Source organism: Populus trichocarpa, chromosome 9 (assembly GCF_000002775.5).
Source record: "Populus trichocarpa isolate Nisqually-1 chromosome 9, P.trichocarpa_v4.1, whole genome shotgun sequence".
Lineage (NCBI taxonomy): Eukaryota > Viridiplantae > Streptophyta > Magnoliopsida > Malpighiales > Salicaceae > Populus > Populus trichocarpa.
This window is the reverse complement of record NC_037293.2, coordinates 11368778-11506514: the sequence shown is the minus strand read 5'-3', so window position 1 is coordinate 11506514 and position 137737 is coordinate 11368778. Positions and strand designations below refer to the sequence as shown.

The following is a 137737-nucleotide window of genomic DNA, read 5'->3' as shown; positions in this document are numbered from 1 at the left end:
GATTGAAAGCAATAAAGGAGTTTGGTTGGTAAGAAACTTGAATGCAAAAAATAAAAGAAAACTATTATCTTTGTAGTCTTTTTTTTAATTAAATTTTCGACTATTACCAAAAAAATAAAATTGAATGCAGTTTTTTTTTTCTCCCTAAAACTTCGGTTCATAGTCACAATCATAAAATTGAAAGTCCCATTAGCCCTTCATTTGCATTTATTATTTGCTATGTAAGTGCATGTATCGACGGACCGGCAGCAGGGTCTCCTTCCTTCGGGGTCCCATGAAGACTTTAAGTACTATGTATATTTGTTGGAGCTTATTTAAAAAAAAAAGAATATCATAATAGCAAAAATAAAAATTTCTTTTGACAAAATATCACAGTTAAAAAAATTATTTGTAAAAATAGTACCCTTAAAATTGAACACACATGTATATCTTAACAAAATATATTATTTTTACAAATAAATTTCTAGCCGTGCTCTTATAGTAAAACAATTTTGCTACTGTAAAAATTATTTATATGCGCCAGGTGGTGCGAGGGTAAACCCGAGCGCTGCAGCGTCAGGTGCCCACTTTTCATAACCTGCAACTCTATCAAAACTTGTGCTTATCATTTTCTCCCCAACTATCTTTTCAGTGTTAAATGCACTCCAGTAAAAAGACAACCTCACTCCTTCCCCGTTGTCCTTACAATTCTTTGTATCAAGAGCTGGGCTGTTATTATACTGCTTTAATTTACAATGTTTTGTGTCTATGTAGCAAAATTTTTTTGCTAGTGTGCTAATTTCAAAACAAATTATATTTGTTGGGTGCATGAATATTATTTATATTCTAAATTAATTATTTCTACGCTGGAGACTAAAAATCACACAGGAATGTTATATTGTTTTATTAGTTTTTAATTATCTAGGTTATTTTTGAAAAAATCATTAGATACTTCTATTATGATACTCATTCGCTCGCATAAAAATAGACTCAACTTTATACAAGTAAGAAAATATTATATCAAGAATACCTAATAATTTCTTAATTTTTTTCATCCTCATGGTATATATCACTGTTAATTGACATGCCAGAGATCAAAATGCTACGAGTTCAAACGTAATGCTAGAGTGATTAATTAAGAATAATAAAAATATTCGAGCATTATATATTAGATATTATGACTAACCTTTCCATGCCCATGTCTTTCATGGCATCCTTAATTGCTTCAGCTGTGGCACCTTCAGCTTGAAGTTCATTTAGTTTTTGATCAACCAGTTTCTTCTCTTCATCGATGTCTAATCCACAGACACCATTAAGGGTGTCGCCTACGCCATATGGAGTCTCTAGAATCAGCCCGGCTCTCTCCCCCGAAACAAAAGCTGAAAAGGTACCAAATCCCTTGAGATTTTGGAAAATATATCTACCAGCAGCATAAAAAATATTAGCGTATCTTATAATGTGGGCAAATTATTAGAGGTGGTGGGAACGGATATTGAAGTGAACAATTATCACCACTGACCAGTGGATACATGGACAAGAACCTTTAGTCTGACACATTTCTTGGCAAAACATAAGACATGCTTCGCTCCCATTGTGTTGATGCCAAGTGCAACATCATACCTACATTAAATTTTGCAAAAAACAGAAAACCAATTGCTTCGTTTTTCAGTTCTTGTTGTTGAAATGGACAGAAGAAGAAGGGGAAAAAAAGGTAGTCGATGATTCCTGCCTACCCTTCATCAAAGTTGGTTGTTGCAGCTAAGTTAACTACAACATCTAATTGACTCCACATCTCTTCCCTCAGATTTGAGTCTTTCACTCCCAAGTCGTCTTCGTAAGAGATGTCGCCAGGGACCAGTACTATCTTTTTGGTGACGATTGAATTTAGATTTTCACCCCATTTTTCCTTTAGGATTCTAAACAAGTCCTTCCCTATAACCTACAAAATAGAACAAGTTACAAACAATTCATAACAACATAGACAAAAATAGCTATCAAACAAATCATCTACGTACGTGGTTCCAAGGTTTTTTTTGTTCTTTTTTTTTTTGTTTATGAACGAATGACGAGATATTTTTATTAAGATGGTCATCTAGTGGATAGAAAACCATCAAAAATAAGTGAAAAAATCTATCAGTAAAGGAACTAAAAGTAAAATAAGAGTTAATGACATCTATTAATTACTTCAAGTTGTAATACACTCCTTACTCTTTAATATATTCATACCAGTGTAGCTGAACCTAACATTAAAGGAACGGATCCGAGCAGTTGATTTGTGAAAGAATAGACATAGAACATTATCCCAATTCAGACTGATTCGTGAAAGAAGAGTTGTATGTATTTCCAAGGCTCTTAATCAATGAACGACATCAAATGTCTACCTCATAATATTTTTCCCACTTTTAGTAACAGAAGTACTTTCAAGAATATGCATCCCCAATATATCTATATATGGTGTTGGCCTATCTAAACGATGATTCCATAATTTGTAAGATAAAGACCATGCAGCACTTTTATTCCCTCAAGTTTTATTATATTGTGTACCTCATTTTGTAAGCGTTGTGAAGCAGACTTGGCATCAGCAGCTCTTAAAAGAAGGTAAATCTTCTTCACTTTTGGCTGGACTCTCAAGATCTTCTCCAAAAGAACTGCAGTTATTGTAAGAAAAGTTATAGCCATTCATGATGCCTTACTCAAAAAAAAGAGGAAAAAACACAAATAAGAGGAAGATATCTACTCTTTGCTAGAAACCCAGTTGCCCCCGTGATCAAAATGGTCTTGTCCTCGAGAAACTGAACAACACTTCCAAACTCCATTGCAAGAGAGGGATAGGGATGAAAGTTTGTGTTTAATTTGGGAGTTTTTGTATGTTGAAATGAATCGAAACACAAATTATTTTGCCAAAATCTAGCACCAATATTTCATGTTGATATAGCAAGGTGGCGGGGGGGGGGGGGGGGGGGGGGGTGGTGCAGGACATTTATGAGGGAGGGCACGCATCCATTCAACGATCCACTTTTACCTTCTGTACATTTGTTTTTTTATTAATTTAGATGTTCAGGCTAATTTATATATATTAAATCTAAGAATGTAAAGCAATTTTTTTTTTTACATCTTGGTTTATTGGGTGAGTGATGTTCACTTGCAAAAACCTTCCATAAATTATTAGGTATGAAAAAAACAATAGTAGACAAATCTGTCACAGTAATCTCTGTACGAGCCATTAAATTGGAAACATGTGCTAGTCTTCTTTGTAGGGCGCGTGATAACTATACTTCAGCATTGGTAGTTGGTACTGGCTTCCGTTCCGTTCCCGTCATTTATTTCAGTGTCGGAATATTTGTTTTTTTTAAAAGGTTTAAGTATTAAAAATAAGTAAAAACATATTCCTCATAAACTGAAAATATTAATTAGAGTTAAGTGAATACATGATATTTTATCAAATCCACAGTTAAATTATATGACTGAAATAATCTAATTAAAAATAAAAAAATAAAGTTTTTTTTAAAAAATATATTAACTTTTTTGAACTTGTGACCCCAATTATTAAACTTGAAGCACTCAATTTAAAAAATTATGAAGTTTAATTTTTATAAAATTAATATTAAATGATAAAATTAAAAAAAATTACAATCATACAAAAGAATTTTAAAAAATAGCAATTCAAAAAATTAATTATTATCATTATTATTACCACCAAGATTATTGTTAACATCATCGTTATTAGTAATACTATCAGTATTTTTTTTGTAATTATTTTAACAATCATTACCACAATCATCAATATTATTATTAAAATTTGTTGTTATTATATTGTTGTCATCACTATTATCACACACAACTATTACTAATATTTTTATTATCGTCATTGTTCTTCTTCTTATTCTTCTCTCCTATATTATTACTATTATTATTATTATTATGTGTAATAATAGTAGCAGTAGCATTGTTACCACCATGATCACTACACCAATTACTACTATTATTATCACTATTAATTTTATTGTTATTGTTGTTGGTGTTGTCGTTGTTGTTGTCATCAATATTATTATATCATCAATCAAAACTAAAAGGTCTAAAGTTGAAAAAAAAAAATGAGGATCATGGTGTATTTACTGAGGTAAGAGAGAGAAATGAAGGAAGAAAAAAAAAAGAAATGGTCACCAGCGATACATCAGCCACATTTGAAATACACGCGCTACCTAAAACGGAAGAGATTTTTTTACTAACAGAAATTGCGACACGCGCCGTGCAAAGTATGCAGCGGTTCCAACGCACTGACGCTTGCTTTGCCTGTGCTAGCAGTTTTTCAATTGAAAAATCATTATTTAAAAGGAGAATTACATTACCACCCTCAACCAAACTTACAATTAACAACAAAACCTAGGCCAAAAGACTGAAATACCCTTGACTATAATAAACTAAATATCTTGTATCCAAGAGTATATGTGTAATTTTATTGTGTATAAAAAATAAAAATATCTAAATACCCTACATGAAACCACTAATTTTTTTATTTTTGGTATTTTGGTTATTTTACTGTTCACGTAACCTTGAATGGATACAAATACCCCCAAAATAAATAAGTAATGACCAATGCACCTTGTAAAAATACTAAAACAACGATGCTTCGAAGACATGCAATTTTTCATGAGAATGATAAAATAGTCATTATACTGCAGTGATGAACAATAAAATATAAGAAGAGCAAGAATGAATCCTCATTCTATTTTAATTGTTTTTCAATAAAAAATAATGCCCTGTCAATATAATTAAGATTATGTTTGATTTTGTTGTCCTAATTATATTTGCTATTTTATTAAATTATGTTGATTTTAATTATCATCTGCATTATTGCACTAATTATGCTTAAAAGTATAGACATCCTAGAACTCCCTTCTTACTTGATGTTGGGTAGGTCCAAGTAACCTACTTTTGAGGCGAGCAGAAAATTGATAAGAAGTGTCTCATCACAGGTGTAACTAGAATAATAAATTGTAAATAGCTAGAACAATGACATTTAAATATTTTATTGATTTCTGAAAAATAACAGTATTTAATCAAATCAGAGTTTCCTTCTTGCATGTTCTTAATTTCTTCTGTACACAAATATGCTTGGCAGGTTATGAGAAGACAAAATCATGAGAAATCCAATCCAATATTACAGTTCAGGGGAGAAAGATCAAGCAAATAAACCCAAAGGGACAATGATATATAATTTAACAAAGGGTAGAAGGCATTTTGATCCGAGCTATGTTTTTTTCATGGTGGATCTGAGATTGTTTGCACAAATTGTGTGCATCAATAAATTATCCTGTCTAATTCAGAGTAATTTAATGTCCCTATAGTTTTTTTTTTTTTTTTACCTTTTTAAGGCTGTAATGTGCTTTTGGAAAGTTCACTTTTGACAGAGATTTTATAAACAATTGTTCTGAAATGAATGTGAAACATGTTTCAAAATTATTCCTTTGCGAACAGGATGGACAAAAATATGGCTGTTAAATAAACTTTAAGTCTGATTGTAGTTTTTTTTTTCAAATGTATTTTATTTAAAAATATATTAAAAAAATATTTTTTTAGTTTTTAAAAATTATTTTTGATATCAGTGCATCGAAAATGATTTGAAAACACAAAACATATTAATTTAAAGCAAAGAAAAAAATAAAAAAATTTCAAATCTTTTTAATTTTTTAGTTTTAAATTAATTTTTATGTGTTTTTTTATTATATTGATATGTTAATATTAAAAATAATTTTTAAAAAATAAAAAATATTATTTTAATATATTTATAAAAAAAATACCCTACACATAAACAAAAAGTTCATGTCGCAATTCATCAATTCTCTTGTTTGGAATACTTGCTGATGCTAGTCTTGGTTCATCATGAAGGTATTGTTTCATTATATATATCCGAAGACTCACTAATTAATTCAATAACATAGATATTTTTTTCATGTAAATCCTTCTCCTGATATGATAACTATGATTTTAATCTTTGTTTTTTTTTAAAAAAAAAAAAGAAAAAGAAAAAAGAAAACAAAATTGTTTCATATACAAATCACATTCATGATATATATACTACAAGAAAACTATAGATTTGTACTTTTCAGACCAGTGCTAGGGACCATTATAGCTGGTCCTATTCATGTAGGAGTACTGGTAAAATTAAGTTAGCTGTTTACCTACCTTCATTAATGTGAGGAGTACTATATTTTCTAATCTTAACTCTTTAATATATTTAATATTTTTATGAAAATTTAATATTTTTTATTGTTTAAAATTATTTTTAATATTTTTTTATTATACTAATGTAAAACATAAAAAAATTATTATTTTAATTTATTTTTAAAAAATAATTGTTACCACACTTTTAAGCATTACCTTAACTTAAAAAAAAACTATAAACATTAAAAAATACAGTCACTTGCAAGTCTACCAAGATCTTAGATGCATGAGAGAGGTTGGTTCACCGGTTATGTTATTTTAATCAGAAGTTTCTGATAAAAAATAGGTTTGAAAATTTCAATTTGAATGTTTGATTAAAAGGTTTATCCACTTTTGTCTATGATTTTAAGCTGTTGACATGAAATGAGAAAGAAAAAAAAAATGACCACACGGTCTTTTTTCTTTGGACATGCATGGATGAGAAAATCATAGTTTTTTTATTTTTTTTTATTTTTTTTAATCATTGGGAAAGAACTTTTCTTTGCGATTTTGTTGACGAATAGAAGAATGAGAATTTTTTGTTTTTACGTTTTAAATATATTTTTTTAAAAAATTAAATTAAATTTTATTTTTTGTTTTAAATTAATATATTTTGATGTTTTTAAATCATTTTGATGTGTTAATATCAAAAATACTTTTTAAAACATAAAAAAAATATTATTTTAATATATTTTTAAATGTAAAACACTTTAAAAAATAATCACAACCATACTCTCAAATAAGTTTAAGATTATGTGATTTTTTTAATCATTACATGACTTTATTAAATAAACTCTTGTCATTAATGCACCGTTGGGTTGCTGTGTCTAATTTATGTTCTCCATCTACGAGTAGTTAGCAAGTTCATAGGTCCGAAAATAAATAATTTCCATGCTTTCTATACATGCCTCTACAACCCTTAGATGTAATTATTTTGAATTTTACTAGAGATCACGTCAAGAATGATTTCGAAGATATATCACGCTAATTGTGTGATGAACAAAAATAATATCGATAGTTTTTTTAAAGTATTTTTTATTTAAAAATTTATATATGTTTTTTATTTTTTATATTAATACAATGTATTTTTAAAAAGTATCTAGAAAATAAAAATTATAACAATACCAAATAAAAAGTTAAATAAATATGATTTATTTTAACTTAATTTTAAAGATATTTAATTTTGTCTACTTGTTCTGAAATTAAAAGTAAAATTAGATGTTGTCGGGTGGATACTTTCAGCGTGTTTGGAAGTATGGTTGTAATTGTTTTTTAAAATCATTTTCACTAATAAATATATCAAAATAATATTTTTTTTATTTTTTTAAAATTATTTTTGACATCAACACATCAAAATAATCTAAAATCATTAACAAAATATTAATTTAAAATATAAAAATTTTAAATTTTTTAAACATATTTTTAAAACAAAAATACCTTCATGTCTAATTCTAAGATTTGAGTGGAAGTGGGTAATTGGCATCTGTACAAACGTCTTTACAAGATTTTGACTTTGAAAGATATCATCAAAACCCAATTGCTTACAAGTACACGATAATTTTACCCTCGGATTGTTTTACATTCTTCAAAGGGCCGCCGAAAGAGAACGAATTTAATACTCGGCAACCCCTCATACAATGTGTTTGTATTTGAGGTGGAGGTTGAATGTGGGATCCATTAAAAAAACCAAAAAAACAAGAAAAATTAGCTTTTATGATTGAGTTTTGTACATAAATAAGTTGTACCCTATAACAATCTCAACCACAAAAGCTAAACCAAACACACCAGCAGCTAAAACAGCGGCCGAGGTCATAAATGCTAACGCCATGTCATGTTCGAACACGGTATTGACGTCATAGATCTCTCCAAGCAAATTAAAAGTGAAAGAAAAAAACGTAAGAAAGAAGGGAAGGACATGAACTACCTGCGTGATCCAGGACCAGCTACAGCCAAATAAGCAGAAGTGAACTGAAAATGCATCACAAGAACAAGAGAAGAAAGCAAGTACAAAAGCTGAAAACAGGAGGGCCCATCCTTTCAATCTTAGAGATGGGAGTTTCTAAATGAAGATCTAATTAATTAACATTATGCTTAAACTTGTACAAGGAATAAGAAAATTGGTTACAGAAAGCTATAAGTGGCCAAAATAAATAAATAAAAGTTAGCTAACTGAATATGAGATTTTTTTGGTTACATACCCAGGTGCAGCATCAAAGAAGAGTTAAAAGAGATGCACCAGTCAATTCACTACAATGAGTGTTTTTTTTTCTCTCCAATACCATGGACCTTTTATCTTCCTTTGACCAGGAAAATGTGGATGACAAGATGAATCATGAGCCATATATGCACCCATATCCACTTCTGCAACGCCATGTGTCAGTCTGCTAATATCTTTAACATTAATCCTATTGGTTAGAAGCAGAACTCAAGAACCAGCTTCTCTGTCAAGTGAATCCTGAATAACTTGATCTGTTACCATCGGGCACAAATCCACTTCATCAATAGCCAGTGGAATATGGTCTGCTTCATCAGTTATAATGGGGGTTGGGTCCTCATGATCTTTCGCTGGTTGGGCAGCGTTTGTATGATCTATTGCTTGTGGGGCAGTGTCCATTTGCTCTGTTACTGGTGGATCACAATTCTTTTGACTGGTTGCTTGTTGAGATGTAGTAGGTAGCACGGGGGTTTTTTGGTTAGTTTCTACACTTCCATATTCAGACAAGAGATCCATGAACTCATTTAGTAAACGTTGGACTTTTCTGTTTGATGCCATTGCAGGAAGAATATCTTCTCTTAAGAGTTTGTGCTTTCTCATTCCCTGCAGAGTTATAAAAATCAATAGAGAATGGCAAGAAAAACAAAATAAGAAATAAAAGGGAGTAAACCAAGGGAAAATGCCCCCAAAGAGTTTTTGCCATGCCGACTTTTAGGGGGGGGGGGGGAGTTAAAATTGGATTGAAGCATAAAGTTTCTATACACAAGCAGAAGAGAACAACTGAATGTACAATGCTCAACATGTAATCATATTTGAAGTATGCAAGTAAGAGAGATACTGTAGAGTAACCATCACAAAATCCAATATGCTTAGAAAAGTATGGGATTGGGTACTAAAAATGGTATACTTAAAGCCTTACAAGCACACAAGGATCCCAAGACACCATTTTTGTATCTGAAGATGTAGATTCAGCCATCCCAGTAGGAGGTCCAAGAAAGCTCTCGCATACTTCTCGTAAACGAGACTCATCTGCTTCTCTGCAACCAAAGTCACACTTATGTGAATTGAATAGATAGAAACAACCACGAAGGCCCCATATGTACCGACTGTCATTCATAAACACGAGGGGAAAATAAGAAGAGTCTAAAACAAAAGAAACACCTTGCAAGGAAGCGTATGTAAGATAGAAGGCACTGGCGATATTCATTAGGGGACTTTAAAGCTAAGGAGGATTCCAACTGAGCCTCCAAATGAGCTCGTGTCTGCACCCCATCATCTGTCACTCTGAAAACAGAACCACCACGTGTCAAACAACAGAAGCTAGATGCATGGATCATAAAATATGAACTCCAGAAGTAACATAAGAAAACCAGAAATATTGCGCAATGATTAACTGGGAAATTTGGTAACTAATCAAGGAAATTAAATTCAGTCATCAGAATTTCAAGGGAGCCAGATTAGTTTCCATTCATTTTTCTCTTCTTCTTTTTTCGAAATAAATAAATTCAGCAGCCAGTAGCAATCCAGAAGAATGTTACAGAGGCTTTTGTGCACTATTTCTAGTCAGCGTTTTTTATATTGTGAAATCTAAGATTCAATTAAAAATTCAAAGAACAAAGGCAAATCATTGCAATGAATGAATACCTGCTCCAACTTGGTTTTCTGGCCAAATATTTCCTCACATCCACCTGCAATGCAGCTAGCTCACCACTCTGAATCGAACTCAAATTCCAAGAGCTAGCAAAATTCGATGCAGGGAAGCAGTCATCTGCCACTCTCAGCCAACACATAAGACTCATGTCAAAGAGGAAGGCATGACGTGTGGCCAGGACAACAAGAGGAGAACCGGATTTTGATAACTTCACAGATATAACTTTGATTGTACCTGAAAGAGAGAAAAATACCATAAAGCATCCAATCTAGAAGCACATGCCTTAAGAAACATACACAAAACTGACACCCCGCATAAAAGGATTTTATGAGCTGTGTGTGTTCCACATATGACTTAAAAAGCTGCTCTGAAATGGGCTCAAACATTATATTATAAGATACCTAACCTTTTGCAGAGTTTGGGTCTGAGGTAATTAGAGATGCCAAAGAATCCTGAAGGAGACAATTCCGACTAAACAGATCCCATACATACAAGGAGCCCTTCCTTGTGACCAGCAACAACTTCCAGCACTCATCACAATCAACAAAAGTTGCTGCAGATCCCATCATCATAGTGGGCATGGCACGTCTCCCGCACTTCGTGTAAACCTTCTCAAACATCAGCAGAACATTTATTATTATAAAAAAGTTTTAATCAACTTAAAGAAACCTAATACAAAGATATTAGAAGAAGTTTTAATCAACTTAAAGAAACCTAATACAATATGAACTATAACTGCCAAAAAAGGAACTGTATCTACAACAAACAAGGACATCAAGAATCCACCACATTCCTTGTGATCTTGATGAAATATGAGTTGAAGCATGAATATCTAGTCTTTTGTTACAGATGTATTTTCATGAAAAGAATGTACAAGAGATTGGATTACCAGTCCACCCTCAGTTTTAAGGGCAAACAAAAATTAAGAAAAATAAAATTAAGGTATTTTGATGTCCACTAGAAGGGACATATTCAAACCTTCCATCTTCTTTGGTAAATTGGCAGAACCATTCTAATCAATTAGAAATCTAAAACCATGGAGAATACCCAAGACCATGATGTATTGCATCAAAACAGTGAGTTTAAATTCAGGCCCCCCAAATCCAAATTCACAAGGGCACAAGTCCAATTCCCTCAATGTGGCCAATATCCCCACGTGTGGTTACAGAGGTTCCCCTATTGAGAAGAGTATGTTTAAGAGCTGAATTCTTTAATTGTAGCCGCATTGCCTTCACAATGGACTTCTTAATGTTATAATCAATTAATTAAAAAAAATATATTAAAAAATCAGCAGTTCCTTCTTAGTTATTTTGAAAAATCCATATACGTGTGGATTGTTAAGCAAACGGACTAGCTTAACAGTTGATTAGGAATATTCCTAACACATACCCGAGTCGATAAAAAAAATCAATAAGTTGCTTTAAGGCAACTGGTGACTTTAAAACACTCCAGTGATCAGCAGAAAACTACAGAATCATTCTTTTTACTATAAAAAATTATACTATATCCTTTTCATTCTCTGGAAAAGAGAACAAGTTTGTAATTTAATGCCAAGTTGAGAACAGTTCAAAACTTAAAACAGTTGAAGAAAAACAGTTTTGGGTCATTTAGATATGGAGGTTCAGTTACCTGTAGGCATCCATCTTCACACCCAACTGCCCAGAAGTTTGTATTTCCAGCTAAAACAGTAACTTTTCCTGAGATCCTATCAGACCAAAGAGTTTCAGCTCCTCTTGTGCAAACAATTTCTGTTTCTTTCATCATACTTGTACTCCCCACCCCAACAACATCATTCACTGCATGTTCTCTAGAACGAGCTTCCAAGCAAATTGGTGTGGCATCTTCCCCTAATTTCTTATCAAATACCCTAATTGAGAGAGGGGTGCTACAAGAACCAGAGGAACTAGATGCCTTTATCCCAGACTGTTGCACATTAATGCTTCCATCTCCTCCTGCAGATCCTGGAACCTTCTCAATGACCAGGCTCTCAGTAACAGTAGCCCTTGCATTGACACCAGAGCGCTCTTTTATATCAGAGTTTCTGCCAAGTGTTCCCCTGATAGAACTCTCTCGCAAGCCACCATCAACAGGAACTATTCCATTTTCAACCTTTCTGTGATCAGATGCCGCAAGAGGGAAATCAAGAGCTTGAGACTGAGCCCCGCCGGTCATTGTTTCCGGTTGATTGGGCACTCCTAAAGCTTCTGGAATGATTCTCTTTCTACCATCAGCGCGTCTGTATTCTCTTTGTTTTACTGGACTAGAAATCCGAGCAGAAGCAGGCAATTTATTTAATCCATCACCAGCAGCTCCCACACTCTTCTTGCCATCATCAACTTGTGCCTCAGAAGTCTTTGCAGTGACCCCCAAGTCAACAGAAGATTTTACAGGTATTTGACTTTGCTGAATATCCAATGCCGCTTTTTTATTTGTTGTTTCTTTGGTTGATGCTTCAAGCAATAACTGTGCAGCACTCTCAGCTAGGTTTGCCTGTCTACCTCTGACATCACCATAACGACTTCTTTTTAACTCATCAAGTTCAGTATCACTTAGCCTGTGTCCAAGTTCTTTAGCATCAAAATGGAAAGTAGCCACAGTACCATCCAAGGAACATGCAAAAAGAGAATACCCATCAGGACTCCTGTTAGAAAAGAAAAGAAAAAATTGATTAGATAAAGAATCACAAAGGGGAATGGAAGAGCTAGAATCGCTAGAATAGAGAAAACAGATCCATAAAAATATGGTGGTATCTTTTCTGGAAATATCAAGTTTACCAGGATAAATCTACAACACTTTGAGTAAAGAAGTGCTTGGCCACAAAAAGAGGACGAGGACTTGCAGTCGTCCATACAGTTATAGTGCGATCTTGACTCCCAATTGCAATAACATTGTATGGCTGTGATTCTTTCCCTCCAATCTTTGAGGCCCCATTAGTCCACCCAACTTGTGCAGCTTTCAATTCCTGAGCATTGGTAAAATTTCTTCTAAACATTGAATGGTTAAACTTCACCACAATAATGGGGGCATTGTGTCCTAAGAAATCAAATGTGGCAGCCCATTCCCCTCTCTCGAGAACAGGTGCAGAATGCCTTGGCTTCTGAAAACCATGAGTTGTAGTTATAAAATGACCACAGGGGGACCATCCTAAGCGCCTGAAAAATGTAGATCCAAGCTAAAAATAGCACACTAAGGTTAGTGAATAGAAAAGATGGAATAAAAGAAAATCCACCACTAAGAAAAATACATACTGATTTAGCCCAGTGGCCATCTGTTCTGTGAGCCAGACTCCAGTCACTTGTTCGCCATATAATAACTGTCTTATCATCAGATTGACTTGCTATGAAAGAGCCAATTGGATCCCAAGTAACTCCTTTAACCAGGCTCGAGTGACCTCTAAGAACAGCAGTGCAAATGCCATTGCTCATATTCCAGATATGGATAGTGTTGTCCAAACTCCCGCTAGCCAATATGGAGTCATCTGGAGACCAATTAAGATCCACCTACTTTAGGCATGGAAAACAACTTCCCGATTAGATGACACTCAGAGGGGCAATGAGAAATTACTCTCACATATTAAGAGGGACATTTAAATCACATAAAACTGAATATCTCATCATTATTTATTTTTTCATTTGTTTATCCCTGGCATGTGAATGCAAACCAATGCTTTAAGGAGGAGCCATCCAAACCAGTAAAATATAATATATCTATATAATTATGCATAAGCAAGTGCACACCCATATGTATATGTGTTTTCAGAAGCCAATATTTATTAAGGAAAATGGCACAGTTTTTTAGGGGGAAAAAGAAGCAAGAAACTCGGTTCAAAACAAATGTGTGTGAATGATTTCAATTTGTGTGGTTCTGTGTATAGTGTTCAGAAGCCAGTGTCTATCAAGGAAAATGACAGTTATCCCCCAAAAAAAGGCAGCAAGAAACTTGATTAGAAAACAATTTGAGAGGATGATGAAAACTTTCATAGTGTGTGGGCGTGTGTGCACATGATCAGGAGCCAATATTTATTAAGGAACGTGACAGCTTATTTTTTTGTAAAATGAGGCAGCAAGAAACTAGAATCAGAAACATTATGAGAGAATGATTTCACTTTCATGTATTGTCCAAGCTTTCCAGTAATAAAAGCGATTCCATTACCACATCTGCAGTGTGCCCTCTCAATGTCATTGCAACTTTCCAATTTTCAACATCAGGAGGCTCTCCGCTGCCAAACTCTGTAGTTCCTGAACCAGGCTTCCTTTCATGCACTAAAATTACTTGATCATCAGACCCAGATGCAACATACCGACCATGCTTAGCCCATCTAACACAATTGACTGACCCGAAGTGGTCGCGGAGAGTTGCAAGAAGCCTTTGTGTTGGTTCGTTAATTTCCAAGTTCCTGCTAACAGAGTTCATGTTCCATATCCGAACCTGCATGCGATTAGTGAAAAAAGGCAGATGTCATAATTAAGTACTTGTAGAAATTACTGAAAATTTGATGAGTAATAAAGACAAAAGGAACAAACTCACAAGATCACATTAGATAGGAACCTTTGGTCATAATCATATGTGTACCAACATTCATGCACATTGAAGAAGGTGAAGCAATGTTGAGCGGGATTTTAAACTAAAAAATGCCTCCTCAATAATGCATTCAGGTTGGAAACCAATTAGTTGCATTACAATTTACCAAAATCCATGAAGGGAACTGTGAAATCAAGAACATGGAAGTCCATGAAAAGAAGATGCACAGAATATCAGACTGCTACTACCAACCCTCTTTCATCATTATAAAGTTTACATATTACTGTGAAGGCATATGTGTTGTACTACATAACAGCTATTCAATGAACTTGCGTTTATAGCTCTAGAATTACCAGAATCCAAAAGAATAATGACATGTTATCTTGGAAGTTAGACGACTCAAAAACAATAGATATTTAGTTACCATTGCTTTTGGTGGTTGAAGCCTTAAAAGTTAATCCAAAATAACACAAATTCATTCTAAGTAATTTGATTTTTCACACTGCTACTAGTAAGACAGGTTAAACTTCATTTAGCAAAGACACAAATATAAATTCCTAAAATTAAAACGCTATAGGAAAAAGGAAGCAAGAACGCGCATTCAGCCAAATTAAACCTAGAAAGTACAAAATTTATGACAATTTGAAAAACAAAGGTACGTTACACTCTATAGCAAACTCTAATAATGGCATTACCTTAAACTGCATGAACAAATCATTACGAGTTCATGTTAAGTTAATTTCTGTAATTGTGCACAACTAACCAGGGATTTCTCTGCTAAGAAACCCTAAATAATGACGAATCAGAAGAATTTAGTTTTCTATTATTTACTCTTGGAAACCAAACAGAGTATTAAAGATGAGAAAGAACATACCTTGTGATCACCTCCGCCGGTAGCAAACCTGTGGCCACCAGGTTGAATATCAATGGAGAAAATTTGCATTCCCTCATGCCTGACCCAACTGGGTTTCTCCGCAATCATCTTATTTTAGTGTCTATCTAACCCAAGAAGCAATCTTTTCAATCTGTTTCTTCAAAACCCACCAAAAGGGTATCAAAAGTTCATAACTTTTTTCAACACTAAAACATTCAATTACACTAAAGAACCAAAACCCAGTTCACAATTGAACTCCCACTTCACTATAAACCAACAAACAAAAGGGTATCTTTAAAAAAAAACCTAATGAGTCTTTATTAAGCTAATTGTGGTTGTTTCATCAAGAAATGACCTATACAGACAAAAAAAAATATCAAGAAGAGATCTTTTCTTCTCTGGCAACGGTCAAAATCTAAGAGCACAAAAGATTGCGTGAGTGTGTGTGTGTGTGTGTGAGACACGAAGATAGAGAGAGAGAGAGAGAGAGAGAGAGAGAGAGGATGTGTCTTTTCTTGTGAGAGAGAGAGGAGGAGAGAGACGACTGTTGAGGCCTTGAGGAGTACAAAATTGAAAGAAAAGCTGAAAAGATTTCAAAGTAGAGAAAAGAAAAAAATAGGGTTTAGATTCGAAAAGGACAGGATGAAAGAATGGAGCTTTGTCTTATAAACGGCAAGTTGGGTTCAGCGTGATTCCTTTTTTCAGGCAGTGGCAGGAGTTCAAACTGTTGCAAAGCTTTTTCTTGTTGTACCATGATAAAGTCCTAATTTTTAACTCCCGGACAAAAACTAATATATTTTAGCCTCTATATATTTACAATTATTTCAATTTGATTCTTGTATTTGAATTTTTTTTCAACCCATTTGTTAAATACATATTCCTATGTTATTTGTATCTTAATTCCCATGAAAGCTATAGGTTTCTCAAGCTATATTTTAACTCCAACTAGAATCTAAAACTTCGACATTACCCTGTAAATTTTATTTATCAAAAAAATAATTTTTAGATTTTCCAAAATCTTCAAATAAAATGTTGTTTTATTGAATTTACTCAAATTGCAAGCCTAATTACAAAAGTTTTCAAAAAGACATGAATATTACAGTATTTTCCTTCTAAAAGAATCTTCTCCTGAAAATTTATTTATATCTTATAGTTTTTATGCTTTGTAATCTTTCTTTTTATTTGGTTGTGACAAATAAACTTATTTGAAGTTTTAGTAGCAAGGCAATTATATATTAACCAATGTTATTATATTCAATTTGTTTAGCGGTTCAATTTGGTGGTCCGTTAACCCGATTCCTTGCTCAAATTAGGTTTTAAATTAAATTTGGTAGGTAATTGAACCGGTAAACATGGTCAAAATTCAATTTGCTTTTTATATATATATAAATAAAATCATATTATTTTAATTTTTTTTCTTTAGAAAATATTAAAACCACATCGTTTTAAATTGACTCGAGTTAACCTGTTAAACTCTTGATTAAAACCTTAAACCAAGCTGAGTTCAAGATTTTGATATTAAGTGGGTGTTTGAAAGTGTTATAACGATTATTTTTCAAAGTTTTTTTTTACTCAGAAATGTATCCAAAAAAAATTAAAAATTTATTTTTATATTAGCGTATCAAAATAATTCAAAAACATAAAAAAAAATTTTAAAAAAAAAATTTCAAATTTTGCCTAATCTTCATTTAAAATACAATATCAAACAAGGTTTAAGAGTATGCGTGTTGTCAAAATTTCTATTTGAGTACCTATATCTTTAAAATCGATCAGTTAGTAGAGTAGGAACCTAATTGAATACTACTTAACAGGTAGAGGGTGCATTTGTAGTTTGCAAAATTAAACTTGGCAGAATATGCTCGAAATTATTTTTGAAGCTCTAAACTAGATATGTTACAGATTTCAAAGACAGGAAGACATGAATTTCAAAACCCTTACAAAACATCAGACAAAGGAGACTTTAAATTCTCAAAGCCAACTCCCATCTACAACTCCACAATCATCAACCTCTCTTACAACCCGACAATGTCGACTTGAAACACCAATTAGGCTCAAAAGTAGCACACCACGTGTTCGGTAAAGATCCGCAACAAGGCCTTGTGTACTACAATCACTTGCTTTTTGAATGCTCTCGGGAGAACAGAAACAAAGAGGTCGTCAATCTCTTTTTGATAATTCATCGTTCGGGTTTTTTCATTGATGGGTCAACTGTTTCTTGTGTTTTAAAAGCTTGTTCTTTATTGTTTGTTCGAAACTTTGGTGTTCGAGTGCATAATTATAGTTTAAAGTCTGGTTTTTTCGGAGAATGTTTGCGTTGGCACTGCACTTTTAGATATGTATTTGAAGAATGAGAGTGTTGAAGAAGGGAGGAGAGCTTTTGATGAAATGAGGGAGAGGAATGTAGTTTCGTGGACCTCACTGCTCACAGGATATGCGCAAAATGGATTGAATGTGGAGACGATGGAATTGTTTCTTAGAATGTAAGTGGAGGGGATTAAGCCAAATCCTTTTACATTTTCTGCTGTTATTGGAGCTTTGACAGATGAAGGAATGGTTGAGAAGGGAATTCAAGTTCGTAAAATGGTGATAAAAAATGGATTCGGGGCAGCTACGTTTGCTTGCAATTCTTTGATTAATATGTACTTCAAGTCAGGGAAGATTAGAGATGGTAGAGGTGTTTTTGATGGTTTGAATGATAGGAATGCTGTTAGTTGGAACAGTATGGTTGCTGGTATGGTAACAAATGGGCTTTATTTAGAAACTTTGGATTTGTTTTATGATATGCGACTTGCTGGTGAAAGCTCACCAAGATGGTTTTTGCCCCGGTTATCTAGTTGTGTTGTACAATTAAGGAATTAAGCTTTTCCAGGCAGCTTCATTGTCAGGTTTTAAAGAGTGGGTTTGAATATGATAAGAATACTAGGACAACACTGATGCTAGCATATAGTAAGTGTGGGGAAATGGATAATGTTTCCAAGATACTCGCTCTGATGGATGATGAAGTTCGAAATGTGGTGTCATGGTCAGCCATGATTAGTGGGTACTTGCAGAATGGTATGGCAGAACAAGCCCGTAATCTGTTTTGCCAAGTGAGTAGGGTAGGTGTTAGACCAAATGATTTTACCTATTCTACTATGCTTAAGTCTCAACCTGGAGTTTCTCCTTTTGAGATACACGCACAAGCCATCAAAAGCAATTATGCTAAGTCACCATCTGTTGGGAATGCACTCTTAAATGCTTATGTCAAACAAGGGAATGTTGATGAAGCTTCAAAGGTTTTTCAAAGCATAGACGAGAAGGATGTGGCATGGTCGGCATTGATTTCTGGATATGCTCAAATAGGAGACACTGACGGTGCCATTAGGATATTTGTACAAATGGAAAAGGAGGGGAATTAAACCGAATGAGTATACCTTCTCTGTTATCATTAATGCACGTGCAGCTCCTGCAGGGGGAGAACAAGGGAAACAGCTTCATGCCTGGTCAATTAAATCAAGATTCAATAATGCTCTGTTTGTTAGTAGTGTTCTTCTTACCATGCATTCAAAGAGAGGGGACATTAAAAGTGCATATAAAGTTTTCAAGAGGCAAAGGGAGAGATTTAGTGTCATGGAATTCCACTATCTCTGGATATGCACAGCATGGCTACGGGAGGAAAGCTCTTGAAATATTTGAGGAGATGCAGAAGCATAACTTGAAGATTGATGGTGTAACATTCATCGGCGTCATTTCTGCCAGCACGCATACTGGACTAGTGGATGAAGGTCAAAGATATTTAAATATAATGGTGAAAGATCACCATATTGAGCCTAGAATGGAGCATTATTCTTGCATGGTTGATCTACATCGCCGGGCTGGAATGCTTGGGAAAGCCATGGAAAATCATAAATGGGATGCCATTTCCAGCAAATGCAAACGTGTGGCAACTCTCTTGGCTGCTTCCCGTGTTCACCGTAATCTAGAGCTGGGGAAACTTGCAGCAGACAAGCTCATTTCTCTCCAGCCACAAAATCCAGCTTCATATGTCTTGCCATCTTATATGTGTGCTCTTCGGTTAGGAACTGGCAAGAAAGAGCTTAAGTAATTAAGGAAATTGATGGGGCAGAAGAAAGTGAAGAAAGTAGCAGGTTACAGCTGAATTGAGGTGAAGAAATGGACTTCCCTTGTAAAATGTGCTAAGCGTTTTGCTTGCTAGTTCCAACAATACATAATATTTATTTAAAAAAAAAAAAGTTTTGTATTTTTTTAAATTAATATCCCTTATATTTTTATTTTATTATAGAATTTCTTTTAAATAACAATTATATTTTTTAGTTATAGGTTTTAAATTTGAAGAGTTTTTCTTATTTATCTATAATTTTTTTTATCTTTTGTATGGATGAATTTTTTTTAAAATAAAAAAATTTTATTTTCATATAATATTTCTAATATGTGCAGCTTTGCATAATTTTTTTTTCTTTTATTTTATTTGATGAATTTAATTTGTTTCTATTTCTATTATCATTTGCTTAAATAAAAAAAATTATTTTAATACACAAATTTAACAAACATAATCAGGTGAATGCCTCATCTTTCGAGATTAAATATCTTGATCTATATTTATTTTTTGATTTTTCAAGTTTTATTTTTAGATATAGTTAATAACTTTTATATATATATAGTTTTCAATTTATTTAATTATATGTATACATAAAAAAATTTACTTGAGCTTAGATTTTTAAATTATATAAATTTTACTTATTTATTTATTTATATATATAGTTTTTTATTTATTTGATTATATGTATACATAACAAATTTTACTTGAGCTTAGATTTTTAAATTATATCAATGCATTGAAGAACTTGTATATATAATTTTCTTATAAAAAATAAAAATACATGATCAAACAGTTAAAATAATAGAGTTAAAGAACAACAAATAATTGCACATGACCCTTCATATTCAAAGAGCCCATTTGTTGTGAAGATTTTTATTTATTTAAAATTAATTTTTTAAATATTTTTAAATTATTTTGATATATCATATTAAAAATAATTTTTTTAAAATAAAAAATATATTATTTTAATATATTTTTAAATAAAAAACACTTAAAAAAAACAATTATTATCTCAGTAATAAACATCCCACTTGCTGATTCTCTGCCTCAAGCTCTTATCAATCTTGTCTCCTTAAACTTGTAGTCATCACGTTAAGAAAACCTTATCCAAACACGTACTCTCTTTTTTCACTTCTGTCTGTTCCCCTCCTTAATCAATCAACTTTCCCTACCAACACGCCACCTGTACAATCCTATCAATAGCCACTAAGCTGTCGTCACCGTCATGACTCACATCACATCACTCTGCCACGTCATCGTCATTCATACTTTATCAAGATATAGCTAGCACACCGTTTGATATTGTGACCCTCGTGATATTCCAACGGCCAAGATTATTCTATTTCAAGCTCTCAAGTTACCAGATAAACGTCCTTGTTTGCACGTGATAAGGAGGAAAAAAAAAAGCGCCGTTGAAAGAGCGTTCATTTGCCGCGTTACACAATTCCCAGTCACCTATTTTAAATTTTTATCCTTTGCACAAAAATAAATTAAAAGATTAATTATTATTAACCATTATTCTCTTTCTAGAAATCTTCTGCAGCCATGATCATCTCGTACGAACAAACAAACGGCCGTTAACGGCGTCGTCGAAACCTACACATCTACATTTCACAACGTCGACCGATGGCGGTGTCGCCGGTGAGGGATTGACAGTCCGGCGGTACGGACCGAACCATTTGTTTTGCATGTAACGGTTTTTTCTCCAAGGAGGTAGAGAGAGCTCTCTACTCTTCAACGATCTCTTAGATGCGTCACTGATGCTCTTCACGATCGTCTTCAAATCCTCACTTCTGCCTACAAAAACACGAGGAAGAGAGTGTAGAAGCTTCAAGAACTGACTCGTAGGTCTCGCAATCTCAAATTGAGAAGCGAAATCGAGATCCACCACGTAACGGTTTTGCAATGTGGAGGATTTTGATTGCACCACGTCGATGAACTCGTATCCACCGGCGGTTAAACCCCCGCCACCAGAAGATTCCCATTTAGTCTTACAGATCGCTGCATTGTGTCCTAACTCTCTCAAGGACGACATCACTTTGCGCCTCAAAACCGGTCTTTGATTAATCAAGCAAGAAAAAGCTTCCATCGCTTTCGAAACATGAGCGGATAATAAATTCCTGTATGAATCCCTACTACCTGATCTCAGGATACCTTCCACGAAATCCTTACAATCGGCGACTGAGTCAACTCGATCTGAATCCGACTCGTAACCATTAACTGAGTCGTCAGTTAAATCTGAGTCGTCATTCTCAAGAAAGCCGTGAACGAGCTCGGACAAACAAGGTAAGTCGTCGTCGTCGTCTGCTGAGTGTTCGCTACCGCTGCTGACATAACTGAGTTGCCTACCGACGAGTCGAGCCTTAGCTTTATCGTCAAGAGGATCGGTAACTCGCTTAGATCTCACAAAACCTGACATATTCTTTTTTCCAGTTTTATCCTTTTGTTTTCAAAGTTTTGTTTTTAGTTTTTTGAAAGCAGTTGATGTAGTTGTGTATAAGGAGAAGAATTGAGGGTTTGAGTGGCTAAGCATAAATTAAAGCTTACAAGACAGGGAACATGGAGAACAAGAAACATGTGATGTGAGAAGCTTTATAAAGAGAAAAGGGTAAAGAAAACTTAATGATTTTTTTAAGAAGATAAGATAAATTAATTTTGGGAAAGGAATTTGGCTGGGAATATTCGGTGGAAGTGTAATTAATTCATTGGGATTCGTTACTTTTTTTAATATTTGGAAAATGGGATGAATTACTCGAAGAAAAAGAGTTAGCTGTTAAGAGGAAAAGAGAGGATATACGGGGTGGTATCCGATTAGGGAGGAGTGTGTGGCAAGCATATCCAACGGCACCTAGGGTTTATTCCAGTTGCACTACTAGGTTACATGGAGGGATAAGATTTTGCAGTGATTGGTGGGGCCATGATTTGAAACGTGGATTTAATGGAGACGCATCAGTAGATATGGTGGGGTATAAGATTAGTCTGCCTCTTCAGGGCAGGAAGGGTGAGGGCTGGGGAGCCTGGTTGTGAAGTTTGCTGTCTTGATTTGAGAAATTTGAGATTTAATTCCATTCGTGTTTTTTATTAACTTGAATAAAATATTGATATGTTGATAATGGTCTGTAAATTAACTGTTACCGAGGTCTTTTCCCAGGTCATTTCTTAAATTGAATCTAACAACCATGGAGGCCACTAACTAACCTGTGGGATTTCCGTGAGATTTCACTTGAAAGTGGATTGTAATTAACCATGTGATCATAATCATTGCAGGATTAGCCAAAAATTACTTGGGATTTAAGAAAGAACTGTTTGAGCTGTGACTTTCGTTGAAACAACTGTCTTACTGCCATTGATTATTGCAGAGTTTATTGCCGCTGGACTCCGAGATGGCCTGTAAGATTTCAAGATTGCTGAAACATGTGGGCAAGACATATTATGCTGTAATTCACACATCGCCTGGAAAACGATGCCGCCAAAATATTCAGACCAGGTGCTGTAATACCGATCTTCATATCATAAATTATTAGAGAATAATATATTAAGATAGTTTTTTGATATGATATCAGAATCTTAATGATTAAACGATCACGAGTTCGAATCTTATCATCCTTGTTTATTTGATAAAAATTAAATACAAAGTGATATGGATCTGTACAAGTTTCAAACCCAAAAAAGTTTTCACTTATAAAAGTGTGTTAAAGAATAATATAGATCATATTTTGAGATCTTATCTAAAAACTTAAACTATTTGGTTGAGACAGTTCTTTAATATAGATTCGAGTAGTTATACTTAAAACATTTTAATTATCTCCTTTTTAGTCTACCTCATTTTGTCATAAACTTTAAAAATTACACGGAATGTTTAGATTTCCTTGATAATATCCGGAGTAATCACATCTTATCGCGTGTGGTGCAGGTTAATTCTATGTTCAAAACAATAGCTGTTGGAGCAATTCTTGCAATTGGGTACGTATAGTAAGAGAAGTATGTTCAGTTCTATTAGATTGATTAAACAGTAAAATTCATTTCAACAATGACTTCTAGGCAACAAATTAATTATATAGGCCACTGTTGTTTTCTTTATACTCCAACGATTGTTGTGCCTTGAAAGCCAACATCTTTGACAGATGGATCAATCAAATACCATGCCGACAACTCCATCTAGCTGTACTGATATGGCCTTTCGTCTTTGAAAATCAGCTTGAGCGGCCTCTCAGTTGTGTGCACACCACAACCTTGCCTTTAATCTTTGCACGGTCTAGAGTATTATCGATGCAAAAGCTGTGTGTGGGGGGGGGGTGGTCGTCTTACTCTATACACTAACCTTGGAAGGGAGAGTCTTGCCCTGAGACATCTTCTCTCCAGCTATTATGGAATTCGTTTGCGTAGGTGTTAGTGCAACATTAACGCTGTCGGATAATATATAATTGCAGATTAACTGCTGGCCTTGCCAGCTGCTATATGGTAACTGACTCTTCAATGAACGAGACTATAATATAGTTGAATGATTGCACAGTTGTTGCTTTAGTTGCTACATATTCTTGCAATCCAGCTCCAGTAACATCTAGCCATGATTGGAATTTAATCATCGACTGTGTATTGGGAACTCGTCAGGTCTTGAGTTATCCAGCAAGAATTATAGGAGTGAATTTTTCTCGATCAATTTCACTGCAAGTAGACTGTAGACCAGTACCTTTGTGCACTCTAGTTGAAATACTAGCATTAGCATAGCACATCTGAGCCAGGTTTATAAAATCTGTTTAATATTTTAATTAATGTAAAAAATTTTCAGTTAATGAAATTATAATAAATCAACATTGATTGTGGCAATTTTTTAATTTAATATATATTTTTTAATATTTAATATCATGAAGATGTTTGATTTTGATAAATGAATAAAGCAAACATACAATCAATTAACTATATAAACTAAAAATCTAATTAAGAGAATCAATAATTGATAAAAAAAAAAAAACAAGAATCAACGACGAAATGGTGCTCGAGCAATTTATGTTGAAAGGGCGGTTAATTTTAATCAATGAATCCATAATTATTGATTGAAAAAACCTATTGTTCTCAACTTGATTGATTTTACTACTCCACATCAACGTGATTTTTGAATATCAAATTCTTTTACACATACCGAAGAATCATGATCAATTTTAAAATGAGTTATTTTAAGCCATATAAATTAGTATAAACTAAAATATAATGAATTATTAACTATCAAATCCTTGTTATTTAATTAAAAAAAAGAAAAGGAATTATTCACTTTTTTTTATTAAAAAAATGGTGTTTTTTTCGTGATATTAAATATCATAAAAGTATGCATCTTAGATTGATCAATAATCAATTATCAAACCTCAATTATTATAAAACGAATTTGGCAAGTTATCATTATTTTCTTATGAGGTTGCATGAAGAATCATTATTTTTACAACAACAATTATTTTGTATATTAATTTTGAAAAAATAATTAAAAATCCAAAGTCATGAAAAATCAGTATTAGTTTTTGTGAGGTTGTAAAAATAACCGTTAATTATTTGGAGAAAATTTATATTGAGAAAATGATAAAATAGTAGATAATAAAAAAAAAATTAAAGAAGCAAAGAAGACTGAGCCAGGCCTTCTCGCGTGGGCATGGTGGCCACAACTAGTTGTTTGACAAAAATGGGATGTAGTCTGAAGTGTGTAAAAAAATTAATGCAAAGGGGAGAATTGCATGATCCTTAGCATATGAATTTTCTTAAACTGATATGAACTTTGAATGCATCATATCTTCTGTGATAGGATATTGCAAGATAAAGGCATACACCTTAGTGAACTCAAAATTAGCTACGAAAGCTATCAGCAGTAGAGGGCTTGTTTCTACAACGAAAGCACATTCAGAGCAATAGGACTCCTGACCTTGTGAATACCACTACTCCATGTCAGAGCTCCAAACACAAAATTCCCATCACTAGTCTTCAGAGGTTTAAAATCTATCTTGAAAGACAGTTTTTCGCCTGTCTTTGTGAACTTGAGAGTAGCAGGTGTCACTGTAACTTGAACACCAGGTGGATAATCAACCTTCGCAACATAAACAGTTTGTCCTGTACCATAATAAGTAACTGTTCTGTACACTGATATGCTTCCATTCATGTTAGACACGCCAATCGAGGGGTAGTTGAAATCGTATGATGGTTTAGTTTGCTTTGGGCAATAAGTTGGCTGTCCTGTGAGATTTTTCAATTGTGCAGGCCTTGCACCAGTGCTGCAGAGAAAATTAATAACGTCATTGGAATCAAAGTCATAAACTAGTCCTGGATTCAATGCTGCTAGTGGATTTATGTGTCCGGATCCATAGTCAAAAGGTGTGGCCTGGGTGTCATCTGGATCTCTCCCAATAAGTTTTCGAGTGTTATCCATGACTATAGCTGTGAAAATGAATTCAAGTGATAGATGTCAGATATGGAGAAAGATGTCCAAAAAACTTGTTAGTGAATTGAAATTTTTCTGATAATTTTTCACCGCTGCAACATCTAACCTGTTGTCATTATTGCTGACTTTATCGCTGCTGGACTCCAAGAAGGTCTGTAAGATTTCAAGATTGCTGCAACTGCTGAAACATGTGGGCAAGACATGGAGGTTCCAGAGATTATGTTGTAGTTCACGGATCGCCCAGCTGCGTCATCAGTTGACACTGGAGACCATGCTGCCAAAATATTCAGACCAGGAGCTGTAATATCTGGCTGCAATTGGAATTCACATAGTCAAGCCAAATTGTGCTTCAAACATTTCAATTCCTTCTTGTCTACCTCGTGTAGTCATCAACTTTAAAAGGTACACATGATTGAATCGATATATTTAAAGGTTGGATAGGGTTTACCTTGATGATATCCGGGGTTATAATATTTGGTCCTTGTGAAGAAAACACTGTCACTTCGGGTGCAGGTTTTGTGTTCAAAACAGTAACTGTTGGCGCAATTCTTGCAGTTGGATTCCTATTGAAAGAGAAGTGCGTTTAGTTCTGTTAGATAAGTATTAAATTTCAATTCTATAATGCCATTTTGAGGCTTTATTTTCTCTTTTTTATGTTTCTCTCTTATGAATTCTTTAGGCATCAAGATAGAGAACTCACTTTTGTGCTTGCATATAAGCCTGAAGTTGTTGTGCTTCTTCTTGACCGATTAATGTGCTTGGTATTACAGACTGAAAGCCAATTTCTTTGACAATTGGATCAATCAATATAATTCCTACACCTCCACCTAGTTGTACAGCTACAGCCTTTTTTCTTGGATCATCAATAAGAACCTCAGTTATGCACACCACAATCTTCCCTTTAGTCTTTGCAGGGTCTAGAGTATTGTCCTTGCAAAAGCTGGGAGACAAAGAATAGATTAGAAACCACTGCTTTAAGAACAAGAACAACTCACTGGTTTTGCTCCTCAATGGTCACGAGTTCGGGTTCTCTCAGGGCCACTGATGGCTTATATGGTCGTTAACTTCAGGGTCCGTGGGATTAGTCGAAATACGCGCAAGCTGACCCGGACACCCACGTTAATCCAAAAAAAAAAAAAAAAACAACTCACTGGTCTTGGATCTAGGGAATCTGGTGAAACTTTATTTTATTTTCACTACCAAGTCAGAAGGTATTGATTGATTTTGAAAATGATGGTGAAAAATCTAGGATTCTTTGAATTTTTGTTTCCAAGAATTAAAATTCTTCATAGGAACTTGGTTGATTTGAAGAACTTGTTTCAGAATTAGATAAAGGACTTGGAGATTAACTCCTGAGGTAATCGATTAATGAAGGCTTTGTGAGTTGCAACAGAAAGAGTCACTGCCAGATTATTTTTTCTCTCAAGTAAGCTAACTGAAGAATAAACATATGATATGGAACATATATAGGAGTTAGATAATGTCTCCAGGAATATTGAAGTTGGACTCTTCATGAAGCTTTGCAGCTCTATCATATATATTTAATCAAATAAAGAAGATACCTCGCATTCTTTGCTGTAACACCTGGTACAGCTGCATCACTTCCAGCTATCAAACCGTATGAGGTTTCCATTTTCAGAGGATTTAGTGAAAAACCCTGAGAACACAGCAATGTTTTCATGTGAAGAAAGTTCTTACTAAATACAGTAGCTATCTTGGCCCCAATCTTTTGTTTTTACGCACAAAGAAATGAAAAGGAAAAAAGTATGATAACGTTTGCAAAAATCACCTTCAAAATTTGTGAATTTCCAAGATAAATGTTTGAGTCAAATTCCCTGTCCAAAGAGCTAGCAGCAACAGTGAGGATCCAAGGAGCAACATTGGCTGCAGTCTTTGGGGAAAATGAGTTCCCTGCTGAAGAAGACACAACTATTCCTTTCCTGAATGCATGGAAAGCTCCAACAGAAGTTGCACTCTCAAAGTAAATAGGCTCAGGAGGGTTAGCACCAAAGGAAAGAGAAAGGATATCAACTCCATCATTGATTGCATCGTCCATGGCAGAAAGAATATCAGCATCATTGCACAGGTTAAACCAGCAAGCCTTGTAGATGGCAAGTCTGGCATATGGTGCACCACCTCTTGCAGTACCTCTGGCCATCCCAAATAAGCTAACATTAGACACCACAGCTCCAGCTATAGTTGAGGCAGTGTGGGATCCATGGCCATCACTGTCTCGTGCTGATCGGAAGAAAGTGCCACCGAAATCTTCTAAGGGCCCATTTTCTGCTTCAAATCCTTTGAAGTAGAACCGTGCTCCTACAACTTTTCTGCAATTTCCAATCCAATACATATTGTTGCAACTCATGATTATATTTCGTTGAAATTCCGGTATTAATCACGAAACTAAAAATCAAAGTCCTTTTTCTTTTTTTATCAAAATAGTCCTTTAAATCAACTTTTGTGCCTCATGATTGGCCATGATTTAAAATTGATAACCATTCAGAGAAAGAATGCTGGTACATTGGAGCGAAGGAAATGCTAGATACCTGTTGCAGTTAGCTGATGTAAAATTTTCACCAGCAACACATTCTCCCTTGAATTTCACAGGCACAGTGCCTAAGCCTGTATCGCTGAAGCTCTCAGACTCGGGCCAAAATCCTGCAGTAATGAATTAATGATGAAAAATGATTTACTGTAATTGTGCTGAAAATGGAGCAAGAGAGAGTCCATTAAGAGCTGGATATAATTGGCAACAAAAAAGAGCTGAATGTAAAGAATTACCTGTATCAATGACACCAACAATAACATCAGACACTGACGAAGTCACTGGCCTTTGGTTATTCGCATAGGGAGAGTTTACGCCTAAAAAATCCCATGAATGCGTTGTGTGGAGCTGATTCGTTCGGCTCTCGAACACAGAAACAACCGAATCACTTTCTGCAGCAAGAGTGAATGTGATAAATCAGTATAGCTATATCTACTAGTAAATTATCCGTGTAGTTCAAAACAAATCTGTATGTGCAATGTTAGATGACATGCTTCGGTTTGTCTTTTTCCTTCTGTATCTCTCCAAAACTTTTTCTTAGCAAAACTGTTATCGGGTTGACAAAAACATAAGAAAATTCTTGAGAACACAGTACCTGCAAGCTGCTGAGCTTGCTCTTGTGTTAGAATGGCTGAAAAACCTCTAAAGCTTTTCGTATAATGGTGAAGAGCTACTTCCTTCGCTTCATCGAAACTGAAAATTGGACAGATTCTTCAGCAATGTCAATATTAAACTAAAAATCTTAGTGCATTAAAACAGAGTAATTAGGTCCTTGCCTTCCAGTAACTGAAGCAAGTATCTCATGGTTATCATTGATCACGGATTCTTCATTAGGGTGTGAATGCTCTCCCATGTAAACTATATAATGCTGCATGTTGACAGAAAGCAAAAGAAACAAGAAAGCTCATTAAGTCACCATTTTAACATACTTGTTTCATCATTGCGTAAGCAAGACACTCATAATGCAATTTGTTGAGTACTTGAGGCAATGAAATGCCATCAGATTATCCCATGAATATTACCAATATTCACAGGCAAACATGCTTTTCATAACTTTACTATCTCATAGTCTCACAGGCTTACCTTTGTCTTCTCAGTGGCTGTGGCTCCATGAACTTGTGCAACTGTGATGAATAAGAGAAAAGCAAGAAAATTGTCAACTCTCATGACTGTTAAGCAAGCAGAGGTGATAGAAAGAAAAACTATTAAGTGGCTAAAAGTAATGGACTCAGATAACTGAATACATCATACATGCCTTTTTATAGCCCAAATCCAAATTCCAAAGAAGAAAGATTATGTATTATATTAACATTCCAAAGCCGGCTACAGAAAAATAATGGGGGGGGGGGGGGGGGTGCTATTGCATATATGAAAGGTAATATACTCCAAGTTAATAATGCATTCAAAATACATGTTGCTGTGTATAATTGGTTTCTAGTTGAAGTCTTGAAGCCGGCTGCAGTTTGCCCAAATATTTCCTTAGCCGGATAACCTTTACGACACTAACAAAGAATATTTGTGTCTATGCGAGGACCATTTCTACTTGGCAGAGGTGTGAACTTGAAAAGGTATTTTAAGCACATAAGAATATGCTGACATATTGGAGTTTTGAGCATGTTTCTATACAATGTATGCTTTAAAATATAGTACATATGGAGTATGGACTGGTATGATAAGCAACTCAAGGGTATGGCATCTCTCTATCATATAGTATTATTTAGCTGTCCGGTGATGTTTGAAGTTCGAACTTGGTGAAACATGCACATCACAGTTGTGTTTTTACTTCTTCCCATTCTTGATAGATGCCAAATTTTGGATGGTTTAAATTAATGTCAACTCTCAACGTTCGAAGACCCAAATGGAAGGCAAATTACTTCAGGTTTTTATCACTACCTCGCCGAAGAATAAACTGTGGTGCCCATGTGAACAACGAAAATCGATCACATATTTGTGTCTGATCTCTTTGCATTACCCAAATGGAAGTGTTTCCGAGTTGAGACCTGGTCCAGCTTCCAAGGAATGACTTGGATGATATTTCTAATGTGCTGTGACTTAATTGCTTGAACCTGGCCAGAGATGCATTTTATGCGAGGAAAATAAAAAAGAAGGATCAGGACCTCCTGCTTGATTCCTTTTTTGCATGATCTCGCTCCTTATCACGGCAAGCTCTGAAAAGAAGCAGCAATAAAAGGGCCCACAGGCTTCCTAGTTTCGCTGCTGTTGTTCCCAAAATGAGGGGGTAAAAGACTTTGCTGTTGAGATGATTAACACTTTGACTCATTAACTGCACAAAATCCAGTGTTCGGCTCTTATGACTTCCATTCATTAGCTGACAAAGGACAGAAAAGTGTGTCCAGAACTCAACTACATCCACATGACTGCTGCATCCATTGAACAGCAGCTGTGCATCTCTGGAACACAGCAACCACAGGCATAAATTTTGCGTTTATTGATTTACTTGTGTTCGTACACTTTTTCCTTATCTGCAAAGTGAAACCGCAGGTACTAACCAAGATCCATGTTGGCCAAAGATTCATACCAAGACAAAGCATTGAGGGAGTTTCCTGGTAACTAATCCGAATACCAAATCAATTGAAACTTGAGCATATGTAATGATATGTTAACAAAAGAAAATAACTCAAATAAACAAGCTGCTGCCTGTCCTAAACGGCTGCAAAGGGATGGACTCCATATTAAAAAATCCAAACTGCAACTTTTCCTCAGAACCCTTTGAGACAATAAGAGAATAATAAATCACTATACAGAACCATTTTTTGTTGGTGCTCGTTTGACCGATTCTAGGCAATGGTATGCATTTACCCTGGCTGGTATTCACCTCATCCAGGCATCAAGGTCAAAAACATAAGAGAATAGCAAATGTATTCATAAATACACTTGCTAAGAACTAAAGCCCCCCCAGCTCGTATAAACAAAAAAATTGACACCCAATACCCTATGGCTCCAAGATATCCCTGAAACTCGACCAACTGGCAAAAAAACATAGTTAGTAAGCAATATTACACCGCAAACATAAGTTGGCAAGAAGCATAATATTGGACATGATGCACTTGCTAAGAACTAAAGCCCCCCAACTCGTATAAACAAAAAAATTGACACGCAATACCCTATGGCTCCAAGATATCCCTGAAACTCGACCAACTGGCAAAAAAACACAGTTAGTAAGCAATATTACACCACAAACATAAGTTGGCAAGAAGCATAATATATGCATCATGTCCACGATCCTGGGACAATATTTCTGAAACTCTTCTTTTCACACAATTTCAAACAAGCGTTTTCAGTCATTCCATCCCAATACAAAGGGAAGGTCAAGTCACCTTCCCCAAAGTTAAATATTTCGGTGGATCCAGCAGCAATAACTAATCACATAGGTTGCACTCACAGGCATTGGCCAGTGTGTCTCTGTCATCATCTTCATTAACCTTCCTCCCCAAACTCCTTTGTGAATCTCTCATGGACATCTAGATCAGCTTTGCTCACTGTTGGCTTTTGTCTTGCTAGGACCTTGTCAAAATCTGTTTTCATGATAGGGGGTGGAAGGATCTGCAGATGTGGTTATCAGCATTCAACATAATTTAGTTACTATAACAATAAACAAAGCATCAAAATGAAAACACCCCACTTGTTATCTCTCAAGGTCTACATATGTTTCCCCACAAATAAATATCCTTTTTATACATGTTTAGAGAGAGAGAAAACAAAATCTTTGATTTTAACTAGCAAATCAGATCCAAAGCATGCCCAGAGCCATTGCTCTGTGCAGTGGTAAAGACATGGTATTCCAAACATAACACTGCAAGTTCAAGTGTTATGAGCAGCCAAATCATCAAAAAAGCTGAAGGCAAGCCTAATCCTATATTCTCCCTGTCAAACCCAAAAAAAAAGAGGCAATAACAGGTTTTATTTTAAAGCATCAGCTAATACCTTTTCTGCAAGCCCTTGTGCTGCAAGGTCCTGCATGGAAATTTGGACAGCACCAGGTTGCTTCGGTCCACAAGGCACCCACATATCATCAGAAGTATGTATGAAAAACATAGCATCTTGGGTTTTACGAACTGGTTCAAAGAGGACATCTTTGACCTGAGGGGAGCAAAAATAGGCACAAAGCATGGTGTTAGCCACTCAACCATTACAACCAAGAAAAAAAGAAATTTTGAAATGAAAGACTGAAGTGGCACTGTGCTTACACAAACAGAAATATCTGAACCTGAAAAGCCCTCTGTCCTTCGTGCCAAGCTTTCAAAATCACTTTCAGTCAAGTTGTGAGGAGTATCTCCTAGATGCACCTGGGCAAATAATTTAAGCAACATCAAAATCCATAAAATATGTAGCTCAATAAAAATGATCTAATATCAAAATATGTCTCATAATAGAATACTATTTTACAAAATCAACGACAAAGTCCTAATACCTTGAACATATGTTGACGAGCCTTCAAATCAGGCAGCGGGATATATATGCGCTTGTCAAAACGTCGTCGGATGGCCTGTATTCACACTGATTAGAAATAGTGCCAAATAGTCCACATGATTCAAAATTAAATACCAGAAATAATCTCAGAAACCCCCTTACCTGATCTAGAGCATATGGAGTATTTGTTGCTGCAAGAACAAGAACCTTCTGGTCAGTGGTTCCTACCCCCTATATATCAGAAAAATAAGGTCAGACTTCTTCACAATAAAATTGAAATTGTGGGGAATGTTCACCTATATGTTAGTTGGATTTTACATAACCATCCCGAATTCCAGGATACAATAAATTACTAGAAATAAGGAATTTATAATCCATGGTGTCAAGTTTATGTTAATAACTTAAAAATGACATAACTAAAAACCACATTCACTTAATCTTCTTACTTCTAAGGCCAAGAACTTCTCTCAACCAGAATCTTTGGCAATTGTGTTTAACAATTCTCTCAGACATAGTCAAATCAAATTTTATGTCATAAAATGAAAAGCATTGACAATTGCAACCAAAATAAGCTACAATGAGCTAGAGGGCAAGATACAAGCCTTATAATAGCATAGAAAAACATAATGGTAATGTCCTTCATCAACTTCCAACACATGAAAACAGATACCTGCATCTGCACGAGAAGTTCAGTCTTGATACGTCTCGAAGCTTCACTCTCATTGCCCTCTCCACGTTGACCACACAAGGAATCTATTTCATCAACGAAAATGATTGAAGGAGCACTTTCACGGGCCATTTGGAAAAGGTTTGAAACAAGCTTTTCACTCTCACCCATCCACTTTGAAACCAGATCTGATGAAGAAACACTGGGGGGGGGGGGGGGTTCAAAACCAGCAAGTTACGGTCTAATCACAAACATAATCAACAACAGAACAGGTGAGATGTTTACAGAAAGGCAAGAAACATGACAGCAGCAGCAAAGAATATTGCTCCCTTTAGAAGGGGGAAAGGAGAAAAGCATGCATGAGACTAAGACGGAAATTAAACATCAAACTGACAGATGTTTATCTTAAGGCATACATAGAAAGGTTTATTTTGTAATTAAGAAAATATATACCTGAAAAAAGTGGACTCTGCTTCAGTTGCAACAGCCTTGGCCAAGTATGACTTTCCAGTTCCAGGTGGCCCATACAAAAGAAAAGCCCTCCAAGGTCGTCTCTTACCTAAAGAGAGCAAATGGAGGATGCATCAGTTTAACAAAACAAAATAAGTCAAATTTGTGAATCAAAATGTTTACAAATTAAATAGAACAAAGGAAGGAATAGCTGCAAATGTGACCGAGTTCCTTCTCAGTAATCAGCAGTAGTGTAAAAGAAGCATAAAGGCAATAACCATTTCTATGCCCTCATTTTAACTGCTCTTTCAAAATGAAGAACGTCAGCTATTCAAAGCCTTTGCTACATGTAAAGTCATTACCAAGTACACGGGTGAATTGATGAGCCACAAGATAAAATGACGATGCCAATAAGATGGCCCAACATTATGTGGTGATAAAGCACATGGCTCAGTTAATTTCCTTTGAGGCAGAATAAGCAGCTCATGGAAGCCAGATGAATAGCACCTCCATAGGCAATTGTCAATCATTTATCAGAGGTCTCTCATGTCTACCACATTCACAAATATGGGTTCTTATATGCATGCAGTGGACGCATGTATTCCAGTATCCACATTCAAAGAAGAGTGCATGGGTGGGCAGGTTGGTGTGCTTGCTTGCAGAGGTGGGTGAGAGTCACAAGAATGCATGTGTGACTCTGTGTGTCTGTGAATGGTGCCACTAGATTCTTAAAAGGATTTGTTAAATTTGTTCATATGATGGAGCCAAAAATTCAAAACGGTGACACCAGCAAACATGGAACTTTCTCATTGATGATATATCAAAGATAATATGAATACAAATTAACAGGTTGTCATACAAATACAGATGGCCAATATTTGCAATCTAAAGATCAAATGAAAAGCAGCATGGATTTCACTGATGGAAGGTTGTCCTAACAGAGTAGGGTGATATATTTGACAGCAATAATATGCAAATTATAAATTCCAAAATTATATGGTAATTGAGGGATACAGGACTTGAAAAGAAAATGATGAAACTACCTCTGAAAAAAAAAGATCAAAATCCCTCTAAAAATCTAAATCTCTTTCCCTCTCATTGATATGAAGTTCATATAATAGTACACTATTGTGAAAGCAATCATAAACCGCACTGAAAGAAAAATCGAAATACAACCAAGTGAATAGTGAGAATTTCTAAGATCCAGAAAGGCATTTCCTAGCATGGTGTTCCTCTTCATGATGTTATGATGGTATAAATTCACAACAGGTTGGTATACTCAAGAGTTGGACATCATTGGGACACCAGTAATGGTTTTAGAAGAGAAAAGGAAAATGAAAAGGGCATCAATGGTGTGTAAGAAGTTGATTAACCATGCATACCTTGCCATTTATGTGGCTGGCGAGAGGTTTCAATTCTGGGGCAATAACTGGTTATCATGGGAGTTTTGGCCATGATGATAGTAGTTCAGCAGAGAAGCAAATTTTCTCTTTTCAGTTTAGAAACAGAACAAAAGTTAGATTTATTCACTTAATTTAATTCCAGAAGCAAAATATGCATCTCTCAGAGGGTGACCAGACAGTGCTTCCATTAGCAGTGGTAGAGGATTTTCCAGGTGAGAAACAGGTGCTAGATATTTATAATTTTCATTCAAATTTTGAATTTATCATTCATCGTTTATCTTCTAAAAGGAATTCATCAATTCAGTGTAATGAACATGGAACAAGAAAATACAAAGCAATGCTACCAAAAACATGAAAATGAATTACCCTCCCACTCTATCTAAATCATAACAAAGGACAAATGACATTCATATTAACTACATTCTGGGCAAAATAAAAACACTAGACTCAGCAAAGCAGCTACGTGGAGAAAACAAATTAGCAAAATACCCAACATAATAACAGATTATAAACATAGAAATCACGTTCCATTCAGCACAATACAATACGGAGTCAATTAGCCGATTAATAACCACACCAACGCAACTCTCACGTAGCACAGAATGAACCCAGTCTTTAATCCCCATTTATCAGAAAAATCACAAACTGATTTCTAATTAATCAATCATAGCAATCCAAACCAATTCACAAAACAACTAGCATAATATAAATGTTTCCTCCTAAAACACCACACAAATACAAGTTCCCATTTTCAAGCACAACTCGCCAAACCCAAGAAAACCCAAATCAGCAAAAACGCAAAATACCGACCTGTAAAAAACTGAGGGAACTTCACAGGCAAAATAACAGCTTCTTGCAAAGCCTGTTTAGCACTCTCAAGCCCAGCCACATCATTCCACTTCACATTAGGCTTTTCCCTCACAATCGCCGAATTCAATCCAGCTCTCAACTTATCTTTCTCCGGATCATCCCCATCCTCGCCATCTTTAGGCTTAGTCTTTGCCCTCGTCGCAACAGCAGCATCCCCATTAGAATTAGGGCCAGGACCTCCTTCATCAAGAACAGTCCTGATCTCCTCCGCCCGACGAAGATACTCGGTGAATTTTTGAGTAATCGCTTCACGAATTTTAGGGTTCTTCTCGTATTTCAAGTGGGTCTTGAAGTATTCAAGTGCGTTCATGTATAAAGGAAACGCCTTCGAGTAATTCCCTGCATTGTCTTCTTGTACCGCTTGTTTCACGTACTCTATTGCTTGTTCTTTGAAATTGCTGTACATAGCTAGGGTTTGATTTTGATTCGATTTATGAGAGGATTGATGATGGCGATTGCATGAGAGATTCCAATTTTGGAGAAAAAGTTTTAACCCTGGAAATTAGGGATTTTGTTGATAGGAGAGACCGGGGATGGGATATTTGCGAGGAGGGAGGGGAAGGGAAGGAAGGAGGGGAGGATTAAGGAAAGTGGGTTATGATCTAAATCTTAGGTTTGCTAAGTTCACCGATGACTAGTTTGCGAGTCAATGATGGCCGTGGTGAATTTAAAAAATAAATAAATAAATAAATAAAATCTATTTAGCATTGAAAATTTGAATTTGTTGCCCCTTTCAAAATTTGAAGAGGTAATTTCATGTAAGCCCTCGATTTATATAAAAAACCTCAATTGGATTTAAAGGCATATAAGTCTAATTGTGTGTTTATTTTTGTTGTTTGATCTGTTTTTTATATTTTTTATTTTAAAAATACTAAATTAATGTTTTTTATATTTTTTTAATATGCAAATGCTAAAAATTTAAAAAAAATATAACAATTTATTTTAATATATTTTTAATTGAAAAGCATTTTTATACACTTCATTACTAAATATATTCAATTATCAACTATTTCGTACCCGACCAATTTCAAATTAATCATTGATATACATGAAAAAATTAAAATTTTATATCCAAAAAGAATTTTTTATAACAAGGTGATTTGATTCGCACTTCATTTATAATCTTATTATAACCAGAATCAAAATTTTTCTCTTTTCAGTTTAGAAACAGAAAAAAAAGTTAGATTTATTCACTTAATTTAATTCGGGAAGCAAAATATGCATCTATCATAAGGTGGCCAAACAGTGCTTTCATCAGCAGTGGTAGATATTTATAATTCCCGTTCAAGTTTTGGATTTATCTTCCATCGTTTATCTTCTAAAATGAATTCAGCAATTCAGTGTAATGAACATGGGATAAAAAAATACAAAGCAATGCTACCAAAAACATGAAAATGAATTACCCTTACACTGTATTTAAATTTAATATTTTTAAAAAATACTTTTAAAACATAAAAATATAATAAAATAACAGTTTCTTGCAAAGCCCATTTAGCACTCTCAAGCCCAGCCACGTCACTCCACTTCACATCAGGCTTTTCCCTCACAATCGCCGAATTCAATCCAGCTCTCAACTTATCTTCCCCGGATCATCCCCATCCTCGCCATCTTCAGGCTTAGTCCTCGGCCTCCTCGCAACAGCAGCATCCCCATTAGAATTAGGGCCAGGACCTCCTTCATCAAGGACAGTCCCGATCTCCTCCGCCCGGCGAAGATACTCGGTGAATTTTTTAGTGATAGCTTCACGAATTTTAGGGTTCTTCTCTAACCGGTTGATTTGATTTGCAGGGAAACAAGATTCTGCTAAGAATACAAAAACATGAATGTGCCTTCAATAATCTCATGGATAACACGGTACTGCTGCGGACATAAACACTCTTCTGTGGAATGAATGATTTGTACAGGTATTTGATTTTATTTGTGTTTTGATTAGATGGTGGAAGTGAATTGAATTTATAAAATAATAAATAAATACGGACAGCTTGCTGACGTATTACTCTTTAAAATTTTAATTATGTTGAATAAATCAAATTCAATGGAGGTTAATTTTAATTTTAATTATGTTAAATAAATATGGATGAAAATATTGTTACTATGATCATTAACCATTAAAAAGAACTAAAGTGAGATGGTATTTTATTATGGCTGGTACAAAAATGCACCATTTATAAAATCTGTTGTATATTGTTCATCAATGCTCTCCATGATATTGTTCTGATAAAAAAAAATTAAAATATTCTTTACTTTTGCATTAACCAAATTCAAAAGTTTTTTCAACAAATTTGGAGCAGCTCTTCAATACTGATGCCCAGGTTTTTGGATTTCTCTTACCTTTACATTTGAACAGGAAGATTGAAGGATGTCATCGGTAAGATCGTGGGTGGCTTTGTTTCTGATGCCCTGGTTTTTCCATTGTCTCTGTTTCTATCAAAGCATCAAGGAGTTGTTCACTGATAGAGACCCACCCATGTTGTCACCGACGAAGAGATTCCTGATCGATTCAATTCAATTCAAGTGGACATGAATTTTGGATCCAAATAGGTTACATGTCTAGATCCCTTTATAGGAATGACAGTGACTGTCCAAATACGGTCCTTAAATCACTGCTGATGGCTAATGATTATTGTTTATATTTTGAAAGTTTTTTAAAAAAATTAAAATTTTTTATTTTTTTACTTTAAATTAATAATTTTTTAATATTATCATATCATTTTAATGTGATAATTTTAAAAATAATTTTAAAAAAATAAAACAAAAACTATTTCAACATTTTCAAATAAAAATTAAAAAATACTATCCTTGCTGCAATTCCTCTTATCATTTAGACAAAAGAAAAACATGAGTTTGTCTACGCGGGGGCTCTTCTCAAGAAAACATAAAAATAAGTGGGGCAAGGTGTGAGTATAGGTTCGGATCCGGAGTAGTTAAAAAATCAAATTAAATTTAAATTAATTTTTTTAAAAACAAAATAATTGAATTTAACTGGATTAAAAAAAAACTGATCAATTTGATTTAATTTATAATAATTTTTTTAAAAAAAGCTAACCGAATCATTTTAAAAAATAACCAGAATTATTCAAGAAATTTTACTATGTTAATAAAATAACTAGTGGTATTCTATTAGTTACTTCTAGAATCTATTTAAAATAAATAAATATAGTTAAAAGAGAGAAATACTAGGTGTCGATATTCTTATTATTTTTTGTGGATTATGATTTTTATCTTTTTTTTTTATTGGTTTTTTTAAATGAGTTAAAAAAAATAACTAATAAAATATCACTAATCACTATCTCAACACTACAATTTTTTTTTAATTATCCATCAATTTTTTTAAAAAGAACATTTAATTTCATTAATTTCATCCTCCATGAGACAACTTGCAAAACAAAGACAACAAACTCTAATTGGTTTTGTCCTTTCAATCTTAACATTGCAAACACATGAAAAAATCTAAATCTAAACCTTTAATTTGTACACATTCAATGTTTCTAGCAGCAGCATCTTTATCCAACGCGTAAATAGAAATGGTCCAAGTTCAACAACTCATCCTTAAAAAAAAAAAAAAAAAAACATAATTCCTAACAATAACCTTAATTAATTCACCCCTGAATATACGTGACTTAAACGGCTTCTCCAACATCTTGACGGCTACAATTTTCTTCTTAAATCTTAATTATCACGATATAAAGAGAATCAACATTTCTCTAACCTTAAAGAAAACCGAAGGAGACAGAGAGAGGAAAAAAAGAAGAAGGTGTGTGGGAATCCTCTCTGGAACAGGATTCCTTTTCCCTTTCCACACCAGAAGTTCTTCCCTTCTCTTCATATATAATTTTCAACCCTCTCTCTTTCTCGTTGCCTTTTGCTCTTCCCTCGAATTCAAAACAGGTAATATGTTTGATTTCTTGTAGCCGAGCGCAGCTAGCGGCGTTGTTGTTGTTGACTGTTTCTAAATCTTGGTTTTTTTTCTTTTTTCTTTTTGTGTGTTAGATTAAAACAAGGAAATCAAGAAATCTTGAAAGACAATGGCAGAAGAACAACACCGATGCCAAGAACCACGTCTCTGCGTAAACAACTGCGGTTTTTTTGGAAGCCCAGCAACTCAAAATCTGTGTTCTAAATGTTATGGTGATCTTCGTCAATCACAGCCCCTGAATCAGCTCCTAGCCCCATCATCATCTGCTTCTGTTTCTTCCTTTTCATCCCCAACCGTCGATGTTATAAAGAACCAGATAGCTCCCGTGTTGGTGGTGGAAGGTGATGAAAAAGGGGAGTTTAAGGCTGAACCTACGGTTGTGGTTCCACAGCAGAAGCCAAATAGGTGCTTGACGTGTAGGAGGCGCGTAGGGTTGACGGGATTTAATTGCAGGTGTGGTATGGTGTTTTGTGGAACGCATAGGTACCCAGAACAACATGATTGTGAGTTTGATTTTAAGAGCTTAGGTAAAGAACAGATCGCTAAGGCTAATCCTGTTGTTAAGGGTGAGAAGCTTCAAAGGATTTAATGGAGGTCTGCTAATTCTGCAATTTACGAATTCCATCGTGATGTCGGCCGGTGGCGGTGTTAAGAGGAAGTGGTGGTCGTGGGGTTGGTGGCTGTTGGGGGTATTGTTGTAGTTATGTGTAGTTATGTGGTTTGTGTAAATTTCAAATATTTAATGATAAGATTTTAGTATTTTCCTTTTTAGAAAAAAAAATCACTTGGGCTGTTCATTTTTATTGAATAATTTGGGGTGTTGATTGAAATGAGAATATTATATCGTTTTTTTTTTTTTTTTGTTTGAACTTGGAATAGTGTATTGGTTTAATTTAATATGGTTGGCTAGAGGATGATGATTTTATTTAATGGGTATAGTATAGGAAAGATGTTAAATTGGTCCACCGCCTGCCTTGATTTTTTCTTCTTCTTTTATGCTAATCATAAAATTATCAAATTGATTTTTTTCAGTAATAAAAAAACTTTAACCAATTAAACAACTTAAAATAATCATAAAATTATTTTAATTATCTAATTAAAAGAAATGATTAAATATTATACATAGTTTGTTTTTTTTTGTTTTTTTATTAACATGAATGACCAAGCTAACTTGAACAAACCTGATTAATTTTATATGATTTATTTTTTTATTTTGTTATATAATCATATATACTTTATGTTGATAAATATAATTTATCTACGTGGTTTGAATATATTTTAAATTGTCAAAATAACTTGGGTTGTTTTTTTATTTTATTTTAAATTGTCAAAACTAAAATTATTATGGGTTTGAATGAATAGGTTAAGAAAATAATCAAAGTAAATAATATTAATTATTTGATAATAAGAAATCAAAGAATTAAGCAACTTGTAACAATTAAAAAATGATTTAAATTATCCAATCAAAGAAAATGAATAAAATTTTTATATAATATATTTTATTTTATTCCTGTATATGTTTTGCTGCGTAGCTACAACTCATATATAATCAACTAATAACCGAGTAAAGTTTAATGGTGGTCGATGCAGTAAATAATGCTCCATGCATTTTGTAGCTAGTTGCTAATTTTACTTTTTAACATGGACATTAATGCCGATCCAAAAAAAGAAAAATAAATAAATTTGTATTCTATGTCTGCCAGCTTTTTGTTTTTTTTTTTTTTCCTTTTTATTTTCTGTGATAGCTTTGCTAGCTACAGTTCATTACCAAAGATTGATTGCTACCATGCAAAATATCTCAAGGGCTTGCAAGTGGAAGACTAGAAATTTTATTTTTCATTAATTTTCAGTGTAAAAAAATATTCCTCTTTCCTTGGAAAGAAAGAAGAAATGGACGAAACGTGAGACCCACTTGAAGAAAAAACAAAAAAGCTATAGGGTAAAGCAAAGTCAACTGCATTTAAAGTCCTGTTTGGGTCCCATTTGAATCCGCTTTGCATCAAATTTGAATATTTTTATTTATTTTAAGTTAATTGTTTTTAGTAATTTTAAATCATTTTAATGTGCTGATATTAAAAATAAATATTTAAAAATATAAAATAATTATTTTAATATATTTTTAAATAAAAAATATTTTTTAAAAAATATCTATTGCACTTTTAAATAAATCATCAATATAAATAAGAAGGGAATTTACAGAAGCTAAATACATTTAGTAATGATATACTGTTCTACCAAACTAAGCCTTAAATTGATAGTAAATTTAATTAGCAATTTCTAATATTCAATAATCAAGAAATATAATCTTCTTAAAAAAATAATCAATATATATATATATATGTAAAAGTATTTTAGAATAAAGATTAATTATATCTTATGTATATTTTTAATAAAACAGAAAATTTTATTGTTCTCCACAATTATTTGATATTTATAATATATAAAAACTAGATAAAAAAAAAGGAGATAAAATAATATTTGATCCACTAACCCATTTCAAAATTACTTTTTAATTATATCTCATGTTTCTTTTTTCTATGCTATAAACCTAGTTTATAAGAGAATTTGTCATGAGCATACTATTTAACCAAGAAAATGCACATATATATATTTGTTTCTTCGACCAAAACACACACACAGGAGGATGGGACCAAAAACCGGAGAGAGCCATATAGTACTTGTTTCTTCCTGAGAAAACACAGGGAAGGAGATCGTAATCAAACTCCCTTTTCTTTTCTTGCATGTGATTGCCGGTGAAAACAACAAAAATCTATCTTTATTACCCAAAAAGCTTCTTTTTTTTTCCCAGTTTTCCATCTATAACAAAAAAAAATAAACCTTTTCTTGTTCATCAGCAGAAATCTACGAGTCTGTTCGTATCTTAAGTCGACAATCTTTTTCTTTAATCTTTCAGGTGTTTAATCCAAGAAACCGGAGAAATGGAGTGTAAATATCCACCATTGAAGTTAAAAAAAATAAAAAAAGACACCGGAAGGAAGAATAGAACGGGAAAATTATCAAACATGACATTATTTTGAACAGGAAGAGATTAAAAAAGGAAATATTTGGATGAAGCATCAATGGATCTGGACTCTAAAAGACCTCTGAGTTTTATATTCATGGACAAAATCAACTATGCAGGATTTTCTAAATACCATCAAGTTCATTTATTTCGTGTTTTTTTTTTCTGGGTTCTTAGTGGCTGTGTATAGATTACGGTATAATTGTGACTCTCAAAGCAATAAATCATGTACTCTGAAGTTTCTTTTTTCTAAGACCCGGCTAATTGATCTTGTTCTTGAGTCTGTTAAATTCAGCTTCGTTTGGTAGGTGAATTAAACATCAAAATTCTAATCTAGATTAGATTTTTAATTAAATTTATTAAGATAAACCCAACTGAACACGCAAGTTTTTAATAACCTAAATAAACCTGATTTAAACTCTAATGAGTTGATATTAATAATTTTTTTTAAAAAAATTTCAATTGTAGTTTTAATAAAAATAATTAACTCATATTAACTCATTGACTCGTAAATTAATCCAATAACATATGATTCCAATTCTTTTCTAGATAAATCCTTCCTAACCCGAACTAGAATCAATAGTTTTTAATTACTTCACCGAGTTAATTAAACTTGATTCAAACTCTTATAAGTCAATACCACTATTTTCTTAAAAAAACCAATATAATTTTAATAAAAATAATTTATAAAAATTAATTTATAAATTAATGAATTAACTCAATAACTCATTAATCCAATTCCTTCTCAGGCAAGTCCACAGTCGTGGACACACAGGGACTGGAAGCTGTGCAAGTAGCCATTCTGAGAGGAAAAAAATGCAGCGATCTATAACGCCAATTATCAGCACTTTAATGCGAAGTAATGTAGAAGTTTCCTTTTCTTCCGATAAATTATTTTTTCCACCAAGACTTGGCAACGGGAAACGTTGTGGTAGATTCCAAAGTTGACTCGTACAAGTGGTGGAAGACTTGGTCTAGACGGCAGGTCGTGTCCTTTCATACCCCACCATGACATGTTATGCAAACGACACATATAAATTACCACGATGACTAATCTCTACAGGAGTTCTATCTTGTAATGGTCACCGCACCATGCAAACAAACAAGCCTCCATGGCCTGGTCAAGCGGGAAAACAAAGAACGAGAGGCCCAGAAACCAGCATCATTTTCAACACAAGAGATGAATTCAATGTCTACAAATTCTCACACCCACATCTTCTAATTTTGGATTTTAAGCAAAACACACAACCAAACCACTTCGCAGCTCCTCCTCTTTCACTCCCTCTCTCCACAGCCAGTCATGAAATTCCCATCTCTGAACCAAACCTCTCCACTCCCAAATATCTCCTTCACTTGCAATTCCTACTTCACTTTCTTGTGACATCAAGCTTTCTTTTCAAATATTTATTTTAGTTTTATTTAAGCTAACAAAGAAAAAAAACGTGTCTTTGTTCTACAAACTCATCCAAAATTTCATTTTTATTTATTGATCTTTATACTTTCTTGATTTCTCTTGTGATGCACATATTTCTTGAAACTAGAAATGAATCTGATGCAAATACTCTGTGGGAAAATTAAGCAGTGCCCATAACTCGGTTTTCATTGTGCCAATGAAAAGGTCAGCTCCTCCACTTTTTAGTATTCTACTGCTCATTATATTTTCTCTGACACTCAGTTCAAGGATCCTAGTCCGACGTGGTGGTGGGTTTAGCTCCATTGAGGTGAAGGAACCCAGTTTGATTTTACGGGAAAAAGTTCCGGTTTTTAATTCTACGCTGCTGAAATACGCGGCTATTGACGTAGGAGAAGCACAAGCCAAGAATGAAATAAAAGAGTTATTAAAAGGGAACTTTGATAGTCGAGGAGGGTATAGGTTTAGTGTTAAAGCAAGAAAGTCTAAGGGTCTTTTAGCAATGCGTAGGTCCCCTCAGTTTAATAGGAATTGGTTAGATGTTAGGAGGGTTTTACATGATTGGTCGCGAAAGAAGAGGTATCAGCCTGAAATAATGGATGAATTAATAGGGCTTGTGAAGGGTCCTATCGATAGGCATAATGGATTGGTGGTTTCGGAAAGGCGGTACGGTTCTTGTGCTGTAGTTGGGAATAGTGGGATTTTGATGCAGAAAGAATATGGAGAGTTGGTTGATGGTCATGAGGTTGTAATCCGATTGAACAATGCGAGGACGGAGAGATATGAGCGAAATGTGGGGGTCAAAACTAATATTTCTTTTGTAAATAGCAATATTTTGCATCTTTGTGGAAGGAGGCAAGGTTGTTTTTGTCATCCATATGGGGCTAATGTCCCTATGGTTATGTATATTTGTCAACCAGCACATTTCTTGGATTATACTGTTTGTAATTCATCTCACAACGCTCCTTTGATTGTCACTGATCCGCGCTTTGATGTGCTGTGTGCGAGGATTGTGAAATATTATTCGCTGAAACGGTTTGTGGAGGAGACAAGGAAGTCATTGGATGAATGGGGCTCTGTTCATGATGGTTCCATGTTCCACTACTCATCTGGTTTGCAAGCTGTAATGCTTGCAGTGGGGATTTGTGACGAAGTTGGTATTTTTGGGTTTGGAAAATCAGCTTCAGCTAGGCATCATTATCATAGTAATCAAAAGGCTGAGCTTAAGTTACATGATTACGAGGCAGAGTATGATTTTTATCACGATTTGGTGAACAATCCACAGGCAATACCTTTCATTACGGACACGTTTAAGTTTCCTACTGCTATAGTTTATCAATGATCTTTCAGACGCTGAATCTTTTGTTTATGCGGGATTGATTGATTAGTTGTCAAGCTCAAATTTCTGTATTGTTGCTGGTTCTACGAGTTGGTTATGAAAACACAGTAGTCGAATATTTCTGTCGCATATGCTGACCCTGTACTGTCTAAGATAGTCTAGGGCAGTACTGGAATCTAAGAAAATGATTTTAAGATCTGTGGTCTCATTTCTTTTAGTATGATTGAAAATGCTCTTGTTGAGTTCTTCAAGCTTTGCTACATAAAAGTGCTCTCTTTTGGTTATTGTATCAATAACTGTTTATGATAGCTTAGATATGCACATATCACTGTGGGTTTACTGTTGGGAAAATCTGGAGGAATATTTCAATATGAATAGTTTTGTCACCTTGAAGTCACTTGCAGGTTATGAATCTGAAAGATTTTGTCAATTTTGCACTGCCTTTATCAAGTTAAACTTGTAAATTGATTGGAACATTCAGAAGCAATGATAAATTATCATTGAGATGCGGGCAAGGCTCAAGTTCTCATGTGCTGTTATTGTATACCTTGATGAGGTTCGATTACTCCCATGCATTATATATTTTGGCATGCATGTTCATTTGAAATCACTGCTGGGTCTTGGATAATATGGTCAGTAGATAGCAGAAAATTTCACTAATTTATGGAGAAAATAGTGTTTTACTAAACCAATTCTGGCAGTTTGGGTAGTCCAGTACCCTTTAGCTCGGGTAGTAACAAAACTTGGTGAATCTTTTTGCTGTTTTTAACTTATCTCGTCTTTTTGACTCCAATTCAAGTAATTTACGACTCGAATGTAACCCTACGTTCATGTCTAAAGTATGAGCTCAGAACAGATAGCCTTGTATAGTTGTATGGATTTCCTGGTAGTTTTTGGCATAGCAACAATTAAGCCGACCCAAAGTTTTTGGTACAGCAACAATTAAGCCGGCAATGGATATCAGGTCCTTCTTCTTGTACATTTCTTTCAATGGAAACGCATTATCATGAAGCCAATCATGCCATTATCAGCCAATCATTTCAGACATGTTTGAAATTATGGTAGTAGTGATGATTTAAAATATTTTTTGCTTAAAAATATATTAAATTTTTTTTTTTATTTTTTTAAATTTTTTTTTCATCAACATATCAAAATAATCTAAAAACATAAATTTTTTTTAATTTTGAGTAAAAAAAAATCAAAATTTTTAAAAACACGATGCAACCCAAACACTTCCATCATAAAAAAACAATTGGTTCCCTCAATTCCCCCGCCAAGTCTAGCACCCTCTTTAGTGTTTCTTCTCCAGAGAATAAAATTAGCAAAATGTATTTTCACGTTGATAAGTTTTTTATTGCCAAATGATCCACTCAGAGATGAACCAAGAAATTTTGTGCTTCACCCCAGAAGTAGAAAGGCTACAGACGGATATGGTATTGTAACAACAATTTAAAGCACAGGTTCTGATGATTATATGCAGAACAAAATCCTTCACCATCCACTCCCATTGAAAAGCTTTGGATTTTACCCCAAGGGCCCATCCAAGAAGATGGCAAAAAGCGGCAACAAAGACAAAAAGGTCTGTACAGTACCCTTCCTTGCTCTTTGCCCAGCTCGCTCCTTGGCCTTTCCCTTTTCTCAAGGCTCTGTAGTATCTAGCTCAGCACCCATCTCCTCGTACTTGACCTCCACCAAGAACCTTATTCTCGTCTGAAATCCCAACATTTTACAAAAGTAAATACCAAATAAAAGAAACTGCTGTCACTGAAACTTGCTTGTAAGCTGTATTTTCAGCATATTATACCTGTTTTGGATCATAAACAGCATATTCATTGTATTCAAGAGGGCTGTCTCGATGCTCTGATGGAATCAAGCGACCACAAGGAACTTTGATGTCATCCTTCCATATAAAATGTTCAGATTCATCTGTTTTCTTTTTGCCCAATCCCTTCACCCCACGCTTCTTCTCTTCCAACGACTTCGTATCCTGCCTCGATCGAAACAAATTTTCAGGATTCCAAGAGAGTTATAGCCAATTTTTCCATTCAAGCTGGAAATAACATTAACCTACCTCCGGTGGGCTCTTCACTTCTATGATCTGATCCCCGAGAGAAGCAACAGCTAGAACTAAAAATCCTTCTGGCCTTTCTACTGAGGTAAAACCATACCTGGCAGCTTCCGCAGCAGCATCAGAACAAACAATTGCCTTCCCGAACTGTAAGCCAAACGAATATTTCAGTGCCAAGATTAGAATATTGATGCATGCTTAAATTGTAAGCCATTGATATTACCATGTAACCGGGGACTGGAAGAGAACAGACTGACGGCAGAAATCCTTTTTGCAAATGCCTTAACAAGTTTGAGCTTCGAGTGCCTAAGAGAGCAATAAACAAAAGTTAGTAGTAGTCTCTGCTAGAACAAGGATGCACGGTCGATTCGGACTGAAATCTTACCACACCATAGCAGTACTTTGTTTGGCAACTTCTTTATTTCATCCAAAGAAGGACAAGCACTTGGTTCCACAGAAAAAATATTCTCAACTGATACACCATAGTCCTACATCAACAATTTAAACATTGTAAAATTGATAACATGGTATTGATCAGAATTGATTGCATAAGCGATGTTAAGATGTGTAATCTCACAATGTCTCCGACTCTGACTGGTTCATAAGTTGTGTCCAGGTACTTCACAATCATCTTGTAGTCATCAGAATCTTTCTCTAGTGCAGAAACTGAGCAGCCCAATTTCTTGTATCTATCTGACAACGGATCATCTAGGGTTGAGCCAAACATGTCTCCTACAAGGCGTGATGCCATATTTATGTCTCGGATAGTCTCAAATGCAGCTGCACCCTAAAAATCCAATCCGTAATCGTGCATTAGTGTCCAATTTAGAGGGACTTTAGAATGGATAGGAATCTTGGGTTGGCCTTACATGATCTGCGAGATCCTGATAGTCTCTGAAGACGAAAGGCCTAGTCGAATGCAGAAGAGTAGAACATCTTTGGCTATAATCTGACCAAACAGCCTCAGCCTTCTGTCCTGTCTCTTTCATTGACTTCACGGCTTCTACAAACTGAAGCAGGACCTCCTCACCTGATGAGATTAGTTTGTTATTCGCGAGGGAAAAAGAAAAAGAAAGGGTGGAAACGAAAGGAAAATCCTTACATCTTTCCAAGTGTAAATCTGAAAGCATCCCCATTGGCACGTCGGGAGAGTCTAAACCCATCTCCATCATAGCATACCTGCCAAACAGGAAACAAGATTATCTAAAACAAAAGAAATTGTGCAGAAAGCAGATGGAGATGGAACTATCTATAGAAGGATCATACTTGTATATCTCCTGACTGCACAAAATCTTCATAAGATAAGCAATTTTGGGTTCAAGGCTGCTGTGGGCAGCTGCAACTCCTAGCTGCCTTAGTCCAAGCCCTCCATGTCTCACATCCATACCATCATCCTATCCAAACAAAATTCCCAATCAAGCAACCATCCATCCATCTACATATATATATAAAAGAAAAGGCAAGGTAGAAAATTAATCCACCCAATGAGTTATAACAGAAGCATTTTTGTACCATGTCAATCGGATAGAAACAGAGTCGTTTTTTCTCGAACTTCTTCTCTCTTTCCCATGGCTCAAACTCATTTCCTGTAAGTTCCACAAAGAGCCTAACAAACTCCTTAATAGCATTGTCCACATTTTCCCATTCTTCAAGCCTCTCCTCCGCATTTGTATTATCACCTACTTTCCCCTTCTTGTAGTAGGAATGCAAGTTACTATCTGGTACTGTGATCAATTGCATGATACAATACCTACACCAGTTACATGAAACATAAGCTCAGGTAGTTATAGAAAAATCAATTAAGATCAACAGTTCTTTCATATTATGTACTCGTTCAGTCCTCGGCCCAGGTCACAAAGTGAGAAGGCACAGTTGTACAATATCCCATCTTTCTCAAATATCTGTCCACCACGTTCCTGCATTCTAGTATCTTTGTAGACTCCTCTCTTGCCATATAGTTTGAGCTGAAATACACAGAAACGATCAGCTGATTAGGAGAAGATTTATTTCCTAGGAGTCATTCTTAGAAGCTAAGAGTAAAAAAAAAAGCCCTTTACTTCGGCTGAAATAGACTCCAGAGCCTCTTCACTGGGATCTTGCTTGTCCCATGGAATTCCTTTTCCCTCCACAGAAAGATCAGAAACAACATCATATGCTTCCATTGGCTGCGGTTCTTGCTTTTCAATGCTGTCAAGCAACCAATCTTCCCTTACTACAGGTATGCCCGCCTCCCTTCATGAATGAAACAAAAAAAAAAAGCGCCTTGAAAGCCTGTTTATTTTTGTATTTTAAAAGTTTTTTTAAAATTTTTTAGTGATTTTAAATCGTTTTAATATATTAATTTTAAAAATAAATTTTAACAAATAAAAAGAATATTATTTCAATATATTTCCAAACAAAAAATACATGAAAAAAATACTTTAAAAATTAACTATAATTATAATACCAAATACCAAAAAGCTCTTAAAAGCTGATGATCCCAAATTTGTTCGCAGGTCACATTTTGAAGTACAGTACAGTGATTGACACACACACATGTTATAAGAGAAATCTATGATGAAAACTAATAAATACAGAGAACGTATTCTGTATGAATGGAAAAGGCATGTTAATTTAACTTGTCGAAACAACAAAGACCAAATGTTCTGCATTAGAGATTTGTTTGAGAGCAGGAATATCCCATTTTTAACTGTCTGCAGATACAGTCGTTAGCCCAAACAAATTTCTGAACTCACAGGGCATCGGCAAGCTTCGTAGAACCACCACGTTCTCTCTCAGCAGGTGACACAACTAGGCAAGTAATGCCTGCGGAGTTAAAAAATGTTGGTGAGAGAAATGATACGTCTCGAACTTTAATTTGGTCGCGATAGTAGCCAGTGTCCGAAAACCAGCCCCCCCACACATGGGCTATCAACACAAGAATCCATGCAAACTCATAAACCACACCTTTCAGAGTGAATTAATTACCTTTGAATGAACTAGAAACCTTCCCTCCATGTTTCTCAATCTCCCTTTTCCAGTATTGCTGCATAAACCAACACAAGTTCAAATTCAATTAGCAATGCAGACATACCAGGAAACCACAGAACCAATAATTAGAACAGTGAACATACATGTGTTCGCGAAAGACGGCCTGATAAAGAGACCACTATTCCTGCCAAAGGTTTAATTGGGGCACCCTGACAAGGCCGGCGACTGGGATCCTGATGCTTCTTTAGCAACTGAAGTATTAAAGAACAAGTACATTCAACAAAACGAAAGTGGAAGCACAAAACAAAAATTTTCCGTGATAGAAGTGAAAGTTACTTCTGCAGCTGAGGAGCTGAGAACAGAATCAGGTAATTTGAGTGGCTCCTCTTTCCTTGGTGGAGTTCTTGTTTTGAATGTGCAACTAGACCACTCACTGTAAAACCCTTTACAAGAACACCTTTTACCATCAAATTCCAAATTGCTGCTGCATAATGGGCACTTGTCCAGTGGCCCAAAAAAGAGCAAATCTTGGCTGCCCCAAAAAAAAAGTCAACATTATCAGTGATAATACCCAGCCAATTCTCATATTCTTTAAAGTTTTCAATTAGGCTGGGATTGACTTGCCATTTGGTAGCGACAACACCATCAGAGCCAGAGGAGGAATATTTGTCATTCATATCCAAAATTTCTCTCATTTGTTCAACAGAAAGGTGCTCTTCAATTGCTTTACAAAACTCTTCGTACTCTTTAGCAATATTATCCTCAGATTTCCCATTTGTACTATCATTTTGATCCTTTCCATTTTTTGCCTTCTTCTTTGGTGACTGTTCTCCTTCATGTGCCTTGCTTTGACCTACCTTCTGCTTCCTTGTCATTATCCTGCTTTCATCAGATGGTGCATGAGCTTGAGATCTTGTTTCATGGACCTTCACACACATGCATGCAGGTAGTGTTAGTACAATATACAGAATTACAGAGTCCCTGACCTGCTCTAATCAAACAATACATATCTTATATTTCAATACGTACAATATGCTAAAATTGAGAGATTGAAAATATCAACTAAGTAAAAACCAAGGAATTAATTTCCATTAATTTGAGGTAAACCAAGCTGAGAATTTCAAGGAACAAGAACTAACCTTCATCTTTCTTTAGGATCCTTTCTGTATTCAAACTCGATCAACTTCCAACACTAAAACCAAATCTTACTAGCATTTCAATATACCAAAACGATATAGCTAGACAATTTATAAACCCTTTTTACTTGACATTATTATACCCAGGTTTTTGTAATGACACGACCTTCTAAGCTAGACACGTATAATGATGGCTCTGTTACAAACCTCGTAGCTCTTCATGCTCTGTCTTCCTCGAAACACGACATGTGGATCAAGGGGGTGTAAGAACTTGACACTTGTCCAATTGAGTTTCTTTAACATCTTCAACCGTTGACAGGTGGTGATCTAAACTGTTACTTTAATGTGATGGGAGTTTCATCTGGTTTCTTTAGTCTCTGCATGAGCCCATTGGGGCATGGTTTGATTCTCTTCCGCAACTTAGCAGCTTCGTACCTCTCTGGACGAACACCTGGAGCATTAAGCGGAAGGCAGAGTTATATTCGATTGTTCAAGTCAAGGCACTCTCAGGATAGTTAGCACAGTTTTTTGTAAGAAGAGGTTTCTGATCTCTTCGTACTTTGTTTAACTTTTATTCTAAAATTAAAGTTTTAATTATACGAAAAAATTAAGAATATTTCAAGTTGATTAGTGGGTTTTAGCCTCTCCATACTTTATTCAATTTTTAAGCGTTTTCTTTAATTTTCAAGAGTATTTTATAAAATTTATATGGTAGATCATTTGCTGTCTTCATTTAAAAAAAAAAAAAAAAAGGGTAAAGAAAAGTAAAGGGGATCATTTGATTTATCTTTCCTAGGTATGCCAATCCAATGCTATGGGATTTGTAGTGATTATTTTGAGGTTCTTGCTTGTGTTTGGAACATGGGAAAAGAACAAGCGTGAGAACTGGTAGTAAAACGCATAGCTATCTAATCCTGTCTACTCGGTGATCAATTTAGCTAAGACTAGCTCGGGAAAGGACAGAAGGGCCTGGCAAAGGGTCAGGTTTGTTTTCTAACTAAATTGGAACCTGACTCAGTTAAATTTAAATGATTTAGTAAGTTAACTCAATCAACTTTAAGGAAACATTTGTTAACTCATGAGTTATCCAACCAACTCACGGTTTGACCTAAGCTTTGTACTGGAAATTATAACTACAGTAAAACGGTGCTTTTGTAATAACTCTGTGGGCATCTAATGCTGGTTTTGAGAGGGGTTATTTCTTGTAATAATATTACTCTGAGACCTATCAACAGAAACATCTTTTTCTTTATACCCAGCCTATGAAGTTTCAGCTGTTCAGCATTCATTCTAGGCTGAATAATTTCTCTGTTTCTAGGCTGGAAACAAGGTTAACACACCCTTCATTTGACATGAGATTAATCATATTCTCCACTCGGTTGAGTTTTGATTTCACAAGAAAACAATAAATACTTTCATAGGCTGCACATGTGAACTCCATCTTTATTTATTCATACATATAGATGATGGCTTACAGATACAATTGCTTCTTAGGCAAATAGCTTGATGAACTACAAACAAGGTCTATATAACTAAGACCTCAGATTAAAAATTAAGTCATCATGCCTCAACGCTAGAGCTGCGACTCTTGAAGGAGTTCTTTCTTGCAGTAGCAAGAACAGTCTTGTCAGCAACTATAAAATATGCCGCTCCAGCAACTGCAAGGAAATGTATAATTTCATCAATAAAAGAAGAAAATAACAATTACCATGTGGATAATGCTTGTTTAATTTGGATGGCAATTAATTAATCACCTGTTGAAATTATGAGAGCTTGAGCTGTTGGATTCAGATTGGCTCTTGCCCATGGCAGCATCCTTGCACTAGCCAGCTACATGTTATATAAACACGGGTAGACGTTATAAGAATATATAAAAGAATTCTCTTGTTATTCATTGATTGAATTATTTATTTTTGTAAGGAGTTGAATAAAGGATTGGCTTACAGTTGGAATAGCAGTGGCAATGGTAGCAAGTGCAGCTGCCTTAGCTCCTGCAACTACTCCTTCTATTGATCCATCAAAGACAAATTAGTTTTACAGATTTAACTAAATTTTCTAGCATTAGAAACCAGCAACAAGCAAACTAAAAGGTACCATGTGAGCAGCGCTTTGCCATGGCCAGCTTTTGGTCAAGTGAGGCTAAGCTATTTCTCTGAAGAGGAGACTGAGCCACAACATTCTTAGACATTGTAAGAGGTAAGTGAACAGATCAATGCTGGCTAGTTAATGAGAGAAGTTCGAGGAAGTTTGGGGAGAGTTTTGCATGATGAAATTAGCAAGATCTTGTTGCATATTTATATAGATTTTGTAGTAGTTGCATAGAGGGACAGCCCCAGGTGTTCAAGGTTAGTGTTTGATGGTTTCTAACATCAGTCACTTGTTTTTACTCTGGTTTCTGCTACGGTCGGTTGATTCCATTTCACTCGTCCCAATATGTATTGATTGATGATAAAAGGGAGGGTGGTTTGTCTTGAAATCATCACCTAATTTTCAATTGAATCCTCAAATGAAAACAATTTTCTTTCAATTAGATTCCTCACCTATCGGGCACCAGCCGATTAATCTGCACCTTAAATTTTTTTCCCTCTTAAAATCGTAAAACCGAGGACTTATTTGGCTTAAAAACTCATCGTTTCTACCATAAAATTGAATCATGGATTATTTGGGAATTTTCTTATTAGGGATCCAATTGAGAACCTGGGATAGTTGGGGGACGATATGTCTTTCTCCAAACAATTGAGAGCATGGTTGTTTAATAAAAACAAGGGGCATTGAGATACACACTCTTTTTCTTCTTTTTTTTTCCTTTCAAAAAAATAATAATTATAAAACTTGTATCGACTTTACATGTCGAAGCATGAACCGATTTAATTTGATAAAAAAAGGGACTCAGCTCTAAATTTATTAATAGAAAAACAAGTAAACGAGTGCATTCACTGAATTCAGACTGGAATCGGGTTTTACAGGTTCCAAAGCATCACTGACAGAAAAGAAAATCAATTCTTTAGCACTTTTCTATTTTAATAAAGGCACATATTCTCAGAGGAAAAAATAAAAAAAGAGAGAGAGAGAAGAAGAAGAAAAACAACACATGATCTTTCTTTTCCTCTTGGCAGGTAAAAAGCCACTGGTTTAATAAGCCTCTCATGTGCTTCGGATGCAAACGTACGTGTCCCAATTACCAAAGGGGAGACGAGACAGCCTTCAAGTCTTAAAGAACATGTCACTTCGCTTCTTGTTGATGGTTTTGGCTTGGCTGGGCACTGGGCACTGTTGCGATTTCAGCGGTTTTTTCATAAATGATACTGTGAAAAAAATAATTTTATAAAAAATATTTTTAGTCGTGGTTAATTTAAAAAAATAGATATTTAATTAAAACTATAATTGAAATTGAGGTTGAACAAAAAATAATTTAATGTGTTTGATTAAAAATTATAATTCAATTTGATATTATGGTATAATTACCTAAAAGGACTTCATTCATAATATTAATGAACAATTACATAAAAAGTTATCTTACAACCAATAAAATTTTGCAAAGAGAAAATTGGGTTAACCTAGTCAAACACTCTTAACTTATTATTTAGATCTTGTCCCGGATCAATTCCTTGTTAAGTTTAAAAAATATGATTTAAACCACTTTTATTCTTATATGTTTTAGTAAGATGGTTTTATAATAAAAAAAAATTTATATCAATATTTTTGAAAAAAAAGAAAAAAAATTGTTTTTTTAGACATGTCCCAATTACACAAAATATTTTGAAAATAAATAAACTCACTTTATAATTGTGACCAATTTATTTTTATATTTACAAATTTCTATCCTTTCTATCAAGTAGTTTAATATGAAAAAAGTTGTTTGGTATTGTGGTAGTTTTTTTCTGATTGTGGTTTGAAAAAAGTTATTTTATAAAAAGTACTTTTGATTGAGGTTGGTTTAGTATTTATATATGTTTAGTTAAAACTGTGGTTGAAATTGAGGTTAAACAAAAAGTAATTTAATATATTTGATTGGAAATGCTTTTCAAATTGAGGTTATAATAACTAAAAAATATATATATATATTAATATTGATGATTTTTAATTTAAATGTTATAGATTTAACTATTGCTATTATATCTTGAAATAAATAATACTTTATATAAAATATTTTTTATTGTTCCAGTTAAACTATCTACAATTCTATCACATACGAAATTCATTCGACAAGGACCATAATTTTCATGGTTTTTTAGCATGTAACAAAATCATGTAAAATATCATCAGGAACAAAATTGGAATTACTATCAAATTCTGCAAATGCTATGCTATCATGCGATCTCCTTCTAATTTATGTAATGTCATTAAATAATATTAAACACTATTTTTTGAATAAAACATAATTAAAAATAAAAAAATAAATTTATTTTTTCTGGATCTGACTCGGTCTAATACATTTAGATTCGGACCGGACCCGGTCCGATCATGAACAATGAATGTTATTCACGGGACGTGTAGAGTGAAAATTCACTTTGCACGTCCCTCTACAGTAGCTGAGAAGCAGCTTGGAGTAGCTTTTTTTTCACTTGCGTTTTCAACAAAAATTTAACTAGGATCCACAAACAATAAACAACTATTTATATATTACCAAATATATATTTTCTGTGAAATATATATTTTCCGTGGTTTGCTTGAAAAATAAAATGATAAAATAGGATGGTGTCGTAAAGTCAGATTTGTGTGAGGACAGCAGAGTTACTTGTGGTTGAACTTGAAATAGTATTTTACTGCTTTTTTAAAATCGAGGTCCAGCCTCAACAAAATGGTGGTACCCGCATTTTAGAATTTTTTAGCATGCAGTAACTAAACATAGACGACTATGGTTGGCTGACAATATGTTTATTATATCGTGTTAAAAACTGTTTTTTAGTATATTTGGGAACATTGAGATGTTTTCATTTAGTATTTTAGATTTTTCCATGACTTTGAAATTATAATCTTGAAAATATTAATTACATTAAAAACTCTGTAAATCTAAACACGTTTTTTTATAAAATATTTACCATAGACACATTTAATTTTAACTTTAAGTCAAACCGATATTTCAGAGCGAAGGCTTTTTGCAAATGAGCTGACATGTTTGAGCTTCGTGTCGATAAATGTTGTTTTGTAGTGAACAATATATATATTCTGAAGTCTAAAGATTTTCTAGCAACTTAGCATCATTTGTTTGTGACGGTTTATTTTAGGAAGCGGTGGTTTTTAACCTTTTTATGTTTGTTTGATTCTTAGTTTTTTTTTTTGTTTTAAAAAAATTAATTATTATTTTGTATTTTCAAATCATTTTAATATGCTTATGTTAAAAATAATTTTTAAAAATAAAAAAATATTATTTAAATGCATTTCAGAGAATAAAACGCTTTGAAAAACAACTATTATCACACTCTCAAATACCTCCTTAATTTTAAAATTTTTTTTTGTTTAATTGTACAAAGTTTTCAAGAATTGAAAATTAATATAGACTCTCTCTTTTTTATAAATAATAATTAAAATAATATATTTTTTAAAATTAATTGATTGTTTTTAATCTTTTTTGCATCATGATATGTTTTTAGTATTGTGTTTCAAGTTTCTTTTCAAAAATATTTTTTATTTAAAATTACATTAAAATTAATTTTTTAAGACAAACACATGAAACCATAAAAATACTAAAAAAAACATTGACTTAATGTTTTTTTTAAATAAAATGTAATTTTAAAACATAAAAAGCAGAATTTATTACTCACGTAACTTTTAATTTCTATTTTTTTTGTTTTGTAATGGAGGATTTAATATAATATTCTCTACAAAAGCACAATAAGAAAAAAAAAGAAGAAGAAGAAGAAAAGGGCCTCAGCATCGCTCTATGCCAAGCTGAAGAGAGAGCCATGTCATGGGCGTTTCCAATTTGGGCCTATATGGCTTGGTCCAAGCTAATTATCAAATACAAGCCAGTCCTAATCACGAGTTACGTTTCTTAATCAGCAGACATGGATTCTTTTCAGGACCTTTTTGTTGCTCAACGTGGGCCTTTCAAGTTAATACAACCACTGATAATTGACTTTATATGAAAAAAAAGTTAAATTAAATATTAAAATTTCTATTTTCAATGCTTTAGTTGAATTATTGTATTTTTTTATTTAAAAAATTCATTTTTATTTTTATAATATTATAGATAAATGAATTCAAACGAAGTCGAGGTAGGTGGTTTATTAATTAATTCTTTCTTAGACCAAATGATATTATTTGTAACGTTGTATGTATTGACATACTATCGCTTTTGTGAAGGTGTTCAGCTCGTAAAAGCTGACTGAAGAAAGGTTATACAATCCTATAAACAAAAACTAAAGTTCACTAATTCATAGTTAATTTTATTTATTGAATTAAATAGTTCTTAATTTGGCAGGACATGTATGTTACTATCTTGTTTCACAAGCATACAGTGCACTTGCATGCTTGGATTTATTTTTTTATAATTTAAAATTATGTTTAATTAATGTTTTAGGATACGAACGACAAAAAGCATATTTGGTTAAAAAATAAAAATATTTTTATATGGTCACATGTTCTTTTTTATTTTCATATTGTTTCTATCTTTTTTTTCTTTATCTAAAAAAAAAATCAAATTTACCTAAACATCGCTCATCTTTGTTGTATATTTTAATTTTAAGTTAATATTATGTTTGTTCCTAAGCATTGATTAATTAATTATCATCATACATTAATTTTCAAATATTATCAATATGTAGGAAAATGGCTGAAAGCTATATCCACACCGACATATAGTAACACCTAGATCAACATGCATGTACTAAAGAGACAAGAAACGGGTCTTATATATATATATATATATATATATATATATATATATATATATATATATATATATATATATATATATATATATATATATATGTTAAAGCTGATCAAGCATGAAGCAACAAAACAGAAACAGTATATATATTCTTTATCAATACATAGAATTCAAATACAAAAATGGGCAAAATCTTAAGTTCAAATCTCGTCTTCATCGAGAATTAGTAATTAATCGCTGATCAGATCGTAAGACAACAAATTAACAAGTAATTCTTTGTTGCGAAAAAGACAACCTCTATGCAACTTAACTGTCAAAATCAATTTGAATAAATTAAAATTGTTTGTTATAATCTTCAAAAAAAATTAAAATGAATAGCTTTTTTAAAATTGTATTTTTTAAAAAATCAAATTAAATTTTCATCGAATTGAAAGTTGATGGTGAATTTATTTAGGTTAATATTTATGTTTTTTTTAATAAAAAAATCTTAACTTAAACTAGACTATTAAATCATGAGTGAATCAATTAAGTCTTGATGAATTTAATAATATCTATATTTATATGCAGGTGGTTGAGGAATTAAGGGGGGATTAATTAGCCGATTTCAAGCTAAAATCAATGACGGTAAAGAGTAGTTTTCTCATCACCATTGAATCTCTCTTTCCCCCCGACAAAACGTAGTGGGAGATCCTTATCTTCAAATAAATTTCAAAGCACGGCCCTCTCACATTTTCCCCTTCAACTTTTTAGTTGGTCAAGCCTAGCTAGCTGCCTCAAAAGGAACTATCTTTAAACTCCCTGTGTGTTTGTGTGTCGTGATCATCATACTCTTATGTCTTCTCTGTAAAAAGTCATGGTGGATATCTTATATTCACACATCTAAGCAAACCCAAACCCTTTTCGTGGGTTGTTTTTCTTTCCTTTTCCATTCCTGGGATCGATTATATGCATATGCATAAAGTCTACAGAGTTCACCTTTCAAGCTTAATTAATGCCTAATCATTCTCTAGTTGATGTTATGCTCGGTTGTTGAATGACTTGTTGTGGCCTCCGGGTTGGACTCTTACAAACTTGTTTATGTCTTGGCTTTGAAAATAGCGTCACGTACACCACAGAATATACAGCTCGACGTGTATCGGTCTAAAATGTGATGTATGCTATCGACATGGACCACCGCTATATAATTTTTCTCAAAATATATTTAAAATTTGGTAAGAATGGTAATTTTTTGAACAGTCTAGCTTAGCTGCCATTTAATTTTCACCGGTTGATCCATATAGCCAATTAGCGATTGATAATCTAAAAGATTGTAACCAATCATGCTCTTTAGTACTATTGTTGCGTAGTGGTAGATCACTAGTTGGATTTAATTAATTTAAAATATTCTGATTATTAAAGACGTATTTCTCTTTAATTATACTCTCTAAGACTAGGAATTAGAGATATAATTAAGATGAAATAACCAGCAGAGAAACTCAATGCAGATTAGATTAACCATATACAACGTAGCGAGAAGACAAACAGCAATAAAATCAACAAAGATGACTCCGATGCCCTCTCATTTGCCCAAATGAGTGAACCCATGTTCAGATTAAGATTACAATATTATAGCCAGCAATGAAGTCGACAAATTTTCTCCATTAGAGTGATGCCAACAGAGGCTTCACCATAGGAACTTAATTTGTGTGATCTCCAAGAGACGAAAATTCATCCACTTCACCACTTGAGGCAATCCATTTATTACATTGCAAATTGTCTAAAGTTATTATAATGCTCATCGCCCAGCAAGTGCTCTGTAGCAAACCGCTCCCTTGTGTGCCTCATGCATGTTCTTGAGAATTTTTTGTTACTGAGCACAAGCTTAGATAAGCCTAGTAGCTAGCTAGGGCTAATAGTTTCTTAAACACCAAATCAAGCAGAAAATCGAAAAAAAGCCTCCAGTGTTTTTTTTTCGCACCCTAATGAGCAAATTCATCTTCGGATCCGGTGATGCATTCCTTCTCATCTTCAAAACCTTCAAGAGATGGGTGAGGAGAATGGCCTTTGCCAAAAGACCTAATGTGATCCTTGAGTGATCTTTTGTGCTTGAAATCAGAACCACAAGTGCAATACCATAACTTACCACAATTCTTTTCATGGGTTCTCCAATCCCCCTTAACGGCAAATGCTTTGCTGCATTTTCGACACATAAATGGCTTGGCACCATGCTTTCTTTTGTAATGGGTTTGAAGGGTCCTGAAGTCCTTCAATGGTTTAGCTCTTGGATGGTTGATGTTGTTCTTGCACCCCTGTGCACAGCAGTAGCATGGTAGCCTCAGCATTGCTGCTGGTTGTGTTCCTTTAAGTGAGTCTGGTCCCTTTCTAAATTCGGACCCATGCCCCCACATATGCATCTGCACACAAGAAAAATAAAGTAACTACTCGATACTATCTTGCTATAATACTGCCTAGTTTTCTCTTAACTTGCATTGATTAAATCTTGCACGAGTAAAAATTAAGTCATTACTCATTTCTGTTCTTCTAGCCAAAAGTTGTGAATCATTAATCTTTAATTAATTAAAGGTTAAGAATCATAATTAAAGGAAGAGTATCCAAAGTCGTAACCTTCATCCCCACCTCCTCTTTATATATCTTTAGACAATTTTACAACTGCATGCTTGTATAGTTTATCTTGCCCGCTAATCATTTTTCAACTTCTCGTCCCATCTTTTTCTAAAGTCTACCAAATTTCCACTTACCCCAAATAACTTTCTTTTATCTTACCACCCAAAGAGGATGCAATCATAGAAGAAATCTTTGCTTAGGTGAAGGGGGGCACATAAATGCTTCATTTGCTCCTTTATAATAATCTCTCTTAATTATCAAGAAAACAGCAAAGATGATCAAATGCCAAGTTTTAAGGATGGAAGTATAAGGATGATCCAATTAGCTAGAAGCTTTAATTAAGAAAAAAGAAAAAGAAAAAGAAAAAGAAATCTCTGCTATCCTTTGATCTATTTTTATATGTTCTTGTTTGAGCTGGCATCCTATGCTGCCTTAACTGATCTACGTACCTTTTCTCCAAGCTAATTGCTTGGTGCTTAATGGATCCTTTTTGAGAAAAAAAAAAGAAGAACAAAGAAGCCACCTTAACTAATTCCATATTATTAGATTTTGTCCCAATTAATAATGGATGCGGGGATATAAGACTGATCAGGTCAGAGTCCAATTAACATATATATATAGGAGTAATACCAAGGCACCAAAGTATGTCCTTGAGGTTGTTTGAAAACATGAAGCTTCTCTCCTATGAAATTTAGACTATTTGGCCGAAATTTCTAATGTGCTATTTCAGTAGATCAAATGACTTGTTTGGTCTAGGATCACTTACATCATCAACTCACTAATGTTAAGATTTATTCCTCAAAGAAAAGCTCTCTTTACCGAAAAAAAAAAGTCTCATATGATCCTAATTCCTAAGTATTCTTGCACCGCCTCATTTTTTATTCCGAGGCATTTGTGTTTATTTATCATGCCTTTTTTAACCATAATTAGGTCCAAATAATCCTTGATTTAAGTATCAAGCTTTCCCTATTTTTTCCACAGATAATTTGTTTTAGTTAGTTGCCTGTCCCTCCAAAAAGTACAATAATTTAGAACTACTTTCCCCATAATTTTTTTCCCATGGCAAGAAATTAAAGCTTAAATAAACTGAATTGATCAATTCAAGCTAGATACATGCATAAACCTATGAAAACAATATGAAACTGGGGAGGTATGATAGAAACACCAATTACCAAGATTTTGTCCTGTTAGAACAAAAAAAAACAAAGTTGAAGAAATTAATCAAAGAACTCATGTGTGATTCCAAATTATGTGCAGAGTGATCATGGAAAAAAAGAAAAGGAAAAAAGAATGCATGCGTATAGTCCAGAAAAAATAACTAAAATTATTGTTTGTTACTAATCTTTGCTTGAATCCTTCATGGGCCGCCAGAGAGAAGATTGATTGGTACATAATATACAAGATTAGAAAGAGAATTACTGAGAACTAATTTACTAACCTGCATGTTATTGTACCTATTGAAGGTCTTGCTGCATATAGAGCAAGAAAATTGCATGGGCCCGACTAGGATCTGTGCAGGAGTTGGGATCCAAAACCTACTCTCTGAGTTGAAAGAATATCCTTGAAAGTTTTTCTTCATGGATATTTCTTCCTTGATGTCAAAAACCCCAGTCTCAACTCCAGAATCTCCACTGTTAGGCAATCCAATGTGCAAAGCCACTGTGACCTTCTCTATCTTCTCTTCTTTAACTCCAACAGTACTCTCTTGCATTTCCATATCTTCTTCCTCTTTTAATGTCTTCTTCTCTGTTAACCTGTTTAGAAGAGGCAAGCATTGAATTGTCTCTTTCGTTGATTCTTGCTGTTGAGGTGGGAAAAAGCTTGCAAGTTTCAGTATGCTCATGGGATTTGTGAGCTGAACTTGTTGAGTACTTACAGAAGAAAGAGAAGAAGAAGAAGAAGAAGAAGAAGAAGGAGAAGGAGAGGTCGAAGATGGCTTGAGCCATTCAATGAAATTTGGAGCTTGAAAGCAAAGATTGTTGTCCTCTACATGGTAGTTCCGTAAACCCATCTTGTGGGTATTCCTCGAATTCTCTTCCGAGATGGTTTATATCCACACTTTATGTGGGAAAGCTAGCTTTTGCACTTCATGTATATGGCTGGTGTTTTAAAAGATACATTGTTTGTTTTGTCTTTATTTTCCCTTTCTTTCTTTTCAACCTTTGCCCCAAGTTTGTATGCTTTGAGAGATTGAGAGAGAGAGATTAGTGGTGGGGTTAGAGAAAATGACTTGCAAAAATTGAGACTCACTAATAAAAGAGAATCCTATAATAGTTTCAAACTATATATGCAGAGCTGTAGGATTGGATATATATATATATATATATATATATATATATATAGTCTTTCCCTTTAATGTTTTAGATGAAATATTTTGCTCATGCCTAAAATAAAGAGAATTATTAGGATGGATTAATAAAAAAAAAAACCCAATATACATTCTCTAATAAATAAACAAATACACTAGATTTCTTCTATAATTTTTTTATTAGGAAAGGATCGTGGAATTCGACCCATATACCCGCATGCACACGTTTTTTCACAAAATAAATTGACATAGGAGTGCACAATTAATCTCAATAAGATGGAGGGATAAAGGAGCCGGAGAGAGGATTGGGTCAATACCTAAAAGAAAAGGAAAATGATATAAAAACTAATCAGGTAACTAGGAGGAATGATATTAAATCCTTAATCTATGCTCAGTGCAGTTTAACTTCCTTATCATAATATTTTATGAGCAAATTAGTCCTAAATTAACGAGCTCAATGAGGTATTCAGTTAAATCCCAATCTAAGCAGCGAAAAAAAGTCATCTTTTCATCATTCAACCTACATCAATATTTATATCAAATTAATATTTTATTTTTTCTTTAGGAGAAAAAGAAAAGACTATGATGAAGGGGATGCAAAATTACCAGTCCGTCAAAGAAATTTTCATTTTCTTCAACTACCAGCATGCATAACATTTGTATTTTGATATACATGGAACCTTAATTAGTAAAATTAATTAACTTCATTCTGAATTTTTAAATTAATTGCACCTACTTTTAGTTCCGGAAGAAATGGCCTCTATGTACAAATCTCTATGTCAAAGAACCATCTCAACCCAATAGCTTAAATTGTTAGGTGAGGTTCCAGGATATGATTTATATTATTCTCTAACATATACTCTCAAGTGAAAGTCCTTTGAGCTTGAAACTTATACAGGTTCACATTATCTTGTGCTTAATTTTTATCAAATAAATAGAGAAGGTGAAATTCGAACTCGTGACCGCTTGGTCATCAAGACTCTGATACCATGTTAAAGAACCATCTTAACTCAATAGCTTAAACTGTTAAGTGATGTTACATGATATAATTTATATTATTCTCTAACAAAGTAAAATTACACGAGAGTACAGGGCTATCAGATTATAGATGAGATTAGTATTTTGAAATTCTAATTAACTATAATTTGAAATCCTTTGTTCAATTAAGTTAGACACAACACTCAATTGACCGCTTAGTTATTAATTGATTTGGATGAGGGGGCTTTATTATCTCGGGTAGAAGGGTTAATTTGATCGTATTTAAAGTTAAGGGTTTGGTTTGACCAAATGTAATAAATAGAGGTACAACACTTTGAGTTTCTAACCTCCTTACTTTAATAGAGATGTACTCTCGAATTTGAAATTATTATTGGTTTACTAGAGTCTTGCTATATATATATATATATATATTAGACCAGAAAATTGGTTAACTAACTTTAAAACGCAAATTATATACACCCACGTACCCCACCCACCCACCCCCACACACATATAATATAAAAACATTTGATCGAGGGCTCCAATCCTCATCTAGTCTTTTAGGAAACCTTCACTTAATTTGCCTTCTTTTAAACTTATTCATTTTTTTAATTGATATATAAAATATGTAACTCAATATATATTTTTATTTTTGAATTAAAACAAAAATTACATTCTTCATTTTAAATCGGATTAAGCTTTGCATGGGCTCCAACTAATAAAAATTAACCAAAATTAATTAAGCTAGTGTTGATGATCAAAACAACTAATATAAGGTGAAAAATTAAATTGAAATCCATAACATTCATTTTTTTCCTCTCAATTAATTTTAGTATTTGCTAAATAGTTGATAGAATCAAACAACAAAGTTATTAAAAAATAACATAAATTATACTTTAAGATCTTACATGATAGCTTAAATTTTTAATTTAAGATAATTATTTAACAAAAGTAAATTTTGAGAGAGTACATGCAATTCTCTAAAGAAGAAAATGAAAAGTAATTAGTAATTACCATTAGAAATTGAAGGTCATGGCCATAGAGAGTAGAGTAAGCGATCAAAAGAACTAAAATTTGGAAATAAGTTCAAAGAAGAACACGAACATCAAAGAACATAGTGAATGAGAAAAGAAAAACTAAACGATGCCTACTATTGTTTTTTCTTTAGAAATGGATCATTTGAACATAATAGAATGTTGACGAACAAAATTAAAGAGATAGAAAGAACGTAAATGTTCAACATATGCATAATGAAGTTTTAACTAAGGTTCAAAGGGTAATAATTGACGCAAGAAACTTGCCCACAATTTAAATTTCAATATCGGCTGCATGTCTAATTAATTTGTTTTGTTGAAAAATTATAAGATGAATCAATGCCATACGTACCTCAGTCATAATTAACTCTTAACAGTAATCCGAACATTGAATCATGAGCTGAAGAGAAACCGACCCATTTCTAGGATTCATATATATATATATATATATTTGATTCAAATGGAAGAATCAAATTAATGTGAATTGAAGTGCTCTTAAGAACAGTGACCTCCACCTTATTTCTCTTGATTCTCAAGCCGCGTTAAAAGATGACCTTAACACATTAGGCGAAGACTAAAACTATATATAGATGAAAACAAATCTCGTCTAAACTTGCTATAGGTTAAAGATATAGATTAAAGAATCATTTAAATTGTTAGGTGAGGTCGCAAGATATAATTTATATAGTTCTTTAACACATCCTTTCAAGTAAAATTAAACCCTTTGGACTTGAAACTTTGCACAGACCCACACATTATTTTTGCTTAATTTTTATCAAATAAAGAAAATGGTAAGATTCGAACTCATGATCGCTTGGTCATCAAGACTTTGATATCATGTAAAAAATCATCTCAACCCAATAACTTAAGCTGTTAGGTAAAGTCTTACGATATAATTTATATAATTCTTTAACATTATTAATACTGTTTATACTATTTTTTGTATCATGTATTACTGCATCATCGTTACGGTCATAACAATAAATAGCTCAAATATGTGTGTGTGTGGGTGTGTATTTCATTGAATTTTAAGTAGCCCATCTCAGATTCTATGCCTTTTAAAATTTAGATAGAGCAAGCCTGTTTACCCATCATACTAAATCATTAAGGTTGTGTGTGGCACTAGAATATATAGGACAAAAACTTATCTGATTAGAGAGATTAAGATATAAAATATATTATTTTTGTGATAATTTTTGAGTGAATTTGTATTATTTTAAAACAAAAGGTATGAAAAAAGCGTTCCCTTTGTAACCTGCAAATGCTCGTTAAGAGCAATGAACATCTCAGCATAATTTAGGAGACCCCACTCCAGAATTATGCAAACAACAACATGCTCTACTTTAATTGAGGAAGTTAAAATAACTTGAAAGTTTTTTTTTTTTTTTTGATAACTATAGGTTAACTTGAATGTTGAAATGTAGCCGACAAGCAAGATATCATGAGCCGGATTTTCAGGAGATAAGAACAATGTCCTTCCTTTCCTTTTAACCTTTTCTTTATGTATATTACGTGCACCAGCTATGATTCTCTTTCTCTAGCACACCATCTCCTTTCCATCCACCGTTTCAAACATGTACACATAGCTTGATTATACCCCTTCATTCATGCAAAAGCATTGCCCATAAAACATCAAAAAAGAAAAAGAAAAGAGAGGAAAAAGGACCATATAGGTCAATTCGAATGAATCTGAGACCTAATGAAAATCCAAATCTTATCCACCGGAAAGACTTCTTTTGATGACCTTGTGCCGTTTATACCTATCAATTGCTAGTGTCTCTAGCTAGCTAGGCTCACAATTCAAACTATTTCTTGGATTTTGATGTTTAGATCGGAAATATATTTAAGAGGAGCTTAGCCAGTGAACAATATTACTTTACCTGAACACCTCTTTAATTTCCACGGCAAGTTGCAAAACAACTCTCCCGTGAAGATACTAGGTAGTCTCTAAGAGACAACTTTTTAAGGATTGTGACTTTATTATGGTAAACCTTTTCTTTTCTTTTTTATCAAGGGCTTCATATTAATCATACCGTCGCTGTAATAAAGAGGACGTGGGTGATCTTTTCTCTTTAATCAAAGAGAATTTGAAGTCACCCCCCACATAAGATGTCTGTTGAAGGTCGCCAAATTCATGAATATGAGAAAGAAATTTGATATTTAATTTTCATGCGACCCTTTCTTGCACATGAAGCAAACCATGCACATCTAGTTTTTGTACATTATTGTTCTCGTGGAAGTCTCAGAATGTTAACATTCATGAGAAACATAGAGAGTAGATTAGTTGACTAATTGCGGACAAATATAATTAGCCATTGCTAGACATCCTAGCTACCAGGTTCAGAGAAGGCCGTACATTTGATATTATCCATGCATGGTAGAGGTTAGAGCATGGTCAGAAAAGTTTTAAACTGTTGTTTTTACCTTGATGAATATGCTTTGAATTGTCTTTTTTGCTCTGTACTGAAAAACGAAGATCTCCACAAGCAATGTGAGAATGGACATGATAGAAGAAGTCTTCCAAAATTTCTGTAAAACTCTTCCTCATCATATAACTGTAAACTATGTTACGAACGTTTTCTTTGCGTTTAAGATTTTTTTCCTAGAGCGTGTCGCATGTATACAAAATAGTTTAAGCTATACGGCATTGCCTATCTGCAAATTTAGATTTTAACGTAACCCCTCATTTTAAAAAATTAAAAAAATTAAACGAGACACCATGATTGCTATTATATTATAATAATTTAAGAACAATTTTCATCCTGTAAATGAAGGGATATAATGAATTTATCAATTATACAAGAAGCAAAGAGGACAAGGACTTTAAAAAGTGGAATATTAATGGAAAGGGTAAGATCGAGGGCAATGTAATCAATTAGCAAATTTGAACTTAATTATTTTTCTTTAATTATCATCATTTCTTTCATCTAAAAGTCCTCAATTGAGCTTCTTGTATCAAAGTAAACACAAATTTTCATCGTTGCCAAGTCCTGCGTCAACCAAACAATAACTTAATTAGACCATGGTAAACGTAAACCGTGTGTAAATCACATTTATAATATATACTCAATTTATTTCCATGTAAAAATGGTTTCAAGGTTGGAGAGTCACGTAAAGGTGTTGAATCAGAAAGCACCAGTCTACAATATTCCTCTGAGCACTTGTCCACCATGTTGTGGACTTGACTCGAAGGGGTTGCCCAACTCGAATTAATTAAAATCCCATTCACATCTCAAAGTACGATTTAATTTCATTTAGAGCCTTCCCCTTTCTTAAAGGTTATATATAATTTTATTTTATGTTAAATAATAAATAATACTTGGATAATTAATACTCATATAAATATTTTAAAACTCAATAAATAAAATATAAATATCTCATTAATTACTCCACTTACAACTTCGATGGTATGTATGATTATTGTTATTAAAGATATAATTTCTTGTCACTACATATAGATATTTATTCATTTCATATCTTAATTTTTTATATAAAATAAGCGATAAACTCATATCACCACATGTAACTATAATTAAACAGTCAATTTAAACTATTTTTAAAAGAATTTATTTAAATATATTTAAATAATATTTTTTTTATTCTTCATACCAGTACAATATATCAAAACGATAAGAAAATACTAAAAAATTAATTTGAATTTTTTTTAAAAAAATTAAGATTTTTAAAAATAATAATTGGACCACGATACTAAATGGTTTCTTAGTTGTTGAAGCTTTTTTTTTTCTTTTTTCCAACCCAACTAACTAACTGTTAGAGAATAATATAAATCATATCTTGAACCTTACCTAACAGCTTAGGCTATTGGGTTGAGATGGTTCTTTAACATGGTATCAGAGCCTTTATGACCAAGCGGTCACGAGTTCGAATCTCACCATCCCCATTTATTTGATAAAAATTAAGCACAAAGTAATGTGAGCCTGTGCAAGTTTCAAGCCCAAAGAGCTTTCACTTGAGGGGGTGTGTTAGAGAATAATATAAATTATATCTTGAACCTTACCTAACAGCTTAAGTTATTGGGTTGAGATGGTTCTTTGACACTAATATGTATAAATTTGATACAAACGAGAGATTTAAATGATTGATAATATGAGAATAATGGAAAATGGACCATATCTCCTAATAAGACCACTCATCCCACTTACCGCTAGATTATATATACCATTAGTGTGATTCATCAGAAGGGGTTAGGACAGTTTTGTTCTCAGCAATGGTGAGCATACTAACCATATCAATTTGACATCGAAGTTTTAGTGACCCTTTGCTCTCTAGGGAATCCTGCATTTGTTTGGTCTGGCTACTAGATTAACAACAAAACCAAGATTTTGGTTGCCCAGTTGACTCGATTTCAATTTCTTCATCTCTGTTTCAAAATTAATGGCAGTTCGACGGAGTGACGACCTTGAGTTTCTAAGTGGAAGTGTACCAAAGTCTGAGTTCAGCTCAACCTGGAGGATTAAACTGTGGAAAGGCTTTAGGTGTCATAGCAAGTCCCCCTTTTTTTCCTCTCCTTTTCTGTGTCTCAATAGTTCTTTGGCTTAAACTATTGATTGTTTGAAATCTAACAGTTAATGGATGGTCGACTGTTTTTAACGCGTAATTAAGCTGTTCTAAATCTCCATCATTACCTTTTTGATTAATCTTTTAACTACCAGTAGGAAAGACTTTGTTTCTAACTTGTAAAAAACGGCAATGGGTAAACCTTGACTTGACTAAGTTGCCACTTGCCGCTCCCTCTCTCCTTTCTTTCTTTTTTGGGTTAGGGTTATTATACCCATGACTGGTGGGAGAGGCTTTTCATATGACGTGAAGAAGCCTTGAATTGTCTTCACCTACGCAGTGCAAATCTGCTTGAAACAATCTCTTTGCGATCCAAGAAGTGTTGTTTTGATGGGAAATTGAAGAAAATATGAATGGATCGGATTTGATGGATTTTTGGTTTGAGGTTATCATCATGATTTGGTTTTTATGGAGTGGGGGCGTGGGGCAGCCTTGCAATATCATCATGATTTATTGGAACTAAATTATCAGAATGATGCATTTCTAATGTTTCTTAAGACTGAATATGTATCAGTTTCAGCCCAAGATGAGCTTCAGGCCTGACTGGGTTCAAGCCCAAGACGAGCTTCAGGCCTGACTTTCAGGCTCAGGTACTGGTGAACAAGGCAATCCGAGTCTATGCCGAACACAAGCCTGATTTTTTAATTATTATTAAAACTGAAAAAAGTAGTTAGAAAAAATTAAGAATATATATTTGGGTCTGGATGAGGCATAATAATAAAGAAACAAAAATATTTAGGGACTTGGGCCAGGCTGGGTTTTGATTCGTTTCTTTGTTTCAGCAACTTAGCCAGCCCCCTGGCAATGCCCCATTTCAGAGAATTTAAATTGAAATCCGTAGTCAGAATCTCAAGAGAAATGGTAGCTCCAAAAGAGTCCTATCTCCAAATTAGTCTGAAAATTCCTGCTAACAACATAGAGAATTGGACAGGACTAAACTAATCTATCACCTTTCATTGTTCTTCAACATATAGTGAGTACAAAACAAGGATAATATAAAATTTTTATCTTTTATCTTTTGTTGTTGTTCTTTTAGCAAGAACTTCAAAAAACATGGACTTACAGTACGTTTCTACTCCTTGAACATATCACCAGCTACCTTGCAGTGTCTTTATTCAAGATTCCTCAGGTTGTCACTACTTTAAGCCAATGGTTAGTCCCTGTGCAGCAATAGAATTACTTGGCACCGATAATTTTTATGCAATTGGCATTTGGCCTATTCTAGCAATGCTGTCTTTATAAATCGCTACCCATCCTCTGTGACTTCTCCAAAGTCCTCGTTTTTTTGTGTTTGGCACTGAAACTAGTTAAAAATGTGGACAATTGTGTTGTGTGCTATAGCTGTGCTTGCTGTATACTACACTCACTGGATTAACAGATGGAGGAACCCAACATGTAATGGAGTTCTGCCTCCAGGTTCCATGGGGTTGCCAATCATTGGGGAGACTCTTGAATTGATTATTCCAAGTTATTCTCTTGACCTTCACCCTTTCATCAAGAAAAGAATTCAAAGGTAAGAATAGTAGCATTCAACCGTCTTATTAGTTCTTTCCTTCAAGTAAAACATTGCTCAAAATTACTTGCTATATAATATTTCCCTTTTTTCAGGTTCGGACCGATTTTTCGAACAAACATCCTTGGACGACCTGCTGTGGTGTCTGCTGATCCTGAAATCAACAATTACATCTTTCAAAATGAAGGGAAGTTGGTTGAGATGTGGTATTTGGACTCATTTTCTAAGCTTTTCGCACAAAGTGGTGAATCTAGGACTAATGCTTTCGGTATCATTCACAAATATGCAAGAAGCCTGACTCTGACTCATTTTGGTTCTGAGAGCCTTAAGGAAAGGCTGCTTCCTCAAGTTGAAAACATTGTTAGCAAGTCCTTGCAAATGTGGTCAAGCAACGGATCGATCGATGTCAAACCAGCTGTTTCAATTGTAAACTCCAAGCTCACTGATATTAGACACTGATCACTTCTAACAAATTCATTTTTCATGCTGTTTGATAATTTTCCTGCCACTGCAGATGGTTTGTGACTTTACCGCCAAACAACTTTTTAGATATGATGCAGAAAACTCATCGGACAAGATAAGCGAAAAGTTCACCAAGGTCATAGACGCTTTCATGTGTTTGCCCTTGAATATCCCTGGCACAACATACCACAAATGTTTAAAGGTAATTAAAAGGTAATTAAAATAAAATAAAATAAAAGGTACCATCGCCTTTAAACTTTTTTTTTTTTCTGAATCGAAGGATCAATCAATTTTTATATCTTAACATTCATTGTTCAGGACAAAGATAGCACGCTGAACATATTGAGGAATACACTGAAGGAAAGGATGAATTCACCAGCCGAATCGCGGCGAGGAGATTTTCTTGATCAAGTCATAGCTGACATGGATAAAGAGAAGTTCTTGACTGAGGATTTTATTGTCAATCTGATCTTTGGAATCTTATTCGCCAGCTTTGAGTCGATTTCAGCAGCACTGACACTAGCCCTGAAGTTAATTGGAGATCATCCTTCGGTACTAGAGGAGTTGACAGTAAGTCTATGCAATTCGTATTAACAAACCTACTAGTTAACTTAATAAATTTAACCAGACATTTCTGATTAACTTTATCAGGTTGAGCATGAAGCAGTTCTGAAAAGGAGGGAAAATCTGGATTCCCCACTAACATGGGTTGAGTATAATTCCATGACCTTTACACTTCAGGTCTGTTCTGTAATCTCATTATTTTTTTTCTTTTAAGTGAATCTGATTTATTGCGATAATCTTATAAAACTTGATTAATTTTCTGTGAAATCACAGGTTATCAATGAAACACTTAGGCTGGGAAACGTCGCCCCCGGTTTGCTACGAAGATCATTGCAGGATATACAAGTGAAAGGTAAATATGTTCTTAGTGACATTTAATCTCTTCTTAATTTCTAAATGCGTAATGTTATGATCAAGTTTTTTTATGAAATGGGGATTGTATTTCAGGTTATACAATTCCTGCTGGTTGGGTTATCATGGTTGTAAATTCTGCCCTTCATTTAAATCCTACTACATTCAAGGATCCACTTGAGTTCAACCCCTGGAGGTGGAAGGTACGAAATTCCACAACGAAACAAATTCAAGTGCAAGATCCAAATTATTATTCGTTAGACTTACATTTGTTAATGTTCAATGAAATGTAGGAATTTGATTCATATGCTGTTTCTAAGAACTTGATGCCTTTCGGTGGAGGAAGGAGACAATGTGCAGGATCAGAATTCACTAAATTGTTAATGGCAATCTTCCTTCACAAATTAGTCACCAAATACAGGTAACTGAGTCTTAGCTTTAATATATATATATTGCTCATGTACAGATACGTTGGATGTAGATTGCTAATGGCTTTCTGAATTTGGATTCTGATAGGTGGAATATAATCAAGCAAGGAAACATTGGTAGAAATCCTATTCTGGGATTTGGAGATGGCATCCACATTAGTTTCTCACCAAAGGACAATCGATCATAGACATGTGTTATATTTCATTATTAAGTGTTGTGGTTAACTAACTATATATATCTTCCATGTAACCAGATTTGTATCTTATGTCTCGTCTTTTGAGAAATGTTTTAACCTTGCATGCAAGCAAGATGTTTACAAGTTCAACAAAATATATACGCAATCCTTCCTATATTGACATGTTTCAACATTAAGTTGTTCCTTTTTTTCTCCAGGTTCCTGATACAGTCTTTAATGTTCAGGCCCGGCATCGAGTATATGCCCCTTGGCCCTTGGCACTCTGCTTCTTAGCTTCTAGTTTCTAGCACAGATATTGATTGATTGCTTCTCATGTCTGATTAACATAATTACTCATTTACTTGCTCTAAGCATGCTATTCTTTGGATTTTAGCTTTCTAGTTCTCTCCTCAGTTTACATTTTTTATGTTCCGCTTTTAATATCACTGGAGCTGTAAATTGTGGTAAATCCCACCGCACCTCGAAACTGCGTACTCCTCAAATTGTCTCCCTTCTATTGGAATCCTACAACCCTCATGTACGATATGGTGCAGCTTTCGCAGTAGGCATTTCCTGTGCAGGCACTGGCTTGGGTGAGGCTATATCGTTGCCAGAACCTTTGACATCAGATGCTGTAGCTAGATTTTGTCCGTCAAGGTGCACTTATTGCGATGGAAATGGTCATGGTCCAGATGAGTGGAAACATTGATTCTCGCGTTGCAACGTTCAGGTATTGCAATACAATATCTTAATTCTTCCTTTTTCCATTTTATGTAAAATTAGACTAACTTTCAATGTATTGAAAATGCTAATCTTGTATATGTACACCTCTTATCCAAGAAAAAAAATTGGAAAAGATAATTCTTGAAAGCATGAAAAGGCCATAGGCAAGATGGGAACTATCCTGGCTACAGGAATACTGGATGCTGGTGGAAGGAAGTGACCATAAGATTACTTTCGAAGACAAAACATGATGAAGTCACTGCAGTTATAAGCAATGTCTTTCAGCTTTGACCCAGAAATGTACTTCAAATCAATGGTTAAATGCCAAAGTGAGCCATTTATGGCTATCAAAAATCAAGGACAGCTGCATGACTTGAGTTTCCTGAGATCAACACATAAGGGTGTCAAGGCTGTCCTTACACGGGCCTGACTAATTAAATTCTTACACATTTTTTGAAGTTTTACAAGGAAATCATCTTTGGACCTGAGGCCAATCATGTACATTGTTGTGATACAATAAAAATAGAAAAAAAAATAGTATAATTAATGTAATGAGTTCTTAATTACTTTGGGAAGAAATTTCTAAAAGTCTTTTAGGTGAAAAATCCAAAAAATATTACACGTCAATCAATTCATTCTTGTCGACAAAGAAAAAAATAATACAAGTGAAAAAAAATTGGATAAGTTAAACAAGTTTCTTTGTCATGACCTGAATTCAGGTCTATGATTGACAACGCAAGAGCGGTGTTGTAAGAACATCTTGTATATGCTAAGTTTCTGAACAAATATATTAAAAGTACAAGTTATTTAAAAATACGCAGCATTTCATAATCTTTCAAAATATTATATTATTCAAAACTAATAAAACCAAATGATATTTCAAAACTTCTTATCAATAATTAAAACAAAGACAATAATCCATAATACTCATTATATTTTCAAAATCCAAATTTAATTAAAAAGGATAATAATAGAGCGGCTAAAATATCAAATCAAAAGTATAAAAAAAACATCACGAAACAAGTAAGGCATATTGATCAAAATCAAAGAAGCAGGAACACTCAATAAAATCTACTTGTTAACAGAAATTAAAAACTTAAAATAATATTAAAAATAGAGGGTGAGTTAAACCAACTCAATGAGAGAATAATATTTAATATATATTTTAGATATTAATAGTTTGAAATTCAATTTATTTTACATATACATGGGGACAGTATATTTATATTAAGCAATTTATATTAATGCATTGTATGCTAGGTCCTGAAATCTGTGTCGGTAAACAGGAAGACAAGATCCGCATCAATGGCTTCAGTATCTCTAGCCAGGTTGTAGCATAACGATAAGAGCTGCGGGTAGCCGCTGGATAACTTTGCTGGATGATTCCACTTTCCCCCTAACCGAAAGACAGCCATCTAATTTTTCATTGCTTTCGATATGCAGGAATTGGAGTCAACATGCGAGTTCCATTAAATATCATTTGGTGCTTAATGATCAAGATTAAACAATATTTATGAGCTAAGAGAGCAAGATTTGATGTTAGAAGAACCGACTTATTTACGAGTCTACCATGTTAATTTTGCTGTATTAATCTTGACCAGACCCTGTCATCTCTCAGCACCCTTACGTTCTTAATTAGGATTTACATCTGTCTTTGTTCCTTACCATCGACATGGAGGTAATCCTATTGAGAATTGCACTTTCATTCAACTTCTACAAAAAAGAGGCTGTGGTAAATGCAATACATGTTTAGTATGGAGTTTTGTATTTACCCGAATCTCATGACCGGCAATGAAACAGTAATATTGTAAAAACAATCTATTTATATCAAATCTTAACAAAAAAATAAATTATTTTAAAATACATACTATTTCATAATTTTTTAAAATATTATATTTTCAAAAGTAATAAAACTAAATAATAATTCAAAATTTATCATCAATAATTAAAACAAAGGCAATAATTCATGATATTTATTAAATTGTTAAAATCTAAATTTTATTTAAAATAGAATAATAATGAAATATTTAAGATATTGAATAAAAATATAAAAAATATATCGTGCAACAAGTAAGGCATCAAATCAACTCATTCTTGTCAACAGAGAAAAAACTAATACGAGTGGAAAAAAAATGGATGTCAAACAAGTTTATTGGTTGAAGTAGAAGTAGATAAGGTTGGCAGATTATGTAGAAACTTCTCTTGCGATCGATCTTTAAGTACATAAGAGACTAGCTGCTGTAGGAAAGGAAAAAAAAAAAGAAGCAATGGAGAAACAGGTAGCAATTATTGGAGCTGGTGTTAGTGGCCTTCTTGCCTGTAAATACACAGTCTCAAAGGGTTTTAATCCAATTGTTTTTGAAGCAAGAAACAGCATTGGAGGAGCATGGATTAATACAGTAGAGACTACAAAGCTGCAGACTCCAAAACCAGCATATCAGTTCTCAGATTTTCCCTGGCCAGATTCAGTCACGGAACTCTTTCCGAACCAATATCAAGTCTTGGATTACCTGCAGTCATATGCACATCATTTTGACTTGCTTAAGCACATCAAGTTCAGTACTAAAGTACTTGGCATCAAGTATCAAGGCGCATCCGATGAAGAGATGCAGTCATGGAGCTTGTGGGGTGGAAATGGGGAGCCCTTCAGCTCAAGGGGGAAATGGATAGTTGAAGCACAGGACACACAGAACCAGCTTTCAACTGAGGTATGCCTATCTACTATGTTAGTGATTAGTTACATCAATATTTTTCGTGGGAAATGATCTAAGTGCATGGTTTCGGCAAGTTTTGATCAAGTGATTGTAATTCAGTCATGCTCTTTCCTAAAACCTTACGATCCTAATTAATATTTAGCAAAAACACAGGCTTACCAAGTGGACTTTGTCATCCTTTGCATTGGACGATTCAGTGATGTTCCAAACATTCCTGAATTCCCTCCTGACAAGGGCCCGGAAGCATTCCATGGTGACGTGATACATTCTATGGACTATGCCAACATGGATTGTGAAAGTGCTACAGACTTTGTAAGAGGCAAGCGAGTTACTGTCGTGGGGTCCCAAAAATCTGCAATGGATATTGCAATGGAGTGCTCTATAGCAAATGGTAGCAAAATAGTACGAGTTTTATTGAGATTTGGCACAGAAAGTTTTTATCTTATGGTCATTATTATCTTTATATATGCAGGGGTTGAACATCCTTGCAGAGTTTTATACAGGACTGAACATTGGAACATCCCTGATTACAATCCATGGGGAGTGCCCTTACCTTATTTGTATCTTAACCGCTTCTCGGAGCTCATGGTTCATAAGCCTGGTGAAGGATTCCTACTCAGTCTGCTGGCAACAATTCTTGCACCTCTGGTAAATTTCCCTTTGCTTTATACCATAAAGTTTGTTGTCCTACTGGACTGATTTATCTGTAATAAATTCACAGAGATTGGCATTTTCAAAATTCGTCGAAAGCGATATCGAGAAGAAGCTCCGTTTGGCAAAGTTTGGAATGGTTCCAAAGCATAGTTTTCTTCAAGAACTTAATTCTTGTTTGATTGCAACAGTTCCACAAGGATTCTATGATAAAGTTGAAGAGGGAAGCATCATACTGAAGAAAGCTCCCAGTTTTAGCTTCTGCAAAGAAGGCATTAAAGTTCAAGGTGAGGATACAACACTAGAGACCGACTTGGTCATATTAGCTACAGGATTTAAAGGTGAAAAGAAGCTCAAAGACATTTTTGAGTCCAAAATGTTTCAAGATTGCATACTTGGGTCCCCTGATTCAGCAGTTCCTCTCTGCAGGTTACTATAGTTTTTCCCTTTCCTCTCTTCAGGACTAATTTTTTTTACCTGTAAAACAGGAAAAGTCGGCAAGTTTCATGATGTGTAAATTGTACAAGGACCAAAATTTCTTAGGGAGTTTTTATTCTTCAGGGAATGCATTCATCCGCGAATTCCACAGCTAGCAGTGATTGGATTCTCAGAAAGTGTTGCGAACTTGTACACTTCAGAAATGAGATGCCGGTGGATAGCAGAGCTTCTTGATAGCACATTCAAGTTACCTAGCATAAAGGAGATGGAAAAAGATGCTGAAAAATGGGACCAATATCGGAAGCAATATTCTGGTCGATATTACCGCAGATCATGCATCGGTGCCCTTCATATATGGTATAATGATCAACTGTGCAAAGACATGGGATGGAACCCAAAGAGAAAGAAGGGATTCTTTGCTGAATTGTTTGAGCCTTATGGACCTGCAGATTATGTCTCACCTTAAAGATATGGAGAGGCCTTAGCATGCAGAATCGATACAGCAATGTATCTTGAGCATTTTATACAGTAGTTTGCATATGAACTATTAGGATGAACGAAAAATCGTGATGGTTGAAATACCAAAAAAAGATGTCTATCAAAAAGATGACTATCAGTTTGTTTGAAATAATGTTATCTTTTTATACCAAAAAGATGTCTACCAGTTTGTTTTTAAATAAAGTTGTCTGTATAATTTCTTTCAATCTAATTTTTAAAGCTGTTATTCTATCAACAAAAGTTGATTTTCTTTTATGTCTTTTTATGTTAAGTAGAAACCGATCATTACTGTAGGATGAACAACATTTAAAACCTCTTTTTTTCTCTCAATTTCTAAGGAATAATAGGACTGGATATTTGAGATCCCGATCCCGATCCAGTGATTCCTTGTATGCTTTGCAGGAAAGAGTACTGTTAGGCTGCAATATGTGTTGATGGCATTATATTTAAAGAGACAATAACTTCTGGACGCAATGTCCCCTTACAACTGACCCAAAAGAAGTACTGATCCACGTTGATGATCAAACATTAAATTTAACCATTTTTTGTGGCCTTAGAGAATTTAACCGAGAATATTACAGGACTAATACTGTGTGATATGTAAAACAGGCAAATTCCACAACTCGCAGTGATTGGATTCTCAGAAAGTGTTGCAACCTTGTGCACCTCAGAGATGAGATGCCGGTGGCTGGCAGAGCTTCTTGATGGCACATTCAAGATACCTTGCATAGAAGAGACAGAAAATAATGCCGAAAAATGAGATCAATATATAAAGCAATATTCCTGTTGGTTGATCATGCATCAGCGCCCTTCATATATGGTAGAATGATCGAATGTGCAAAGACATGGGATGGAACCCTAAGAGAAAGAAGGGATTCTTTGCTGAATTGTTTGAACCTTATGGGCCAGCAGACTATCCCAGGTGATGATGCATGACTATCCATCTGATGATCTCAGATTTTTCCATCTCAAGTGAGATTTACGCTCGACTAAATTAGTGATTCAGTAAATTTTCAAGGACTACGTTAGTTTCATGTAAACTATGCTTCTAAATTTTATTTTATTTTTTCATTTTCTCATGTTTGGTTCATTTGAGAAAACTTGGTGATAAATTTTTTTTTTATAATAATAAAAAAAAAAACACAAAAACAAGAAAAAACAACTTACGGTTCTAGGGATCCCACCACTAATTAGTTCGTGTTTTTCTTTCAGAGTTATTTTTCATTTAAAACCAAAACTAAACAATTGCTTCCCAGCAAATTCTATCAACATAGCCAAATAATGAAACACGATACATTTTTCAGAAAAATATTTTTCTTGTAAAACATGAGGGCGTTGTGGTGTTGTTGATCATCCTCCTTTGTCAACAAAACAAGGCTTGTCTTGTTTATTGAGTCCGTAAGACAGTCTATTTTAGGTAAAAATCCTATACTACACCAAAGATTTCTGTAAAAGGATAACGATTACCACACAGCTTACATGCAGCAGTTATTAAACTGGCCAGTAGTTAAACCTATACCTGGCTAACCCAACCCGTGGCCTGGGTTGGGTATCCAAAAAAATCAATCTAAAATAAACCAGATTTGACATAGTCAATCCGACAAGTCATCTCGTAACCTGGTTAAAACCTTATTTGATTTAAAAATAAAATAAAATTCATAACATCATTTTGATCAACTCCAGGTCAGGAAAGCACTGGAAGCAGGAATCTAAATGTAGATTCATATTTTTTTTACGAATCAATTATTAAAAATCATCGAATAACTAAATATCTTCTACAAAATGAGGGATTTTTTCCAGCTTTGTTCAATATAACTAAGGATAAACTAAATAATAAAAAATTGTTGGCCAGGAGAATAAATCATAGCCTCAAGAGCCAGCTGAAAATTTTCTCAAGCCGTGTGCATTACTCCTAATATCCTGCCATTGATTGGAGTTTGTTCCAAGCTCAATTAACAAGTTCGAAGAGAAATGGTTAAATCTGAAACAAGCATTGAATCGCAAGAAAAATAAAGCAGATGAAAAATAACCAATTATCTCTACTCAATACAGTGTAATAGCCAATAGGTGCAACATTTGAATGTTTTTTTTTCCTTTTTTTACTAAAACTTCTTGATCATCAGTGAATTAAGGTTAGAGGAAACAAAACAACTTTGAGTCAAAATTGCTATTCAATGTGGTTCTTTAATCAGCAGTGTAAAACAATGACCTTCACACCAATAAAGAAGCAAGCAATGTTGTTCTATCCTGTCTCATAACTCTTCACCAGCACTACCTGAACATTAATCCAACATCTGAAGTTCTGTTTTTGTCCTCCCTTTTTATGATTGTACGTTGCCTTTCTGAAGGCTAAATTGCCTGGTTAATAATTTTCTGGCAGAATTAAGTCCCGTGGAAATCAAAACTAAGCAAGTAAATAATTACAGCGAGGGGAAATTAAACAGGAAAGAGGGTTACCCGTATCCTGAACACTAGCCAACCTGAACAGCCTCCAAATCCTCATGCATGAACCACCATGGACCAGATTTTGATAGTAATCTGAAAACACAAATAAATACACAGTTAGGATGAAGAAATATGTGTATGTATATATAGAAAAATAGCACTAGGCAAAAACATGCTTTGGGCACAAGCATAGGATAGGTTTGAAGGCAACTACAACATCAAGAAAGCACAGAAAAAAAGTAGTTGTTTATCATCCCTAAACCAAAACTATAGATGCAAACTCGGTCTTTGTTCATGGAAACAAAATAATTCACCAAATATCGTTCAACTCACCTCATATATCCTGCCACTGTACGCAAGCCCATAAAGAGAGCCAAACCAGACCAAACCCCAGGGAGCCCCATAATTGGTGGAGCATAGAGCAGAAAGGCAGATGATACTAACCCAACCAACATCTGTAGATCATTTACCAGGCAGAAGATTAACACAAAATATGGATGTTCGGGGAAAGAAAAGGAAATTACAGAGTTGCAGCTTACCATAGACTTCGCTGCATATGGAAAGTCAGAAACACCATAATGTAGACCATCAAAAATAAAAGCTAAGGCATTGATAGGTTGGCTAGCACTAACAAACTGAAAAATTTTGAAATCAAATTACTACAAATATGGAGCAGTCAGACAAATAAAACTGTATAAAATCTGAAAGAAACACCAATATAGATAGGCACACATACCAATATCCCAGTTCTCACAATTCTTAATACATCAGCATCCTTGGTAAACAAGGTGGCTACGGAACCAAAAGATACACCCAGAATCACAGCCAAGAAAACACCCACAACTAGTCCAATCTAGGAAAACAAGTGCATTGAGCTATGAGCAAATTGAGAAAATAGTTATCCCAAGATATAAACTCAGAACACAGTACAAAGGAAAGGAAAGCCCACCTTTAAAACAAAGTTTGTGACTTCTTTCACAGTCATGTAGTCACCTTCTGATGAGTAGCTTGCAATTAGAGCCTACAAAACAGAAAAATCAGGCATCAAAGTTCAAGAAATAATGTGTTGAATCACTGGCTAGATATTTGATGTGGAAGGGAACTAAAAATTACAGACATGTCAAATGGAAGTTCACATCAACTTTTTGGAAATGCAAAACTTCCATATGCACAATAAGGAATTAGATCATAAGCAATTCTTTTGGATACACATATTCCCTTTAGTACTAACCTATCAGCTATACTTCTGTTATTAAATGGGCGTCTTGCTTTAAACACAAATATACCTTCGGATGATTGCAATTCAAATGAATCTATACTGCTTCACCCATTTTTAGAATTTTAAAAATGAGGAACTTCTTTTAGGGGAAAATAAGGAGCTAGAATGGATAATAGAGTATAAACAAGTAGATATAAGTTGTGGTGATAAGTACCTGACCAGATCCAGCAAATGCATCTGTGAGAAGAGATACAGCCAACCATATCTGCATACATATCTGATGTGCAGCCATTGCTACCACACCTTGACGAGCTGCCATTGATGTTGCCAATGTCATGGTCATTAAAACAGCAAGAGTTCTTCCAATAAGAAAGCCACCTATAAGATAAAAAGGAACCTCAGCAAAACAAGATAAAAGTATAGTAATATATAGGCATGAAGTAGAGAACGGTAAACAACTTAACACAATAGCAGTTGACGTCTCATTTGGTTAGTTTCTTTATATTAATTTAAGGAAAAGTCTCATTTGGTTAGTTTCTTTATATTAATTTAAGGAAAAAACTCACCAGATTTCATGTAGACGCCAAATTGGAGTTCTCCAATCTTTGGAGGTAATAATATAACCCTCTTATTTAGCTGCCAAACCATCAAAATAGTAACAAGGTATCTAGAACATAAAATATCAATTATTGTTAAACATGTATCAAAATACCATAACTGAAGAAGAATATTAATGCTTGGAGAGCATAGAGAACATACTGCGACACTACTGTGGAAATAGCCGCCCCAGTGACACCCAACTTAAGATAATACATGAGTGTGGGAAATAAAAATATAGCTGATATATTACCCAAACCTGCATGTGGAAGAACTACATTAACAATTGGAAGAGACAAAGAAAAGAGTATGACATTCTAGATTAACTGCTGAGACAGCAAAAAGAAAGAGATTGAACAAGTAACAATATCATTTCAAGCATTCATCATAAGAATTTCTCTTGCCCTCCAAACAATTAAAGTGCCACAGATTAAATCAAGATTTAGTGAGAAAATCAACAGTGAAATTAAGCACTTACCAAGACAAAAAACAGGGGTTTTAGTATCCTTGAAGCCACGAAAAATGCCTTGCAGAGCCAAGGAAACTACAACAGCAGGAGCACCAAAGGCTCTCAGTGAAAGAAATCGTTCTGCAGGAATGCGCATTGGTGAACCCTGTTCAAAATATGATAACGCTGGATAACTCTCTCCATAAATGATCGATCTAGTAATGTACAAATGGAGGTAACATGACAAATCGCTAGTTTTAGTGAGTCTTGATAGGAAGCTCGAGATGGGTGCAGAGAAAGATGCTGATAATTAAACAAAATGTCACATGAATTTAGTTTATTTAAAACTTACCACTGTTATGCCCATCAAGTTAAGAAATGATCCACATCCCAGAGACAAAGCTACAGCCTCAAAGATTCCAATCCCAATAGCTAATAGTAAAGCAGTGGACACAGAGGATAGTTGCTTTCTTTCAACCACCCCAATAGGTTTACCATTATTACTGTTTTCTTCCTGAATGCCCTTTTCTGTAAAACAAGCCATCCATATAAATATAATCATATAAAATCATCAGTCAGTACTTGCTGTACTGTGATGAGGCCCGTGTTCAAAATGGCATTCATAACATCAAGTGCAGGTATAAATTTATACCTGAAGTAGTATCTTTGGTTGCATTCTTTGCAATGTCTTCAGCAACAAAAGATGTTGCAACACTTAGAAGAGGAATATTGAATAGCTTTGATATATTGTTAAAGATCATAACAGAAACACCAGCAGAACCCAACTCTACAGGACCTAAGAAAGAAAGAGCAGGGAAAAGGTTAAACAGATCAGTAATCAGGGATGAAGAACCAGGTAAGCATAAATACATAAAGAAAGCTATAAATGCAAGGGCAGATCAATACCTAATCTGCCAATAAAAGCTGTCTCCATCAACTGGGCAAAGGGATCAATAGCCTGTCCAGCAATTGCAGGCAAAGAAAGCATTATAAGCTCATGTTTGACATCTGAAGAATGTGGTAGATTGATTGGAACCCCGGTTGACTCACTGCAACAAAATCAAGAAAACAAGTACCAGCACATATGAATAATCCTAAAATTTCCAAAGGAACATTACCAATCCTAGAAGGCAGAAAGCATGTTACTTAGTTTTATTTCACGGAAAAAAATTGTAAATCTCAATGCTTCTTCAATTTTGATGATATTTGTAACCTACGATGCATGATTATAACTAATTTGTCTCCAATACAAAAGAAAAGGACAGTACAAAATATCTTGCTTCAAAAAGTTCATGAATTTTACAATAATGACATTCTAAAACCAGCCAATTTGCAGACTTTTACAACATCTTCATTCATGAAACCCCACAAACAACTACTACATTAAAGAATCTCTTCATATTCAGCACAAAAACAATAATCAAACTAATGAAAAGATGGAATTTTGATCTTACATTTCTTCATCTCTCGAACCATTAACAATGTCGCGCTCTTCTTCTTCTAAAACTAATCTCTCCTGCACACCAGTGGAATCCACACCATACCCAGAACTTGACTGACTATAAACCACCCCAAACCGCGTCTTCCTGCGTCTGATCACCAGAGGCAACAAAGAAGTCATCTGCTCGGCACACAAATGACACTTTCTCGACGCAGCATCCCCGCCCCCCAAACTTTTAGGAACTTCATTTTGACTCGGCAAACAAAGTTGCCTCTTTACATTTGCTAATTTACTCTGTTCACTACTACTTCTACTTGTCAATCCACTACAAAGTGTGTTGCCACTGAATTTTCGAGTACTAGCCATTATCAGCAAATTAATTCTTCCTCTAAACTTCAATAACAGATCATTAGCTCCTCTATATCACTGCAACAGCAAGAAGACAAAAATGACTCCCAAATTTTAAAAATTAAACACGTAGCTCTTATTTTCCATTCAAAAGTAATATTATTCTGAAGTTTATCAAAAAATAACAAGATTCTAACTGGGTTTATGAAAACAAAAATAGAGTACAGAAAAACAAAGATGGAGTACAAAAAACAAAATGATCAAGGAAATGAGATTATATACAAAAGGGCACAAAGAAACTAACTTTTCTCCATAGAATTACATAAAGAAAGGGAATTTGATTCAAAGAAGTGAAATTTTGGAGAAATTTTTCTTTGGTTTCGACCAAACGGATAAGGGAGGAAGTTATGGAAAATGATAGTCGGATAGAATAACAAGAAAAGAAAAACAGATGAGAGAAAAGGCTTTACCTTTCCTAGTTAGGGTTTTCAGGGTTCTTTTTAAGAGATAAAAACAAGAGAAGACATCCTTAACAACTTACGAGGTGTATCAACGTCGCCATGACCGAAGTGCCTGTCACTCGGTCTTGTGCTGAAAACTGAACTGAAACTTACGAAAAGATCGGTGTTTATATATACTATAAAATAGTGGCCGTACTAGTTAAGCTGCTGTTCTTTTATGGGCTTTTTTTATGGTTTACATGGGCTTTTCCTAGAGATGATAATTGGGCCCACTATGTAGATACCTGTCCTAATAGATGTGTTACCTAATTCGAGGATTGACGCGGGAAATGGGTCTGAGTCATTGAATTATTGATTAAACCGGATTAATATCTGCAATTAAAATAATATAGTTTTGTTTTTTTAAAACAAATATTTGACCAGTTCAACTAAATTTTAATAGATTAATATTTTTTTAAAATTAATTTGAAACTTAATCTGATCATGCTATGCTCTGAGTTAACAGTTTTTCAAATCACCTAGCTGAATTTAATAATTATGCTTAATTCAATTAATTGGATAAATATGTTTCCTGTTTTAACCAGTACCCGACCTAATCTATATAATTGTAAAATAATATTTGTTTTGTCAAATGGTAATTTAATATATTAATTAAATATTAAAATGATCGTATTTAGAAATCGTTTGGAAACACGGTATAAACAGCATTCTCAAAAAATTCAAATGTTTTTTTTTTTGCTAAAATTTAATATGATTTGTATGTTTTGGATCGTTTTAATGTGTTAATGTCAAAAATAATTTTTAAAAAATAAAAAAATATCATTTACATATATTTTAGCACAAAAAATTATTTGAAAAACAACCGTTATTACACCGCCAAACATACTCTACTACACGTGAATTAATAACGTTTATAATAAATAAATATTACAAAGAACAGAAAAACTCAACGCGATCCCATCCCTCGGCGTGGAATGCAATGCCGTGGGCTCTTGAAGTCGCCTCTTTCTCTTCTTGTTGACTTTTAAGCAATGGCAAAACCACCAGCTAATGCTGTTTCTTGGTGGCCCAATTCAATTCCAGCATTTGTCAAGCATGAATGCGAACGAGCAGCAGCTAGTGATAAAAACAATGCCTTAAGCTAAGATTCAACTCTGTAAGCTGGAGAATCTAAAGCTAGCAATGCCTTCATCATCCTTTATTTGTTGAATAAATGATTACTCATATGACCCAATATCAAGAAATTGTATTCTTACATCCCCGTAATAAACCAAAAAAAAACACCCAGAGAGAAGCACCGATTCTTACTAATTAAAGAAGATATACAAGAAGCAGAATCATGTGAATACAGATGAACAAGTAGTTCCTACTCAGACCAATCCTTGAAGCGAAATTGCCAGGACTTCCACCGGGAGCTGTTTTGTCCACCATCAATAGACAAAGTAGTAAGTTCCCAATCATCACGGTAATCCAACCCTCAAATAATACTATATCAAGCTGTTTGTTACTATAGTTAAGAGTGTTATTGTGAGCAATTACCTGTAGTAACTGGACAAGTGGACTGTGTGGCTAGAGCTGTGAAGATGTTTTGGTCCCCGCTAAAACCGGCGTAGGCACAGGTTGTGGTGTTGCAACCAGAAGTTGTAGTGTTGCCGATTGTTAACAAGCCACCTTCACATTGCATAGCAGGACAGGCTGACCAACTGGATGGTTTCTTTCCGGACGGTTCGCATTGTAATCTGGAGAATAAGAGAAAACGAATTATACCAAATCAAGAATCCCCACAATATCCAATTGAGTGAGTATTTCAATACAACAAAGCTATTTGCACATCAAACTTACGTCCAGTTGTTTGCGGCATCACACTTGCATTTCACACAATTGTTAGCAGTGAAGAAATAGGTGTTATTAGGAACAAGGAACGGAGAATCCAGAGAGTCAATTCTCACCGATGAATTACAAGCTGTAAATTGGCATGATTAGAACATTATTAGTTCGGATAACTACATTAATGAATAACACCAACATTTGAAGACAGCTACAAGATCAAGAAAGAGCAGTGCACTGTCACAGAATTTTGTAGTAAATAATTTAGTCATGACACATACACCCAATAATTAGTCCAAAATGAATCCTGAAACTTAACAGTAGGAAATAATAATAGGCTCATGAGGATGAGCTGTTAAAAACTGCCGTTCAATCTCCAACTTGAAATTCAAATGCACAAAAACACATTCCTAAAAATGTTTGGCTAATAGAAATATTTGATCACTTATTGCCAAGTTAGAAATATTATTGCACGTTTAATGCCAATATGAGCCTGGAGGTTGTTGCTCAACTGGCATCCGTCCCGTGTACCCCTCTCCCTAAGAAGTCTCGGATTCGATCCTCTCCCTTGCTTTCCAAGGGATAGAGTAGGAAAATAGGAATCAAATATCCTAACAGCATAAAGAATCAAACCACAAAGCCATTGCACATTGGCCAGCACTATCAAGGATTGATTCCCAGCAGAGATGTTAATACATATTGCAAAGGATGGCAGGACATATCTTTTAGGAAACACCGGATGGCATGCTCGCGCGCTGCCGCGAGCTTATAAAACAAATGTATTTGATAGTGTTATAATTGTGAACCAGCGCTAGATAAGTTATAATAGAAACTAAAGGTATGATGGAGCTAATATTTCATGACGGAAAAAAAAATTGTGTTGGTGATCAAAAACTTAGAGACTGAACAGAATGATTTGTAGTAATCCACAGTGTTTTGTGAGGAAAGATACAGTGTTTTCGCCATATGATTTAGCTTTTCTGTTAATAAAAAACAAAAATAATTACAAAGCTAAATTCTCTACCAACTTAATATTAAAAAAAAACCAACAAAGATAATTTTGAAAGGAAAAAAACCCATGAGGAAAAACATTGTAGCAATTGACAATGTTTTGTGAGGAAAACTACAGTGTTTTCCCCAATAAAATCGCCAAAGACAATTTTAGAAGAAATCATAAAAAAAAACCATTTAGAGAAATACTGTAGCAATCCATAGTGTTTTGTGAGAAAAACTGCAACGCTTTCCTCTTATGATTTAGCTTTATTGTAATTATAATTCTTACCCAACTCAATATTCAAAAAGAAAATCGACAAAGATAATTTTGAAAAAAAATCATAAAAAAAATCACATGGAAAAACACTGCAACAATTCACAGTGTTTTAAAGAAAAAAATACAAAACTAAATTCTCAATCAGCTTAATATTTTAAAAAAATAAAATCAACAAAGACAATTTTAGAAAAAAAAATAAAAAAAAACACGGAAAAAACATGGAAAAAAAAACAATGTTGGAAACACTGTAGCACTTCATAGTGTTTTGTGATGAAAGCTACAGTGCTTCCCCACATGATTTAGCCTTATTTGTTATGACTTGTAATTGTAATTCTCAACCAGCTCAATATTAAAAAAAAAAAAATTGACAAACACAATTTTGAAAAAATCATAAGAAAAAAAACTATGCGAAGAGACACTGTAGCAATCCACGGTGTTTTATGAGAAAAACTACATTGTTTTCCCCACATGATTAAGCTTTATTATAAAGTTAAATTCTAACCAGCTCAATATTAAAAAAATATTACAAAAAAAAAACAGAAAAGAAACTGGAAAAAAACCAAATTAGAAAAAACTGTATCAATCCATAGTGTTTTGTGAGGAAAGTTACAATGTTTTCCCCACATGATTTAGCCTTACTTGTAATTATAATTCTTAACCAGCTCAATATTTAAAAAATAAAATTAACAAAGACAATTTTAGAAAAAAAACATAACAAAACAGAAAAAAATCATGAGGAAAAAAACATTGTGGCAATCCACAGTAATTTGCGAGGAAAGTTACAGTGATTTCCTCACATATTGTAACTGTAATTTTTAACCAGTTCAATATTAAAAAATAAAATCGAAAAAGATAATTTCGGAGAAAATCATAAAAAAAAACAAAAAAAAAAACCATGCGAAGAAACACTGTAGCAATCAACAATGTTTTAAAGAAAAAAAATTAAAATATTAAATTCTCAATCAGCTCAATATTAAAAAAATAAAATAAAAAAACCATGTAAAAAAACATCGTAACAATCCATCAAATAAAAAAATAAAAAAATTAGAAAAAAAATGAAAAAGTGTAAAAAAAAAAAAATATGAATTACTGCATAGGAGTGATAAAGCCAAGTAGACTAACATGCCGAATGAAACAAAAGACCCACAGATTATTATCTACATCTGCAGAACTGTGCACACTGCACAGCTTAATCAGTGGGCAGGAAAGGTAGGAAACAAGCAAGGCGGGGGACCATACAAACTTCAATAAATTGACAAGCCACACGGTGTGACATGGTGCCTTTTCTATCGGGTAACAATAATGATTTCCCACTTTCTACCATTTCCAACTCGACACCACTAGGAAAAAAAATATCCACTTAGAAAGCAAAATTCAATTTTACAAGATGGTGTTTGGCATTTTAAAAAATATCCTCGGCTAAACTCGCAAAAACATCTAGTATAGGCCCACTTCTTCGACCACTTCCTTTTGAAAAAATTTAGCATCTAATCAGTCAATCGATGAACCACTTAGAGCTACCTGAATGTCCACAATCACTAAGAACGTGTGGGATCATGAATAGTTTGATTTTTACTGCACTAGAGACTAATAACGAAAGCTGTCACGAGAATACCTAAAAATAAAAATTAAATGATGCATCAAAGGCTGAAATTAGATTAACTGGCCTTGGAGAGGGACATCAAGAACTTGACCAGCCAAAAGGGAGCTGCCATTGGCAATCCCATTAAGCTTCATTAGTGTATTTCTACTAGTCCCGTATTCCTGAGCAATGAACTCCAAAGAACTCCCAGCCTCCACCACGTGTCCATAATGGACCACTTTAACCCCATCAACATCATCACAGCTACAAGGCAAAGGAATCCACAACTCCTGTCCAACCTCGATCAAATTAACGTCTGTTACATTATTAACAGCAGCAATTTCTTGGTATGTTACCAGCCCTGAGAAAACTTCTGCTGCTATATGATAAAGCCCATCATCTTTTTGGACGGTGTAGATTGGTTGCTTGTTTGAGAGACCGGTGTTGTTGATGCACAAGCAAGTAAATGGGATCTTGATGGGCTGTTTTGCAGGTATTGTAAAGTTTGGTAACGTGGAGAGAGGGAGGTTGTTCGCGCCTAAGATGGAACGAACGTTTTTGATGGAAAAGAGGGTTTTGATGTGGGAAAGAGTTGTTGTGTTTGGAGAGATGTAGTCAATGAGGGAACGACATGTGGAAGGTGAGCTACATTTGAAGGTTTGGGATGAAGATTTTGTGGGGAGTGTAGAGAATAAGAGTAGGGTGAGAAGTAGAGGAACGAAATGGAAACCCATTTTGGCTCTGGTGTGATTTCTTCAAGGTTGGATATGGGAAGGTGTGGAAGGAGGGAGGGGGAGGAGGGGGCAAACTGGGGAATTCTGTGGACTTTGGTAGGAAGACAAAAGACATTGACTGAAGTGAAGACTTGTAGAAGTCTTTTATTCCTGGTTGGCTGTTGTGTTATTACACAGCCAGCAAAGGATGTGAATCATGTGATCAGTTTAAATAATTTAATTATTTTAATTAAAAAAAAAAGGGCACAAACTAGGCATGTGGAGTTTGAATAGAAGGCTTGGGTTAGTTTGAAATGTGGTTGAAGTTGTTTTTTAAAGTAATTTTTATTTAGAAATGTATTAAAATAATATTTTTTTATTTTTTAAAATTATTTTTAACATTAACGCATCAACGCATCAAAATAATCTTAAAATACAAAAAAAATTAATTTAAAATAAAGAAAAAAATAAAAAAATTCAAATTTTTTTAAAAACACTTTGAAACACAAAAACAAACAAGATTTAAGATAATGATAGTTTATAATGAGATTATTATATCAATTTCATTATTAAAAAAATATTAAAGGGTTTAGGTTGATTACAAATAAATCTCTTAAATCTTCATAAGCTTTAGAGCAATGATAAGAAAAAAAAAATTCTATCAGTTCAAACTATTGATGTCAAGATTCGTGTAATCACAAGAAAATCTCTTAACAATCTCTCATTGATTCTAATCTTATTAAATAATATGAAAAGAGAAAAAAAAATACAAATGTGACTAATGAGCATGTAGCTTGCATTAATTAAATTCTTTGGTTAGATGATAATGATTTGCAATTGTTTATTTTCAATTATCTTGTTTGTATATGCACATAGTAACAATATTTCTGTGTATTATATAAAAATATATAATTATAAAATATGGTCAATTCAATGATTTATTGATTCAGAATTTATTTCGGGTCAGATTTTATTTTAATTCAATTTATTTTTATCAAAACAATTCATAAATTTTACAAAAAATATATAATTTAAATTGATTTGTTAATTCACCAGTTAATCAACCCCATCCATGATTTATGCCGAATCCACCTTCGTTAGTCCTTATAACTACAACAAGAATAGCTAGAATTGAATGACCCAGTAAAAAATTCATGTGGAATTGACAAATGCTAAAATGTTACCAAAAGTTGAAAGAACCTATTCTAAATTGGAAGAGTCTTTGTCCAGAAAAAATGGTAAAGTTTACTTTTCCACGTGACCAAATCAAACGAAACCAAAGAACCGAACTAGTAAAACAAAAGGCAACAACTAGCAAAGCAAAAAGCTCCATGAAATGAAACTTCGAAAAAGTCGACAACTTTTATAGAATTAAAGAAGAAGAGGTTAATTACCAACCTTTAAGAGGAACATCAAATGCAGTTGCTGCAATAAGTTGACTGTTATTAGTAATCCCATTAAGCCTATACAGTGTATCATTAGTTGTCCCGAACTTTTCTGCGATCTCTTCCACGGTGCTCCCTTCTTCCACCAAGTGTGCATAATGCACAACTCTCTCGCCTTCCACTTCTTCACAGCTACATGGAAGGGGGATCCAGAGCTCTTGGCCCACGTAGATTACATTAGGGTTTTCTATCCTATTAACTTGTTGGATTCTTTGGTGTGCAAGCAAGCCCATGAAGACATTGTTTGCAATGTAATACAGCCCATCATCTGGTTGGACTGTGTAAATGGGCATCTTGTTTGAGGCACCTGTCCCATTAAAACATATGCATGGGATTGGGATTTTTATTACTTGCTGCTCTTGGATCATGTAGTTTGGTGAGGTTGAGGAACGGAGGTTGTTTGCTCCTAGAAGAGAGTGTAGGTTTTTGACACCAAAGAGTTTCTGGATGGAGGAGATGGAGGTCGTGTTAGGGGACTTGTAACCAACCAAAGAACGACATGTGGTTCCTTCTCTGCACTTGAATGCTTGCTGGGCTACTGATATGGTGGTGAAAGAAGAGTAGAAGAGCAGACACATAAGAATTATAGCAAACCCCATTTTGTCTAAATGTTCAAGGTAGCAATTGGTGGAGGTGTGTCGTGCTTGTTTGATATATATAAATTCAAACGTGGGTAGGTGAGGAATATAAGAGATGAGAACGGAAGGACTGGTTTTCTCGGAAAAGTTAGGCTTTGTTTTATTTCACTATTGTCTTGGACAACTTGGAGGAGACTTTGAGCTGCCCTACTTCCAGAGTTTTACCTTGGACACGGCAAGAGAAGTTTTGCAGTGTGTTCAAACGGAGAGATGTCGGCTTTCCTCGAGCTGTAATTCTATGTACGGCCAATAGGGTGATAAGACTGTAATCAAGAGTACTTAGATGGCTAGAAAGATGTGGCAGAGCCTTAGAGCCTCACTTTTCTTATGCCTGGTTTTTATAGCTTGCACTGCAGCCAAAAAGACGGGGCTCTTATACTCGGTTAGGGAGTGACGGGTGAAGTTTAACGGCCTTTTAAGTTGCTCTGTTGCTGGCTGTGTTCTCCACTGCCTCTCTGAGTGGAGGTTTGACAAAAGGAAAATATAGTGGACAGGACAACACTAAGATGCTGAATGCTCGATGACCTTTACTGCAATCACGCGCCAAAGTTCCAAAATTTCTTCACCGCGTAGAAGATAAGCCGAGTAATTTTTTACCAAATCGTTTGCGGTCCGCAATTAAATAATAATATGGTGAAGAAAAACATGTGAACATTTGAATACTTCTGGCTGTTTTTTCCATCCTCGTGCTCGTTTTATACTATCCTTAGATGGACAAAGTCATTATCATCAATTCAACGAGTCCACTCTTGACTCCAGGTAAGCATTATCGCGTAAGCTTTTTTCTTATTACGTGCAAAAGAGGAAATATTTCTGTAGTATTTTTTATAGACCGTATCGATGTAGATAATACTGATATTTTTTTTCCAGAATTACATCATTGGTTAACTGCATATTGTGACATCCGATCAAACAATCCGAACTCAGTCCTGAGCCGCCAGAAATTTTGGATGTAGATGAAACGTTCCGTCCATCCAAAGGACGTTCTATGGCTGAAAACCGAAGACAGCGGAACGACCATTGGAGATAAAAGGCACAAAAATGAATATGAAAATTGAAGACAGAAAAATTGAACCAGGCACATCAAGACTAGATTTTCACAACATTTTGGCTCATTTTCTGGGGAGAAACCTAGAAAGTGACAAGTATGCAATTTCCTCAAAAGTTTGCTTCTCTCTGATACCCACAGCACAACTGTTGATAAAACACAAATTCTACATGTGAACAATAAAATGGGAGCGGGAGCGGGAGCGGGAGCGTGGGAAGCAATCTCTGGGATAAATACAACAAATGAAAAGAAGAATATACATCACTTCTCCTCCAGACTCCGTAGTACTGACTCAGCAAAACTTTGTTGCCTGAAATGAAAAGGGGGAATGAGATCAGAGATTTATACAGAATTCTTAGTTTCAGAAACTACTCAGCAATTATATTTATTTTTAACCATGGGACTAAGTGATTAATGACGGTAATAAGATAGGTGTCATCAGGAGCTACATGTCATCAACCATTCTCGGACATGTACAGCCAGCAGAATCAGGTAAATACAAAATATTATTGGCAAAAGATGCTCATACAAACCCCAAGAGAAACTTGGAATAACATTGTCATAGGCCGGTGAGCATCATCCTTTCTGTTATATGTACTTGGAAATTATTTTGCCGGACAGAATTAAAGCAGGTTATAAACATATTGTGATACATATATACAAAACTAATAGCAAAGTCAAAAAGTGTGATCATCGGGTGTTTCAAAAGCAGAAAGGAAAAGAAAGACGGTGAAGGGAGTTTGGCTTACTTGCGCTCTCTATGTTTTGGGCTAGGGCGAGAATATTTCAGATATCCATCCCAAGGAACTTTTTTCAGACCTGCTCGCGCAGATATAATGCCTCTAACCCTGCATAAATGCATTGAAATTGAACTGGATAAACTTGTAATTAAGAAATACACAACACATTTGTCACGGTAAAATAGAAAAAAGTTGGGAAAAAGGGACCCTTGCAAACAGCCAACACTCAATTGTTTGCAGCTCAGAAGAAAGTAATTACCTCTCTGCAAACTCAATGGGAGTCTCTCCAGGTCTCAGATTTTGGGGCTCCAAGTACCATACATCACAAACAACAGCCCAGGATGTCATCAGCTGCAGCAGATGTGTTGTGAAGGACTGCCTGCAAATGAGACATTTAAGCATGTTTCTCAACCATAAAAACACCCCCACCTCACATTTTGAAAAAATGCGTAGTCTCTAGGAACTCAATGGGATATATATAATACAATCATTAGAAGAAAAGCTTCTTACTTTCGGCTGTTCCAAAAGGCATCAACAAAAATTTTATTGTACTTGATCGCAATTGGACAAACAGTAGAGTCTAGTTCAAACGCACCCTGCACATCATCAAACAATAGAAATTAAAGAAACATTCATCACAAGCTTATAGAAACAACATGTTTTATGTTGAATATTCATACCTTCTTAAACATCACAGTGTAGTGGTTATTTACACAAGTTCCTTCAGGAAATATGAGAAGAGGGTTATTATCAGCTCCCTGAACGTGATCCTTTAATCTGAAAAATATAATTCCATATAATCATGATGCAAACATCATTTTCATGAACAATTATTTTACCAACAGAATTTACACTTACTTCTTTGCTACAATTTCACGATCCTTAGCCTCTGAACGATGGAACCAGATACATCCTACACTCTCTAATATAGTGCTTTGCAAAAGTCCTGCATTTAGAGCAATCATATATCCATTCAATTTAATAAATACAATGAGCCAGACTACGTGACAATCATTTCAGCTTGTCCACCACGTTACTTACTATCCATGAGCAAACACCAGAAGGGACTTAAAACAAAATAACTAGGATAAGAGCTGGGGTTTCACTATTTCTTCATTCAAAATTAAAGCACAAATTACTCGTGGGATATTATCAGTTAAACATAATTCAGGAATCCTTCAATATTTGTTGATAGACATATAATTCAGGGTGTAACTGTTAATTGGATAAAATATCTGAAATACATATGAAGCCAGTTCTCACTTACCAACCCAACCAGGGTGTTTCTGCATGATCACAGCAAATGGTGTCATCTGTTCTAAGATGATGAAATCAATCATGGAAGTATGGTTGGCCACAAAAACCTGCGCAACCCATGATAAGCAAGTTTATGTCTCAGATCAACAAGGGGTTAACAAAGAATTAAACATGTCTTGGACATAAATACATACAACAAAATGTTTATACTGAAACGAACCTGTTTAGGCCGCCTGCTAGGTCTCGGTCCATGGTACTTGACAACTCCAGTCCATGATGCAACAAAAAACATACAAATTACCTCCACCAAACTCCTCTGACAATAAATTAACATTAGGAATAAATTCAGCCTGTTTGTTTAGGAATAAATTCAGCCTGTTTGTAACAACCACTTGTAGAGAAATTTAGAACTTCCAGATATAGAAAAAACAAACTTTTCACAATTGTGTTCTATATATATAGGATAGAGCAAAAGCTTTGACAAATTAATTATTGGCACCTCTATCTTTTTTCTCAGTTTGTCTTGCCCTTTCAACAGCAAATGCACTGGAATGTAGGATGAAAGAAAAATGATCCACCCAATTGCCAGTACCAGAACCCTGCAGATTTCATTGAAATACATCAACCAGCTAGAATGAACACAAGTTCGCCAATGTAGCAACTTGTTCAAAGATAAACCATCATATCAATCAGACTCTTCATAGGAACCACAATTGAAAAAGATAAGCAACAGATAAAGAACATCAGTTTATATCTTCATTATGACATCTTGAAACTCCACAAAGTCAAGAATCAAATCAGGAAACCAGATAATCTAAATTGGCATGGAGACCAATCACTTTATGACCCCTTTTGAGTGTAGGACAACACCCTTTATAGTCAGCAAATAACTAACCTGACAGGGAACAAAATCCCATATCGAATCACCACACCACAGCACCAAAGGGGAAACAAATACACATTCCAGTTCCACGGTTCTGGAGGATTTGACTTGAAACATCGTGTAAATGAGTCCTGATTCATTCATTGTTAAATATGAATTGAACCAGACAGGTTAAATTAAATTGAAAAAAAAAAAACTAAATTTACTTCCCTGATACTGAATCAAGAAAGTCATGTCATTTTCAACTAGCTAAAGTTAATTAACCATTGCATGCCTAGATTCCTACTTTAGTCTTCAGAATTTTAATCACGATCTAAACTATTCATCTAATTTATCTCTAAACTATTCATCTAATTTATCCCAAAATTCTCCCTTTCCATCCGATACACAGTTCCCTCATCATGTCAATGAGTATTCAATAATACTAAAAAAATAGACATTTTAAACAAGCTAGCCATCCCAGTGCATGCCTAAAATACTTGTTTAAGCTCGAATTTATCATGATTAAGACTAATTCATCCAGAATTCACATAAAGTTCCTTTCTTTTCATTCAAAAAACAGTTTCCTTCACGCATTTTTTTTCTTAAAAACGAAAAAAATGCCAACAAAACTCACATCAACAATGGCACCAGCTGCTTCTGTGAGAGTAGGTGAAATATCAAGCAAATCACGCCTAGACAAAAACAAGAAAGTCCATCAAGCAAAACCCATTGAGAATCAAATCTTTAAAGCTCTGAAAAAACTAAAAAAACAGAGCTTGAAATCAAAGAGTATCCGAAAACAGAACCCGAATCGAAAGATATGAGATAGAATTCATACAAGCGAAGCTTGCCAATAGGCTCCTGAATGGAGGATCCGGAAGGAAGGTAGTCTTCGATGTTGGGACGATCCAGGTCTAATTCGGAGCTTGATGTCTTCAAGTTCCCAGGAGTATCCATTTTTCCGTTTTGATAAGCAGAGAGAGAGAGAGAGAGAGAGAGAGATTAACAGAAGAGGACGAAGAGGCTCTCCTGTTTTATTTTAAGTCGGCATGATTTTATATTTCAAAAATGTTTTTTTAAAAAAATTTTTTTTTTTTTTTTTCTTTACTTCAAATATATTAATATTTAAAATATTTAAAAAAATATTATTTTAATACATTTTCAAATAAAAAATAATTACCCCATCCATTTTTTTTTCTTTTTATCTGTACCAAAAAGCAGAACATATACCCCCATCCTATTTTTTTACACTTGTGTTTTAAATAATATTATTTCTTTTAAAAAATATATTTTTTAAATTAAATTATGAGAATTTACTATTGCTATATTAATTCAAAATAAATTATTTTAATTTTTTAAAGAAAAATAAATCTTTAAATTAAATTATGAGAATTTACCATTGTTATATTAATTCAAAATAAATTATTTTAATTATTAGAGAAAAAAATCAAATTCAATAAGCTCATATACAAGTTTGTTTAATCGGATAAATTATTATTATCTAAAACTTATCTGATCTCATTTCAAAAAATTGACCACTAAATTGAGTGGGGTTTACAATAGTGGGATTTAAATTGCACTGATAATAAATAATTTTTTATTAATGAAAAATTTAATAAGAAAAAATAATTCAGAGAAATACCTCGATGAAAAAAAGAAGTCCACAGATAATATTGATTGTCGTGGACATATCTGGCGTGCGCGGAGTAAATAAAATATCAAACCATGCCTTTTAAAATAGATTTTAATGATATACCTTTCTCTCTTTTTTTTCATTCCCTCTTGTACCCTGGCACTAGTCGTTAATGATATCTGTCATGGGTAGTATCGAAATTGCGTCATGTTTCATTTTATTATTATTATTTATTTATTTATTTATTTATTTTGAAGATTTCACTCCTCTCCGTTTCGTTTCCTTACATACGAGTCTCGAGAGGAGGCCGACGTCATTTCACCGGTAATAGTCGGAGCAGTAAACCACCACCACCACCACAAATTAATGATGAATTTTTCATGTTTATATTTGACAGAAGGAGGAGGGGAGGAGAATGGAAGACAAAAGAAAGTTAGATGGCAGTGTATAAGGCAACAGCTTCATCAGGGTTAACCCTTGTTGCTAGAGTAGCAATAAATTTTTATTGATTTGGTTAGGTTTTTAATAATTCGGTTTATTAAACTTGATCGGGTTAATACCAATAATTTTTTATAAAAATAATCTAATAAAAATAATAATTTAAAATTGATTCAATAAACCAGATTTTTTTTTAGATTAGTTCCTAAATTAGAAATGAAAAATATGTTTTAAAGTTGGGGCATGCTTGCTATGCTCAGTCAAGAATTTCTTATTTCATGCCTCATGCTCTTTTTCTTCCTATGCTTGTATATAAATCAAAGGATGATCCAGGCAGTAGCAGAAAAGGTATAAAGGCGTAGAACTAAGCCAAAAGCCTAGGAGAAAATGATGGAACAAAAATGAACAAGGAAGAGAAGCAGGAAAAAAAAAAAGCCGAACCAGAAACGAGCCTTATGGGCTTCGGCCCAGGATATGGTGATGGACTTGGACTGGCTGAATGATGCCATTGGAATGATAAAAGGTGATAAAGAAATTGGATTCGACTATTATTGAGATTGCTCACATTTTACCTTAATAGCCATGGGTTTACCCATAGTTATTAAACATGATTCCATTATATAGTTTAATTTAGATCAGATTTTATTTGAATGGAATAAGATACAATTTAGTTGATCTAATCAAGTTTTTAATGATTTAATTAATCGTTCAAACTAAATCAAGCTAACACAAAAAAAAATTAATAAAAATAATTAATTCATGTTCTTCCAATAATCTATATTATTTTTCGTGTCGGTTCTCAGGTTTGACAGCTATAAATTTATGGTTAAAATTTAAATAAATATTAATTTTTAATCTGTGTTTCTATTTTTCCTTAAAAGGATTAATTTCTAAATTTAATCCGAATAAATTTGACATTTCTAATACTAATTTATATGAATAATAATTAAGATATTATCATTCACTGATTTATTTTAATAAAATAAATATCCACAAATAGTTCCTCATTCCTCATCATAACATTTCCAGTTCTGCTTCCTCGTCGTAACATTTCCAGTCCTGCGACTTCACACACTCAATATAAATGGAATTTAATGGTGTAATCAAATGGATATGAGATTCTCCATGGAATGGAGAAAAGAAAAGAGAGAAAAAGTGTGTGTGTGTGTGTGTGTGTGTGTGTGTGTGTGTGTGGCATCGCATTTCATAATGTTTTTCCTCACTGTACGTGACTAATGAGAATGATGCTGGCACGATCATGGTAGCACGTATTCAAGAAAAAATATAATATCTTAGCAATGAGTTGTTCACAGGGGTTTTACGGAATATACAAAATATACATGATGGATGTCATTCTTAATATCCTTTTTCCTTTTGCTAATCAAGTGCATTTTCCGGATCATCATTACATAATTGAATGACTAATACGTAATTAAATATTTCATTGAAACTCAATCTCAAGACTATCATTTAATCTATCTTAACCATCAAAGAACAGACCAATCTCTACACATCAAAACCCTTTTTTATCAGATTTTAGACTAATAATATATTTAATATTTAATGTTTGAGTATTACTAATAGTTATACCACTAGCAATACTCGAACAATAATCGATGCTCCTCTGTGAGTCTGTGACTGTGATAGCCATAACGTCCACCAGCGCATCAATGTCAACAACATCAATGTGCTTGCGGCAATTGTAAGAAAAACATCAATCCATTTTCATGACGAAAAAATTGTTAAAGTTGATGTTTTCAATTATATAATGGTCATGCATGTCAACTAATGACAATATCAAAGCCGATATCCATGACAATTAATTGTTTCGGGTTTTTAACCGAAACAAAATTGTTTTAGATAAGATTTTTAATGCTGGCTAACTCGTATTTTTTAAATATTTAAAATATTTTATTTTTATTAAAAAATAATAAAATATTATTTTAATACATTTCAAAGTAAAAACAGAAAATACTTTAAAATTCAAATATCAGGGTGCGGTGGACGAGTTACAACTTACGAGGACAATATTGTAATTTTGCATCCAGTGAAGGACTTTAACATACAAAAGAATTGCCACAGTCAGCTAACTTCATTTTCAGAGAACAATAATTTATCACTTTTGACAAATTCTGCATCTTTTAACAACTCAATTTGTTTTTGTAGGCTATTGTTGGGTGGGTTTATGTGCAAGTACAGTACCTTTTTCTGTCAGTCAACCAACCACCTACATTATCACCTAATCAGCACTAATTTAAAAACTAATTACAAAAGGATTATCTCCAATCTCTTCTGGCTGGCACGTGACGTGGGTCCACATCACGAGTCTTGATCAAAATTATGACTGTTTGATCTAAATCACATTGCTCGCAACTCACCAAATTTATCTGGCAAGCTTCGTTCCAAGATAATTATCCTCTACAAACAGAATCACTCTGTCTGTCACACCTTATCCTCTACAAAAATCTCTACAAAAGCATGATCTCCCTCGTTTTCTAGCCGTTAAAGTTAAAATTAAATTTCCATGATGCCTTGGATTAAATCTAAAATACCTGATAAATTAAAAAAAAACTACTATTATCTAAAATCATTTATAGTCCAGTCAACAACATCTATTATGATATTATTAGAAAAACCATTTTGATAGAATTAATTTTTTTATTTGATAAATTTTAGGAATTCTAATATTCTTTCATCTGTATGTAAACTATTATTTCTTATTTTAATATGCTATAAATCGAGCTGAGGTCAAAAAAATTCTTTTGATTGGTGAGATAATTAATATTTAATTTAGGTTGAAAAACAAACTGCAGGACTGCATGGGGTTTACGGATACAAAGAAAACAAAAGCACAGACAAATCACATCGAAAAGCGTTATTAAAGTGGCCAGAACGACAATGTTTAATCCGCCGAACACCCTTTCCCACTCGCTCCAGTAGCACGTGAGGCAACGTCTCTATCATCTTACGGGTTCAAAAACTACACGCGCTTCAGCTTTGTGTGGAATTATTATTTTTCGTTAGTGTCAAAATTTGGCGGTTATGTTAGCACGTGTGTGTCACGTGGAAAGAGAGCGACAAACAAATATCTTGCGTGGAAGTAATGAAATTGTTAGAAAAGTTCTGAGTGAATCACTCACACCTCACTTTACATATTTTACACAAGTATATTAGAATTAATAATTTCTAATTGATTTTCTTTTAAAATAACTTTACACACACATGTACATGTACATGTATATATATATGTTTTCAAAATAAACTAGTTATTTTATAGCTGTTGGAGTGTTTCTTATAGCTAAAGCAGTTGACCGGTTTAAAAGAACATGTAATTCGGTTAAGTAATTTCTATAATTTTTTCAAGTGTTTATCACGGACGAATAGCGGTATATCGGTTCACTTGGTATGCTCAAACGATTGGAATGTCTCTCACCGCTAAAGTGGGTTCAAATGACTATATCATTTGGTTGATCGGTTCCAACAAAATTCTTTGGTATTCATTGTGGATGAACAATGACCGACCGGTTCACTTGGTATGCCCAAGTGGTCGACCGGTTCAACTTAAAAATCAATTTTGACAATTTCAAACATGGTGAAACTTGAACATCTTAAATATATATCAATTATATTTATGCATGCAGTATAAAAATGTGGGTTTATTTTAGTTGTTGTTGAGTAAGATATGAAAATTTAATAATAAATATGAAAATAAATCCTTAAGAATTAAATTTTCACCTGCTTTGCATCTTAAACTTGTTGATGAATATTTTCATTCAATTCTTTATACATGTTGATGTAATTTTTATATAAAACTATCTAAATTTAATATCAGCCAAGCATATTATTAGTATATTTTTATTTAATTGTTATCATCAAAATATATAAAAATATTAATATATAACCCAAAAATCAACACCTTCTTAGTTATTTTTAGTTATCATCCGTTAATTATAACATTTAATTTACTCATATTCTCTAACATATCAATTTATAAAATCACATGGGCAATATGTGACCGATTTTAGTATAAAAATATAATTCAAGTTAATAATATGTGTGTTGGTGCAAGAATTAGAAGTGCATTGAAATTATTACATGTAGTGCACACCAATGTTATTTATTTATTTATTAACTTAAATGAGTTTTTTTATATTAACTTATGAAAATATTTTCGCAAACTTATATTATAATTATCGCATGTTACATGTGTGAACGTTAATCTAAGAATAGAAAATAAAAATGGGGCAACTTTTCCTGTAAAATCATCTAAACCAAACTAACCATTACCATCTATAACCCACGCGTCCAAATCTCACTCCAACTCGGCATCCAGTTTCCATAACATCACCCGCACCCAACCAGCCCTGTATAAATATAATAGGTGGAAAGGTCTCGGCGCAGTCCATTTCCAGGGAACGCCTAAACGGGTCTGGAACTCAATCTGTCGTGGGACCCTCGTAAAAAAAACAAATTAAATAAATAATACGAAAATGTATTTTTCGTAACCGCGGCAGCAGCAACAGCAACAGCAACGGCAAGATATCACCTTCCTCTGCTCTGCTCTGCTCTCTCCTCTTATCCGCTCTGCTCATCAGCTTTGACACTCTCTTTCTCCTGCCTTTCAGAAAGCTAGCTTTCAACAACTCTCTCTTTCTTTTTTCTACAATGAAGAAAAAGAAGAGAGAAACCAAACAGCGTAACATCGCTGCCGCCGTGCTCCACTGGATTTTCTTTACGCGTCACTACTTGCTTCAGTTTCCGTTACTCTCCGCTATCTTCGCTTTCCTTCTTTTCTTTGCCGCCTTCTCTGTCATCTCTCCTCTTCCTCCTATCATCAACCACCACCGCTCCTCAAAGGTACTGTCTCTGCCTTTCCGATTTTCGCGGCCGTGGTTGGTTGTTTTGTTCGTTCTCATTTGAGCTGGACGTTTACGTTTCTCTTTTTACTGTTTTAATTAATTAATTAGTAATTACCAAGCTAATGAGAATGATTTTCTGTTTTGTGTTATGAGGTAGTTAAAAAATGGAGCTAAAGTAGACGAATCAACGTTTAGTACAGAGACGTCGCCTTTTCGTGCTCCGGTATGTAACTTATACGACCAGTCTTTGTTCTTTAGCACATCGTGTCTGTGTGTTTAGCTTTAGTTTGCCTGATTTTATTTTTTATTTTTTGGTTTTCTGAAATGGTTAGAGAAGTGGAGGGCGTCATTTATGGAACTCAAGGTTATCGAAGTTTTACTATGGCTGCAGTAACGCCAACGATAGCTTTCAAAGTAAATTCTAGTGGCTTTAATATCTGTTGTTTTCCTCTTTATTTCGAGATTTTTGGTTTTGATGATAATCTTGTGTTTGTTTATGAATTATTGGAGGAATGCTTAGAATATTAAATATTATCACATTGAGAAATTTATTAAAAAAAGATGACGAAGTTGGTCTTAATTAGAAAGCGGGCATGTGTTTAATCTGGGAGTGGCAACAGATTTCATGTCTAATCTTGTTCATTTATGGAGTTATGCTAGGGAATCTTTTTAATTTTTTGAGATATATTAAGGAGTATTTTTTCTTTTCTTTTACTTTTGACTGCTAATCTGATCAGAAGACTTTAGACATTAATTTGGAGTTGTGTTGTTATATGATGTAGCTGCTGATTTGAAAACGAATAGTAATCGGTACTTGTTGATTGCTACAAGTGGAGGGTTAAATCAACAGAGAACAGGGGTGAGTTTCTTACATTTTGAGTTTTGGAAATAAACTTTTTTAGCTGATAGTTTACTGCCAATGGTGGGTTTGCCTTAAAATAGATAGGACGGTAAATTAGTTTGTGATTCTGAGATTTTTATAACCATTATGGCCGCAGATAACAGATGGTGTTGTTGCAGCTTATATTTTGAATGCTACTCTTGTTGTTCCTAAGCTGGATCAGAAGTCTTTCTGGAATGATAGTAGGTATGTCCGCAGATAACAACTTGTATTCATTGTTAACATTCTCAATTCTTTTTGCTCAAATATCAGCATGTTCATATTATTCTGGTGTTTGATGCAGTGATTTTGCTGAAATATTTGATGTTGACTGGTTCATTTCATTCCTATCAAAAGATGTTACGATTATCAAACAGCTCCCCACAAAGGGTGGGAAAGTTTTGATCCCGTATAGAACGCGTGCTCCGAGGAAGTGTACTCCAATATGCTATCTGACTAAAGTTTTACCTGTTCTTAATAAGAAGCATGTAAGCTTTCTGCTAAAAGTTCAGCTTGAAAATCGTGTTTCTTTAAATTCTATGTTTTCATTTTTTTTCTCACTTAATGATTGTACACGGTGCAACCTAATAATATGAAAAGCTTTAACAGGAAACAAATTTATCACTCTTACTTTTCTAGTATTGTTTGGTAGATTAATGAAAAAGGTTGAATATGGATATAAATCACTGACTTATGAGTTCAATTCTTTCAACGTTGCATCAGCAATAGATGCTAGAGGAATTTGATATGTCAAGCTAACCAAAACATATCTGTATAATGAGTTGTATTATGGTTAATGTTTAGCTAAAATTTCAATCTATCATGATTGTGTTAGAATTCATGAAAGGATGCACAAAATGGAAAATAATATAACTACAGTTTCATCAACTTCGGTGTTTGTATTTACTTAGGTGAAACCCGGGAATTTTGGAAAGCGACCATCCTTGGCCAAACTCTAATTTCAATGTAGAATTTGATATACATAGAAGCAGGGACATACGAACACAATATTTGTGCGGTTGTGAAACTGAAAACCAATTAGGGAAAGCAGGGACAGAATATCTGAAACTGTTGGAGGTTCATTTTGGTTTCAAAATTTTGAAATATTTTGTTAGTTTCTTGTTTTGCAGCATTAGTTTCAGGGTATTCATGAGATTTTAAACTCATGAACTTTAATGACACATTACTTATGTTGATTGAATACTGCTCGGCTTCCTGATTCTTTTTGTTTATGTTAACTAAGATTTGCTGGCCATCCCTTGATTTTATAGGTTGTTCAGCTCGGAAAGTTTGATTACAGGCTCTCAAATAGGTTGAGCCCAGATTTACAAAAGCTAAGATGTAGAGTCAACTACCATGCTTTAAAATTCACAGACTCAATTCTTGAAATGGGCAAAAAGCTGGTTCAGAGAATGAGAATGAAAAGTGAGCACTTTATTGCCCTGCACTTGAGGTAATATCCTTCTGAATGCTTGATTTATGGTAGTTTTCTTCTAGAAACTTTATTGTCGTTTGAATCATTGTCTGGCAAGTTTTTATTATCATAGAATTGTGTTGGGGAATTTTTTTTTTCACCTATGCTAAGCTTAGAATAGTAAACATAGGAAAGGGTCAGAGCATTAACACAAATTTAACGTTATCATGTTATAGGTTTGAACCTGACATGCTTGCATTCTCTGGATGCTATTTTGGCGGGGGAGAAAAAGAAAGGATGGAACTCGGCGAGATTCGGAGAAGGTGGAAATCTTTGCATGTGAGACCCCTGTAGTTTATCAGAACACATTGCATATCCTAAATGGTTTTTGAAGCATGGCTGATATGTTAATTTTGATGTGAACGCAGGCAAGTAATCCTGACAAAGAACGGAGGCAAGGAAAATGCCCTCTCACACCAGAGGAAGTTGGTCTTACGCTGAGAGCTTTGGGTTTCGGAAGTGATGTTCACTTATATGTGGCTTCAGGTGAAGTATATGGAGGTGAAGCAACATTAGCACCACTCAAAGCTCTCTTTCCGAATTTTCATTCAAAAGAGACTTTAGCCAGCAAGAGAGAGTTGGCACCATTTTCATCATTTTCTTCTCGAATGGCTGCACTAGATTTCATTGTTTGTGATGAAAGTGACGTTTTTTCTACCAACAACAATGGAAACATGGCCAAAATAATAGCTGGTCGAAGGTATGTAGTTCTTTCTTTCTTGAAGGCATGAAGTTCGTTCTTTCTTTTTGTTTTATGCCTACAGTTTGTGCAGAAGCAATTCCAAGGCCTTATTAACAGGTGAATAATTTTCTCTTAGAAATGTTTATGCGCTCTTCTTGTTTTTGTTTTCAAGTCCAAACGGCTTAAACATTGAAGTATTCAATTCGTGGGGCTGGAAAAATTATAAAGTTCTCTTGGTGTATATTACATTTGCCTTCAAAATCTTTTAAATGACACCTGAACTGTTCTACATCCTTGTAGTTTCCTAGACACCTTTAGTCTTGCTTTATGGCTATGGCAGCGCACTTATCCATGGCTACTTTGTCATATTTTTGTATTGCAGGAGATACTTTGGGCACAAACCAACAGTTCGTCCAAATGCTAAAAAACTATACAAACTGTTCATAAACCGACATAACAAAACATGGGAAGAGTTTGCGTCCAGGGTTCGATCTTACCAAATTGGTTTCATGGGAGAGCCAAATGAGGTGAAGCCTGGCCGAGGTGTGTTCCATGAAAATCCTTCATCCTGCATATGTCAGGATCCTGTAGCTAAGGCTGGGGCAGGTCTGAATCCTACTCCTCAGACTCTACCACACGAGGGACATAAAAATGTGAAAGAGAATACCGAGAGGAATGGGACTAGTGATGTGAGTGATGAGCACTCAATAGAGGACGATCATGATCAGGATGCGACTGACGTGGATTATGTGGACAATGGAAATGCGGTCCAAGGTAAAGGCCTGGCTGGTGAAATGCTTTCGGAGGAATTCTTTTCTGACTGAGGAAGGAGACTGCATTTCTTCACATAACAAGAGTAATGAATTCTTTAACCTAACCCAATTCTTCAACAAATTCTTTGGGTCTTCATCTTGCCCCCTTCTCCCCTTTTCTTTTCAATGTCAACAGTTCATCGTCTTCTGCAGCTGGCATAGTGTGAAAAGAACTTTGTATATACAGAGGCCCTGGCAACCTTTTGTTTTTTCCTTATTGGTCGGCGATTCTTGCCGTAAGGTAAGATGGGTACATACAAGTAGAGGAGCATGGAAAATATACCAGATGGACAACTCAGCAAGGAAAATAAAATCGAGGGTGTTTTGTTTTGAGTAATCTATGTTGGAAGGGTGGTTAATTTTAATCAATGATCCATCGCTATTGATTAAAAAATCCCCTTATTCTCAATTTTTGCTATTATTATTATTATTTCGCATCAATTTAATCTACTAAAAATCCATATAAACCACATGATGATTAATTATTAACAATCAAATTCTTGTTACCTAGATTCTTTCTTCTAATATATATTAATCTATGGTTGGTGCTGATGTTTAAAAAATAATCAATTTCTTTTCAGTATTAGTGTCATTAATTTTTTTTTAAACTATGTATTTTAGATCGATCAATTATCAAACCTCGATTATTATGAAAATATATCTGGCAATTAATAATTGTTTTTTCTTTTCTTTGAGTTTGCCTGAAGAAATCACTTAAATTTTTTGGAAAAAAAAGTCGATTCATGCAAAAAAAAAAAAAAAAAACCTAAAACTACAGCATTTTATCCATGTAGCAGCAACTTAGCTTCAGTAAAGCCCTAGCTTTATGTAATTTTCTTGCTCATTTACATACCTCAATTAGTTTTTTATTTATTTATCATAATTTAATACTTTTCCCATGGAAAAACAAATAATGTGTCTTCGAGCATGAGTTGTAGAACGATGTCGTTTAGTTGCAAGAAAAAGGAGCCGGCGGGCCCTTTCTTTCTCGTTAGTTGTTGGAGAACAGTATACGTGACGAACATCGTGATCCATTTGAGAGGACGACGTGTCAACACTCCCGTCCATAATTTTCTGCTCTTTCTGTCCTCTCAGTGTCCCGCCTCAGCTTCACTCCCACAGCAATGGCATGCAAACCACCAACTCAGCTAGCAACCCCAGGAAAAATCCATCGCCACCGTAAATTCACCGCCACATCCACAACTAACCCCTTCTCCTGGCGTAGGATTCTATCACCAGAACCTCTCCTCTCTCTTTCCACCTCATTTCCCTCAGGGAAATGTAATGTAAACTGTAAAGCAACTTGTCAAATGCAGTGCTAGTGGAACTGCAGAGGCAACAGGGGCAGTGAATTTAGGACCAGGGACTCCTGTTAGGCCAACTAGTATATTAGTTGTAGGAGCCACTGGTACTTTAGGCAGGCAAATTGTTAGAAGAGCCCTTGATGAAGGTTATGATGTTAGGTGCCTTCTTAGACCAAGACCTGCTCCTGCTGACTTCCTTCGTGATTGGGGTGCCACTGTTGTCAATGTGAGCTGTTTTTACTCTCCTTTTCTGCTTGCCAGTAAAGGTTTTGTTATGGTGTTGTAGATGGGTTGATTTGGATTTTAATATTGTTTTCAAAATGTGGATGAACAGGCAGATCTTAGTAAACCCGAGACTATACCTGCAACAATGGTTGGGGTTCATACGATTATTGACTGTGCTACTGGGCGTCCAGAAGAGCCCATTAAAACGGTATGTATTATGTAATGTTTTGAAAGATTCATATCTGTTTAGTTTCTTCATTTTTGGTTTCTATTAAGGACTCTATTAGCCTAGAAATGTCCATGTGCATAATGCCTTGCCTCAATAGCAACCGTTTGTTTGTTCATAGTCTTAAGAAAGCAATGGCATCTGCCTTGTATTGAAATTGAATTCAAGAAAAAGAAAGAAAAAAAAAATCCTTTTGTCTGCTAAAGTTTTCCACATAAACTGGAGATGGTGTGGTGATGCCCTCTTCTATTAGTTTTTACATTGAATATGATTGGATCGACCCATAGACCTTTCTCATCTTCCATGTGTTGCTCGATATTTTTGCTTTCCCAGAGTTTTCTTTCTTCACAGTTAATAATATTTTCCATCTGGACAGTGTTTTGATTCTAAGAAGAATTGAGTAGCATCTGCCTTCTTTAAAAATGAACTTTTCTAAGAAAGGTCAATATCTTCGATGACCTTTATATATTTTTCCTCTGAATGTAATGCCTGGAAATCTTACGTGGATGTTCCTGATTGTGTTTTAATATGTTCTTGCTGGCCTTATCTGATCCATATATTATGTTTAGGTAGACTGGGAAGGAAAAGTTGCTCTTATACAATGTGCAAAAGCAATGGGAATACAGAAATATGTGTTCTATTCTATTCACAACTGTGACAAGCACCCTGAAGTTCCACTGATGGAGATTAAGTATTGCACCGAGAAGTTTCTTCAGGACTCTGGCCTAACTCATGTCATAATACGGTTATGTGGTTTCATGCAAGTAAGTGGTCACCAGAACTAAATTCTCATGAAGTTTTGATCTGTGTTCTCTGTTAGCTAGACACATGGCATAATACCACTTCATCTATCATTGTCTCCAAAATCTTTGATCCCACATCATCCCTAACCTTGCGAAAAATGCGTGCCTATATCGGTGCCTTACATATACCCTTGATGTACTTCGGAAACAACAATTGTTTGTGGCAGTATGCGTGAATCTTTTCGTGTACCTAAAAGTGTAAGCATATTGACGTTGTGCAGACAGTTCGTATTCTCTAAAGGATCCTGGCCAGGAAAATGAGGATGTTAATATGAAAAGGTAGTTGTTTTGAGTATGCGTGTGTTGATGTTTCTTTCTAATTTTATGGTTTTGTTTTTGCCTCAGCAAATTTCTCCTCTGATGTTATTGATCCAGCTGCAAATGCCTGTTGCTAATTTATCCAGGGTCTTATTGGGCAATATGCAGTACCTATACTAGAAGAGAAATCTGTTTGGGGAACAGATGCCCCCACAAGAATTGCTTACATGGACACCCAGGTTAAAGATTCTCAATTGCTTGGGTAATTAATTTTGTGAAGTCAAGCTAAAGCTGAGATTTTCTTTTTCCTATTTCCTATCTTTCACTTGTTATTAGGATATAGCTCGATTGACATTAATAGCATTACGGAATGAGAAAATTAATGGGAAGCTCCTCACATTTGCTGGACCTCGAGCTTGGACTACTGAGGAGGTAAAGAGATATTTAAGAATATTTAACCTTTAATAAAGACCAACAATGTCATTCTTCTAAAATCTTTTTGCCAACTTAATGATGATGCTTGACTATTCATCCGTCTTGTTGCTAGAGGGCCCTGTTAGTTCCAGGTTTTCTTACCTCAAGTGATGAAGTGAATATTCAATGCGTTGGGTTGGACCAAAGTGAATGGTGATACACTTTATCTGTTCTGTGCTAAACACGCTGTCTTGGTTTTAGGTCATAACATTGTGTGAGAGGCTGGCAGGGCAGGACGCAAATGTCACTACTGTTCCGGTTTCTGTCTTGAGATTCACTCGTCAATTGACTAGGTTTTTTGAGTGGACAAATGATGTTGCTGACAGACTAGCATTTTCTGAGGTAACCAGTTCTCATCTTTCCTTTCACCTTCTAGCCATGTTACATAAAGCAAGCGTCTTATCAGTTAGCATTTTTTGTCCTGCATTGAAGCATGTTAAGATTACTATAGTTATGGAAGATCTCTTAAAGTATGCAAACTATATTGTTGAAACAATGAAATCGTAAGTAGTCTTCTTGATATGTGGGGGTATACTATGAACCTTCAAGAGATCAACTGAACGCCCACCGTTATGCTGCTTTTCACATCACCTCCATTTGAGGACTACATAAAGTCTCAGTTTCACCTGCATCATAGGTTCACAAATTTTCAGATGTCTACACTAATGATTTTTGCTTTGAGATTTTGTTTCCTTTCCGGCTTTATATGGAATAAAGCAAAACTGAGGTTTTTCCTTCTCCTACGGGGAATTCGCAGGTTCTTACGAGTGATATCGTTTTCTCCGTTCCAATGAATGGGACATACAATCTTCTTGGGGTGGACCAGAAAGATATAGTTACACTGGAGAAATATCTGCAGGATTACTTCACAAACATTCTAAAGAAATTGAAAGACCTCAAAGCACAATCAAAGCAAAGCGACTTCTACATATGAAGAAAAACCGTCATGTCGCTGTGAATGAAGCTATAAATATGTATGTAAGCACAAGTTTTATGCTTGGCAAAATGTATGAATAGGTTAAGCCCACTCATATTCCTCAACTTGGTATTCACTCTTTCCTCTATCTCGCTCGTTATTTTCTTTCTTTTGGTTAAAGTGACCAAAGGAAAATAGAAACTACAATGCTTTCTCTCATAAGAGTTGATCAGTGAGAGAATTTTGGTTGGTTGGTAACATGTTTTGCCATCTACTTGTGTGTATGGACTATGGACTTGTGGGAAACACCCTCTTGCATTTTCTTTCAATTCTCTTGAATGCCTTGGCTCTGAGGCCCAGTAGTAATTTCTTAATCCTTCACTCTCCAATTTAATATGCTTTAAGGCATGGTCTAGAGCTCAAGAACCCTAGGTTAAGCCGTGAGAATTGGAATGCCTCAAAATCAAATAATTAAGTTCTGTTTGTTAGCTGGGAAATGGTTTCTTAATCCTTCACTCTTCAAAAAACTATTTTTCATAAAACAAACGAGCCTTAGCGGGAATGATCAGTGGCCATCATTAATGCCGTCATGGTGATATCAAGACGGATACTCCTGGATATGGAAGAGTAGAAAGGGCCACTTATGTCTCTGTAACGGGCCTGGACTTCTTGCAGAGCGTAGCTGCTATGAAACTGTGGTCCATAGCAGTGGCAAGCCCCACACACATAATGATGCTCTCTCTGTCATCCACAAGGAATGAGCTGAAGGGACTGCAGTCTAGACCTGTCCACGCCTATTTTTTTTTTTTTTTTTTTGATTTACGTGGGGTGTCCGGGCCAGCTTACGCGCACCATGACTATTCCCCACGGCCCACTGGACATCCTGCAAGCCCAGGAGCAGGTAAGGCACCGCGGGGGTGACAGGCGTGCACATAGAGGGTCGAACCCGGGACGGGGGCGGAACAAGTCACACGGTTGACCACAGCAGCTAGACCCTCAAGTGCTGTCCACGCCTATTTTATGTTGACATGTCGTGGCCAGTTTGGCCTCGCAAAACTTATGATATAGGTACGATTTAGGTACAGTATATTTTTACGTTTTAAAAATATATTTTTTAAAAAATAATAATTACTAGACTTCCAAACACAGCCATTGCTAAAAGCTTTCCTTAGAACGCGAGACCGAAAAATTCAATTTTTTTGGGGTTAAAATTTAATGGGTTTTGTATGTTTTAGATCTTTTTAATGCGCTGATGTCAAAAATAATTTTTAAAAAATACAAAAACATCATTGACATGCATTTCAGCACGAAAAATTATTTAAAAAGCAACCACAACCACACAATATCTCGACCGCATGGCGAATGAATCTTATGATATAACCTGTAAAATTGTATTATATGTTAATTAACTAAATACTTTTAAATATATAATTAAAACAAATACAGATATAAAAATAAATATAACGTATAATCTTCGATTTCTTTTTCTGTCATAATTAACTTTTCTTCCAGATTTGGAGGTGAAAATCCCAGGATGTCAACCCCTTAATTAGTTGAACCTCCATTCAATTATGTTACGCAAGTTTGTTTTTAGCTTGACTAACTAAGATTATAGCAAGAAATAGAAATTAAGAAAAGAATAAAATCTTAAAATTGATAAGAACTGAACAAAAATATAGAATGGAGTGGTGCATGATTAGCCATTAGAAATAAATTATAGAGAAATGATTACTGTCTCTTTTTTCTTTCGTTTTTCCTGAAAGATAAGGAGATGGAGAGGGCCATCAAACTTTGATACCGCACCAAAGAGGAGGAGCCTCCTAGTCGCTCTATCACTGTCAAAATCATTTGGAGGTCCTTACACGAATTTGATTGGAAGCCAGCTTTCATGTCTTCCAAGATTTTAACTACTGTTGGTTCGGAAGGTTAATAATTATTGGACTTAGAGTTAATCCGAGTTAGAGTTAGGTTTGATATCAAATCATCTCGAAGTTGAAAAGGTCAAATCAAGTTGGCCCAATGAATAACTCGTGATCTTTTTAAATCCAAGCTGAAATCTGATTTATTTAAAGGGAGATTGGAGACAGCGTTTTAACTAGTGTTTTTAAAAATTTGAATTTTTTTTTTTTGTTTTAAATTGATTTTTTATGTTTTTTTTTTTATTTTTATGTATTGATATGAAAAATAAATTTCTTTTTTTTTTTTAAATTATTGTGTTAATTTTGAAAATAATTTTTTAAAAATAAAAAATATTATTTTATTGTATTTTTAACTGAAAAACACTTTAAAAAACAATCGTAATTATACTCTCAAATACCCCGTGAACCGACAAAATATATTAGTAATCGGTGATTTGGTTAGAACTCCTCCTCAATAACTACTAATGATCTCATTTATTGGATCAATGGACCCTATGAAAACCAATCACTTTGGTTGGTGAAAGAAGGAAAGCGAAAGGCAAACCTCAAAAGGTCCCTTGTCTAGCTGTGAACCTTCTCTCGGCCGAGCCCTCGAGCAAGTTTCTATCACCACACCAACAGGACAGTTTGTATAATTTTACGAGTCATCTCTTATTAATTTATAATGTTATAAACAAGCAACGAGTACTGCTGTGATCATTTTAGACTCCACTGTGTTTTTGCAAAAAGCAATTGTATACCAAACACATCCATAATTCCCATATCATATGTAACATTGTCTTTCTGAACAAAAATCCAAAAATCTAAATAGGTTTCCATCAGAAAAAAAGAAAATATTGATTGTGGATTTGCTGTAGAAGGCCTAGCCACTGCGTGGCCTGCAGGGTCTGGCGTTTGATTTCTCGGAGGCCAAGTGACAACAACTTACGAGTAACGAGGAGACTGAGGAAGAGGCTCGGCAGGATTTTGTATGCTTAGTGAACTGTTTGTACCTCTCTCTCTCTCACACATGCATAATGTACCAAAATTAACAAGGACTTATCTTGAAATCCGCATGCAATGCCAGCACAAAGCCACCGTTACTCAACAACACATGCCCTGGTCTCCCTAGCAAAGCACTCTTTCTTTACTTCTTGTGTGTCCATGTGGAGACTGTCCTTGTAATAAGATTTGTAGTCGCCTCTTATTAGTGTTCGAGGATTAAAAAAAAAACTGATAGAAATAAAAAAGATAAAAATCACTCCTGACCATGGCATTGGAATACTTGGTTTCCCTTAAGAAGCCAGACATTAACTAATTAAGATTTAGAGTTTAGAAGTGCCCAAAAAAAATGAAAAAAGTATGTTCATCGGTCTGCTCAGCTTTCCCATATTCCTAAAAGAGCAATATGATTAAAACTGGCCTCACGATCTGGTTTAGTGGAGTTGAAAAGGTGGATGTCTATGGAGGATTCTGCATAAAGTCCCCATTATTTTAGGCTTTCTATAGATTGGTAGGTCGGTATGGATATTCTCACCCTCAAGATTCCTTTATTGACTTTGATTATGTTTTGTTTTGACTTCACTATGCTAATCTTTGATTAAGATCATCATCACAGCACTCTTCATCATGACATGTTTTATACAGTACTACGTACGCTTATATTAAATACATATATTTTTCCCATTTACAAATTTTACTGCAAGAGAGAGGAGAGTCATTGAACTTAACCCTACCTATGATCCGGCTTAATTGAACTAGGGCTGTCTGTTTCACCAATTTTTTTACAAAAAGTTAGAACGGCATTGTTTTGCATAAAACTTTAAAAAAAGATCTTTCAGATTGGTGAGCTAGCTAGAATAAAAGGGAGTTTAATCAGATTATTTATTTATTTGTTTATTTATTTGAGAATGGGAGCATAATTAATCTTAAGAACCAGTCGGTGGTGCATATCCATAACTCAAACCTCACATACCCAACGGCACCTTTCGATTCGCAGGAGAAAGATTGTGGAAGACAGGGATCAAGAATATTAGTTTAGATTAAGGTAAAGAACTGCAGTGGAAGACAAGACCACAGATTAAGATTTAATAGGAAACTGAACCTTAAAGAAAGGAAAAGACCTAGCATTGTTTCCAACAACGAAGATTTTCATGGCAGCTTGCTCCACTTCTTGAACGTGAGGGTGCAGAGATGCAAAGTGAAAGTGAGTGTTAAGAGTCTTCACCCATCTCTCTGATCACTCGGTACTTTTCACAGATTAATAGGCTCTTACTTAAAAAGAAGAAACAAGTATACTTTGTCACATGCATACTTCCCTCTCGAAGGACCCCCCTTTGCCCCCACTGCATGTTAAGCTGTCCATCCTTCTTCCAATTCTTTTGTTTTTTCTTGCATGTTGTCAAGGACTAGATCAGCACAGAGAGGGAGAGCGGGAGAGAGTAAGAGAGGGAGAGGAGCTCTGTATAAAGAGTTCTTGAAGGGCACCGTTGACGAGGAGGGTTTTTGGTGATTATCGGTTTAAACGGTTCAGTTTTGATGGGAAAAAAATGTATTCAAACTGAATTTTGTTCTTAAAATTTTGAACCGAACAGAACAGAATTGAATGAAAGAATTGATTTTATATTTTTTTTAAACCGAATAAGTTTAATTTAATTTATTAGCCTTGTAATTGGGCTATTTTTGACGGGGTTTTGATCTAGTAATCTTTATTTTATAGTCGGGTTCTGTAGTGTAGTTCGGTTTGATATTTGTATTTCTAAATTATGAAATCAATATTAAACCGAATCTAATTTTTTAAATAAAATTATCAAAAAAATATTAAAAAACCATTTAATTTAATTTAATTAATTTCAATCAATTTTAACAAAATATCTCAGATAATTCGATTAATTTATTCAGTCAGTGTGTGACATGGTGTGGCTTCGAACTTCAAAAAATATCCATTTGGCCGGGTTACATTTTCTTTTCCCGTGTGCCTTAAAACTAAATTCTTTTTCGTTGGATAAAATGAATTTTATTTTCTTTATCCACTCGACTGGCACAAACTTCAATTCCTTAGACAGAGTAAATGTTCAGAAACGAACACCGCAGTTGTTTGAAATTGTATTACAGATTATGTTTTTTTAAAAAATATTTTTTTATTTAATTTGTTTTTAGATAATTTAATATGTTAATATCAAAAATAATTTTTTAAAAATATAAAAATATTATTTTAATATATTTTTAAAAAATAATATATTTGCCCACCACGCTCCCCAGAAAAACAAAAGATAATTGTGAAAATGATGTGACAATATTCAAACAAGTTCTGTAAGTTGAATTATGTTTTTAACAGCACTCATGAAATTAGAGGTGAGGTCCCATGCTACTGAACTATATACTGGAAACAAAACAATACCAATCCCGATGAGTTAGGGCCCGGGATCTTTCCAAACAGAGCGCAATTAAAATCTTTTGTTTTTATTTGAGTTGGATTTAAGAAAAATTATAATTACATGTAATCTGAATTAATATGTACCTGTATTAGAATTTGGATAACAAGTACATGAAGTAAATAAAAAAATATCTCTTTTTAAATGAATAAAATAACATTATTCTAAAAAAAATCCAATAAGTTTAACTCGGCTAGCCTTGATCACAGGTTAATTTAAATCTTTAAAATAATTATATCGAATGAATTTTGTTTTTATTTCTCGTAAGACCTGTCCCGAGCAAGATTTTGGTTTGACTTGTTGGGTTGGTCTTGATTTCATAGATAGAATCAACCAGCTTTTATATATATTCACAAGTCATTTTATATTTATGTTAATATATTATTTATTTTAATTAACGTGAGTGTTTGGGCTAACTTGCATGCATCTCGATTAATCTCACGAGCCCTGAAGTTAACGACCATATAAATCTCTCATAACCCTGAGATTTGTAGAACTCAAGCTGGTAACATCTAAAGAGCAAATCTAAAACCTAACTAGTTGATCTGCAACCTTCATTTTTATGTTAAAAGCTTAAGTTGGTAGACGAGATCCCAAGATATGATTTATATTATTCTTTAACATACTCTCTTAAGTGAAAGCCCTTTGGACTTAAAACTTGCACAAACAGACCCACATTACCTTGTGCTTGATTTTTATCAAATAAATAGGAGTAGTGAGATTCAAACTCGTGACCACTTCGTCATCAAAACTCTGATATCATGTCAAAGAACCATCTCAACCAAAAAACTTAAATTAATAAATAAAATCTCAAAATATAATTTATATTACTCTTTAATACATATTATATGCACAGCACAGCTACATATCATATTATGCACAGCACAGCTAAAAGGTACCCTTCACTGGAATTACAGTGAGGAAGGCGATGGAAATTGGAAATAATTTGGAAGTCGAACCTCTGTGGTTTATTTAAAAGCTGAAAGCTAGATCCGGGGAGTTTAGGCACATGAATGGTTCAGCACAAACTTTAAGCATCTCTCACGCACATGACACAAACATGATCTGCTGAGATCATGTTCTATTCTTCTTTGACTGCATGACCATCCGTACACATACACTCAATTATATTATTAATAGATTTGTCTTGCCTTGAGTAATCCTTAATTAATACTACATCAATGGAGTAATAATATGCCCCCACCTGCCACGGCTACTCTTCCAGCTGATCAATGTCCAGGACCTGGTGGCCCACTGGTGTCCGACACCTTGGATTCTTTTTAGATGATGGTTCTCCACTTGGAGAGTGAATATGGCATTGCTGGCTAGGGTTTTAGCTACCGAGGTAGGTGGAGGAGTGTGGTGGTGTGTTGTTAAGAGGGATGGATCGTGAATAGATTGGGGAAATTTGATGCACCAAAGGGAAATATCAACGGTGCAAATTGGTACAATAAACTGTGTTTCGTCAATTTTTTTAAAAAAATAAATATCAAAAGGAAATAAAGATTTGGTTTTGGAGATAAAGGATACAGACATAAAATACATCTTTTTTTCTGGATTGATTTTAAAATTAATTTATATATTTTAAAACCATGAAATATAGAAAAACATGTCACATGTATCTTTACAATCTTTATATTTTATATCTCAAAACAATAATTAAAGGCTACCTAAATATAAGATGAACAGGCTCTATTGTAGGGTGACAAGTTACTCTTCAAAGGAGCCAAGCATGGTTGAACAACTACTAGTACGAGATTCTCTCTGCTGATGCAAGTAATTAGGTAAAGCTCTCGTGCGTGAGGTGCTAGTATGTGGGCGTTCATGTATATTCTAGCCTAGAGAGAAGAGGACAAGGTTCTTTGCAATTGACTGAGCGTGAGATTTAGTCTAGCTTTCTTGCTGATTTAAATAATGAGGCCAAATGAAGTCGTCGTGGCCTTATCATGCAAACAGTGAATATGCTTGCCGATTGACGAGGCAATCAATGTGATGGGTTAATGGGTTTTCTTTTTCATGATCAGTAATTGTACCTTGAAGATGTCATTCTCCAGGAAGATTTCATTTTCAAGCCCTGGTTTTCTCCAAGGAAAAATCGTGGTAGATCAAAACAAGAGAAGATTCTCAACAAGGATAAATATGATTTTTTCTGGTTCTACCAGGAAAAGATTTCATGTTTCTGTACTGTACGTGGTTAATTGCCATTTGCCAACAACACATCTAATCATGAAAGAAAAGAAAGTAAACAAATCATGTCATGATGCCCGATCGCTATTGGCCTGACTGTTGTGTGATTTGATTGTGCCTCTGAAAATGCCTACAGAAATTGGTTGGTATCGATTTTTCTTTAAACAAGTTTTTACATCAATCTTTTCTTTAAATAACTTTAATTTTTTTTTTAGTCTTTTTTTAAAATATTCTAGCAAAAACATTAAATTTGTTTTAAAATAACGTTGATTTTATAGTGAAAATGAGATAAATTAGTATAAAAATTTATTAGAGAGCATGATTAAGACTATCTATATTTTAGGGTCATTTTTAGATTTATTTTTTCCTTTATTTTACATTTAGGTAGTTGACACTCTCGTTGGCATATATAAGAATTTGCCAACTTTTCATATCCACACCAAAACAACAAAAAAAAACTATAAAATTTAAAATTTCAAGGATAAAATTATGAAGAAAAGAAGATATTAGTGATGAAAAATAGTTTGTTCATGTCATTGTAACACTAAAATATACTTAAATATTGAAAATGATGCTCATATGATAGCCACTGGAGTCTTACATGGTTGTTAACTTCAGGGTCCGTGGGATTAGTCGAGGTGCACGCAAACTGGCCAAGACACCCACGTTAAACTAAAAAAAAATATTGAAAATGATATTTTACCGTGTCTCGAGACTCATGCGCTTTGTCCATGTTACTGTACATTACTGTAGCACATCACTTGCGCTACAGTGATGTACAGTAACATGAAGAACGCGCATAAGTATTGAGATATGGTAAAATAGCTGTAGCACAACACTTGCGCTATAGTGATGTACAGTAACATGAATAATGCGTATAAGCCTCGAGACATGGTAAAATAACTGTAGCACAACACTTGCGCTACAGTGATGTACAGTAACATGAATAACACGCATAAGTCTCGAGACATGGTAAAATATACTGTAGCACAACACTTGTGCTACAGTGATGTACAGTAACATGAATAACGCCTATAAATCTCGAGACATGGTAAAATATACGCTATAGTGATGTACAGTAACATGAACAATGCGCATGAGTCTTGAGATAAGATAAAATATATTTTTTAGTATATTTTACAATGATACGAACAATGCACATGAGTTTAAGGACATGGGAAAATATTATTTTTACTTGAAATATTTTATAATTATAATTACAATTAAGAAGTCATTGGATTATAATATTCAACACAATTTTATTCCCAGTCTGACCTAAAATCTAAACCATGTTGGTTGAGAACGAGGGTTGTCCTCCTAGCCATCTGCTCATATGCTAGAATGACCCTGTTTTCAATTTCGACACCAGACTGATGACTGCAACCCTTTTATCCAGTTGCACCACATGAGGATTCTCATTGAATTTTGGACAACGAAACAGTAAAGTTTTATTCTTGGTGATGGCTTTTCCATTGATACCCATTTACCGAAAGCTGTTCATGTGAGTCCTTTACTTTGCACTTTAATTATAAAAACGTCCAGAGTACAAAACACCAATATCGCTAAACGAAATTGAATTTTATACGAAGAGAGAACAAGAAAACAACTACAATCACTAGAAAAATCTTAATTTTACACCAAGAGAATATAAGAAAACAATTACAATATTACAGCTGACGATAGCTTTTTATTTTTCTCTTGAGTTAGTTTTTCTTTTATAATCATCGGTAGATACATTGAAAAGTAGTTGCTAACCGCTTAGAAAATGACTAGATTACTGATAGAAAGAGTTATCACAGGAGGAACAAGACAAAGAAAAACAAAATACAGAAATCCCTATCTCCTTAAGTTAGTTCTCTTCTTTGATTTGTTACATATTAGATTCAAATAACCATATATGATTGAATGCAATGTTATTTTCTTATGAAAGATCTTCAATGGAGTCTTTCTATATTGAATCAGTGTAGATTTTCAACAAAGAAACGCCAAGTTGTTTTATAAAAAGAGTACCATTTTGTCGTGTTAAATACGTGCTCTAGATAGAAAACATTAATGGGCATGGATGAAAATATCCAGTCGAGGATTTTATATATACAACACTGAAGACCCAATTGAAAGGAAAAAACACTTCTAGGACGCATTTGAGCTCGGTGTGTAGGTCGGGGGCTGACGATCATCGAGGCTAGGACAGGCTCTGCACACTTGGGAGTGGGATATATCTCCTGCAGCTCGCATGATCATTATGATCTTCTAAGATTAGCGTGTACTGTATGTAAAAGGAAAAGCATGGAGCTGTGTGCAAAGCAAAAGGTTAAAAGGACATATATAATATTATTATGGTATTAAATTCTTGGCTGGTTACTCTTTGCAATCATGTCATTTGACCCTCCTTCTTTTATAGTAGGAGTAGGTGACCAACGAATTTAATGCTCAAAAACAGGCAAAAAAGAGGTCCAAAATCACCCCAGGTATTGACCACACAAAAGGCTACCATCATCGAGTCATTATCTCTGCTCTCTACTACCTGGCTATAGCTTTCCCAATCACATGTAATCCGGAGAACTGTTGTTTTTTTAAACATTTTTTAAATTTTATTTTTAATATTAATAAATTAATAGTTTTAAGACGTAAGAACAAATATCGATTTTGCAGGAAAGTTGAAACATGAAGCCACGTCCATGGAAGAAAATACTAAAATAGGATAAAGGGAGAGTTTAGCTAGCACATTAAATAAAGATTTTGAGTAATTTTTTATTTGTCATTCTGTCAAAGGATTGGTAGATAGCACCCATGAAAATAATAATTTTTATCATATTTTTTTATCAAAAAATATATTCTTTAACGTTTTTTTTTAATTTTTAATATATTTATTCTTGCGTTTTAGATTATATCGAAATGTTTCATTAACTTTAGGGATGAAATTAAAATTTAATCCCTTTTGGGGCAAGTTGAGATTTACCCTGAAGAGTGTTGTCAAACTAAGGACAAACAAGAAAACACACAAAGGAAAAGACAAGCTACGTACGAGTTATAATGCTCAATACAATTACTGAACTAGCTAGAAGACATCATTGCAATCTGGTTAATGTATCTATGCTCGTGGCCCAACATTAATGTAGGGTTCTTGCATGAGACAGTATTGCTGTGGACTGGATGGATGACAATAATTTCCAGCATATTTAAATAGAGTGGGCTAGCAAAATTAAGCTGTGGGATCCCAAGAAGATCTACAACGTATATAAAAGAAAAAAACTTATTATTTCTCGACACCCCCACTAAATATAATTCTGGCCAGCTGACGAGCTTAGTGCGAGGATGCTAGGCTCGACAAAATTTGTGATGCAAAATCTTTGACACGACACTTACTCTTTGCACTTCCTGGACAACACGTCTTTAATGGAAGAAATTATGGAAATCTATTTGTCCCATGCTTGGCACTCGATACACGAGTCCAAAATAGGTTGCTTGTGGTTTCAGAGTCTATACTATGAAATGATTCTTACTTATAATAATTCTCGAATTATTATCAATCAGGTCTTCAATCCATCGTAGGTTTTTCAAACGAGTCTCCCGTTCAAAATCCCCATTTTCAAGCATAAAATGTCGAGTTTTCATTGCATGATACACGCAATTTATATAAAAATATTAACGGACGTATGCAAGAGACTTGATTGGGGAATGATGAAAAACTAGGGATCCAATTGAAAAGATTAATAGTTTAGATACTCCGTTGAGAATTGATAGGTGGTTTGGACGATTTCAACAGTACTGTAAATACGTAGGCAACCTTTTTCTTGCAGATTGTAATAAAACGAGAGGAAAAAAAAAAGTTTGCCTTTGAAAACAACAGAAACCATTTATTTCAGCCCATCTTAAAGGCAAGAAATCAAAGCTGTCCATGGAATAAAAAGGAGAACCTTTTTTAAAGTCTAGCTCTCAGCTACCAAACTACGCTAACTTGGCTGAATTAACTCCTTGAATATTCGAGCAAGGATAGCTATACAAGGAGTAAAAAAGAAACTATGTAGTAGTAGATTAACAACCATAGGAATCCTTGATCACTCTCTTGTTAGAAAGAAATTACTCAATTTGATCAAAAATCACTTTATGTTCAACAACTCCGGAAACAATGTAAATACTTGTTACTTTCACTCTCTCGTTTTTCCTTTTTTTCTAATTATGCACGAGACTTTAAAGATCTGAAACATGAGGTGGTGGGAATTGATGCAAGAGTTCATATGATGCCACTGCCATCAATCATAGAGTTGAAAATGGAATTATTATTTTTTTATGATCGGGGACTCGGATATTGTAATTATTGTGAAAATTAAGTATAGTAATTGCATTTTTTAAAAATAAATTTCTTGTTTTTTAATAACTTTTTAATATGCTATCTACTGGATTAAACTCCTGATTTACTAATATTTTTCTTTCTTTTTTTTGGATTTTAAAGAGAGGATTTCTTTTTAAATGACGAAAATAATATTTGAATCAATATATCCTTCGCAATAATAGTATTTTCAATAAGAGTAGTTAGTTTATCAATTACTTTCTGTTTACTTTAAAAATATATACAAAAAAAAAATAAAATCAAATTTATGACTCATTAAAAGTGATAAAAATATCTTCGTCTGAACATTCTATTTTTTACTTATCTATATCTATGTAACTTTTTTTAAAAATAAAAAACAAAAACAAGAAAATAACTAATAAAATGATACTAAGTAGTAAGTGTTCTCATGCTCAAAAATCATTAGATTAAGATGACAAATATTTAAAGAGAGAAACTGGGCTCTTTACACTTGAATAAAAGTACTCTAATGCTCGTCACTTTACTACCATGAATATTTTAAATTCCTCGTCAGGAATTCAGGTTCAAATTAACATTCCAATTTGGGGCGACTGTGCAATGTAGAAAAGGTCAGTCTTCGTTGGGAATTCTTCTGAGGCAACCTTCTCCCCACGTGTACTTGACTACTTGTGGGAGAAGAATTTGAATATTCCAATTCAAAGGTTCAAGATAGAAAAAGTATTCTATAGAATTTGGTTCAATTAGAGGTTTCGCTGTCTTTGAATGTTCTAAGGCAGAGGCCGGCCTTCACCAAATTTTACCTGCCTAAGTCCTTTAGGCCACTTTAGAACATGTCCCCAGTCATGCCTACCACTTCCTTCCTGAGAGCAAACATAAAGAGGAAAAAAGTACTTAGAGGATGTCTTGTGTAAATGTTAGTCTCTTGCTAGAGCATTTTCTACTCTCTTGCTTTGCATCTATATCTTGGTTGTGTTGATCAACAAAATTTCCTGTATTTGCAAATTGCAATCCTAATCAATTCAGCTTTCTCATTAATTTCAACGACTGAATTTTGGACAATTCCCGTTCTTGACCAATATATATATATATAGTTTAGGACAAATCTATTTGCTATCATATATGTATTCTTGGATTTTAGAGTTAAATATATTTGTCAAACTCATGTTTTTTTAAACTTAGCTGGGTGATAAATTTAAATTTTATAGGTGTGGTATGTTTGTCAGATCCATGTATTCTTGAACTTGATTGACTATCAAATTTAATTTTTTTTGGTTTGATATATTTATCAAATCCATGTTACTTATTTTGAGTATAATATATTTCATCGACTCATTTTATTCAAGAAGACTTTTTAAATAAAAATCTTAATAAAAAATTAACTCATTAAAAGTTATTGTTTTATAATTGTACTTATATTACCAAGATGAAATTTATCTTAAAATATATATTTTAGAAAGTAAAATGATATTTAAAATTTAAAACCCTTCTAAATTCTGGATTCTTCACGGATATAAAATATTGGTATTATCAATGGCTAACTCGTCAATATCAAAACGATGGGCAAAAAACCTGATAGTCGTTTCACAGTAAAAGCTGAGAATAAAGGGATTTCGTGGGGAATGTGGAAGTAATCTTTTCCTGGAAAATCTTGAATCACGAGTAGAAAAAGGGAAGAAATGTCCAGGCACTTGCTTCTTTATGAAGTAATTTGTTGAAGAAAGTGTCCCAGAAGGCAAGGCTAGGCTAGACTCCCAACTCCCGGTCTCTATAAGTGTCCCAGAAGGCAAGGCTAGGCTAGACTCCCAACTCCCGGTCTCTATAACCACATTTATTCTATTATCGTTTATTTTTTAAAATAGTTTTTGTTTAGAAATATAAAAAAATAATATTTTTTATTTTTTAAAATTTATTTTTAATATAAAAAAATCTAAAAAACTAAAACAAATTATTTAAAATAAAAAAATTAAATATTTTTAAGTTGTTTTTTTTTTAAAAGTTGGGAAGATGCCAACGCAAATGCTATGGTCAGGAAACAAACAGCCAATTTAACACGTCTAGCTGACCAGTGATCAATGTTTGATAATGACTTTGTACAATGTTGACTTCTTAATTCCTAGGTTATCGAACATTAAATTATATTCTAGTTACAGTTGCTCTTAAATTGACAAATATGTCTGATGAGACGTAACTCTTTAATACATTTGTCATCGTCTACGTGTAACGGAATGGATGTTGAAATTATTTTTTTATTTCTTATTTTTTTTAGAGGATAATAATTTGAACATGCTTGAAAATAATTTTTCTTTTCTTAGAATTTTTGGAATTGGTTGTGATGTAGAACAGTAGATAATCTATACGAGGAATAATTTTTTTAAAAAATTTTCATAGCTAGTCAAACAATGTCTACTTTTTTTATTTTATTTTAAATTATGATGTTTCCTTACTTTTTTTAATGGAAAATATTTCTAAAAAACTAAAAATAAAAATTTTAAAAACTATTTTTCATAGTAAAAGCGGTCGTAGCTTTGCACATTTAAAATATCAAATTCTCATTCTTTTAATAATATATTATATAACTTAAATTATAACTGTAAGATACAAATCAACTCATTAACTCAAAAAATTTAAAATTGTTCTATCCGAATCAAGTTGTCAATTGAATCAATCAAGATTTATCAAGATTTTAACCTGACAAAAAACATAAAAAAAGAGAATTCTTCCTTAAATATTCAATAATTGAATGTGTTTATTCAATCAAATTCTACTAAAAAAATTAAAATTAAGAAACATGTGTTTTTTTAATTATGAATTGTGGTTGTTCACATTTGAATATACAAGATTCTAAATCTAGTTTGAATTTTGAATATCTTAATTATGTTGATGAATTTCAATTCTCAAATTGTTACTTGTTTTTAAAAACAATTAAAAATAATACTGAAATAGAGGTTAAAAATTGTGTTGAGATTGATATGTATTTCAATTCAAAATACTAAATTATTTTTAATACGGTATGTCATTAACCCACCATATGATAATTCTCGAGTTGGTCCTGTGACTGCATTTTTTTGGGATCAGTAGCTATAATTTAATTGATAAAATAACTACTTGGCCGGGAAGTCTTAATAAAATGGAGAGGATATTGAAATAATTATCATTGCACGAAGAGATCCACCAGGACACGGGTAATTTTGAAAAGAATCTGGAGCAGGACAAGCCCCACCCCAGGAAGCAGTTTTCTCGGCGCCGGTTTGTGGCGGCGCATGGATTTTGCAAGAATTCAACAAAATGGAGCCCGGACTGACGAAAGCCTCCGTTACCTTTCTCTATCGCGGCGGGCATTGATCCATGCACAATTCCTTTTTTATTTTTGTTTTTATTCAAGGAAAGTAGGCATGATTTCCCTTTCAATCTTGAGTTGAACCGGTTTTAAAATTAATCTAATAAACCGATAAATCAAGTCATGACCGATCAATCTCTTCAAATCCAATCTTAACCTGACCAAGAGGTATGAAGTGAGTTTCGTTGTTGGTCTATTGAAAGCTGTCTCAAAACAAAATATTTGATTCTTCATGATAAAAAAATAATTTACCCGAGCTAACTCAACGAGTCACAAATTAATTATACGTTTCAGTGACTTCAAGCCTTCACCAAGTTATAGCTATTTCTAATAACTATGCTGAATATCTCCATTAATAACTCAAATGCTGAATAAATTACAAGTCCGTTATAAATCCAACAGATTATATGTCCGTTACAAAATTTCCCTCTGCATCAAGGTTCACCGTTACATAACTTCTTAGCTATGGCGTTAAAAAAAAAAGAACCGTCCATGTAGTTACGTACCTCAAATACTAATAAGGTCGTTTTTCAAACAATACAAATACATGAAACATTATGATAAGACTGAAGATCGAAGAGATCAGACGTCATGGCGGCAACTCGACGTCAAGCTCTCCGTCAAAACCAAACACCACCACCAAACAGAGAACACGGCTAAAATTTATTTTAGTCCCTCTACATTTAGTAATGTACTACTTGAGCCATTGTAGATTAAACATCTTTTATGATGCTAGAAATTCAAATACAGCCTTTTACCGTTATTTTTTTTTTCTCTTGAAAATCTATCTCTGATTTCAATTACAAGGATATTATTATACTAGCAAATATATATAAGAAATATTTCTCCATACAATTGAATTTTAGACAAGTCTTTCATATCCGAACTGATAAATATGTTAAATTGGATAGATTTTGGAAACACCAAGATCATATTGAAAGGTTTTAAACTATAAAGTACCGAAGTAAACATTTTACCTTTACAAGGACTAAAATATAGTTTTCCATTAAAAAATAGCTATCCGTTGCCTTCTAGTGACTAACCAAATTCCAGTTTTTTTTAAAAAAACAAAAAACTCCAAAACTTAAAAAAAAAAAAAAACTAAAATACAAACACACTTTCTCTCCTGTTTTTATCTCTCTCCTTCTTTTCTGCTACAATACAAAACGACGCACATTCCCCGCAGGCAAAAGATTCTCCTTCCTCCTCCATCTTTCGTTTCTCTCTTCTTCTTCTTCTTCCTCCTCCTTTATCTTTCCTTTCCTTTCCTTTCTCAAACCCTAAATCATTCTCTCACCAACCAAGCATAAATATTAATAACAATAGTTATTAATATTATTAAAAATTTTATTTTATTTGTTTCGAATGGGTTGTGCTACTTCGAAACTCGACGATCTACCGGCAGTTGCGCTTTGCCGTGAGCGCTGTGCTTCTCTTGAAGAAGCTATACAGCAGCGGTTTGCGTTGGCGGAAGCTCATATTGCTTATATACATTCCTTGAAGAGAATTGGTAGTTCGTTACATGATTTTATTGAGAAAGAAAATTTTAGTTCCGCCGGCGTCTCTACCAAGCTGAATTTACCTCCGGATAGAAAGGGTGAAGATTTAAAAGCTGTTAAATCGAGTTCGCCGAAGAAAGGACACCATCATTCTTATTCTAATTCTGGTTCTCATATTCAATTTCACTCAGATGAAGATGAAGAGGATGATATTTCGCATCTTCACCATTCTGATAACTCCTCGCCGTTGCATAGTCATGGTGAAGGGAGTGGTGATGATGGTGGGGGTGGAGGAGGAGGAGGAGGAGGAGGAGGAGGAGGAGGTCATATTCAGTATATGAGCTCGGAGTATATGAATATTGATCAAGATTCGTTTCCGGGCGGCGGAGGTAGATTTTTTCATACGAATTATATGAAGAATAAAGGCACCACTCCGTCTATTATTTATGAGCAAAGGCCAGTGAGTTCTGAGACTGTTCATTTTGGTGAATCTTCGTCCTCGGCTTATCATAGTAATTATTCGAATAGCGGTTATGGAATGAATAACCCAAGCACTTACGGTTACTCTGGATATCCAAGTTATGGTTATGGTGGTGGTGGTTATTATGGGCCCGGGAATCAGTATGGATCTTCATCTCCACCGCCTGCAGCTGTGGCTTCCTCGTCGAAGCCGCCTCCGGCTCCGCCTTCACCTGTGCGAGCTTCAGCTTGGGATTTCTTGAATGTATTTGAGAGTTATGATAGGAGTTATCCACAGTACACGCCGAGTAGGAATTCCAAGGAGTTGAGAGAAGAGGAGGGGATTCCGGATTTGGAAGATGAGGATTACCAACATGAGGTTGTGAAGGAAGTTCACGGGGATCAGAAATATATGGACGGGGATAAACGTTATTCGAAATCGCCAGTAATGGATGATGAGGATGGCAAGGTTAGAGGTGAACCTGAGGCTTCACTTTATCAAGCTAGGCCAAGTGTGGATACTGAGGGAGATAGAGTGAAGTATGAGGTACATGTGGTAGATAAGAAAATTGTTGATAATGAGAGGTCGGAGGAGCGTGGCAATGCTGGATTTAAGGGTGGCGGGCCACTGGAAGTGGCAATTGAAATTAAGATTCAATTTGAGAGAGCTTCAGAGTGCGGGAATGAAATTGCAAAGATGCTTGAAGTGGGAAAGCTCCCGTATCAGCGCAAACATGGTAGGCGTGGAAAGATAATAGATTGCTCATAATTGTGATCTGTACGAGTGGTTTTTCTCTTGGTGCTTTATTTATTGTCCTAAATGTGGAAGCGGAGAGAAATTTTCTTTTAAATGGATTATAGTTTTTATGGGTTTTTTTTTTTTTTGTGTGGATCCGTGTGAAGCAGCTTCCAAGATGTTGCAAGGAGTAACTCCGCCATTACCTGCAGCATCTTCACAGCCGTCTACTTCTGGAAATGCTGAGGCTGGTCCACCATCCTTGGAGATTGATGAAGAATTGATGATGAGGTCGAAAAATCTTTCTTCTACCTTACAAAAGCTATATCTTTGGGAGAAGAAGCTCTATCAAGAAGTTAAGGTGCGTTCTGCTTTATTCTTTGCAATCATTACCAGGGAATCATCCTTTTGGATTAAATTGATTGAGGCTGCTAACTTTATTGACTAATTCATACGTTTTCAATAGATTGTACATGGTAAATACATGGTTCCTGATCTGTTCTCCCCCTCCCCCCACTTTCATAGACAATGTAAAGAATCGATTCATGTCCAACCTATTTGCTTGGGAATCTGATGAATCACCCAACCGGGAAGTACATTCTTAGAATGTTTTCCAATGAATAAATTCTTTGTTCCAACGAGTAGAACTTACCAACCAAGCTATGCTATTTCTGTGCAAATGTTGTCACGGTTCATTTCAGTGAACATATTGCTATATCAGGAAGTTCAAATAGCTAAATATCTCATGTGATGCACGTTACTTGGTATTTGGCAGTATTCTGCATTTGGTGGAATCTGAAAGCACAGTACTGCAGTACTTAATATTCCATTTATCTGTTTTTGTGAATATTTATCTTGAAGCTGGAGAACTTGAAGTTTCACGGTTTTGCTTTTTTGCAGGCTGAGGAGAAAATGCGGGTGGCTCATGAGAAAAAGTGTCGTAAGCTGAAGCACTTGGATGAGAGGGGTGCTGAAGCTCACAAAGTTGACGCAACTCAAACTTTAATCAGGAGTTTGTCAACAAAAATAAGAATGGCAATTCAAGTTGTAGACAAGATATCGGTTACAATAAACAAGATTAGGGATGAAGAGCTATGGCCGCAGCTAAATGAATTGATTCAAGGGTATGTAAACATGCGCCTTCTTTTTAAGAACCATTTCCTTTTTAGCTGCTTCTAATCTTACCATGTGCTGTGTACTTCGCTATTGACTTCTTAGTTCTCACACTAGCATATGTGCTTATAACCAAATTGGACTGATTGCGGTGTTAATCTTCCATTTTATTCTTGATGTCAGTATGTATTTCAATATTCTTATAGGAATTACATAATCTGTACATGGGATTCCACTCTAGTTGAATTTGGAGTGTATTAGAGTTCCTTTTGTAACTTCGCCTTTGCTCTTCATAATCTAGGTTCTTTCTTTTTAATAACAAATGTACCAAGGTTCTTATACTCAAGGCCTTGAAAGAACAGAGGGTGTAATGTGTGCAGGTGCCCTAATCCAATGGTGCTGATCTAGCTAGCAAAAGTTCTTGATAAAGTGTGGGCTGTTTATTACACTTGCGATCAATGACATTTGAAGAGGCTAAAATGTTTTGACTTTTCATTGTAGAGTGAGTAACAAGGGACATCCTTAACAAAGATATATTTGAACAGAGTGTCAAAATTAGAATTTAAAAACAAGAATCAGAGATGGAGGACTTTCTTTTGAGTGCAAATATGAGTGGCCATGGGCTATAAACATTTGCATTCCATCATTGTTTTTAAGTAGCTATTGTAAGGCATTTATTCATCTAGCAGGAGAAGGTTTATAATCAGTTTTGTCATAGGGGAGTTGGTGTAGGAGTGAGAGGTCCTTAATCTGTTCTGGGAAAGGGCAGAAGGTGGTCTTTAAGCTTCATTTTGGGGTAAGCAAGTCTAATTTGCTTTGCCCATATAATTTCCAGCAAAACTGAATATAGAAAATACTCACACTTATCACTTAAAAGCTTTGGAGTGGGGGAACCTGCAAAATAACTTGTTGCCTCCCACCCCCCCATGCTGGTTGAGGTTAGCAGCTATTTAACTTTAACTATTGTCAATAGAAGTTTGTTTTGGCATTAATGAATCTTGATCTGAACATATTCATGAGCCAAGCTTTGTTCCATATATACATTAGGCGGGGACCACATGGAAATGAAAAATCTACCTCAGTTATTAATTGTTGGAAGTTGTCTGTTTAGTGTTGGAAGCACTGTTATTGTAGCCCTTCCTTTATGTTCTGTAGATGTGCTCGTATCGATAGATACAGTGATATAACTAATTCAACGTAGGTAAGTTTTTAGAAGATTCCAATTGGAAAAATTTGAATTTATTTGATGTTCTTCAATATGCCTAATCATCTAGAAGACATGATTTAATGTAAATGCTTACTAAAGGAAATACGTTGGCAGTTTGAAGTCTAGAGAAAGGTGTTGGTGTTTATCATTGAACTGTATGTTAGTCATGTATATATGGGCAGGTGCACATGATGGTAATGATGATGTTTGCATTAACTGTGCATTCTACAGGCACACTACTACCACCACAACATTAACCGCAAAGCCTTAATCACAAATATCAGGCACACCAGAACTAGGCTAAATTGATTCCTATGGAAAGGTCTTGTAGATTGCATTGTCGTTAATTAAATTTAAGGAGCAAACCTACGTGCATATCATTGCCCTCTTCTTTGGATGCTAAACTTTATGACTCCAATTTCCATGTGGATGTGACTCAATGTTAATATTCATCATAGTCTTGATGGTTTTTATGCCATTTATGTTTTCAGGTTAACCAGAATGTGGAATAGCATGCTTGAATGTCATCGCAATCAGTGTCAAGCAATTAGAGAAGCCAGAGGCTTAGGTCCCATTGGATCAGGTAAGAAGCACGGTGATGATCATCTATATACCACAATGCAGCTGGAGCATGAACTGCTTAATTTGACTTCCAGTTTCTCTAGTTGGATTGGTGCCCAGAAAGGTTATGTGAGATCCTTGAACAATTGGCTTGTTAAGTGTCTTCTTTACGAACCAGAAGAAACACCAGATGGCATAGTTCCTTTCTCTCCTGGTAGGATGGGTGCACCCCCCGTGTTTGTAATCTGTAATCAGTGGGCACAAGCTATGGATAGAATATCTGAAAAGGAAGTAATTGACGCAATTCGTATTTTTGCATCGAGTGTTTTTCAACTCTGGGAGCATGACAAATTAGAAATGCATCAGAGACTGATGACAAACAAGGATTTGGAGAGTAAAGTCAAGGACTTAGATAGAAAGGATCAAAAGATACAGAAGAAGATTCAAGCATTGGACAAGAAAATTGTCCTGGTTGCCGGGGATGGTAATGGTCTATCAGTAACTGGAAAAATTGTATATCAAAGTGACACTAGTAATAGTAGTCTCCAGGGGAGCCTGCAACGGATTTTTGAGGCCATGGAGAGATTCATGGCTGATTCAATGAAGGCTTATGAGGAGCTTGTGCAACGTAGTGAAGAAGAAAGGCTTGCTCGAGAACATGAAAGAGTTTCATAGAGCTGCATGGTGCAATTGACTTTCATTCTCCTTATTCATTAGTTTGTTTCGAGTCCAGAACTTGCAGCCCTATGAGAACCTGCATAAGGTGGAGGATCTTCAACAATCCATGATATTGGTTCAACTGGCTCAGTTCTCACTGGATTTTTCTTACTCCAAATGTGGTCCATAATGGACTACTCCAGGTTGTTCAATTCTTCAACAGGGGGCAATCCATATTTGGTAGCTAAGATTTGGGAGGATCGCCAAGTTTGTGAGTAGAATCATCCTTCTCGCACCTCTGAAGAATTTAATTGCATCATGTAACAATTGCAATTGGGTAACAATTTGCAAGTGATGCAAAGGGCAGCAGACAGTAAGTTCATGATGTTATAAAACCAAATCGATCCACTCTGGCATTCTCGAAGTTTCGGCAACGACCAGTAGCCTTCTCGGGAAGGAAATAAGGACCAATCTTTGAGAAGTTGACGATAGTTCCCCTCTATTTTGAAAGAGGACGGGTTACTGTAGCTTCACCGGCATGTCTGACGCAAGTCATGGAAATGCCCAGAGACATCTTATGTATGGTAAAATAACTTCTTTCCTTAGAATATTTAGTGACACTATTAATTTTTGTACATACCTTTTCAATGAACTGCTTTCAATAAATAGTTTTTTTCGAAGTTGTTGCAAACACAACAATATGGCAGACACAGAATTAAGTGCAGTTTTGGGCTGTTATCATCACATTTTAAATTGCAGGGCTGTATATGCTTAGCCCTTGCACAGGCACAGGTTATGCAGCTCTGGGCCGTAGTGTATGTGGCCATGGAAAGGGATCCATGTTGGCTGGTCCCACACTGATGACTTATGTTTTCTCACTTTAGGCCTTGCGCTGACATACTAGCAACAAGTAGAGGTGTTCAAAAAAACCGACTAACCGATTAAACTGAGAAAAAATTAATCGAAAAAACCTAACCGATAAAAAAAATCAAATAAACCGATTTAAAAATAAAAAAAATCACCCGATCCGGTTCGATTCCGGTTCAAAACAGCTTAAACTGATTGAACTGGACCAAACCGAACCGATTTAAAAAAAAGTATAAAACAAATCATCCTTAACCCTAAATCATTTTTTTCCTTTCCAGCCGCCACCCCCCGTCTCCCTTTCCAACCTTCCCCTTCCCTTCCAGCCGCCCCTTCCCATTCCCCACCCCTTTTCCCATCTTCCTTTCTAGCCTTCCCTTTTTCTCTTCTCAGCCTTCCCCTTTTCGCCTTCCTCATTTTCAGCCGCCCCACCCCCTTCCCCTTCCCCTTCCCCTTCCCCTTCCCCTTCCCTTTTCCCCAAAAACGAGTGAACAATGATTATCCAACCTATACAATTTTGACAGTCACCCTCCCTGCAGATCGTAAGCCCAGAGGCAAGGAGGGCTTTTAGAAGTTATTCTATTGTGTTAAAATTGTATAGTTTGATTATTAATATACAAATATTTCTTAACATCATCTGAAAGGGGAAAGAGAAGCAAGTGAACAATGGTTATCGCTGTTACCGTAGAAGAGTCCGGTTTTTCTGGTTTTTTTTTTGCTAAAAAACCGACCCGAACCGAACCAAACCGGTTTGGTTTGAACCGGTTTTTGGTTCGGTTCGGGTTGTATTAATAAAGAATATTATTTTCCGGTTCGGTTGTATTTTTAGATTAAAATCGGATCGAACCGGACCATGAACACCTCTAACAACAAGGCAACAACTGGTCTTGTATGCTTTGCACAAAAATGCAGGGCTCTCCCACCCAACTTTTTGAAAAAAATTAATGTTCTGCTACAGTAAAATAACAGAATCCTGCAAATGCCATTATTTTGGTGATAGATTTGAAAGGGGTACGGTGCATCATCTATTCATGACTAAGCTTAGGATAAATAGGATAATTAAAAAAAATTAACGAATTGATATAGGTTTAAATTAACATCCATGGCATATCTTGACTCGTGTGTGTGAAAAGAGACAGATTTATTTTGTTTATTTTTTATTATGTTAATTTAATCTAATGGCTCGGAAATAGTACTTAACAGATTAATTCGAGTTGATTGAAGTTATTTTTTGTGTTATTTTTTAATTGATTTTTTTATTTTATCATTCAACATTAAATCGATTATCAATTGAGATTCATAATCTTTTTTAATTTATTTTCTATGGGATATTCTGGTCTTACGATCAAAATTGCGGGTTTTGGTATTTTAACCCTAGTTAAATCAGGTTGTTTTTTTCCAAGAGGTTATCTCGGTCTCATAGTCTGGGTCATAAGTCCTTCAATGTAGGAATTTTTTTTTATTGGGTTATTTTCATCTCATGACCCAAGTTGCAGGTTTGGTAGGCTAACCCAATTGACTCAATTTTTTAATTGGTTTTTCTTCCAATGTCATCATTTGATATCGTGTTTAATTGAGAGTTAGACTTAATGATTTGTTTATGTTTGTTTTTTATTAGGTTATTACAGCCTCATGACCTAGTAATAGTTCTTAACAGGTTAACCTTAGTTGCTTGACTCATTTTTTCTGCCATTTTTTAATTAGATTTTTTTATAAATTTCATTGTTCAATATTGAGTCCGATAAGGGTGATTAGAAACCGAACTTCATAATTTTTTTTATTTTCTCTCCATGAGATTATCTCAGTCTTATTATCAAAGTCGTGGATTTAACAGGTTAACCTGAGTTAAATCAAGTCATTTTTTTTTATTTTTTTTCTATGAAGTTATCTCAGTCTGATGATCTAGGTCATGAGTTTAGCAAATTGACTCAAATTATTTTTTATGTTTTTTTCAATTGATTTTTTTAAACTCATCCTTTAACAGCTTCTCAAAATTCGTAATTTATTTTAATATATTTTACATGGAATTATCTTTTTATGACCCGGATTATATAATCAAATCTTTTGTTTCATGTGTGTTTGGTTATGTATGAGGTTTTTTTAAAATAATTTTAAATTAAAAATATATTAAAATACTAATTTTCTGAAGTTAGATATGCAAGACGGCGTAGGGTGATTTGAAAAAAGAAATAAGACCACCTGGTACAGAATATATGCCTTCAATCAATTTATGCATGATAAGTGTCATGATTCGCATTAAAAACAAATAAAAATCACACAATGACATTCTTGGGTATCTAATGATGAGAGCCAATAACAATAACAGAGGACACAAAAGAACACCAAAATTTTATCTACCTTTTTAATACGTAGACCAATGATTCTGCCCAACAAAAGCTGTCCAAGAATATCATAAAGAGATTAATCTTGGTTCCATTAATCCTTGTTATAAAACTAATTAGGTCTGGTGGGACGAACTAGGAGCTGATTAATTGCCCGGTTAAAAATCCCGGTCGACTTGTTACTTGGCTGATTTTGGATAAAACTTGGTCAAAATCTCTTAGCTCATTTAATATTGTGGTAGTGATTATTTTTCAAAGTGTGTTTTTTGCTTGGAAAAATATTAAAATAATATATTTTTTATTTTTTAAAATTTATTTTTGACATCAACTTATCAAAACAATCTGAAAATACATAAAAAAATTAAAAAATAAAAGTTTTTTCAAAAATACTTTTAAAATATATATAAAAAAAAGGGCTATATGAACCAAGCCTAACCTCAGTATCCATTATGGGTGGTCAAATACTTCATGAAATAATTTTTGAGATTACACTATGATATGGATAATTTCCCTGGTGGCAACTCTGAAACTTTCTTTCCTTTAACAACAACAAATACCACTTGAATCAGAAAAATTCTACGGAAATCAAATGAGTTTCATAATATTTTTTTAAAGGATGATATAATTTAATTTCTATGTTCAACAATATTGAATTATGGGATGGGGATTTTACTCAATTATGGAAATTAATTAATTAATTATACAAGTGGAAATGTTTTAATTATAGCAAGTAATTTAAATTTTAATTAATTTTCAAAGCAA

The 137737-nt window shown here is 34.3% G+C and overlaps 18 protein-coding genes and 2 pseudogenes across 33 annotated transcripts in view; 8 read left to right on the top strand and 12 right to left on the bottom strand.

Annotated features, from left to right (window-relative positions):
- Positions 1–2923, bottom strand: part of LOC7474948 (fatty acyl-CoA reductase 3) — a 4834-nt gene extending 1911 nt beyond the window's left edge. The window contains exons 1-5 of the mRNA XM_002313632.4: positions 2717–2923; positions 2524–2627; positions 1713–1918; positions 1499–1599; positions 1166–1358 (exon numbers count right to left, since the gene is read on the bottom strand). Coding sequence (XP_002313668.2) covers positions 1166–1358; positions 1499–1599; positions 1713–1918; positions 2524–2627; positions 2717–2795 — 683 coding nt within the window. The 5' untranslated portion in view covers positions 2796–2923. The remainder of the gene's footprint in view (positions 1–1165; positions 1359–1498; positions 1600–1712; positions 1919–2523; positions 2628–2716) is intronic.
- Positions 2924–8239: 5316 nt separating this feature from the next.
- LOC18102183 (protein HIRA) lies at positions 8240–16174 on the bottom strand. 2 transcript variants are annotated; one of them, XM_006379249.3, is made up of 10 exons: positions 15445–16174; positions 14202–14477; positions 13298–13549; positions 12824–13221; positions 11679–12690; positions 10456–10657; positions 10043–10283; positions 9560–9682; positions 9318–9435; positions 8240–9001 (listed from the first exon to the last, which is right to left on the bottom strand). In XM_006379249.3, exons 1-10 carry the CDS (start codon positions 15550–15552, stop codon positions 8609–8611), a joined length of 3123 nt encoding a protein of 1040 aa, XP_006379311.2. In that variant the 5' UTR covers positions 15553–16174; the 3' UTR covers positions 8240–8608. The 2 variants fall into 2 exon arrangements, with proteins under 2 accessions (XP_006379311.2, XP_024464548.2); XM_024608780.2 differs by lacking the exon at positions 15445–16174 and having other exon boundaries at positions 13298–13552; positions 14202–14350.
- A 1234-nt stretch (positions 16175–17408) lies between these two features.
- LOC112328680 (pentatricopeptide repeat-containing protein At2g27610-like) lies at positions 17409–19698 on the top strand (annotated as a pseudogene).
- A 1293-nt stretch (positions 19699–20991) lies between these two features.
- On the bottom strand, positions 20992–22124 carry LOC7474949 (uncharacterized). Its single transcript, XM_002313633.4, has one exon. It carries the CDS (start codon positions 21960–21962, stop codon positions 21093–21095), a length of 870 nt encoding a protein of 289 aa, XP_002313669.4. The 5' UTR covers positions 21963–22124; the 3' UTR covers positions 20992–21092.
- Positions 22125–25168: 3044 nt separating this feature from the next.
- On the bottom strand, positions 25169–31482 carry LOC7475743 (subtilisin-like serine-protease S). The gene is made up of 12 exons (XM_024608720.2): positions 30400–31482; positions 29590–29630; positions 29283–29374; positions 29102–29199; positions 28743–28898; positions 28508–28619; positions 27751–28288; positions 27524–27618; positions 26662–26901; positions 26410–26524; positions 26068–26272; positions 25169–25957 (listed from the first exon to the last, which is right to left on the bottom strand). The coding sequence occupies exons 1-12, from the start codon at positions 30473–30475 to the stop codon at positions 25410–25412; spliced, it is 2316 nt and encodes a 771-aa protein (XP_024464488.2). The 5' UTR covers positions 30476–31482; the 3' UTR covers positions 25169–25409.
- A 184-nt stretch (positions 31483–31666) lies between these two features.
- Positions 31667–36974, bottom strand: LOC7496229 (protein SUPPRESSOR OF K(+) TRANSPORT GROWTH DEFECT 1). 2 transcript variants are annotated; one of them, XM_002313635.4, is made up of 8 exons: positions 36268–36974; positions 34058–34163; positions 33608–33806; positions 33100–33168; positions 32939–33013; positions 32715–32813; positions 32452–32607; positions 31667–32070 (listed from the first exon to the last, which is right to left on the bottom strand). In XM_002313635.4, the coding sequence occupies exons 1-8, from the start codon at positions 36731–36733 to the stop codon at positions 31945–31947; spliced, it is 1296 nt and encodes a 431-aa protein (XP_002313671.1). In that variant the 5' UTR covers positions 36734–36974; the 3' UTR covers positions 31667–31944. The 2 variants fall into 2 exon arrangements, with proteins under 2 accessions (XP_002313671.1, XP_024464490.1); XM_024608722.2 differs by lacking the exons at positions 31667–32070; positions 32452–32607; positions 32715–32813; positions 32939–33013; positions 33100–33168 and having other exon boundaries at positions 33712–33845; positions 36268–36968.
- Positions 36975–37595: 621 nt separating this feature from the next.
- Positions 37596–38693, bottom strand: LOC18102180 (protein SUPPRESSOR OF K(+) TRANSPORT GROWTH DEFECT 1-like; annotated as a pseudogene).
- A 1284-nt stretch (positions 38694–39977) lies between these two features.
- On the top strand, positions 39978–41253 carry LOC7472079 (zinc finger A20 and AN1 domain-containing stress-associated protein 3). Of its 2 annotated transcripts, none has more exons than XM_024608120.2 (2): positions 39978–40215; positions 40329–41253. In XM_024608120.2, exon 2 carries the CDS (start codon positions 40353–40355, stop codon positions 40830–40832), a length of 480 nt encoding a protein of 159 aa, XP_024463888.1. In that variant the 5' UTR covers positions 39978–40215; positions 40329–40352; the 3' UTR covers positions 40833–41253. The 2 variants fall into 2 exon arrangements, with proteins under 2 accessions (XP_024463888.1, XP_002312908.1); XM_002312872.4 differs by having other exon boundaries at positions 39983–40215; positions 40318–41253.
- Positions 41254–44348: 3095 nt separating this feature from the next.
- On the top strand, positions 44349–46260 carry LOC7474950 (beta-1,6-galactosyltransferase GALT29A). The gene has a single exon (XM_002312873.4). It carries the CDS (start codon positions 44876–44878, stop codon positions 46016–46018), a length of 1143 nt encoding a protein of 380 aa, XP_002312909.4. The 5' UTR covers positions 44349–44875; the 3' UTR covers positions 46019–46260.
- Positions 46261–47333: 1073 nt separating this feature from the next.
- LOC7474951 (protein ADP-ribosyltransferase PARP3) lies at positions 47334–52759 on the bottom strand. Its single transcript, XM_024608556.2, has 18 exons — positions 52397–52759; positions 51678–51979; positions 51390–51585; positions 51197–51304; positions 51051–51108; positions 50819–50888; positions 50141–50315; positions 49914–50047; positions 49596–49833; positions 49350–49477; positions 49186–49262; positions 48953–49113; positions 48661–48870; positions 48469–48571; positions 48307–48389; positions 48087–48230; positions 47820–48002; positions 47334–47725 (listed from the first exon to the last, which is right to left on the bottom strand). The coding sequence occupies exons 1-18, from the start codon at positions 52490–52492 to the stop codon at positions 47654–47656; spliced, it is 2538 nt and encodes an 845-aa protein (XP_024464324.2). The 5' UTR covers positions 52493–52759; the 3' UTR covers positions 47334–47653.
- An 853-nt stretch (positions 52760–53612) lies between these two features.
- LOC7472080 (early nodulin-93) lies at positions 53613–54582 on the bottom strand. The gene is made up of 4 exons (XM_002313637.4): positions 54284–54582; positions 54134–54195; positions 53944–54019; positions 53613–53847 (listed from the first exon to the last, which is right to left on the bottom strand). Exons 1-4 carry the CDS (start codon positions 54375–54377, stop codon positions 53750–53752), a joined length of 330 nt encoding a protein of 109 aa, XP_002313673.1. The 5' UTR covers positions 54378–54582; the 3' UTR covers positions 53613–53749.
- A 5909-nt stretch (positions 54583–60491) lies between these two features.
- On the bottom strand, positions 60492–63802 carry LOC7472081 (zinc finger protein WIP3). The gene is made up of 2 exons (XM_002313638.4): positions 63064–63802; positions 60492–61414 (listed from the first exon to the last, which is right to left on the bottom strand). The coding sequence occupies exons 1-2, from the start codon at positions 63634–63636 to the stop codon at positions 60980–60982; spliced, it is 1008 nt and encodes a 335-aa protein (XP_002313674.2). The 5' UTR covers positions 63637–63802; the 3' UTR covers positions 60492–60979.
- An 8034-nt stretch (positions 63803–71836) lies between these two features.
- Positions 71837–73838, top strand: LOC18102179 (cucurbitadienol 11-hydroxylase). The gene is made up of 8 exons (XM_024608026.2): positions 71837–72036; positions 72132–72462; positions 72551–72700; positions 72817–73068; positions 73150–73239; positions 73336–73414; positions 73510–73616; positions 73707–73838. The coding sequence occupies exons 1-8, from the start codon at positions 71837–71839 to the stop codon at positions 73836–73838; spliced, it is 1341 nt and encodes a 446-aa protein (XP_024463794.2).
- Positions 73839–76959: 3121 nt separating this feature from the next.
- On the top strand, positions 76960–79247 carry LOC7474952 (probable flavin-containing monooxygenase 1). The gene is made up of 5 exons (XM_024609192.2): positions 76960–77448; positions 77608–77845; positions 77927–78102; positions 78176–78534; positions 78667–79247. Exons 1-5 carry the CDS (start codon positions 77008–77010, stop codon positions 79007–79009), a joined length of 1557 nt encoding a protein of 518 aa, XP_024464960.2. The 5' UTR covers positions 76960–77007; the 3' UTR covers positions 79010–79247.
- A 208-nt stretch (positions 79248–79455) lies between these two features.
- Positions 79456–86170, bottom strand: LOC7474953 (protein DETOXIFICATION 45, chloroplastic). 7 transcript variants are annotated; one of them, XM_052455945.1, is made up of 15 exons: positions 85844–85973; positions 85205–85617; positions 84657–84799; positions 84403–84546; positions 84103–84278; positions 83781–83916; positions 83465–83561; positions 83272–83372; positions 82920–83083; positions 82436–82507; positions 82223–82339; positions 82026–82121; positions 81820–81941; positions 81499–81579; positions 79456–79763 (listed from the first exon to the last, which is right to left on the bottom strand). In XM_052455945.1, the coding sequence occupies exons 2-14, from the start codon at positions 85555–85557 to the stop codon at positions 81513–81515; spliced, it is 1788 nt and encodes a 595-aa protein (XP_052311905.1). In that variant the 5' UTR covers positions 85558–85617; positions 85844–85973; the 3' UTR covers positions 79456–79763; positions 81499–81512. The 7 variants fall into 7 exon arrangements, with proteins under 7 accessions (XP_052311905.1, XP_052311907.1, XP_052311906.1 ...); XM_052455947.1 differs by lacking the exon at positions 79456–79763 and adding an exon at positions 80652–81022; XM_052455946.1 differs by lacking the exon at positions 79456–79763 and adding an exon at positions 80652–80961.
- Positions 86171–86832: 662 nt separating this feature from the next.
- Positions 86833–93940, bottom strand: LOC7472083 (lysM domain-containing GPI-anchored protein 2). Of its 3 annotated transcripts, none has more exons than XM_024608691.2 (4): positions 92791–93940; positions 87843–87963; positions 87540–87739; positions 86833–87415 (listed from the first exon to the last, which is right to left on the bottom strand). In XM_024608691.2, exons 1-4 carry the CDS (start codon positions 93434–93436, stop codon positions 87312–87314), a joined length of 1071 nt encoding a protein of 356 aa, XP_024464459.2. In that variant the 5' UTR covers positions 93437–93940; the 3' UTR covers positions 86833–87311. The 3 variants fall into 3 exon arrangements, with proteins under 3 accessions (XP_024464459.2, XP_024464460.1, XP_024464458.1); XM_024608692.2 differs by lacking the exon at positions 92791–93940 and adding an exon at positions 90765–91574 and having other exon boundaries at positions 86833–87419; positions 87553–87739; XM_024608690.2 differs by lacking the exon at positions 92791–93940 and adding an exon at positions 90765–91570.
- Positions 93941–94569: 629 nt separating this feature from the next.
- LOC7472084 (glycerol-3-phosphate acyltransferase 9) lies at positions 94570–98410 on the bottom strand. 2 transcript variants are annotated; one of them, XM_052455743.1, is made up of 13 exons: positions 98224–98410; positions 98020–98077; positions 97416–97534; positions 97020–97119; positions 96741–96836; positions 96531–96627; positions 96122–96209; positions 95944–96040; positions 95774–95859; positions 95523–95642; positions 95273–95371; positions 94784–94833; positions 94570–94669 (listed from the first exon to the last, which is right to left on the bottom strand). In XM_052455743.1, the coding sequence occupies exons 1-12, from the start codon at positions 98340–98342 to the stop codon at positions 94785–94787; spliced, it is 1128 nt and encodes a 375-aa protein (XP_052311703.1). In that variant the 5' UTR covers positions 98343–98410; the 3' UTR covers positions 94570–94669; position 94784. The 2 variants fall into 2 exon arrangements, with proteins under 2 accessions (XP_052311703.1, XP_024464457.1); XM_024608689.2 differs by having other exon boundaries at positions 94570–94833; positions 98224–98409.
- A 5452-nt stretch (positions 98411–103862) lies between these two features.
- On the top strand, positions 103863–108500 carry LOC7472085 (protein ROOT HAIR SPECIFIC 17). Of its 2 annotated transcripts, XM_024607997.2 has the most exons (11): positions 103876–104313; positions 104473–104538; positions 104648–104729; positions 105098–105174; positions 105314–105402; positions 105500–105683; positions 106467–106648; positions 106846–106948; positions 107038–107369; positions 107734–108207; positions 108317–108500. In XM_024607997.2, exons 1-10 carry the CDS (start codon positions 104122–104124, stop codon positions 108173–108175), a joined length of 1749 nt encoding a protein of 582 aa, XP_024463765.1. In that variant the 5' UTR covers positions 103876–104121; the 3' UTR covers positions 108176–108207; positions 108317–108500. The 2 variants fall into 2 exon arrangements, with proteins under 2 accessions (XP_024463764.1, XP_024463765.1); XM_024607996.2 differs by having other exon boundaries at positions 103863–104313; positions 107734–108500.
- Positions 108501–108650: 150 nt separating this feature from the next.
- LOC18102176 (protein HIGH CHLOROPHYLL FLUORESCENCE PHENOTYPE 244, chloroplastic) lies at positions 108651–112675 on the top strand. 2 transcript variants are annotated; one of them, XM_006379242.3, is made up of 7 exons: positions 108651–109693; positions 109802–109900; positions 110488–110682; positions 111126–111218; positions 111316–111411; positions 111655–111795; positions 112211–112675. In XM_006379242.3, exons 2-7 carry the CDS (start codon positions 109838–109840, stop codon positions 112385–112387), a joined length of 765 nt encoding a protein of 254 aa, XP_006379304.2. In that variant the 5' UTR covers positions 108651–109693; positions 109802–109837; the 3' UTR covers positions 112388–112675. The 2 variants fall into 2 exon arrangements, with proteins under 2 accessions (XP_006379304.2, XP_052311963.1); XM_052456003.1 differs by having other exon boundaries at positions 109644–109693; positions 110492–110682.
- Positions 112676–128659: 15984 nt separating this feature from the next.
- LOC7474955 (protein ALTERED PHOSPHATE STARVATION RESPONSE 1) lies at positions 128660–134449 on the top strand. Of its 2 annotated transcripts, none has more exons than XM_024608807.2 (4): positions 128660–130232; positions 130399–130592; positions 131132–131355; positions 133043–134449. In XM_024608807.2, the coding sequence occupies exons 1-4, from the start codon at positions 128903–128905 to the stop codon at positions 133785–133787; spliced, it is 2493 nt and encodes an 830-aa protein (XP_024464575.2). In that variant the 5' UTR covers positions 128660–128902; the 3' UTR covers positions 133788–134449. The 2 variants fall into 2 exon arrangements, with proteins under 2 accessions (XP_024464575.2, XP_024464576.2); XM_024608808.2 differs by having other exon boundaries at positions 128662–130232; positions 130402–130592.
- The last annotated feature ends 3288 nt before the right edge of the window (positions 134450–137737 follow it).

What these genes read in the sequence shown, in the direction of transcription:
- LOC18102183 (XM_006379249.3), bottom strand. Translation starts at nt 15,552, where the DNA reads ATGATTGCGGAGAAACCCAGTTGGGTCAGGCATGAGGGAATGCAAATT. An exon ending in AGTGTTGTAGATTTATCCTG is followed by an intron (nt 12,691 to 12,823) that starts GTAAACTTGATA and finishes CTTTTCTAACAG; the next exon opens with GAGTCCTGATGGGTATTCTC. An exon ending in CTTGGGATCCTTGTGTGCTT is followed by an intron (nt 9,002 to 9,317) that starts GTAAGGCTTTAA and finishes ATAACTCTGCAG; the next exon opens with GGAATGAGAAAGCACAAACT.
- LOC7474949 (XM_002313633.4), bottom strand. Translation starts at nt 21,962, where the DNA reads ATGTCAGGTTTTGTGAGATCTAAGCGAGTTACCGATCCTCTTGACGAT.
- LOC7475743 (XM_024608720.2), bottom strand. Translation starts at nt 30,475, where the DNA reads ATGCAAAGAGATCAGACACAAATATGTGATCGATTTTCGTTGTTCACA. An exon ending in CTTGCTTCAGTTACTGGAAG is followed by an intron (nt 29,200 to 29,282) that starts GCAAGGACCTAA and finishes TCCAATTTTCAG; the next exon opens with TTTCGATGAAGCGAAGGAAG. An exon ending in TAACCCCGGATATCATCAAG is followed by an intron (nt 26,273 to 26,409) that starts GTAAACCCTATC and finishes TTCCAATTGCAG; the next exon opens with CCAGATATTACAGCTCCTGG.
- LOC7496229 (XM_002313635.4), bottom strand. Translation starts at nt 36,733, where the DNA reads ATGTACAGCAATTTCAAAGAACAAGCAATAGAGTACGTGAAACAAGCG. An exon ending in CTCCATATGCTCTAGATCAG is followed by an intron (nt 33,014 to 33,099) that starts GTAAGGGGGTTT and finishes GTGTGAATACAG; the next exon opens with GCCATCCGACGACGTTTTGA. An exon ending in CACAAGGGCTTGCAGAAAAG is followed by an intron (nt 32,071 to 32,451) that starts GTATTAGCTGAT and finishes CCACATCTGCAG; the next exon opens with ATCCTTCCACCCCCTATCAT.
- LOC7472079 (XM_024608120.2), top strand. Translation starts at nt 40,353, where the DNA reads ATGGCAGAAGAACAACACCGATGCCAAGAACCACGTCTCTGCGTAAAC.
- LOC7474950 (XM_002312873.4), top strand. Translation starts at nt 44,876, where the DNA reads ATGAAAAGGTCAGCTCCTCCACTTTTTAGTATTCTACTGCTCATTATA.
- LOC7474951 (XM_024608556.2), bottom strand. Translation starts at nt 52,492, where the DNA reads ATGTTAAAGAAACTCAATTGGACAAGTGTCAAGTTCTTACACCCCCTT. An exon ending in ATCAGGATCTCGCAGATCAT is followed by an intron (nt 48,871 to 48,952) that starts GTAAGGCCAACC and finishes TTGGATTTTTAG; the next exon opens with GGTGCAGCTGCATTTGAGAC. An exon ending in CTGTTTATGATCCAAAACAG is followed by an intron (nt 47,726 to 47,819) that starts GTATAATATGCT and finishes TTGGGATTTCAG; the next exon opens with ACGAGAATAAGGTTCTTGGT.
- LOC7472080 (XM_002313637.4), bottom strand. Translation starts at nt 54,377, where the DNA reads ATGTCTAAGAATGTTGTGGCTCAGTCTCCTCTTCAGAGAAATAGCTTA. An exon ending in GGCAAAGCGCTGCTCACATG is followed by an intron (nt 54,196 to 54,283) that starts GTACCTTTTAGT and finishes ATGGATCAATAG; the next exon opens with AAGGAGTAGTTGCAGGAGCT. An exon ending in TTGCCACTGCTATTCCAACT is followed by an intron (nt 54,020 to 54,133) that starts GTAAGCCAATCC and finishes TATAACATGTAG; the next exon opens with CTGGCTAGTGCAAGGATGCT.
- LOC7472081 (XM_002313638.4), bottom strand. Translation starts at nt 63,636, where the DNA reads ATGGGTTTACGGAACTACCATGTAGAGGACAACAATCTTTGCTTTCAA. An exon ending in ATAGGTACAATAACATGCAG is followed by an intron (nt 61,415 to 63,063) that starts GTTAGTAAATTA and finishes TCTTGTGTGCAG; the next exon opens with ATGCATATGTGGGGGCATGG.
- LOC18102179 (XM_024608026.2), top strand. Translation starts at nt 71,837, where the DNA reads ATGTGGACAATTGTGTTGTGTGCTATAGCTGTGCTTGCTGTATACTAC. An exon ending in CGGTACTAGAGGAGTTGACA is followed by an intron (nt 73,069 to 73,149) that starts GTAAGTCTATGC and finishes TAACTTTATCAG; the next exon opens with GTTGAGCATGAAGCAGTTCT. An exon ending in GCAGGATATACAAGTGAAAG is followed by an intron (nt 73,415 to 73,509) that starts GTAAATATGTTC and finishes ATTGTATTTCAG; the next exon opens with GTTATACAATTCCTGCTGGT.
- LOC7474952 (XM_024609192.2), top strand. Translation starts at nt 77,008, where the DNA reads ATGGAGAAACAGGTAGCAATTATTGGAGCTGGTGTTAGTGGCCTTCTT. An exon ending in AGAACCAGCTTTCAACTGAG is followed by an intron (nt 77,449 to 77,607) that starts GTATGCCTATCT and finishes GCAAAAACACAG; the next exon opens with GCTTACCAAGTGGACTTTGT. An exon ending in GGAGTGCTCTATAGCAAATG is followed by an intron (nt 77,846 to 77,926) that starts GTAGCAAAATAG and finishes TTATATATGCAG; the next exon opens with GGGTTGAACATCCTTGCAGA.
- LOC7474953 (XM_024609185.2), bottom strand. Translation starts at nt 85,557, where the DNA reads ATGGCTAGTACTCGAAAATTCAGTGGCAACACACTTTGTAGTGGATTG. An exon ending in AACCAAAGATACTACTTCAG is followed by an intron (nt 84,279 to 84,402) that starts GTATAAATTTAT and finishes CTTGTTTTACAG; the next exon opens with AAAAGGGCATTCAGGAAGAA. An exon ending in ACTTGATGGGCATAACAGTG is followed by an intron (nt 83,917 to 84,102) that starts GTAAGTTTTAAA and finishes TATTTTGAACAG; the next exon opens with GGTTCACCAATGCGCATTCC.
- LOC7472083 (XM_024608690.2), bottom strand. Translation starts at nt 91,413, where the DNA reads ATGGGTTTCCATTTCGTTCCTCTACTTCTCACCCTACTCTTATTCTCT. An exon ending in GATGCCGCAAACAACTGGAC is followed by an intron (nt 87,740 to 87,842) that starts GTAAGTTTGATG and finishes CTTATTCTCCAG; the next exon opens with ATTACAATGCGAACCGTCCG. An exon ending in CACTTGTCCAGTTACTACAG is followed by an intron (nt 87,416 to 87,539) that starts GTAATTGCTCAC and finishes TGGACAAAACAG; the next exon opens with CTCCCGGTGGAAGTCCTGGC.
- LOC7472084 (XM_052455743.1), bottom strand. Translation starts at nt 98,342, where the DNA reads ATGGATACTCCTGGGAACTTGAAGACATCAAGCTCCGAATTAGACCTG. An exon ending in CCTATTGGCAAGCTTCGCTT is followed by an intron (nt 98,078 to 98,223) that starts GTATGAATTCTA and finishes GTTTTTGTCTAG; the next exon opens with GCGTGATTTGCTTGATATTT. An exon ending in AACTGAGAAAAAAGATAGAG is followed by an intron (nt 96,837 to 97,019) that starts GTGCCAATAATT and finishes ATTTATTGTCAG; the next exon opens with AGGAGTTTGGTGGAGGTAAT.
- LOC7472085 (XM_024607996.2), top strand. Translation starts at nt 104,122, where the DNA reads ATGAAGAAAAAGAAGAGAGAAACCAAACAGCGTAACATCGCTGCCGCC. An exon ending in CGTCGCCTTTTCGTGCTCCG is followed by an intron (nt 104,539 to 104,647) that starts GTATGTAACTTA and finishes TGAAATGGTTAG; the next exon opens with AGAAGTGGAGGGCGTCATTT. An exon ending in TCTTTCTGGAATGATAGTAG is followed by an intron (nt 105,403 to 105,499) that starts GTATGTCCGCAG and finishes TGTTTGATGCAG; the next exon opens with TGATTTTGCTGAAATATTTG.
- LOC18102176 (XM_006379242.3), top strand. Translation starts at nt 109,838, where the DNA reads ATGGTTGGGGTTCATACGATTATTGACTGTGCTACTGGGCGTCCAGAA. An exon ending in GGTTATGTGGTTTCATGCAA is followed by an intron (nt 110,683 to 111,125) that starts GTAAGTGGTCAC and finishes TAATTTATCCAG; the next exon opens with GGTCTTATTGGGCAATATGC. An exon ending in GAGCTTGGACTACTGAGGAG is followed by an intron (nt 111,412 to 111,654) that starts GTAAAGAGATAT and finishes TCTTGGTTTTAG; the next exon opens with GTCATAACATTGTGTGAGAG.
- LOC7474955 (XM_024608807.2), top strand. Translation starts at nt 128,903, where the DNA reads ATGGGTTGTGCTACTTCGAAACTCGACGATCTACCGGCAGTTGCGCTT. An exon ending in CCCGTATCAGCGCAAACATG is followed by an intron (nt 130,233 to 130,398) that starts GTAGGCGTGGAA and finishes ATCCGTGTGAAG; the next exon opens with CAGCTTCCAAGATGTTGCAA. An exon ending in AGCTCTATCAAGAAGTTAAG is followed by an intron (nt 130,593 to 131,131) that starts GTGCGTTCTGCT and finishes GCTTTTTTGCAG; the next exon opens with GCTGAGGAGAAAATGCGGGT.